A 132,068-nucleotide genomic window follows, 5' to 3' on the forward strand; every position below is an offset into this window, starting at 1 on the left:
AGGAAAAATACAAGCAAACAACCGCCACATTAGTTAAGAGACCTTCCATTTTACTTTGGCAGTTCACGATAATGGAATTTAATTGTGGAAAAAGCTGAATAATTTTAGCTGAATGTCATTTGGTTCATTCAAACTGGGAATCAGGGACATTTTTAACAAAGGTTTTCAAACTTCTTTTGAAATCAGGAAGCTGCTGTGCACAGATAAGGGGAGAGGTTTGAGGATTCTCTATCAGAAATTTCAAGGTTTTTTCCATCTGCTTTTTCACATTAACTGGTAATTATCCAGAAAGGCACATAATAGTGCAGAAATGACAGAAGCTGACAAAGGTTTTCCTAAGATATGTAAATTGTCAGTGATAGGCAAGGTGCAACAGAAAGGCTTTCTACAGCACAATTATTTATGCCAGTTTCATTTGCTTTTAGGTAGCACTGATGGCATACTGCACGGCCGCGCTTATCGCAGGCGCTGCACATTCCCTTCGCCACCAGCCGCCCCAGACACCGCACACACGCAGCTTTAGGGCTGGTGGTCTCCTCTGGCTTGGCGTTGCACGCTGAATGCCTGTGTGTGTGCCCGCCTGGGTGCGCAGATACTGCTGAGCCCTCTCTTGTTCGTTGCCATGCCCCTTGTCGTCCCTCGTGCCGCGTCAATAAATAAATAGGTGAAACCCTTCCCATTGGAACAGCCTCCGCACGTGGGTCGCGCTGCTCGAAGGAGGCTGGCTCAGGAGAGGCGCTCGGCTGTTTGCTCAAGACGCTCACCAGCCGTGTTTTCAGCAGGTAGGAAAGCCCCTGGAAGATGCCACGACTGGCTCCAGCTGAGGGCATCACTCCTTGCTGGGCTGGCAGGGTGCTGGTGACACCCTGTTGGCCACTGCTGTCACGCACGGGGGCCTGTGCCAGCCACATGTAGCACGACGGCTGTCCCTGCAGGTCACCGCAGGGCTTGAGCAGGGCTTTTTTGGGGTAGGTTGTGTCTGTGCCATCCAAGCAGAGGGAGGAGGCTTGATAAGCGCCCCCTTTCAAAATGAGAGCTCCAGTTCTGCGCCCTCCTGGGGGGTTAATCCTTTAAGGATGCGCAGAGCTGTGCATGGGAGAAATTCCTGCCTGACCCCCGCCACGCAGCTCACACCAGAATTATGGGCTTTAATTAACCTTTTCTGGGAACAGGACTTCATATGTAACTGCACATGTAAGGAGAGGTTAGAAGTTCTTTAATGGATGAAAGGACTTTACCTATCAGTCCCTGATGTAGTGGTACCAGAGGTATTTCGGGGGTATAATTGCTTTACATAACCATGTGAGTGATAGCAATTTACTCTGATGGGGGGTGCTGCTATGTGTGGGGAGGTGGAATTAATTTCCCTTACGGTAATATTAACTTAAGTTAATGGGGGCTGTAAGAAAGTAAACAGGGAAGCAGCACAATAGAGTTATATATATTAAAAAAGGAAAGCAGATTGCATTTGAAAGTCAATGGGCTTAGCTATTAGCTATAAGGAGCTCATCTCCTAGCTCAAGCTTTGTTTGCCCAAATCAGGAGGCCAGTGCTCAAGTTCATCACCAATCAGCCAGAGCAGGGTCAGGTGCAACCTCCCAGTGGTGAAGGGCTTCTCCTCTTCATCACAGGTTTGGGCTCGGCACTCACACTGACACAAACAAAACGTCTGTTTTTGAAGGATAAGCTGATACAGCAATTAGTTGTCTAGCACATTAGGGAAAAGTTTAGACACACACCTGCCAGTAAAAAAAGAAATCAAAAATGGCCTGCATGAATCTATAACTGAAGAGTTCATTACAGAGGGCCAGGTCTCATTTTGGGGTTTGTCTTGTGATCAGCCATCATCCGACCAGCTCCAGTGCTGAGGCTGCTGCATCCCTCTTGTCTGGTCGGTCACCAGCCCCAGTGATTCTGCTCATGGAGCTTTTCCCCAGATTTAGCAAACCCTCGAGTCTCTCAGGGCTATGAAGAGGATTTTTGGTGCTCTTCGTATGGTGGAGCTGAAGACCTGGTGATGTCCTCATGGACAGACACAAGGTAAAGCTGGCAAAAAGCCCTTGTAAAGGCATGATGGCACAGGTACAGGGAAAGGTGCCTCAAGGAACTGGGCTAAACTTCTGGATGGAGGTGTGCACATGCTCTGTGATGCACAGGTTGCATGCCTTTTACGTACCTTCTGGTGCTCTCTGGTAGAGAGGAGAGCCTATTTCCTAGTCAGAGCCTGGAGAGCATCTCCTCATGTGCTCTGAGAAGGAGCCGTAAGGACACAGGAGAGTTTGGCTCAGCTACATCAGTTTTCTTTGCGATGAGACCAAAAATGTCCGTGGGTGGGGGTGGTGGTGTGGCTTCTATGGGATTTCAGTCCTGCAGTTTTATATATCTGATGAGCTTCATATCGAAAGAGGATGAGTTTAAAAACACTAAAAGCTTTGATGAAGTAACATGCTAGTGAATCAACCCCGCCTTGCTAATAACAGTGTCCCAGTGCCCAAGGACAGGCACCTTTAAATATGTCCTCAGCTTTCCTTGTTGCTGCTGTAATCAGAGACTCTGAATTTCAGAAGTGCTTCTGATTTATCCAGTGGGACAGTGAAAGGTTCAAAGTCAGAGGGGATTTCTGGTGCTGTATTTTGCCTAAAGGCCCTTTGCTGCAAAAAATTTTGGATGTGCTCTGAGCAAGCAGTGCCCGTCCTGATACATCTCTCTGAGGGATGCTGAAAATCACAATGTAAAAGGTCACTCAGGATGGCAGGAGTGCCACATCTTTCCAGGTCATAAAGGGATGAAAAAGAGCAATGTAGAAAAAAAAAAATCTTTAAATAGATTTTCACTGACCAAAACATTTCAGGTTAAGTGATGACAGAGCTCCCAGATGTGATGCCTGGCTTTTTTTTGGTGGGAATCTGATCAGGCAGCTGTGGAGGTGAGGGGAAGGGAGGTCTAAATGCACAGAAGCAGCCTGACTGCGCTGTCCAGATTATTTGGGTTTTTCCGCAGCCTCTTGCTACAATTTGAAAGGAAAAAAAAAATTAAACATATTTCAGAGTCATTGAACTGTGCTCACATTAACTTACACTAAAATTATTTTTAATTAAATGAACTTCCCCTGTTTGTAGCTGGAAGGTACTTATGCGAGATAAAAACTCCATTCTAATAAGGCTGAGCCTCATCGCCACTTAATTAGCGTCACAACTGATGGCAGAGGGAGCGGGGTGCTGGACTCGTGCTGCTGCCAGGTTTGGGGGAGCTGCCATCCCCCCCCCCCAAATGCACCAGTCCCAGCCCCATGCCCGCCCTGTGCCGTGGGGCACACCAGGAGGGGAGCGCACGCCCACTGTTTGACACAGTTTATGGCAAAGGCAATTATAATTAACATTATATTAAATATTAAGTCAAGATCATAAAATGTTGATTGGTGCTGATTAGCTGTATAATCCATAATTAGAAATCACTGCACCCTTCACCAGGTACTGTAGTGCTCGGCTTATGATTCCGCTGCTAAATTAAATGAGTGATTCAGCTTTTGCCCTGAGTTTTGCCTTAATTTAGGTCAGAGCCACATTGCAGGGAAGCAAGGCACAAGCCCTCTTCTTGCTGAGGACACTCCTGAATGCTCCATCCCAAGCTCAGCTCCCTGTTTTATGTCTTTGCTGCTGTTTTTCAGTGACTGCTTTGGCTGGAGACCCCTCCACGGCTTTCCATAGCATTTTTGTGTGTGAGAATCCTGCTGTAGCCCAGCCAGCAGGAGCAAACCCACCGTGTGTGAAGCACGGCAGCTCCGCGCAGCACTGCAGGTACAGATTTTCCAGTGGGACCTTCACAGCTGCACTCTCGCTGCCAAACCCTGGCAGGGAGGAAAAAACCTCCTAAGAACCCCGTGGAAGAAATCTTTCTAGTCTTCCTCCGACGAAAGCACGTGCTGTTATCTTTTGGTTAACGTTGCCCAGCTCGGAGGCAAGGCTGGGCCGAGCCTGATGCTCACAATCAATTAAATCGATGCGGTCGTGTCGCTCCACTGATTCATGCTACACAAGGGCTTGGCCTGGCCTGCAGAGCACGCAGCCCTGCAGAGGACACGGGGTGTCAGAAGATAACGAGGCTGGCAGCGCGGCCAGGAGACGCAGGACCGCGGCACTGCGGGTCCTCGTCCCCTGCAGTCAGCACCGTGGGGTGCAGCACAGGGCCAGGTCAGGGACTGCACCCTGCGATGCTCACACACACGCCCTCGCACACTTTGAAGTGTCTTATTATTATATCAGTGGCTATATTTTGATGTAAGTCGTGCCTTTGAGCTTGCATGGCTTGTCTCTTCTTAGGGGCTGCTTTGGGATAGGAGGGGGCAGCTCTGCTCTGGCTGCATCACAGAATAAAACTGCGTTTGCACCCACAGTACAGCCCACATCTCCTGCCTGCAATGTACAAGGATCTTCCATCCAGCAGGCAGTTTTTATCTTGTGTAAGAGCAAAACTGTCTATTTTTGCCTGCAGAACCAATGCATTAGCTGGGAGGAGTGGCACCAGCAGGAAAAGCTGGAGCAGCTGCCCACCACCCACTCCCCAATTTCTCCTTCATTTTTTTTCCCCCAATTAAATTAATTTTAAATGAATGAAAAATGCTTCATGCCCTAAGATCCTGAAACCTCTGGTGTCAGCTGAAACCAGCACTTCTGCTCCCAGCTGCAGCCCTAGCTGCAGGCACCTCTGCTTTGAAGCCTTTGAAGTGGTTGTGGTGCAGGCAAGGCTCTCTGCAGAGAAAGCCAGTCATTTTATATATATTTAATGTGTAAAGTGTGTCTTTGTGTTAGCATAACACAGATTTTTCACAATGCACAGGGAATGGCATGGAAGAGTTATTGGCCTGCAGAACAAAATTGCAGGAAAAAAATGGGGAGTCGTCCCAGGAATGGCTCTTCCTACCCCAAATCAGGCAGGTGAAGCCAGACAGCTGCAGAGGAGATGAAAGCATGAAAACTGCTTCTTCGCTGTTCATTTTATGAATGAATTTACTGTTTCTAAGAGCGAGAGATTGAAACATTTCTCCCATCATCGGGATTTACCCTTTTAAAGCTTAGAGGAAACAATGCTGCTGGGATGTGATGCAAAAGCTATGCCATAAATTTGATTAACGGTTGGGTTGTGGAGCTAATTACTGGGCTCACTTGGTAATGACCTTGGTTCTGGGAGCACTGTGTGTGGTTTGAGATGCAGAACCTCAGTATGATCTGATGTATTGTGGTCTGTAAGAGAAGGATCCACCTCAGCAATCACTAGGACAAATTCAGTGGCTGATTTGTCTAGACTGATACATTTCCATACTTTTTTTTTTTGGCTGGGAGAGATTCAAAATTGATGTCTGTTTCAGAATGAGCCACGTTTATTCACCTTGCTCCACAATTATTCTAGCTTGTAGCAGAGGAAGTTTAAGCTTCAGATCCTCAAACAGCCAGCTCATTGCATGCTACCCAAGCAGCATTTCCAAGTGGTTTCATGAATGACTTCTCCCACAGAGCAGCTTTTAAACCACAGAAAAAATACAAAAGATTTCTAAAAGCATCTGAAATGGAGAAACAATTGCATTCTGTGACTCTGCAAAAATATTTCTGAGGAGACGTAATATATTTTGCCAGGGTAATGGCCTTTTTCAGGGGGTGGTTCTTTTTTCTCAGCATTTGTTGCTTTGTCAGTGCAAGCCACACAGGGAAATGTTGGAAAATGGGTAGGGAAAATATAATTAACCCTGTGTTTTTCACACAGTTGCCCTTTATGCTCTTTTATTTTTATTTTTTTCCTTGCTTTTATGAAGCCATCATTAATCTAGTCAGTCAAGGTCAGGCAAGATTTTTTTTCTTCTTTGCAGACCTTAAAGCTTATAAAACTTCAATCTCCTCTCGCATAACCGAATGTTTAGTACCTACCGTTTGGGTTAATTAGAGTGCATTCTTTACAGCTCTGATAATAATCACTATTACACCATCAGAGCAGTGGTGGTAGAATATTTTTTCATTTGTTATTTCTTTTTCATAGCAAACATCTATGTACTCATACTGCTTAAACAACTGGTTCTTTTGGGTTCTGTCAAGGGTTCATGCCTGGAAATACCAAGCTCTAGAAGATAAGAACATTGCATACACTCATTAAAACTCCCAAACTAAAAGCAGCACCTTGAAAATACCTCAAAACTAGGTAATTCTTTTGAAGAATTCACAGGAAAGAGATGAGAATAAAGAGAGAAGATCCTCTGAATAGCCAGCATTAAGACAGGCTTAGCCAAGCAGGGTGAAAAGGAGCCTTCTCCAATCTCTTCAGTGCATGGTTATTAGTACTGGTAACAGGGCTCTCTGTCCCAAGAGAAAGAGTGGAGAGTGAATGAGGAAACAAAAACATTTCTGTAAATAAAGGTGTTTTTTTTTCAAGTCAGATGTTTTTCAGGAAGTCGGAAAAAAAAAAATCTACTTCTCAAATGTCAAGTACTTGAAAGACTAAAAATAGATCACCAGAATAAATAAATTAACCCAGAAGACAGGACAGATGCTCTGCAGGCACCACGGATTAAATAAATTCACTAAATTCAAAGTGGTATTCCAGATAAGAGCTCTTTGTGCTGCAGCATGTACAGCTTATTGATTATAGGATTGAGGTGCTGTGCACTCTTGTAAAATGTACTGCGGCTGATACGACTTAATCCTGCAGTAATGTACAGCCCGGTGCACAAAGCATGGAGCTAGCTTATATTTTCTTGTTTATTTTAATTTCTTTTCTGCCTTAATTTGCTGTACCCCATCTGTGCCCTCTTCCACCTGCGCCATATCAACGCATCCCCGGGCAGCATGTGCTCGGGGCGAGAGACAAGAGGCCCTCCACACCGTGCTGACTCAGCAGGATGAAGGTGAAAACACCACCTGTCCAGAGAAGCTGGATTCTTCTGGATATACAGAAAAGTTTTGTAAGTCCTGCTGGGTGAAAGCAAGCCATCCCAGGGGATAATTGTACACTTAACTGGAGTTAATTCTGGTTGCCTTTCAGTTAACGGCCTCCATCTCCATCATTACTGCAGAGCAAAGCCAACTCCTGGCCTAAGTTAGTATGTACAGGTAGGCCACAGGCATGATGAATGTCCATCCTCAGCCTCCTGCATGGGTGTCAAGGGACTCTGCTGGTCTCATCCTGCATGTGCTCAGCACCAGACGCCTTGCTGTGTCCACAGACCTCAACCTTGGCTGTTGGGCTAAGGCAGGGAGGGGAAGGAAGGATGCAACATGGCATCATCCATGATCGGCCCTGAATATCACAGGTCACCTCACAGCAGCACAGAAGAAAATTTCTTTCCTCCTTTGGAAGCTCTCTTCCCTGTGCTGCTAAACCCAGATTTCCTCTGCAGGTTGCTCTAAAGAGAGAGCAGATACCTCTAAATGTGGAGTTTTAGCACAAAATTTACCAAGAAAAATTAAATTAAAGCACCAGTCTGCCAGTGCTGTGAGAAAGCAGCAGAGCACAGCAGTGTGCCCATCTCCTCTTCAACACTCTTCGGTGCTGCTGCCCAGCACCCAGCACTGCCCCAGGCCTTAGGGCATCCCGGGTGCTAGTTTGCCAAATCACCAGTAAAAGAGGTGATCAGACCAAGGGAAAAGGTTTTATTGTTAATTTTTGCCTCCCTTTGAAGTAATTAATATGAAGGAACATATGAACAAAGAAGCTGCAGGGGCTTGATCCTTGGGTAACCTCCCCAAAGCTCCGTATCTCCCACCTATTTGACAAACCTCCTGATATCTTACTTTACCAAAATCAAGCCTCTTAATCTCAAGACATACAGTGTCTGCTATGTAACATTGCCTCACGAGCATGATCCACAGGGCCTGTAGTTTAACACCCAAGATTCATTAATATTTCCTGCAGAGCACTCAGTAAGTAGCAAATAAAGCAGGAAGTGTCCCAGATGTTGGAAAGAAAAAATGGAATTATTCATTGCTTACTAACGTCAAATGCTAATGTGAGAAAAGCATCCTTGAAGAAATCCTTGACTAAAATTCATCAGTGATGTGAAATCACAGTTTTAATTATGCATTTTTGAATGTATTTATTAGTCCCAGTTCTGATCTGACTTACAGATGTTTAACAGTGATAAGAGTCTACTGCAGTCTCTGGAATTACTCATGATTTATAATGACAAAACTTGGATCAGAATTAGGTCCTTGTCACTACTCTATAATATCCTTTCATCAGACTTCTTCACATTCAACAGATGAAAGAGTCCTTGGTTTCCACATTTTTAAACCTTACCACTGAGTCCATTAGCTTATTTTTTAATATTTTCAGAAACAATGATTTTCATACAAAATTTTATCCACGTAAGGTATAATTGCCACAGGAGGCCAAAGGAGTTGGACTCCTTAGTCCACCAACATAACATGTTTGGTTCACACTTGCGCTGACTATAAATGTTGCATTTTTATATAAGTGGTAATTAATTGAATTGTACTAGTCCATAATCACATTTTCTATATACTTATTGCCATGATTATTAAAGTATGCTCAATACCAAAGTTTAAAAATATATATATCCATTCAAGAATGATTCAAAGTCATGTTTTTGAAAAGAATGATAGAGTTTTAAACGATTGCTCGTTCTAGAGCTGATCCAGAAGGAGCAAGTCTCCAGGGATGGTTTACTCCCTAAGGCATGAATGCATGATTAAGCTAAATGTATTCCATAAATGCCTTGATGACATTAAACTAAATTTTTTAAAGAACAGATGGAGAAAGTTAATAAATATTTCATTCTATAATATAAAACTCACTTCTATATTCACAACTTCAGGGATCCTCAGCTTCACAGATATCAATAAGTCTGATGGATTTCTTGCTGCATTCTCATACTTCTGCCCTGGTGTCTCTTATGGGATCATCATTTCTGCATGCTTGGATTGTTTTATGGGATCAGTGAAAGGCAAGTGACTGTAAATCTTGACCTCTTCTGCTCCTGGATTATATACTTTTATTCTTTGTGACCATAAGTGTTCATCTCTACACTGAATAGATAATTAAATGACAAAAATTATTCAAAGTGAATTTATAGTGAGAAATTATCACTTGAAGAACTGATGGGGCACAGGCATAATCCAAAGAGATATAATGGGGAAAAAAAAAAAAAAAAAAAAAAAAAAAAAAGTTTAAATTTGCCAAATAAAACAATGCAATACCTGTGTGTTTGTAAATGTCATGAAACAGCTACTCACTGGGGAAAAATAAATAAATAAATAAATAAATAAATAAATAAATAAAATAAAGCATGATTTTTACCTGTACATAGCAATTCTATTCAAACAACATTTCTATTAATGGAAATCAGTGTGAATTTTACTTAAGAACTGTAGACCAAGCCTGTTATTCATATGAAAGAACTGAGCTTTACATGTGGGAATTACAATTTCTCACTCTATGTATGCCATGAATCTTGTAAAAGAGTAATTAGAACTTGCTCCATAAAGGAAAGAAATGCCAGACACAAATAATATTTTAGGAAGAGCATTAACAAACATTTTTATACTGCCAACAATCTTCTCTGCTTTCTAGAAGAGATTTACATTACATTATTAATTAACTATATTGAGTCAATAGTATGACATTAAGCTTGGGAAATGTATGTTTAGCACAAACTATGACATCCATGAGAAAAGCATATATTTCTAGTAAGTTTTATTTACAATTTATGCAGATGAGTTCAGCAAGCAAGGGCCCAACAAACTACTTCAAAGCAGCAAGATCCAGCCTGAAAAACACAGCAAGATCAAATCTTTGACATTCCTTGAGTGTCTCTACAAACCTCCACATACACAGAATAAATGACTTCACCTTCCTTACCTAGATGGTTTTGTATAGAATTAGCATGCATTACTCTTAGTGGGACTACTGTAACCTGTCAGACAATGTATACTTGAGCAATTGCAAGAATTTTAATATATATAAATTGTATATGTATATTTGGAACTGACTTGTTCTAAGCCGGCTGACAGGTTCTACCATAACAAACAAACAAAAATCATAGTATTATTGTTCCCATTCCCTTTCCCCCAAGTCCATTTTTCAGTTTTTGGATTGTGAATCCCCACAACCCTATGTCCAGGAAAATATTAAATGCACAGTAGTATGGTGCTGTAAAGAAAGACTAATTAATACATTTTGTGATGCCAAAGAAATTGCTTTAGTCACTTATTGCAAGTTAGGTTAGGCCCAGTTACATTTGTATCTTCAGAATCAGGGCTTTTAACGAAAAACTTTCTCATGTTTCCTGACATTCCATTAAAACAGTTGTCCTTTGATGTCAATTAGAGCCAGCTAAAAAAAAAAAATCGTCCTTAATTGCTTTTTCAGAAATAGACATTAGAGCGTACACCCTCACAGCCAGATTCGATTACCTCTTACAAGAAACAAGGATGCTGGGAACACTGTAAACCTCTGGCTCTGCTGAATACGGATGGGTCGTGGTAGCTGCCTAGCACAGCCAAGGCTGTTCCTCTGACCTAAAAGTGCTGCACAGTCCATGGATATGTCTACATTTCTCCAGAGCGTAATAGTGGTTTAGGACTGAGAGCATCTGCATGCTCAGTGCTCCACCCCTGCCTCCACGCACCAGTGACTTTAATCATGCACCTACTCCAACAATTAGAGCTACAAAAATGACCGAGTCCTCAAAACTTGTGTACATTTCATTACAAGGGGTATCACCAGTTTTCTCTGAGGCTTGCCCAGCATCACCCATTTTCTTACTCCAGGGATTTCATAATGTCTCTGCCGACAAGAAAGAAGAGGAGTCCAGAGAGCAGCACCAGGGGCACCCCTGCGGCAGCGAACATGAAGGACCAGCCGTAGTACACGCGCACAGGCGTTTCCTCCAGGCACATTTCACTCCTCTCCAGGAGGATGTACTTCTGAAAATCAGCCACAAACTCCTTCCACATCACGAAGAGGAAAATGAGCAGGAGAAATAAGCCTCCTGGAAAGAGAGACAAAGTTATTCTCTGATTGCAACCAGCCTATAAGATACAGAAAAGCGAGGAAAGACTGCAACAGGTTCCCATCTATTCTTGCAGACCCTTTGCATTAAAGGTCCATGGTGCAGAATGCCATTACTTGTTGAGTTTTTCCTTTAGAGAAGAAAAATCTGACTTCCAATGTCAGATCCCTTTTCCACAAGAAACACAAAGCCATGGGGACTGGTCCTGCTGGCACTGAACATGCTGCACTCAGTGCTGCTGCCCCGACATGGGGACAAACAGAGCCCCATGGACACCCAGGGGGCTGGCCCGGCTTGCAGGAGTCCCCTTTCACACCCAAGTGGCCATGATACATCAACCTCAGCCGGACTACTAAATAACAGTATCAAACAGCTCATACTGTGAGGTTGTATAAACTTTTATGGCCCAACACTGGCATGTGAGACCTTATTCGCCCTCCTTAAAGCCAGGGTGAAGGACTGAGGACACTTGAGCTGTGACTTCAAAGTCACCATCATCCTTGGAGCTATAAGGGGCCTCCCAGGTCTTGTGAGGTGCCTGTGACCCAACTAGCAGCTGTCCATCAGGCTAAGCATCTCGTGTTTCCATACTCATCCACACAGAAGGCCTCACGAGGGCAGCCTTCACAGGGAGAGCGTGGCCACGTCTGAAGTGGAGTGCAGGCACTTCCCAGACCCACGTGGGATAAAGTGGATTCTTGTGTTGGGTGACCCTCTAGGAACCTCCTTCCCCAGAACTCAGAGTCATAGGTCTCTGCACAAAACAGATGACAAAACCTAGCATGGTCCCAGTATTATTTACTGCATCACTTTAAAGAATACATGCAGTGCATTTAAAAGTCAGCATACATTAACACCAAATAGTGGCAGTGTGATGACAGGCTGAAGCTACTTCAGTAATATCTGGTCTTGACACTTCACAGCTAGAAGCTTACTACGTTTAAATGGTTCCATATACATACCCACACACGTGTGTACAGATATGAAAGACATACATCACAGATTATGGTATTTTCATAGTAGAAATGAAGCAAACAGTTCAGAATCACTGTAGTTGACAAGTCACCACACAGTTCTGCTGATGCATTCTGGCTTCTGCTGGATTTCATTTCTCCCCTTGCAAATTTTAAACCAAAGGTAGCTTGCAGTATATTTAATTATTCTTCCTGGCAGCTTATGCACTACAAAATCCAGCTTCCATGCTAGGCACAGGCTGCGGGTATGGCTTGACATTGATCTATCTGCTTAGCAATGGAGCTTACCGAGCCCTCGCTCGGAGGACACACAGCAGCATTGAGCTGTGTTCCTGCTCACAAGGGATATAAGCACATTTGCTGCTTTAAAACCCTGCTCCACGTCTTGTAGCCTAGAATGAGTCTCGTGTGTAGGGTCCAAAATGTTTCTCAGTCCTCACTAGGTGTTATAGAGAAGTTGAAGCTACCCACCCCAAGCTGTCATGTTTATTAAACTGCCTTCTGCACCCAGGGACTGGGAATTGAACCTTAATAATGAGAAATGTGTGTAACTGTATGAACACACTTCACATCACCACGTTGTGCTGCCTCAGACCGTTCTCCCTTCCACAGACAAGTCCGCATGGTTGCTGGAAAGGCAGGCTAGGAGTTAAACAGCAGCTGCTGTAACATTTGCATGTTCATTGAGATTGTGATACCACTTGAAATTACGTGCACAAATAAATATTTTACACTTAGTATGATAGTTGTATGCTTAAAATACCAATTATTCTTCTATAAGAAAATGATTGAATGTTTAAATAGTCGCATGTTCTTTACAAAATACAATATATTGATAAGAAGGCAATTAAGTCTTTATTACTGATGTAATTTAAAATTAAATTAATTAGATAGCAACTGAACCTTGAAAAGTGCTCTTTTAAAGATCAATTTATATTTCATTAGCTTATAATACCTACCGTAAGAGACACAAATATAAAAGTAGTCCCAGAGGGGCAGAGGACATGGGTACAGTGGTGTTTTTTTCCAGAGCTTTCCTATTTTTCTTTAAATAAAAAGTGTTGGTTTTTTCCTGTATGTTTGTTTGGGTTTTTTGTTTGTTTGTTTGTTTGTTTTCGAGTTGAATTGTCCCAGGAAAATTCAGGTTGCCTGAGGCTCATTTACTGGGGAAAGCAGACCAAAACCTACCTGCCCCTGTGCTGCTCCTGGGGAGCCCGGGAGGAGCAGTGTGTTTATCGATGAACAGGTGCTGGAGGTGATGGCACGGCCACAGCCTCCACACCTAAATTAAGAATGCTTTCACACTCCAGTAAAATGACAAGAAAATGCGAAGTAAGCAATTTCTTCCCTAAAATAATTACATTGGGGTGGCAAGGAGTCCCTGGGACACATTGACACAGCCTCCACGGCGAGAAAAGGAAACCGAAAGCCACCTCCTTCTGGATGCTCTTTGTGCAGCCATAGCAGAAAGGCATCTTCATATCCCACTGGCCCCAAGTGGCTTTGAATATACAGAGACAGAATTCTTGCGGCTTTGGTCAGAAAGCTGAAAAAAAAAGCTTTTTTCTGTACTGCTCTGCCAAGAAGTGAACCCAGCATCCCTCTTTGGCACTGATCATTAGGCAGGAACAGAAAAAATTAACCCTGGAACTCAGTCTCCAAGCTGATGAGGTCAATGGCATCTTCTGGGGAGGGGCTAATTGTGGGAAAATTGAAGTGGGGTGTTAAATCTCCTCCATCCAGGGGCTAACCATGAGCACACAAACCCCTGGCACTCCCTGCACCTTAATTGTGGGTAAATTGGAGTCTGCCTTCTACTTTCTCTCACTTTTTATCCCAGTGACACCTTTATAGCTGTTAATTGTAGGGACAGGTGAGTGAACTCAATCTTTAACTCTTATTCTGTGGAAGCTCCTGAACTTTCATGCAATCTGCTAATTACAGGAAAAATGAACTTTGACCGTCAGCGACTCGTTTGCCTTTCTCACCGGTCACCTCTTCGGGATGCTCATAATAAGGGAACAGAGGGGTGACCTTCAGCTGCCTTTCCCCAGCCGTCAGCTTCTGCTGTACATCCAGAGCCTGAGACTTGCCAAAATGATGTGGGAGAAGAAATTTTGGCATAAAATCCAATGAAGATGTGTGGAGATGCCCCACAGCCACAGTATCCCTCCAGTACAGGCAGTGATGGTGCCACATGGGTCGGGATGTTCAAGAACCAGCATAGGGAGCACAGTGGCTGGAGGAAGTTAGTGCACATTTAACAAGGTATTCGTGCTGCCCAGTGCAAGGATAGCTGGTAATGACTCCTGTTTGTGTTGTTTAACATCATGTAGGATGCAGCAGGACAATTCCTCCCTCCAGAAGAGCCTCCTCAGTCCTGAGCAAGCCAACAGCTTGATCTTGTGTCATTGTCTTCACTTAAACCTGCTGCTATACCAGTCTGAACACCGCACAGCAGCACTGCAGGTTCAGAGCAGCCCCAGGGCTGGATGAAGTGTTTTCTCACTTCTAAGCTTGGCTGCTAAAATGCCCAAAGGAAATAGAAATGAAGGAGCACGAGCGAAATCATCTCAGGAATTTCAACACAGCTTCCAGAAGGTGCGATGCAGCCTTCACCCGGCTCGGTGACACCGTGATGATAATTAATCATATTGTCATCCGACTATCGAAACAAGTGGAAATTAGTCAGCAGACAGTGTCTGCCTTTCCCCTGCAAGCACTGCGGCTGAGTTTGAGAAGGGAAAAAAAGGCAGGAAAGCGACACACTGGCTGTTTGCTCAGGCATCTCAGGCACTCCTGGGAGCAGGCTGGCAGGGACGAAGGCTCACCGAGGTGCCACTGCAGGTAGCTGTGGATGTCAGAGGGACCTGGCTGTATTTCCTGAGTTGTCCAGCAGAGGAACCCAGGGGGATGGCTCCAGTCTTCTGAACAACCTCTCAGAAACATCACCACCAAGCTTTCAGACTGTCAGGTTTGTCCTCTGAAAGCACAGGAAGCAGAAGGCATCTTGGAGAGAAGACCCAAAGAACCTAACTGGACAATAAAAATCTTTGCCTTAATCTGTTGACATCCTTCTGCTTGGAGGGGCACACTAAGACCCTGGAGATGATGGAGAGGTTACCAGAACAGGTTGCAGCAGCTTTCATAGAGTCCCCAAATGGCCGAGGTGGGCAGAAACCCCTGGGTCCAACTCCAGGTCAAGCAGGAGCACCTACAGCAGGTTGCCCCAGACCACGTCCAGGTAGCTTACAGAACGTTTAGAGCCTTTTGGTGTCCAGCGCCTCATTGCTTTACAACAATTCATGATGGTTTAAAGGCTGCCTGGGCAGAGGGAGGCTGAGGACAGGGCAGGGCTGGGCCACGGGACATCCCGAGGGGTCAGCACCCCATGGATTTGGTGCTGGTCTGGCTGTCCCAGGGCCAGAGCGTGTTCCCACTCTGTGCATCACAGATTTCACACCTCCTCGAGGACAGATTGTTTCTGCAGGGGAGGTTAATTAGCACCGACCTGCAGGCCATGATTAGAAGACAATATGCAATTTCTCCTGCATCATTGCTCACATCCTGCTACCTGAAGGAAAGGCACGGCGAGGGAGTTGATGCTGTGTTAAATCCGTTGCTCCTACCACTGAGAGCAGTTACACAAAATAGCTTTAGAAGGGATGGCGAGAAAATAACCCCTGAGGGAGGCATCCTGTGTCCATCGGGATGCCAGCATCAAGCAGGATCCAGAAGTTTGAGTTCAGGATCCAAAAACACAGCGATCAGCTGAAATTGTAAGCGAACTATGCTGAAAATGTTGAAATAATATTTCATTCCTCTTTTGTTTAGATTGAAAATGTAACAGTAAGACTCTTTCAGCTGAGCTGGTTCCTTTTAATGACAGTTAATAATGATTGCTATTCAGGTTGAAACTGATACAAACTTCTATTTAAGCCACAGCATCTCTGTCTAACACCAAGAGGTTTAGGTGATAAATAATCAGCTTTTCTAAAAGCATCAAATTCTATGTCCAGGCCTTTTAATCCAGAAGGAGACAAATAAAGTCTAAAAACAATGAAAAAAAAAAAAAAAAAAAAAAAAAAAGGAATATGGTGATTCAACTTTACTCAACACCCTTCTCTCCGTGATATTACATTGTGATATTACATTTATCTGGCTGTGTCAGAACGTGACCATCCCCCATTTTCCACCAAAAGCTGTGGGTTTTGGCAAACCAGGGCATTAACTGAGGTAGGCAGTGTCTCCCTCGGAGAGAATTCAGGTGCTTGGCCCCAGTCTCAAGTCTCCAGCACTATGCAGTGGAAGGTGTTGGTACCCAACAGCTGTCTGAGAGCAAGACATCTTGCATTCCCAAATGAAATTCACATGTGTAAAACCACATAAAATTTACCTTTGGAAAAAGAATTAAACCCAACCAAGCATTTATTAAATCATATAAGAGAGAGATAAGCAGATACCCACAGGCTTGCCGGCCTTATTTCAATATCTGAAGGCCTGGAGGCAAATGGAAAATTGGACAAAATGCAGAGTGAATTAGCAGAGGCAGGTAGGGCCACGTTGATTTAGTGCCTTCCAGATTTTTTAGACAAATAGATAGATGTCATCTAGCTCCATTTTAACAAGCAGCTCAGCTGCTGTCACATGGTTAATTATTAGTACATCTGGAGAAGATGAAGATGAGGAAAGGACCTATGAAATGGGTAAGGAGGTAAAGAACAGGGAAAAAAGAGCGAAAGGTAATAATAGGAGGGTATGACAAGATTGGGAGGAGTTTAGTTGGAGTTCCTCCAGGGTTAGTTTGGGACCTCTCTTGTTAAATAGTTTCATGAATGTTTTGGGGCCCCAAAAGCTTAGGTACACACACTTACACACACAAAATGGAGCATAGACCCTAGCTTATGTTTGATTGATGCAGTGCTTGAGGAAGAAGGACCTAGTGCAGGGTCCATAATTAAGCATAATTAATTTTAGAGAAAGGCCTGACTTCATTATAGAGTTCTTCACTTGGCATGACTTACCAGAGCTCCAAGCTTTAACTGCTTGCATTGCAAAAAAAAAAAAGCTCTATTTCCAAGTTTGAGTCATAGTTATAAATCAAGCACTTCTCCTAGTTAAGCTAGTTATTCCCTCTCAAATACAGAAAAAGAAAAAAACCCAAGTGATAATTCAGTGGAATAATTAGTAATGGTAGTGGGAATAATGAATAAATGACTCTTTTTAATTCATTTTTCTGCTGCGACACTGCTTTATCTTTTCAGATTTTATTAAAGCAAGCCCTCCAGTTTTGTGGCGCGGGGTATGCCTGTCCCTGCGTGGTGGCTTTCCAGTTCTACCAGATGTAGAGCAAAGACAGGAGCCACTCACACTATATGAAGAAAGACTGACAGGAGCAGAGCAGGGCTAATCAGTGCCCAGGGTTGTTGCAGCTCCAGGCTGTACTAAAATAAAAGGCTCTCTGGATTGCACAGAAGGACGAAAAAGAAAAACTATGTTGCCCAATTCCCAGACTCCTTAGGACTAAGGACCTTCTTTGTAATGCTTGGCTAAGAACAGACATTTATTTCCACATGAGGAAGGGAGAGATCATTTATTCCAAGTCAGTGCTGCTTCCATCAGAGCCCCCATCCCTCCCCAGCACCACCCTACCCCTGGGTGCCTCCCCATCCCCTTGCACACCGTGTGCCACAGCCACTGCATTCCTGCCCCGTGTATCTGATTACTGCTGCTTGAGAGCTTACCCGAGGCCAGCAGGAACCCACCGCCGACTTTGTAGGACCTGGCGCTGACGAAGGGAACACCACACACCAGCAGCAGGCCTCCCACCAGGCCGCCAGCCACAGCCAGCATGATGAACGCTGTCCAGAAGCCTCTGTATACTGCACAGCCAAAAAGAAGAGAGTCAGAGGAGAAGGGGGTTTGCAAGGAAACCATGTCACAGAGCTTGTGAGAGCATAGGACACAGTCCTTAGATGTACCTGTGGAGATGGAAGGGCTGGGCAAGAAAGGAAAGGAAATAGCAAAATTTGAAGAGATGGAATCCGATTATATCTATGTGCTGTTTTAACTTGCACTTATATAAGGTGCCGGGACCCTGATTTAAAATAAAGTCAATTGTTGTTGACTGCAGAGCAGGACTGCAGTGAAAACAGGAGCTTGTCATTTTCCCACTGTGGCCTTCCTTGACTCCAAGCCAGAGAACAGGGCAAGAGAGCAACTGCCTTTTTGTCCTCGGGATTTGGGGATTTTTGCTGTGACTTCACACAACCACGCCAGCCAGAGGCAAGCAAATTCGCATCCATCATGTCCCTGTCACTTTGGATGGGACAAGTGAGCAGCCAAAGGTGGGGGTCCTCTGGCAGAAACTCTCCAACACCCACTCCCAATTCCCCCAATTTATCTGGTCCTCTCAGACCACTGCCTCTCACTGCCTTTTGTTTCTCTGAAGTATGAGTTAGAGAGATTTGAGCTGAGTGTGAGCAAATGGGCAATGCTGAAATGACTCACACTTGAAAGAAAAATGATACAGAGAAGATGCGTTTTGCTCATTTTAAACCATTTTGTCAGGAGAGCCACTTAGGGAGAGATAAGTATCTTGAACTCTCCAAAACCACAGAATTCATTTTAATGTTTAACCTCCAGTCACCCGTTTCTCTCAGGGAGCCTAAGAGGATGCAGATAAGGCAAAATTATCTCTGGAGCAGGTAATAGCTGGAGGACCCTCTTCTTGGACGGCCTCCTGTTTTGTCATAATTTGCATCTGAGTGCAGACTGGTTGGAAATAAAATAAAATGTGCACGGCAGAAGTGCCTGCTCCCCTCAGATTTCCAGATGCTTTGCAGTGGGGTTGGTGCAGCTCCATCTGTCCTAAACATGGGTACTGAGACATCCCCATCTCTATGTCACGATATCCCCATCTCTGTGCCGACACATCCCCGGCTCCCCAGGGATGACAGCACTGAGGCCAATTCGGCAGCGGGGCCACAGCAGCCTCGGCACTGAGCCCATCCCAGGGCCGTCCCCAAAAGGCATTTTGGGAGGCAGCTGCAGAGGGCTGCCGAGTGCAGGCTGACAGGCAGCGACAGATGGCTCAATGGCCCTTTATTTAGTATGGAAAAATCAGTGTGTTTATCATTGAGATCATTCAGAAGCTGGACGTCATACCACTCTCTCCTAAGCAGAAAAAATAAGCCAGCGATAACCTGCGTGCTTGCCATACACAGCCTGCACCGGGCTACTCCTTTCACCACTGCTTGCATCGCATCCGTTCTACATCGAGGCTTGTGCCCCGAGGCAGGGATCCGACACAGCACAGCAAAAGAAACTAGCTGCTCTCCTTCACATGCTCCTACTGACAAATATTTTTTTTTTAATTAATTCCTCATAAAAAAAAATAAATAAAAAAATTAAAAAGGTACTGCTAAAGGCTAAGGAAAAGGTCAAGATGTTTGTTTGTGCAGTATGCCTGCCCCGGATCCCCAGAGGCAACGCAGAGTGATGCACACTATTTAAAGAAATCAATTCATTTCAAAAAAGATCATGGAATTAATTCTAGCTGCTGCCACCAATTTAGCAAATTAAAATTCCTAACAGCAGCTGATTCATTAAAGAACTCTGAAAATACAGAGAAACATAAATAAAAAGGGAACCAGTTGAAAGGAGAGCTCTCCAACTGTGTCGTATTCGGTGTATTAAAAATAAGCCAGCCACTTGCGTGGATCTTTTGACAATTTGGTCTTTAACTGATTTTTCCAGCGTTTGTTTATTTTGTCTTGCAATGAATCAACACGGGAGCTCCCCTGGGGAGCCAGGCCCTGGGAACGCCTCGGGGCCACACGAGGCCACTTTGTCAGGAGCTGCCCAAAAATCCTGGCTGTGCTCGGACCCGCAGCTCTGCAGGAGGGGACAGCATTACGGCACACCCCACACACCGTCCTTCCCAGCCCTGCTGCTGGGCCAAGGAGCTGCTGGGAGCAGGGGGGAACCCACCTGCGGTCGTGTCGTAGGAGGGATGGGGAAAAGGTCCCAGAGTGACAGGCATTGGGAACAGGTAGCCGTGCATGCAGTGCTTGGGGTGTGCTTGGCTGGCTGCAAGAGAACAAGAAAAGGTTTGATTTTATGCAAAATCATAGTTATACCATATGCCATAATTTGGACGGCAATGCCCTGTTCTGGAAAACACGCGTAACATGCAAGAAGGCTGGGGAGTAAAGAAAGATGCAAAATTGTGGCTAGACAGAAGAAAACAGAAGAGTGATGAGAGAAGGGAGATGTAACAGGATCTGAGACTGCCGCCCCCACGACATCATATCTTCATAACATCAGTCTGAGGTGGACATAAATCACAAAAGATGGAGCAACTCAAATTAATGTCAATATTCCTCTTGCTATTTCCCTCCTGGAAGGGGCGAAGGGGTTTGGGTGCTAGAGCAAGCCCCCTTACGAGACCTCCAGTTGGTGAGAGAGGAAAGCACAATTAGAACGGACGTGCCCCATCAATATTAATACCACTGAGGCTTATCGTGATTAACAGTAATAGAATGAATGTTAAATGAATTAATTAATGGTTGGCCACTTATTTAAATATGTTCCCCAGCTCAAAGGAACACTTTATAATAGGTGGACATTAGTTCATGCTAAATTGACTATGGAATACCTATTGAATTAATTATTACATCCACGAGAGCAGCAAATTAATTTGCCATGATCAATCCTATTATAATAAATACCTAAAGAAGTAATACAAATTTGCCAGTTATCAGGAAGAGTCATTTTACTGCAGGTAACATTATATTATATAACGTATTTCTGTATAATGTAATTAGATAGCAAACTCCCTCTCGCCAGCTTTTTTTTTTTTTTCATATCAAAAAAATTCTGTGAGAAAAATCCCACATTGTTCTGGTGAACAGTGGCAGTAACTCTTCCTACAAGATTTTACAGGATCATGGGCTGAGGGACAGCAAAGTCATCTGAAACTAATCACCAGGGAATAACCTGATTGAGGGAACCGACCTTAAAATCAAAACAGGAGCTTAAAAAGCAAAATAGGCGAGATCTTCAAACAGAGGTCTTGCGTGCCCAAGAGCACCAGCCCGTGGGCTAGGGTTTGGTCTGGACCCCACTGCTGGAGGCCCTGAGCACCCAGGAGGCCACATGTGCGTGTGTGGAGGTGGAATTGCTCAGCACACGGTGACCAAAACATGGATTTTAGAGCAGCATTACGGGCCCAACAGGCACCGTCAGCAGGCCTGGGCTGGACACAGACATTAAGGGGCATGGGGAGAGCTGTGCTTGCTGGTGGTGGACACCACCCCGTAAGACTTCATAGGTGATACTTTAGTTGGCACCAAGGGGTTCCTAAATGACTGCAAACAGCCCTCCAACAGCAAAATCCAAGTCAATAAAAGAGCCTAGAAAAAGTGATCCAAGTTAGCTCTTGACAGAGAGGGGACGAAAATGAAGAATGAAACCAAACACGTAGCAGTGGCGCTGGGGCAGGCCGCGGGTACTCACTGTACCAGAAGGTCCAGATGGTCTCCGGCTGGCCCTCGCCGAAAAACCAGCACCGCCAGAAGAAGCCCTCGTGGTGGAAAGTGAGGATCTCCTTCCTGGCCTCAGTCAGCGTTTCAGCCTGCAGGGAACGAAAGCCTGAGCTGATGTGGGGATGATCACAGCAAAGGTGGAAAGTGTGTGTTTATCTGGATGGTTTGCTTCCATTGTTTGGTGGGGCTTTGATTCGCTGTTGTTTGAGTTGGTTTTGAGGGGTCAGGGAACACGTTGCCAGTTTGGGAAAGGGCAGGTAAGGTAAAAACACAGCCCATTTACACAACTGGTACCTGAACTAGAGATCATGAAAACAGGGTCTGAAACAGAAATCAACTAGCTCAGAGGAAAGAACAAGAGCAGTGCCTGTGTCTTCCAGGCACTTCTGCAGTCACCCAGCCTCAGTGACAGACAAACTAACATGTGGCCAGGAGCGTAACTCACAGGTCTGGGATGGTTGGGCAGTGCACAGTGCCATCCCTGGCCTCTCCACTCAGACAGACAGCAGCACGAACAAAAATCTGAAACATTTAACGTTGCCTTTTCCCATGCATGCAAAACCAGAGCTGCACTCCTTCGGCCCCTTCAGCCGTGGCCCTGTCTTCTTTGGGACTCTATCACACTGCTTAAAACAAAGAAGACAGCATCTTCTGCTGGAAGTTTCTTCTATCAGATTTTTTTTTTTTCACTAGAGAAAGTCATTTGGAAACATGACTCAAGCAAACAGTGTCCTACGTTTGATTACGGGATTGTGAAATGAAAGGAAGTATTTCTTGCTGGCATCATGATGTTTACCCAGCGTGACTCACCACACCAGAAAAAAAATCAAACCTAATTGGATTGAACTTTGAAGTAACAAAAAGGCTGCACAAAACAAGGACCTTCCTGTCATTTTTTAATTGAAGCTACGCATTGATCAGCACAAAAATATTTTTGAAGAGTGGAAGGCTGAGGGAACCGGGCTGGCTGTTACTTCCTCGAGCAGCCAAACAATAGCAAGTACGGCTAAAATCACACATTCAAAAGGATCCATGAACATATGATAACAGCACTTAGCACTAAAACACCTGTCATAAAAAAAGGAAACATTCAACATTGTCATCTCAAAACTGCATTTCCTGCTAACAAAAGTCCTATACAAATCTTAATTTTACACTAAAGAGGCCTCTTCGTGTTAGATGGGCAGGAATCCGTGTCTGCTCTGCGCTGCCCCTGATGCTCGCTGTTGTTTTCTGTCTGTACGGCAGTCATATCACTTCAGATGTAAATGATTGCCAAGTTCTACACTTTAAAATATGTACTGGTTTTAAATGAGCAAACTAGGGGTAGAAATCTTTCAATGGCAAATATCAGGAGAAATCTTTTGTCTTTTGAGGCAAATGCTGTCAACAAGTAAAGCTCTTACATTTTCGCCTTTCATTCCCTAACATCCGTATCTGTCAGAGTACAGAAGCGCCGTTTTAATGTTTTCTAGACATTCTTACTTCAGTCACAATTTTAAAGTTAGCTCAGGCTGACTTTTTACATGAACAGGTCACTTTAAATAAGCATAAATATTATCACATCTAAAACTGCCAGCGCCTGAATTGAAAGTAGCTCTGTCGCCTTTCAACATTTTCAGAGCATATTATTTAAATGAGTCAGTTTTTCTCCTCCCCAGTAAGACACGGTTTCAGGCTTTACCTCGCCGGGCTGGAGCGTGCTGTTTCCATCGGGCACCATCCCGCAGGTGTCCGAAGCCAGCAGCCAGTAATCCGTCCCGAAGGCGACGAGGAAGAGCAGCACGCCAGTGCCGCCCAGGATGCCCGCGGCCAGCCCCGCGATGCCAGCCTTCATGGTGGAGCAGAATTTGGGGGGAAAAAGGACAAATACTGCAGTTTCCCGTTCCCAGAAAGAAGAGGACAGAGAGACGTGCTATTCTGGGACACAGATACGGATCTTCTGGTGGCCGGTGTGAGTTTCAGGGGGTGGTGGGAAAGGGGCTAATAAAAGCAGATGACCTGGCGTAGCCAAACAGCTGTGGCATTAAAGAAACATGACAAATAGCTATTGAGGCAGAGCAGGAAGATTTCCAAATAAACACATGGCTGTTCATTTCAACACGGTAGGCAGCGTCCAGAGGTCACGAGCACTTGTTATGCAGAAGTACCCAGGAAACTGGAGAGCTTAAGCCCGGCTTGTGCATGAACTTAGCAGGGAGGCCGTGTGCTGCAGCAGCAGATCTGAGCCCGCAGATTTTTATCATTCCTCTGTTCCCAAAGCCCTCACCATGAGGTGTCTTCAGGGGTGTCCCCAGAGCGCAGAACCCAAGTGCTCTCCTGCCTCTGAACTAAAAGCTGATGCCGCTGTCGCACAAAATAACCCCAGGGTTAAAAGCGAGGGCATTAAAATATTGGTGCCCCTCTTGGTGCTCTGGGGAGTGGTGCAATCGTCCCCTGCACACACAGTTACATCAGACAGGTCCGCATCCAGCTAGACACAGAGCATTTAGCTCACGTGTAGCTGCCAGCATAGCTGAAGAGCCTTGCTACACGCTTGGAGCATGGGGATCTCTCTCCTGCCATGGGATATGGACATTGTGTGGTGTTTGTTCCCCTCCCTCTGCCCAGCCCCGCTCTGGAAGCAGTGTCTCACAGGGAACGAGGACAATCCTGCACGGAATTTCATTGCCATTTGGTCCCTAATGTTTTTGTCTTCGGCTGGAGCATCTGCTGTAGATCACTGCCAGGAACAGGATGCCAGACCAGGAAAATTGTAATTTCTGGAGGGCAATAACTATATTCGTGTGGCGTGCCAGGAGTCTGGCGGAGGAAATCTAAATTACGCTGAAAATTTGGGTTCTGATTTTCTAACCTTAGCCTAAGTCGTGACCTGGTCTAAAAGGAGGATAAATGAAGATGTTGACTTCCTCGACCTAACAGATTTTGCATTGCCAAATTAATTTCCAAATCAATGCAATAGTTAAAGTTAGCTGTGCACATATGGGTATAGCAGAGAAACTGCCCACCGCTTAGGGAGACTGGAGAGAGTTGGATAAAATGTTGACTACACTTCTAGCCAACTGCTGGTGCATATGGACTGATGAATATGCTCGCTCTTCAATGAGCGCAATAGACTTTAAACTGTAATAATTGATTGCATCCTTTGCATTGTTCTTTCTTAAATATTGCAGGTTGGGCCAGTCTTAAATAATGCCACAGGTCTCTCTTCCTTGCTGTCCCAGTGGAAGCGCCGTTCTTTGTTTAACCTTAACATGAGAGCACACAAGGCGGCCGATAGACTCCAGAAAAGAGGTCCCTGCCCAGAAGACAACCGAAGAAAGAAAGGGAGGGCCAGGTATGGGCTTACCAGGGCAGATGTGCAAGACAAGAAGAAGGTGCTGCTGCTGGGCACAGTGGGGCAGATGGTGGGTGAGCAGGTCTGAGACAACCTACAGGCCCCCTCACAGACTCGACTTATGTCTTGGTTGGTTGTTAAAATGGAAAAATGCTTTTTGGAAATGGAAAAATCCCCAGGGCAGGGCTGAATGCTGTTCTCAGCAGGGAAAGGGGTCATTGCATGGCCTTCAAATGGATGGGAGAACTGCAGTTCAAGGGCCATCTTCAGGGATGTGAAACTATATGGCATGTCTTGGCCCTTCTTAAGCATTTTTTTTTTTCAAGCAAACTATTGAGTTTTTGGTTGAATTGGTTGCTGTCTATCCTTGAGGTCTGTAGCTCAAGGCTGGACGTGACCGGTGGGGAAGCTCTGGCAACACCTGAAGAGCTCAGTGCAGGCAAGGTTTGCACACCAGAAGTGAGGACTTTTTTACATTTTGCAGTGCAATCTCATAAAATTAAAATGCAAAGTGGGCACTTGCGCATGTAAAAAAAGGGATTAATGCACACTTCTACATTTATGTGTGTGCTTTTTAGTCAGCTGTATTTGGCAGTGCTGCATTTATGCTAATGCCTATTTGCAAGTTAGCGCTGTTTGCCATTTGGAAGGTGTCCTTAGCAATTCTCAGTCCCATTGGCAGCAAAACCTTGTGTGGCTGAGGCAGAGCGTTGCTGCTGCCCAGCCTTGGCTCCTTCTGGGCCGTTTTGTGCCCAGCCAAACATTTCCCAAATTCTTAGGCTGTGGAATAGGAACTGAGTTTGCAAGGTCAGAACGCCCCTCCAGCAAGCTCCCCGTCCTGCTCAACTCCCCCACACACATGTGCTCCTCACCTCTGGGATCTGAAAAACTCCTGGACGTGGTGGACAACAAAACCCTGCCTGGGGCATGGGCAGGTACAGCTGGGGTACAAGCACGGGGACGGAGCAGCTGCTCCAGAACACGCGATGGGGACACCCAGACTGGTCACAGACCCCTAATGCAGCCCCTTGCCTGTATTCCTGTGTGCTGTGCAGTGCCAAGGGAGCTTTGTTCTCACAGCGTTGCTTTCTGCTCAGCTCGATTTTTATTTTTTTTGTTAGACATCAACCCCATTGTGTCCAACCAGCCCAGGAGCTGCTGGCTCCTCACCCCTGCAGGGGCGACCGAAGAAGGAGACACTGTGGCCAGGACTCACCGAACCTCTGTAGTGCTTCCCATGCCTCTCTGCTCCCCCAGTGCTGGCTTTCTCTGCACACCAGGGTCTGGTTGCTTTGCAGAAGCTCTGGAGGCAGCTCTGATCTGGGGCAGTGCTGGCCGATGATGCTGAGCACCATGGTCCTGTCCTGGGGCTGCGCAGGTGCTTGCCTCCTTCTGCCCTTGGAGGCAAATCCCCTCTGCTTTGTACCAATGACCACCCATGTGCATGTCTGTAGTAGTTTCTCTTGATATCAAAGACATTTCCTATAGCTAGTGAGCAGGAACAAAGAAGATAAAATTGAAATTCTTATAATAGGAATGCTTTTTCACAAGACTTTTTAGTCTTACAAACTAGACTAATAGAAAAAATAGTGCCTTCACTCTTCAGGAAAAAAAAAAAAAAAAAAAAAAAAAAAAAGCATCTTTATTAATTATAAGATTCAGGCCTATTCTGGTTTTGAAGGTTAAATTAGCTTTTTTGGTTTCCTTTTGTAGAAGCATTTTGTTCATATAGATTGTATACAATGCAAAAGACAGCCTTGTTAATAGACCGGACACATGTACATGAGGAAAGAGAAAGGGAGAAAAGAAAGAAGAAATGGCAAGAAAACCACCCATAAATCATTCGAGCCCCCCTCCTTTCCTCTGCAGTTAGAAAGGGCCAGGATTTTCCGATGAACTAATCAGAAAAAATGTGAGTTTTAAAACCAAACCAGTTTGAAATCAATTTTAAAACCAAATCAGAGGAAAATAAATGAATGTCTGGCCACGCTTTGCATGGCTGGGAAAACCGCAGCGATGCTGGCCAGCCTTCCTAGCTTGCCCTGGGGTCTCTGGAGGAGAAATGCTGCACCACAGCCATGGAAATGGGCTAACCAAGCATCACCACGTGTGCGAGCCAGCCACCATTACCTGCTCCAGGGAAAAGGATGCATCTCCTCAAACATCAGAGGAGCAGGAGCATCTCCATCCAGCTACTGCCCGAGGCACGTGTGCCACCCACCACACGCCAGCAGGCACCTGGAGAATTAACGGGACTGGTAGTGCTAGGAGCAGCCCCTGGTATGAGCTGCGAAGAAAGGGGGAGGAATAGAGGCTTACATTGGCATTGGCCCCTTTAATCCTGCACTGAGATCATAAGCAGTGGTTTGCCTCCACCTCATGCTTCTTTTTCAGCTCTCCCGTCTACATTTCTCTTGGAAGAAGCACGTAAGCCTGGACGTTGAAAGATCCATAGTGTTGCTGGAGAGGCTGGATACCCGTGGTGCTTGATGGCAGGAGAGGAAAAAGCTCAGCTTGCCCCACCTGCTTCCCGAGAAGCACCAGCACTCTCCAGGATTAAGCCATTATAATCACCTTAAGCAGTCATGAAATAAAATAAACACAGGTGTGATTTTCTGAGCCAAGTCAAAAGAAAAAAAAAAAAAAAAAAAAAACAAAAAAAAAAAAAAAAAAAAGAGCCCACATATTGAGCACAAATTCCTCCTGGAGTTGTGAGTGCAAAGCAAATCTACAGCCTGATTTCTGGATGTGGCTCCTTGATCTGTGTGCCCAGACCTTCCTGATGCCAGTTTCAGCTCTCACTTTGCCATTGAGCTACTCTGCATCTTCAGCAACTTTTGTCTGTTTTAACCTTAACTTTCAAAAGGCTCCTGCAAACTTCCAAAGTAAGCACAGAGCCCTAACTCTCTGAACCACTAAAGGAATCAAACTGATGCAATTTATTTCCACGGAAGCATGCAATATTCAATGATACAGCGAATCCATGTTTTAAACACTTTTTAAAGGAATAAAACCCTGCAAAGAATTAATTAGGCATGCTCCGAAGCCCGAGCATTTAACAGTTTTCCACTCAGTTGTAGAATTTTAAGACCACCAACACTGGATACTGGCACAGATTATCAAATGTATTCTAGGCTGAAATACATACTAGTCAGAGGGCTTGGCCACTAAGCAGCTGGAAAAGCTTCGTGAAAGCTTTAGCTGTGCTATTATATTTTGTAAAGAAACTTAAAAAAAAAATAATATCGTAGCATCTAGGAGGTTAAATGTGGGGCATAGTGACTCATTGGGAAAGTATGTACTGCACAGAATATTGTCTTCTCTGCAGATCAAGCAAATTGTTAATACAGCAGAGAGGTATTTACGGTCCCAGCACTGCAAAGCAGGGTTGAAAGGGATTAAAGGGCTGGGATCTGAGCAGGATCAGGCCAGTGCATGCATGAAGGCACACGGGGCTGGCTGGAGCCAGGACCATGGCAGGAGCAGGCCCTGAACTCTGCTCTGCCCCCAGGCACAGAGCTCAGGAGCTGGAAATGTTTTAGGGCCAGGGGGCATCTGACTGGGATGTGATGGGGATGGTTGGTCCTCAGCCTCCTTCCATGGGTGCAGTGTGTTTCAGCTGCTTGGGGAATGTTTGGCCAACACGCCAGCAGAAACAGGCATCTTTGGTTCATCTGAATGAGACAAGATATTCACATCTTTGGGGGAAACAAAATGATGAAAACTATTTTTTTTTCTCCACATCATAGAATTTCAGTGCTGCAAAGAGCCCATTTTCTGGAAGAGTCCTGCTTTTCCAACCTTTTCTGTTGCCTACTACAGTATTACAAAGAAATCCACACCTGCCAAAGCAGCTACCATTGGATAAGAGCCCTGGAAACCCATAAGAGTGTTGCAGTGAACTCGTTTTATATGATGGGAAGCTCAAATGAAAAGAGATCATTAAGTGCCCAATGCCTGGAAGTACGATGGATGCTGTACAAGGCAAAGATGGTACAGACATTTGTCCAGCTATTTTGGAGAAAAGACAGACAGCTTAAAAGCCAAAAAATAAAAATTGGACAAGAGATTCACAAAGTTTCTACCTTTGATTAAAAAAAATTGATTAAAAACTCTGGATCGACACTTGGTTTCTTTTCAGTTTTGCTCTATAGCTACAGACAAAAAAGGACCTTCGAGTTCAGTACTTTGTTCCTCTCCCTTGCAGGCAATTTCTTATGCCAATAACCAGGCCATTTTTTCCTTACTGTTGCTGGTTGTCCTGCGATCACTTGACACAGGTGGCACAGGGCAGGGCTGAGCAGTTCGCTGTTCAAAGGGGGCCTGCCAGGTGTGCTGCATCACCGTCCCTTGGACCGACAACAGACGGAGCTTCAGAGACCCCGCCGGTGGCACCAGCTACTGCTGACATCAGGGGGTTGGACACAAGGAGGTAACGACTCTGAGATGATCTCGTAACACAAGGTATTTAATTGAGGAGAGAAATGCAGTACATGTTGTATTTGTGTCATGCTGAAGGATGGTGTGGATTAGTTTTCTAACTAAAGCGTAGAAAAGGCATGACTCCTATAAAAATATTGAACTACAAACCAAACCAAAACTACCATTGAAGTTGTCAGTAGAATTATACTAAAATCAGTAAATATGCACACACATGCACCTGCATGCACAAAATAGTAAAAGGCTACAAGGTCTGATTTTCAGTGTTGGGGCAGCGAGGAGTGGCCTTCACGTAAAACTGAAGTGTATCAGCTTATTCCAGGACATTGTAAAGGAGCTTGTCCAAATGATAACTGAGACCCACGTGTCTTTGTAAAGCAAACACACACAATTTTGTGTCTTTAATTTAAAATGAAAGCTGCAGCGTACCGGGCAGCGATCTCCTAATGGAGTATTTCTGCACACAGGAGATTGGCTCCTAAAGTCCAAGAATATCAAGGAGGAAAGTACACGAATTCCTATAACTTCTTTTATTTTTAATTCAGAAAGAGTCTCTTTGGCCACTTGTTCCAATTAGATGCTCTTGAATTCTTCAATGCAGAGGAAGGAGAAGAGAAAGAAAACTGCCAACGCTTGCAGTACTGGAACTGAGCCCTTGGGGTTCAGCTAAGGACAAGAATTCAGAGGCTTGAACACTTACCTGGAGTTTCAGACAAAATTACCTAGGCATGGAGCATCTCATCCTCAGGTGCTGTCCTTGCAGTTCACCTCTTGCAAAATGGGACTGTGCCTTTCCTGACAGCAGAGGGGCTGGGGGCCCCCTCTCTATTTACTAGTGAGGAGACTGCCTCAAACCTCCTCCAATGCTGCAGTCTCAGTAGTGGCAGCAGAAATCCTGACACAGGATCAGACACACCACCTGATTCAACAACGTGATTTAACCCCGGAATTCACAGGGTTAATGTTCATATTCAGGACCCACCAGTTCCTTAGAAGCAGGAGAGGTCTTTTGGTGTTTCTGCTGCCTTTCCTGGTAGCATGCTCCATTGCCTAATAAAACTCTCCTTGAAATTATAAAGTTTCTCTTAACATATAATCTAAATGTTCCCTGCTGTTTATTCTATCCCTGCTGACTAATGAGAAGACCCAATATCTCATCTTATTAAAACATCTTTTCTTTTACTTGCAGGCAGTTTCAGCAATTTTCCCAGACTGAACAAACTAATTTTTCTTAGCTCCCCTCTCAGGCATTACCTTGCATTGCTGGTGCTTGTCTGTGCATCTTTTCCCTTTTTCTTGGTTCCCTTTAAAAGTACAGTGCTGTGCAATGAGAGCACATTTTGATGTCGATCACTCAGGATTTTTTTGCCCACTCCGTGCTGTCCTTTTCAATATGCATCTTATTTACATTACCATCATGTTGCTGGCCTCCATTACAGGAAAAAAAAAAAAAAAAAAAAAAGCAGATTGTATTGTAGACATCCATGAAGCAGCCTTCCATGCTGAGAAGCCAGCAGCACCACTTGTGCTTTTACATATCCAAAGTTAGCTCTTTCTCTGCTTCTTCCTTCTCACCCCAGGCGGTGCCACCAGGCTGTGGTGGTGGGATGACACACACGGACTGCGATCGGTTCTGCATCACGGCCTGAACCTTTTCTGCATTCCCAACTGCGAGAAGAGAAAAACAGAGGCTGGTATGAGAGATGTTCTCCTTTGTGGGTCAGCAGTAATGAAGCAATAGCAAGAGCTATTGAGATGACCACTGGCTCATTGGGGATGAGCTATTCCACTGCAAAGATCACTTTTCAATTTTAAAGCAGAAGACAAAGATCAGTGCCTGGATGGAAAAAAAAAAAATAAAAAGGCGATTTTCACCCACTTTGTACTTTGAAATGTGTTATGTGTCTGGTTCAATATAACCATTCTTTTGTCAGTGCCCAACAGCCACTTTGCAGAACAATAAGTCACCTCAGTGACTACCTTAGAGCAGCTTCTTGAGAAGCCGTGGCACCACCCAGGTGTCCTGGCGGAGCACCTGCAACTCCAGGAGGCCACAGGAAAGACTACCTGGGTGCACACAGTCACGACAGAGGAGCTGCAGCCCCTTCACCCAGTGCCCAGGTATGTAGGGGGCCGCTGTGCTCACATCTTCCCTGCAGCACAGCCTTAATGAGAGAGAACATTAAAAAAAAAAAAAAAAGGAAAGGAAAGGAAAACCCAGAAATGCCTGTCACTTTGCTCTGGCTACACTCATGTTCTTCTTCAGGAACAACACAGTTTAAACATTTATAATAAAATGTGGATTAAAATAGCTACATCCACAGCAGACGTCCAAGCTATGAACACACAGAATCCCTTTTACCTGCTCTTATAAGATGCCTTTCTACAAATGAAGTGCCAGCTATTCTACAGTTCTCTTCTGAGTAAGTTTTTTGTTAATTTTTAAAAGAAAACTGCAAAGAAAGAAAACGTCAGATTTGGAAGGACACAAAAATAGTGAAAGGAAACAAAAATACTTTCTCACTTAAATATTTTTCCAGAATACACATAATAAAGAAATTCTCTGGATGCTCATGCTAGATCCAGCCTCTTAATCCAACTCAGCCTGTATTGGAGGCAGTATTACTTGCAGGATCAACACTGAACCTTTTCAATCATCACTTTTACAGATGCAATTGTGCTAAAAGGCATTTGCCACGTACTGTAAAAACTCAGTGCTTGGTTTCCTACATGCTGCATCTCCAGTATGGCTGGAGGCTGAACAACTCTTTGCGGTTCCAAGCTAAAACGAAACTATCCTCTGCATTTTAAAAGATGCATTTTACAGTTTTAACCAGCTAAACTTTGTGAGAGGCTTCACTGGTATTAAACACTTTTTTTAAGTGTGAAAACTAAGCCTTCAATCATCTAAAAACTGAGCTTGTTCTTATGAAAACACCTGAGATTTTAAGCCACTGTAACAGATATTCAAAATAAACAGTGCTGGTAATGGTGCACTTCAATAATAGTCAAAAACCAGCCAAACAAAAAAATCTTAATTTTTGGAAGGCATTTCTGCACAAACTTCATGTTTCAGAATACCATTCACTTCTATAAGGTTTTAGTTTATGCATTAGCTTCACCACAGGTAAAATGATCTGCAGGTACTGTCAAATATCTTGGTGCTTGGTGGGATACAAAGAAAGGTACCAGAGTCAAATGCATGCCTGGCTGGACATGCATGGACATCTCCATGCAAATCGAAGCCATCCCTTGCAGCACACAAGTAGCAAGGAGGCCAAACATCTGGACAGGGATTCACATCCCACTGCTATCATGCCAGCATCGCTGCCCGGAGCCCCTTTGCTGCCAGCAGCGCATCCCAGCACGCGATGCATCCCCTCTGCTTCACACACCAGCAGTGAGGTGGGATGGGCTGCCCCCAGTGAGTATTTGCTCCTCTCCTGGGCTGCACAGCACGCTACGTGCCCGCCTGGAGAGCTGGGACGGAGCACCAGGGCTGGAAGGGCTGCCTCAAAAATCCCAGCCATGCAGGCGACATGGAACAGACCCCCTGAACATCCTCCCCACCACCTTATTGAATGTCCCCCTGTGGTGGGGAAGGGGGTTCGGTGCCCTCCAGGCCCCCCCAGCTTACCGGTGAGGGAGCGGCACAGCCTGGGCTGCACGTCGGGGCTGCCCTGCGCCGGGGAGGAGTCCTCCTTCTGTGATTAAGGAAGAAAAGTACTTTAATGCATTTATGAAGATTGCTAGCAAGTCTGTTAATGACACTCATGCTTCATAAACAAGCCATTTGCAATCCCCAAGGACTCCGTTTCCATTTGTTTTCCTTTTGCCAAGAAAAACAAAAAGAACTATTTCTAAAAATAGACCGAATACATGGCAGGCATCGCTGAGGGGAAATATTTACAGACGCCGATGTGGTTCAGGTTGGTGGGAGAGGCCTGAGCTCTCCAGGAGCACAATGCAGCAGGTGCCAGCAGAAAAAAGCCGACCTGGGGCAAGGGGGCTGCAGGCAAGGACAGGGAAATGTCCCTGCCCATGGCCAGGACAGGGACATTTCCCACCCTGGCTGCAGAGCCAGGAGGCAGGTAGCGAGCTTGCCGATCCCCACCCTTCAGAAAAAAATCAGGGAGCATAATGCTGCCCAAATTCAACCCTCCTCTAAACAGGGAGTAAGTCTCTTACGCAGCTGTGATTTGGCACCCAGGTCCAGAAAGCCAGACTGCCAAATAACTCTGGACACCTCCCAACCTGATTTTCTGTTTTGTTTCCTTTCGCTTTCCTCCCTCCCTTAACGAGGGACCCGATGCCCTCCATCCATTGTGTGCAGTTTTATTGACCATTTTAATAACAATGCCTCCCAGGCTCCGCAGCAGCAGCCTGGCTCCCTGGAAAGCCATTCCCAGGGGCATTTAATGCTTCTCAGAGCATGCTCCATGAAAGGGCTCCGACATAATTACCAAAGGCAGTATGTCATTTACGCACACGGCTCACGGGCAGCTCCAAATAAGCTCTTTCTGGGGGAGTGCACTTGCGTTTTGGCAGAAGAAAAGAGAGCAAAGTTGCCTGGCTACAGGTGCAAGGATTTTCTGGGTCCTCCATGGTAAATAAAAGCTATCCTGGGTCTCAGAAACCACAGTGCCAGGGTACTTTGTGTTGGATCCTTGCCTAAAACAAGGCAAGCCCAAAATACACACAGCGTTTAGAGCCAACATGATGCACAGCCACAGGAAGCAGTAGCCTTCAGGAGGAATTTTGTCCTTAGGCGGAGGAAAGCGAACTTTCTGCTGGAAATAGATAGTCTTGGAGTTAATCCTCTGGGCTGCGATTCAGATCTGAAGTCACCTCTTAGCCTTGCCAACATTTTTGTGCCTGGTGTAAAGCATCTGATCTGCGCCCGTGGCCCAGGAGGGATACGGGCTGTGTGTTTCTACTTTCTTGTCCCTGCCGAACCTATTATTCCCTGAGCAAACCCTCCTGGGCAGGGGTTCCCAACACAGCCCAGGGCCACCCCGCATGCCTGTGGAACCGCAAGGCAGATGCCTACAGCACAGCAGCCACCCAGGCTACAAACAGAGGGGATTTGAGCTGGCTGCAGCCAGCACTGATGCTGGTGAGCCCTCCAAAACTGGGCATGAGACAGGATGGATGTCTCCTCTCCTCTGGTTCCTCCACGGTCTGGCAGAGCCACAGGCCTATGAAAGGATTCACTTCCCTATACACCTTATTTTTTGATGACTGGTACAGGAGGAAGACAAACCAGGATCTAATAAACTATGAGATTAATCTAATTGAGTTACAACAGCTTCATAATTTAATAGCAAAAGACCAATCAACTCCACTAAAAGAGGAAAAGCCCAACATGCTGACAGCCACCGAGCAGGAAAAGCAGCGCTTCTATTGAGCCAAAGGCATTTTTTAATTATTCACTCTGCTCCTGACATGTAACTGACTGAACACATCGCAAAAGCTTTTTATTTCGTGTAGGCTGGGAAGGAAAGACGGCTCCCACGTTTCACCAGCACCGGAGGCTTGCAGTGGTCCTTTGCTTGGAGTTCGGTTCCTGATTTCCAGGTCGGTTTGCAAACACAGTTGTAATGCTCCCATCTTGTGGTCAAATGCAGAACAGAAAAACGCGTGGCGTGAGGGTGGGTATTTTTTCTTGCTGACTCAAAGCCTGTAAGGCCAAACCCTTCCCTCTGGGATTACAAAAGATGGAGCATGAGACAGTGAGAGCCTCTCAAACACTAAGCACCTAGATTTTGCACTCACAGCTATTTTAAACAGGGAAGTGCCACTTGCTCATCAGCTTGGCATGAAACACTAAATCTGAGTGGCTTAATTTTTTCCAATATAAAATGTAAAATACTTAGCTGCTTTTAATGGGCTAAAATTTACTTGTTATCATAGCGCTCCTTCGTCCTGCTGGCAAAATCCAGCGTTGCAATCTCTTCTCCTGCAGTGGGAAGCAGCAGCATTCACACACCTCCCCACTTCGTGTTGATATTCTGAAGCTCAGAATATTTTCCCTTAACTTTGGGGGTCAGTCTTGCTTCTATCCACTTGCAAATTGCCCTAGGGAGCAGCCAGTGAAAGGCCAGTTCCAAGCATCCAGAGAAACAGGACAAAGTCTTCCCAAAGGTGCTGGATGTCCCACCAAATGCACTGCGTTACTGCTGGGAGCAGCAGACGGCAGGAGTGCAGGAGCACAAGGGTTAACAATCAAATGTCCTTAAAGAATGAAACGTGCTCAAAATCAGCGCGAGTTTGATGTTGTTCTTTTGAAGTTTAATTATACCAAATGTTCTACAGGAACATGCCATGTTCTTCCCTATCTATTTTGAATTGTAAGTACCAATCAGCATGTAAATGATCAAATTAAATCTTTTAAGTTGTTTGCAAGAGCCGGAACACCTTTCTGTGAATGAAGGGCTGAGAAGCAGCAGCATTTGGTGCAGTACAGCAGCTCTCGGTGGGCTCCTCAGTGACTGGCATTTGAACAAAGAAATCAGAATGGAATAAAGCCTGCGGCAGCCCCGAGTTCTTGTGCTGTCATGGAAAATTACTATCTAAATAAAGAAAGATAAAGTACCTCTTTTTAAAAGGTCATTCTGCTCTCCTTAGTGATGGAGTCCCAGAGAAGTCAGTGAAATTTAGGGATGGCTCAGCAGCTACTGCTGCTGATCTGGGGAGCTGGGGGCAAGTTACAGGGGGCTTAGGTGTGCTTCCTCCAGAGTAAGAGTTGCAGAGGGATGGAGCAAGCCAGAGACTGAGTCTACTCCTTGTGTGCCATTCGTGGACCATTCTGTCTTTCCACAGGGAAATCCTTGCCCAGTTTCTTCCAACAATTTCCAGAGAAACCAGCAGAGAAACCATGGGCAACCCTCGCCACTCACAGACATTGCATTTACCTTGTTTCTCTATGAACTGACAGGGACCTGTGCCAGTGAATTTGGACTGCAAATGGTTCTCCCAGGAATCCGGCATGCCACACTTTCTTCTATTTTACTTTCTTCACATCTGCCCAGAACCCAGAGCTGCTTTTAAAAACAAAAACCTCACCTCCAAAATAAATAAAAAAGCTCACAATAATGCTTCTGTCCTTTCAAAAGAGTTGTGGGGGGAATAAAAACACCAAAGAGTTTCAAATGTTTGCAGAACATCTGGACCTCTGACAATGGGTGCTCCGAGCTGGAATTGGTATGTTTCTTTTTCCCTACTCACAGGAATTGAATTTAGGATTGAGATGAACTTTTTGGTGTTTTTTAAAGATGGGATTTTTCTTTGAAAGGAAATATTTCCAGCAAGAAAGGGCGCTCTGTCTAGTGTTTGTGATACCTGCTGTCCACGTTCCCACTGGAGAGAACATCCTGTGCATTGCCCCACAGCCACAGGTGTCCTCGCTCTCTCTTACCTCCCTCCTGGAGCTGGCCCCATCACTTCCAGCCGTGTCTGTCCGCAGGCTCCTACGCTGCAGGATCAGGATCTCCTTGGCCTGCTCCGTGGGCTCTGTCTCTCCAGGCAGCCTGTGCCTGCTGTATGCCGGGCCCTGCATCACACCAGAGACCACCTGTGAGCATGGGATGCCATGAAACAGCACCCAGCAGAGGCTGGCCATGCAGGAATAAGTGCAAACAGCGGGTGGGTGTTCATCTTTCATAAAATCATAGAATCATTAAGGTTGGAAAGACCTCTAAGATCATCTATTTCAACCTACCACCAATATTGCCCACTAAACCATGTCCTAAGTACCACATCTACTTTAAACACCCCTCCTCCGGGGGACTCCCAGCCTGTAGGGAGCCAGAAGCTGTTGAGGCAGCTGGATGTGCTAACCTGCTGCCTGAAGATCCCCATGCTCCTCCTTTCGTGCTTTTGGTGCTGGGTACTGATGCCTAAAATACTTCATGAAATTATAGGCTGACTGGGTGAACCTTTCAAGAGCTGTCATGCTGCAAACAGAAATGTGCCACTGACTTGGAAACTGGATCTGGCTTCATACAGCCAACTATTCTCTGCTCACAAAGACACATCATTAGTAATTATGTAAATATTCATAACATCTGCGCGGGCTGTTCGGATAACTGAGATAACTTTTGTTATTGGACATCTAAAATACAGATGGAGGGAAGAGTTATACCGTTCTCCTTATTCGGTACAGGTTCCTTGCCAATATCTCCTGTATATTTTCCAGGACATCCGGATTCAGGGTATCCTCTGACTTTTTGTCTGTTATGACAGTCCTGTCGCTGTTGCTGCAAAGAAACCCAGAGCACCTTATTTCAGAAGATGCACAGCAGTGCAGCCCCAAAGCCCAGCAGCTCTGTCAGAGCCCTCACGAGAAAAAAAAAAAAATAATAATAAGATTTCTTCTTTTGAGAAACCTCAATAATTCTCAGTCCTGATTCTTGCCCCGAGAGCCAGCATACGGCAGGAGGAGGATAAATCCTGCCTGCTGGCTTTCCCAAGCAGGGGCATGGCCTTACTGTAAACTTTGTGACTCGTGCAGCTGGCCAGGGAGCACTTACAGCAAGGACGGGTGAGACGGTGCGTGACCCAGCTGCCCGGCTTCTGCCAGCTCGATGGCATGCTTCCGCTCCAGCTTTTCGTAGAGAAGCACGATACTGGATTTTGGCTGGTCATACTCTCGAAGCAGGATCTTCTGCAGGTATTTGCTGTTGAGATACTCGAGCCTGTTTGAGGACAGAGCAAGACATTCTTAGTCTCGTTCCCCCTACTCCCCAGAACTGCTATGCCTCTGAGCAAGCCAGCATGCTCATGGATTGCCCCATATTCTATTGTATTTCATTACCTGCTTTCCAGAAACCAATGGCCCAAGAGGCCAGGCCCTATTTATTTCTGTACATGAGCTAAGATATTAAAACATCTTCAAATAATGTAAGAACTCCCCAAAGTGCCAAATTTATTATGAAGGCTAGTAAGTGCTATAAGTACACGCAGTAGCCCCAAGGGATACGGCAGGACTTAGTGTTTTAAACACTTCCAGATTCCCTCTTGAGCTGTTTCCTCTCACTTTCTGCTCAAATGCAGCATGAGGTTTGGAAAAGACCTAGCTGTTATCAAACATGGTCTGGCTGCTGTCAGCTGCACACAAACCTATGTGCAAGGAGCCAGTACACTCAGCAGCAGCGCTTCCCATACCCTCTAGTGGCACTTCCAAGAAAATACCTGTCAGCTGCCTTGATCTGAACCCGTATCAAGAAGTTTGCTGCATCTGTGTGTCTGCACAGCCAGGAATTAAACCAGGTAGATTGATATTAGCATATTTTAAGCTATTCATATTTTTATAAATAATAACAATTTCTCCTATGCGGACAACCTACCAGAACTCAATGAAAACTGCTACAGAAAGCAGCAGAGATGGTCTGTAATTTGTCAGCCTGCAACAAGCAGCTGCCTCTCCAAGTGCTGCAAGCTCCTACCCGTGCTGCTAAGAGTGCAGGCACTGGGCCGACAGGAGTCTTTTGAGGGCAAAGAACAACATGCAACCTGCAAGCAAGGGGAGAGGCTTTGCTCTGCTCAGCACTGGTGCCCTGACAGCCTGCTCTCACCTTGCTGCAGATGGAAAAGCTGCCCCCTTCCATCTGTGTTGTGCCACGAGGATGAACGAGGCTCAGCTGCCCACAGAGCAAGCTTACGGAATGGGAACCAGACTCATTTTTTTCTACGCATGTACCCAGTTGTATTTTGGCAAATCCTTACTTGTCTTTCCAGTAATACTGTCCCCAGTGTCCAGATATATCTTCTATGCCAGCCAGCAAATGATCCAGGAACTAAACAGAAGAGAGGATTTTGCTGTACACTGCTTGCATGTATTGCATACGTGATGAACTCAGTCAGCAAACATCAAAAGCCAGCAGACAAAACGGGGGACGGTTTCAGCTAGGTACACAGCTCTGGCAAACAAGAAGAGGGGCTGTCGGCTCAATTCCCCATTCAGCCCTACACGTGTATCCCTTGGTTCCGGAGTACAATGAGTAATTTGGCTGCTTTCTTTCAGGCCTGTGCAAGCAAAGACTAATCGCTGAGGGACATGGATCTGTTCTTTATGATACATACAGGTTGGCTAATGGCTGGCATGTCCCGCCTAGTGGGCCTTGATAAGCAGGAGATGTTCACGCCGCATGTTTTGAGGACAATTTGTCTCAGGAGAACAGTGTCTTCAGGATATAGATGTAGATAACACACAAATGAATGCTCCACTTGAATAACAAACACTGCCTTCTCCCAAGCACTTCCCACTAAATAAAGTCATTGACCACATCGTGCCTTACAGAAAAACATTATTTTATTTTTAATTATATTAAAAATCCCAAGCAGGCTGATTTTCCACCTTGAAGTTAAATCTCTAACTTCTCAAATTGTCCTCCCTCCTACTGGCATCTGTAACCTGCAAGAGTTCACCACTGCTCAAAGCCCCTTCACTTGGGTACCAATGCTCCCAGAGCTTCCTTCACCTCTAATTCTTAGAAATTGATTTTTTTTTTTGTGGGGTTAGAGGCAGAACAGTTCTCTTGTCTGCTGTGGTAGAGTGCTGCACAGGTTTACAGCCCTCACTACCCGTGGCTATACGGTTGGAGGAGTGATGGACAAATCCCCCACCCACCAGGGCTGCTGCCAGCGCTGGATGGTAGCTCCTGGGCAGGCTGGTGGGAAGGGGCCCTGACTGTCTGGGCTGAGAAATTTGAGGACAAAAGCTGCTTCTGGCTCCCTGCATGCCTGCTTTCCAACTATCGGCATTGTTACCTTGTCTGCTTAGCTTAATTGGTACATAGCCATTTTCTGCTCACATTTCCCAATAAACACATTTTCAGAGATGATTTACTATTCAGTCACTAACAAAAGAAGAAAGTATTCTCTGTTCATTATAGGAAAAGCCTCTTCAGCCTATTGAACTATTCTGTTCACCTCAGACAAAGCCCTGTAATACAATCTAATTGTGATGATGGCAAACATTTTATAAATGTCCTCAGACCTAATATCTTTACTTCTAGCTACCCAAAAAAAAGAAGACAAAAACATTCCTAAAGGAGCCGTGCTTATGGAAGTGTGACTGGGCATAAACAACCAGATTCAGAAGCTCTCTGTAACTAGAAAGGCCAACGCCTGGATGGCAAGAGCAAGGTGAACCAAACTGCACCTTTAGGCTTTGGTGACTTCAGATTTCAGCCCTGAAAGCACCCAAATCTCATTTTTCCTTTCCCCTTTTCTGAACAAGGTTAGAGCACAAGTTTTTGGCAAGTGATCATCTTTTCCTGTCAAGTTTGTGCATCACCTAGTACAATGCCTGACCGAGTCCGTCAGTGCTTGCTATTCCAATGCAAATAATAGCAACCCATGGCTAGAAAGCTGCATAGGACTTCAAACCTGGAAAGGGACTGACCTGCAGAGGATTCAGGTAAAATCAACAGGAGTGTACAGAGCTGTAGAGTCCCAGGAGCTGCATTTCAGAAGGACCACGTGCTGTCAGCAAAGCATGCAGGAAAGCCCTAGCCGTGTGCTGACGGATGCCTCACTTACCCGGATATGGATCTGCTCTCCCACCGTGGGAGCACTCTCTCTTTTCCTCTTGACATGCAACAGGTCAACGAGAGGGCGGATGGTCATCCCCTGCAGCAAAACCACAAAACCAAAAATCAGGCTGTCTTCACACAGTGCTTGCTCTGCTTCTTTTGGAGCAAATTCACAGGCATGGACGTGAACCACAGCTACCCCAGCCACTGCAGCAGGAATAACTTGGTTGTCAGACCAAGGCCTGCTGCTCGAGCTAGCACCTCTCCTCTGCTCTGCTTTACGGGCAGGATACTACCTGTGATACTTTGACAACACTGGAAACTCTTACCCCAACTGCAAGCCACACAGCTGGCTTGCTTGCAGGGAGCTCTAGAGGTAGCTCATCAACGGGAACTCGTGTGCAGGCTTTGGGATGTGTAGGCAGAGAGGGGAAGCGTTCCCCACTCCTCATCTGGCCTCTGGCATCTCAAAGACACAAAGACTCGACCAGTAATTTCAAGGTCAAGCCTGCAGACTTCCAGATGGAAAGCCAGAAACGGTGATAGCCCTGGGTACCTCACAGCGCACAGCCTCCACCAGCGTTTGCCCAGCCCGGAGGGGGTGATGTCTGCTAACTTTCTGAGCATTACATGTCACAGATCGTTACTCCAATGATCTTTGACTGTCAGCCAGTGGCTAAGTCTACTAATCAAAGTATCCACCTGGTGGGAAGGGTCAAGGGAAGAGTCTTAATGTCCTTTCAGCCTCGTGAGAGAATTTCTAAAATGCTGCTGTGATGCATTTCTTAGTCTGGCTTCCATACGAAATTACTTTTCTAGGACATGTTTACAGCAAAAATGATGGAGTGGTTGATGTTTATGACTTCTGAATGTCACAAATGTTGGCACAGAGGAGAGTTGAACACATTTTTAATTGCAAAAACAATTAATGTGTCATTTTAATAGCTAATAGCAATAAAAAATGCATAATTATTCAGAGTAAATAACATAAAACTCACAAATTCAGAAACAAAAGATATTAAAAAAATTAAGTAGAGCCTATGCAGTTTGGTCTCTTGCCTTCAGTGGATAATTAGCTGCATTTGCATTCATCTTAAAGTAGCATTTCAGAGATTTATGCCCAGGACTCCCAGATTCAGAAACACCTACACACCTGCATTCCTTTGGCCCTTCCTCGCCTTGGCAGAATTACAGGAATCTCGCATGTCACTGCAAGCCACCAGACCATGACATGCCCATAGGTCCCCTGTGACCTCCTCCACCCACTGGGGGTAATTCGCCTAGAGTGCATCCCACGATGCTGACAGCTCTATCACAGCTCACACAAAGTTTTTCTATCAGCAGTGATCCAGTAGCTAATGAGTAAGCACGGTCAGCAAAAAAAAAAAAAAAAAAAAAAAAAGGGAAAAAAAAATAAATAAAAAAAATAATAATAAAAAAAACAGACTTCCCAGTTATCATATTTGCTAACAATTTCACCAAAGAGGTCAGAGGCCAATAGGCTGAGAGAGTGAGCTTTAAATGGAGAACACAGTATTTAATCTTTAAACCACGCTGAAAGGCAGAACAACGAAGGCCTCCTGTGACATTCCAGATGAGCCCACAGCTCCTAGGAGGACTTTCGGGTCCAAGCGGTGAACATCCAGGCCTGCCTGGAAGCACTGAGGAACTGACAACTGCTCAGTCAGCCTTCCCAAAATCATTAACCAGGCCTGTGGTGGGAAGAACCTCATGCAACTGAGCTAGAAAGACCAAAATAGCCATGTTTCCTGGGCTATATAAAGCACCGACAGACCCGTGTATGGACAAGCCCTACTGCTGGCTGTTGGTCTGCACGGCACAAGGCTTTTCAGACAGCATGGTCAGCACGTCCAAGAAAATGAAGTGGCTTCTGAAGCTGCAGGACTCATTTATAAATCCGCCTTTCTGGTGGTTCACCATTATACCTGCATCTGTATTTTTTGCTTATGTTTTCTACGCTGGGCTGCAGCAATATCTTTCTGGCTCGGCTTTTGAGCAGGTTTACTCCCCCGTCCTGTTATTCTTGTGGTGGCCTCAGCGGCCCAACACTGCGGGTACCTGGAGCCCGCGCTGAGCCTGCCTTAGCAGGGGCTGTGCCCCTGCTGAATGGCTGCGGGTCAAGGGGTCGCCCCGCTGCCACGAACCCGCGGGGGACCCTGTTTAACTCTCACCCTTTAGCACGGAGATGACATCACCAGTCGAGCTTTGAGGTTACACAAAGGCCCTTTCCCGGTCCTGGGAAGGATTTTCCGAGGGCTCTGCAAAATGGAGCTGCTGCCTTAGAACAACCTTTGTCTGAGGCTCAAGAGCGTCTCTGCATGAGCGGACGTGCCTAGTGACCGTATCTTTTCAATTTCTGACCCACATTTGCATCTTAAAACTTGTCACCCTCCACCTAACCGCGCTCCCCCCACCCTCTGGCCCCTGCTCTCCCCTTTCAGCCCGCAGCGGAGCCCTGCGAGCCGGGCCCAGTGCAGCTGCCCTGCAGCACCCTGCTCCCAACCCATGGGCACGTCACACTTCTGAGGATTTTTTTGGCTCGTGATGTGGATTAGGAGGACGTGGGGAAGCCCTGAGTCGACCCCAGCACAAACACGGCCCCCTCTGCATTGCTCAGGAGCCCAACACCCACGCTCAGGGGGCCGAGCAGAAGGGGCTCGGTGCGGCGGGGCGATGCTCGGCAGCTGTCGCCCTGACCCGACACCTCCTGCAGGCCCAGCAGCTGCTCCAGGGCAGGCAAAGGGGCTCAGGGTGTGAGGGGGGCGGCAGGAGGGCAGCCCCGCTCAGCACCCTGCTCAGCATCACATGCCTGACCCCGCTCGCTTCGGGACCAGACGACCCCAATTTTTTCCGCTGCATCCTCATTTGGACACGACGGCATTTAAGTGGTGAAGTGAAAGGAGTTATTTCAGGGAAACCCTTGCAGCAGCCTGGGAGTTGGAGGCCTGCTCCTGGGCTCAGGCCAGCGGGAGGCCCTGCGGAGCTGTGCCACCGCCAGGTGTCAGGGTGATGCTGAGCGCAGCCCCAAGGAGAGCACAACACCCGCCGCCTTCCACCGGGACCCAACGGGATCCGCCAAACAAAGCCACCACAGCACTGCTGGCAGAGCCGCAGAAATGCATTCACAGGGTAATCCCAGCACAGAGGAGTTTTGATAGGAACTTCTGCATGCTTGCGTTTGGATCCCCTTAAGCAAGATGAGGTTCCCTCGTTAGCAAAACTTGTTCCCTCTTCGAGATCCAGCAGACCCAAAGCAGCAACTGCTGTGCAAAAACGTTGGTGCAAGAGGAAGGTTTCTGTGCGAGAATCACTGCTGTGATTCTGCAATATGACTGAAGAATTGCTACAGCCAAAAGAGAAAGCAGAAAGCAACAAGGCTTAATGCTCAGTTAAAAAAAAAAAAAGAGAGAGAGAGAGAAAGGCAAATAAATCATATGTGTTATGACTTCATTTACTTTTGATTTTCCTGGCTTTTATAACAAGAAACACACCCAAATTTTTTTTCCAGTGGAAGAGATAGCACAATCCCCTTCCTGCTGAATCATCATAAAATAACTACAGATTATCCATTAGCTTGTGCATCAGATCTAATAGCTTAGTACTGGTTATTCATCTGAAAAAAAAAAAATATATATATATATATATATATCATGCTCATTCTCTATATCTGCAAAGGAATCTCTCATTCCTTTGGACTGAACATTTTTACCTGTACAAACACGGTGAAGAGGATGACAACAGTAGTTGCTGCAATGAAGAGCTTCTTTCTGTGAAAGTCAGGAAGCAAGAAAACCAAAGAGAAACAAATGGCTCCGCGGAGACCCCCATACGCTATAATGAATTGGTCTTTGCTGGTGACAGTGTTCACATGAAACCTGTTCACGAAGAAGGTCAGTACAAGAACCCCTGAAAAACAGGAAAGAAGACGGCAACACATCAAACGAAAAGAGCAAACAGATACATATCTCATAAATATATCTAATATATTGATTATCTCAAACTCACAATTGTAAGATATATTCTGCAGTGGAACATCACTGAACTGGTAAACACTGATGGCTGGGACTTGGCCAGGGCCAAGGGGGTGTATTCCCAAGAATTCCACAAAGCCCCTGGAGAAGGGCTTTTCTTCCAGCCCCAGACATTTTTGATTTGGGGGAATACAACAGATACCAGTGACTGGTGACAGGTTGGGGGACTATAAAATTTAATCAGGTCATCTTGTAGTAAATTTTCTTTTTCCCCCTCAGCCTCATGCTTATCACAGTCCACCTGGAAAACTGGAGTTTCCTTCAGGAGGACTCTGAACTCTGCAAAGGATTTTTAGTATTATCCCAATGACTGCGGATGCCCAGAGCATACCATTTACTGACGAAAATAAAAAATACATATACCAAAAAAAAACTAAGCCTGCATTAATGTTCTTTCTTCACAAATTTTTCTCTCAAAGACTTATGCTGTTCAATTTTAAACTGTGTAAGGTGACACAGCGATTGATGTAATTCAAAGTCGCTTGCAAATACACAAACAGATTCATAAAGGTACAAAAAGTCTGGCCTTAAATCTATAAGCCGCGATCTTAATACAAACTGGTATGACAAACATTTTATTTCCTGAAGATTAATAGCCATTTTGAGAACTGGTGACACAGACTGTCATTGCCTGTTGCTAGGAATTAGCAGGACCCACATCACTATTGCTCCTCTAGAGGGTGTTTGTAAAGCATCCTTGAAGAAATAAACTTCAAAAGTAGCGTACGCACAATGTACTAATCAAACATCTTCCCACACATGTTCAACTAAAAATAACCAACATGATTGCAGAAGAAAACAAAAACCTGTGGATGTTCAGAAACAGTGAGCTCAATGAAGTGAGCCTCACGGCACCTTCCTGCACCCAGAGCACCATGGCATGGGTGCCCAAAGAGCTCCTGGGGAGAGATTTGGTTACAAGGGGCTTTGCAGCTTCTAGCTCAAGCAAATGCTCTACTCTGCACCAAAAGGCTCTGAACTAAATCCAGAGGGACTACAGCACAACTTACACCCTCAGCCCAGTACTGTCAACCCCAAAGTACCCGATTCCTGCGGGAGGAATCTGTAGGGTCTGGGCCTGCGCCATGAGCACATCCAGATCTGCTGCAGCTCAGATGGGCTGAGCAGGTCCCACCTCTGCCACCACCTCCAAGGCAGGAGCTTCAAGCCCAGCCCCAACCACTTCTGCCCAGCTCTCACCCACCCCATGCACTGATGCCCTGCACGCAGAGCACGACATTGCTGTGGGGACCCACATTCAGGGTCAGATATGCAGGATGATTATGCAATGAGAAAAAAAAATCAAAATAATTCAGAACTTCTTTTCATCTAAGCCATCTAGTTTAAAAAAAAAAAAATCATAAAAGATTTGAATGTATGCACATTTCCAAGTGCATTTACAGTGCACAGTTATTAAAACAAACCTTGGCATGTATTAACAGCTAGTAAAACACATTCTGCTGTGTCTTGCTAATCATGGTTTATCCTATTTAAGCAATTTCTTGAAGTGTCTATCAAATTTGAGTTCAAGTAAATTGCCATTCTGCTTGACTCAGTGGTTTGTAAACATAAATGAATTGAATGCTTTGTAGATATCGAATTCTTTGCCAAAATTCTTTTGCTCTGTTGTATCTGCAGATATTGTTAATATATAAAAACATTCATAAATGAGGATAGAAAAGGAAGAAGATGGCAACATATTGGTGTCATGGAGTTCATCTCTATCATCTTTTCCTTTCAAAAAAACATTTGTACAATATTAAACGGTATTATATTTCATTACATTACATTATAAAATGAGATCCCAGAGTACTCTGGCACCAGGACTCATGTTTTCACTGTAACTGATCTCAAGAAGATATCTTTAGCCACAATTATCAGTGAAGTGGTATTGCCTTCTGTGGATATGTCCACACTCTTCCTTCTATTATCTGTTGGCTATCTATCTACTATTAAAAACCAGATGAGACACGGTCCTGGGCATCCTGCTCTAGCTGACCCTGGTTGAGCAGGGGGAGAGAACCAAAGAGGGACAATGGTAATTGCTGAGTCTGTAGCACACCTTGGAAAGCTCAGTTTAAATGCTTTGGAGCCCAGCTCCAAAACTGTTTCACGGTATAATTTTCCTGCTAACAGTTTTTCCCACAGAGGAACAAGCAGGCACTGAGGTGTTGGGTCTTGGCATTTTCTTCCCATGTCACAACATGCAGATTTGTTCTTATAAGTAATCACCACCAGCACCACCCAAAAAAAAAAAAAAAATCTGGATGGGTGTTATGACAACTCACTATAGCTACTTATATTCCTAAACATGGCATCTAAAATTGTATTTACACAAGTATCCTCACGTTTTCTCCTATTACCTCCATTTTAGGTCCCAGCTCTTATCTAAGCAGAAATAAGCTATGTAAAGCAGAACAGCATCTCCAGGGACAGCTGTCTGATGGCTCCAACAGTTTTCCATTTAAGGACACTGCTGTACACAGAAGTTGTTATGAATTAAATCCCTTAAATCCCTGCAATTCGGAATATGCAGTCAGAGGCCCCAGGGTTTTACACAGCTCTTTGATCCCAGGCTCTGCACTTACACCCTTTCTCCTATTGTGAAGATACCAAGGGACTAAGCCACACTGAAGTGGAAGAGGAGATCGTGGTAATCAAAGAAGGGTCTAGGACAGATGTATCAATAAACTAGATATGAGAATTTCTATTTAGCACCAGTGCTGTCTGTGGTGGTTGCACAGGGTAGGAAATTGCTGTAAGGGGCATGGCTTGCTTTTGAGCCAGACAGCAGTTCTAGAGGAGGAGAAACATCAGCTGGGGCAGCCCTTTCCAGTCCTTGGATTCACATCTGTAATAACCACACACACAGGGAAACAGCAGAGGATGATGTTGGGAGCAGAAACACTCTCCCATCTCACAGAATTGTATGTTTCACTCAAACAACCACCAAAAAAAGCATGATTTCACCATACCTAGTGCTCTCCAAATGAGACAGAAAATGACAGTGAAGCAAATATATGGCCAGTTCCACTCATGATTGTCTCCAATGGTGGAAACTCCAAGAAAGATGAAGATGAGGGTATCACTAACGCTGCTCCACATCTTCATGAAGTACTTGACTGTGGTGTGGGACTTCAGAGAGATGTTGGCCTCCACGTAACGTTTCATGCCCATGGCGCAAGCAATGATGCTGAGAAAATGAAACAAATTTTTCTTCATCAGTGCAGAAAACTGACACGTTGACATTTAAGAAAAAAATAAAAATGGCTTATCCAGTGTCAGATGTTTGCATCAGTAGTGATCCACTTCCTACATCAGCCCACTGATGTCAGCAGGACCACCAGGACAGCAGGATACTAGATGGGTTGACCAGACTGCCTGAATCTGGTTTTTAACAGATAAACAACTCAATCTGCATTTATCATAGCCACACTGCAATACTTCCAGTTCAGTACACCCAACACTTCCCACCACCACACAGCTTTAGCACTCTGACTGTGCCAGTCTCTCACCACCTGGGCCGAAGAGTTTCATTCGTAGGAGCTATTTCTCCTGGATGGGTAAAAGACGTCTGAGGGGAAGGGAGACTGTTTTTTCTCGATATGAGAAATGCGTAAATAGGACTCCTTTGAGTTTGTTTGCTGTCTGGTCACTACAGCAGGCTCTTGTAGGATTCAGAATCACAGAGCAGCTTGAATGCTGCACTCCTGCACCCAAGGGAAAAAAAACTAGCCTAAAGCTGGAGAAACTCAAGCACAACACATACCTCACGATGCCTAATCCCAAACCCATCCGGAGCTGCAATGCACATTCTATGGGCACAGCAAGCTATCCCCTCCATCCAAACAAAACCCAACAAAATGCTCAAGCAGTAAAAATAAAAATCTTAATGAACACTCATCAGGCTGCACAATGAGCCAAGAAACGGCTTCCAAGAGCACTGCTGTGTTTCTGAGCAAATTAGAGAGTGTCGCTATAGTGGGAACATTCAACTTCCTCGTGTATCTCATAGCCAAGGTCACTTCAGAAGTGTGCTCCACCAATTAAAACTTCTGCCTTGCAATTTTTCATGGTTAATTGGTTCTTCAAGTTACAGGGTACATGTGGTTAGCCTAATTCATCAGCTTTTCAAATCAATACGTATTCAGGCCAGCAGTCTTGGAAGGTCAGAACAATTGAGTGCTGAGAGAGTCAAAGCTCCATTTTTTATATTTTAGCCTGGATAGAAACATTTTGTTTCAAATGTTGGACCGACAATGGCAAGATGGATTTACTTCTCTGAGATCTGATTTCTACTGGTGTTTGGAAGGCCATCCACAGAGTTTTACTGACTGAAACCTCCTTTCACAGGGGATTTCATGGTAACTGCTGTCCTGCTTCAGCTCAGGTATCAAAATGAACTAATCAAAGTCTCCACGTCTTTGCTGATGAGGAGAGTTTTCATCTGGTTGTGGTTTTGTAACCTGCATGAAATCACAGACCCTGATTGCCTTCTCCACAGCTCTTTATTTCAGGAAGACAGAGCCGGCCACCGTGTTGCTGCTCCCAATTTGCACGGCTGCTAACAAGAGCAGAATAAGGGACACTTTCTTCTGGCTCATCGGTGAATCACTAATGCAGCACCACTGCCATAACCGCATATATTATTGGAGCAAGGCAAAAGGAATGAACAACAGCTACATTCATTTCTGCTCTACTTAAACCACTAAGAAAATCAGTGATAATATTATGGAAAAACACTTATCTGATATTTGGTTGGAAAAACAAACAAGACATTACAATTAAAAAAAAAGACTTTTTCAAATGAAGATGGACTTCCACCCACTGTGAGTTACTGATTCCTTGGCTTGGCATTCAAACAAATGAAAACAACAAACACATAAACATTTCTGTTTACTCATCTTAAAATAATTATTTGTTTTTCCTCATTGCCATTAAAAAAAAGATACATTTTTCAAAGGAGAAAGAAATATTTGTTTTTTTCCACGAACAACACTGGTGTTGATGGAAAGGACTTGCAGTAAAGACACAGGATACAAAAGGTCAGCTTCAGAAAAGCCACGATGTTTTTACTGGGGAAAAGATCCCATTTTACTCAGCAGCCTGACAAAACATTCAAATCCCTGTTTCAACTAGTGTTTAAGTTCCTTCATCTATTAAGAAAATGTACCAATACTTAAAAATATTCTGAAATCGGTCTTTTTGATTTCAGACTGACCCACTTTGCCTCAAGCACAAGTTAAATAAAAGAATTCTTCAGTTCCAGTAACTGCCTCAATAAATAGTGAATAAAATAGTTCCAACTAGGAACTAAGAAGTCCAACAAGTATTTATGGCCACGGACTTCCAGAGCCATGTTTTGAAAGTGTTTTATGAAGGGGAAAAAAAAAAAAAAAAAAAAAGATATGGGTCCAGATTAGCTTCACAAAGAAAGAAGAAATTTGACCTGTTCACTCACAGCTTCAAAGGTGGACACTGCCACTAGGATGAGGAGAAAATATATATATATTTCAAACTAAAAAACATTTGCAGAACTGCTTAGCAGATTGGGTTACATTCACTTTTCTTTTTCTTTTCTTTTTTTTTTTTTTTTAGACTATGTAGAATTTATTATTTTTGGCAATCAAATTATTGTCAAAGAAACATTTGGTTTCTTTGAAAGGTCTGTTTCTTATAATACAGAATTCCCTGGTCAGAAATGAATGTATTGTTTAAAAATCAAGATATATAAAAGAGGCATTTATAATTTGCCAATTATAAGAGCAGTAGTGCAGGTATCGGCTGCCTTTGCAATTGCTTTGCTTTAGAAACAATACATTATTCAAAAGAATAGAAAATGGGTTCCATAATGGGTACAGAAGATTGTGATTGATAGGAGGAGACACCATTAGGATTGAATGTTTTCTGCTCCACAATGATTATGCAGCATTATATTTATTTCACTGTTCTGTCTTTTGCTCCTATAAATAGGCTTTCTCTTACCTATTCCCAGAGCTAGACTTGTTGTCAGTAATGCCAGAATATTGCTCACATCAACTATTCAAGGAAACAAAATCTGCAAGGTATAGGAATAGTTTAAATCCAAAGGAGCATCATTGGTTTTAAAATAGATCTCCCAGATACCCCTGTCTCTATTTTTTAGCCTTTTTTTTTTTTTTTTTAAATCTTATCATCAGATTTACAGTTGTTTACAACGTAGCTATCAGTGGAGTCTAAGTGCACTTTATACTCTTTAGGGAAATATTAAATGGTTGGTTGTGATCCTCAGCAGCAGCTAACTTAGTTTAGGCAGTAGAACCAAATGCAACAAATATCAGCCCACAGGTATCAGGACTGAATCACTTGTGCTGTGTTTTTCATCTGTCTCTGCTTTCCAAGGTGAGATTTCTTCAACCATTAGGACTAGTAGATCCATTTTTTCTCAGCACCAGCTCTGCAGGTGAAATTCACAGTGAGACAGTAAGCACAGCGTTCAATTATCAGTGTATGGAACTGACTGTGCTATAATACATTGCAAGCAGTTTTGGTTTAGCACCTTGGAAACCCTGATCTCTGCCAAATTTGGCTGAAATTGGTCAGAGGATTTCAAACATTACTAGAGACAGAGAGGTGATGGACAGGCCCACCCGAACTTTCTGCTCGCTGTCACAGACAGATTTCCAGCTAAGCAAACTTACTTTAAAAATTTCTGACGCTTTTCAGCAAGTATAACCAAAAAACTTCCCTGGAGAAACGAGGTGCTAGGACATACTTACGCCACGATTCCAGAGAGGTGAAACATTTCCGCAGTGAGATAGGAGAGATAACTGTACAGGAAGACAAAGAGCGGCTCAATTACACGGATGTCCTTGGTAAATCGCGTGGTAAAGGCGGCCGTCATCCCAAAGGTAAGACCTACTAAAACTCCTCCAATCCCAACCACAAAGAATTTTCCAACTCCAGCAAAAACATCCACAGTCTGGATGGCTGGCATTTCACAGAACGAGCGAAATAACTTGTAGAGTACCTGGGTGAGAAAGGAAAGAGAAAAACATCCATTAGCAAAGTGTTCAGCAGCCCGACAGGATGATGCCGTAGCACTCGCATGCATTTCTGCCTGCAGACATGAGCCAGGTGCTCAGCTCTGCTGCACTGAAGGGTGCCAACAACCACCCAACAACCTGAGGCCAGAGAATAGGACCACGTCTTCTGCTAGAAGAGGTTGTTAAAGCCTTTTCCCCTCGTGGAGGAAGGCTTACCACGGTCACTGCATCATTCAGGAGCGACTCGCCAAAGACCAAAATGTGCAGCTTTTCGTTGACGTGTATCTCCTCAAACACAGCCAGCACTGCCACCGGGTCCACCGCAGCGATCAGGCTGCCGAACAGGAGGTTATGGAGCAAGGAGACGTCCTGCAGGTGGAAGGCCCTCACTTGGCAGATGCCATAGAGTGAGAAGCCAATCCCAAACACGTTCCATATCGTCCCCACCACCGCGTACAGGAGGATGGTGCCGATGTTCTCAAAAAAGGGACGGCTGGGCATGAAGTACCCTGCGTCGAGGACGATGGGTGGCAGCAGGTAGAGGAAGAAGATGTCACTGTCCATAACGGGTGGCGACTTGTCATTTAAGCCGTAGATGATGCCTCCCATGATGAGTCCTACAAATATCAGTAAACAGCTCTCTGGGACGACGGAAGGCAGCTTGCTGTAGAGATGAAAGCCTGCAAGGGGATGAAGAGAAAAAATCCATATTATCTCAGGAGCCAAACTGGCCAAAGAGCACCAGCTCCTCAGTGGGGTGAGGAAGCTTCCTAACTTCCCTCCTTCTGCAGGCTGCACTTTGGAATCATAACAAAAGATGTGCATAATTACGGTAAAATTGCCCAATCAGAAACTGCCTCAAAAATCTGAAAGATTGCTGGAAATACCAAACTTTCTGAATTTATTATTGGTTCAGACTGCAGTTCAACATAGCATAACATTAGAGATGTATTTTTGGTAACACATAAACATTAAAAAAAAATCTGCATAAAAAAAGTCTGAGATAATTTATGATGTAATCTAGCTAGCATGCCAACTAAGCACGAAGAACAGAAATAGTAACTGCTAATTTTAAACACAATACAGATCCCATACATCCAAAAAGATCAAAAAAAGGAATCTCATAAATTATAAATAGTACCAGTTTTCACATCGCTTAATAATTAGCACAAATCTAATGGTAACATTGGTTTATTATTATTATTATTTATTTTTTCCAATCAGGTCAGCCTTGCGCAAAACCCAGTGTTAGAGAGAAATCCTGACAAACACTGGAAATACTCAAGGTGGGTTTATATTAAAAGAAAGAAATCAAACAAACCAAACTAGAATATAAATAAATAAATAAATATTTGTGATTATTGCTATTTCTTCAATTCTGTATTGACAGAATTGAAACCTCATCACATAAAGTGCAGAATAGCAAAAGGAAGAGACCATTTCCATCTGAAAGTAATTCTGATCTAAACAAATCTCAGAGATGTTTTCTTTCTGAGGAAAAAATAAAAGGAAAAGGTGGTAAAATAACCTATATACTGTTAATTTCACAGAAGCAATCACAATTTCTGTGGGAGGGGGGGATAAAGGGTATATAAATTCCCCTTTCGTATGGCAAGTTCTGCAGATGAATGCAGGTCTGCTAGCCTTATGCATTTCATTTGACTTTATCTGTCTCACGGAAATATTACAGCAGCTATAAGTGTTCCCTGAAGGGCACAGTGGCTGCTTCCAAGTCCGATTATCACCACACACACAGATACATTTGTACAACTTAGGTCTCAGCAAAAGTCTGACGCACAAGGTGTGCCTCCTTAGGACTTGGCGTGTTACCTCCGGCTCCAAGATCACCTGTTTCTCTCCCATTCCAGACAGCCTTGAGCTCAGGAGATGAAGCACAGCTGGTCCCTTTTCCTCCTGGTCCTACTCACAAAGGGGATTTGAGGAAGGACCGACACGTCCCTGCCCCACTGCTGTCCCCAGGCCACCCCGCAGAGCAGGTGAGGCACCGCTCCTCACCCTCCCGAGACGCCTTACCTATTTTGGCCAAGGATGCAAGCATGATCCAGAGCGTGATTTCAAAGGGGACTTGGACATGTTGGTAATCCAGAGAGAAGAAGGCGTGCTCCAAGGATTCGTTGCCCTGGGCTTCCTCGGCAGCCCAGCTCCCATTCTCCGCTGCTAGAGAGCCCTGCTGGGCTCTGACCCGGGCGGCCTGCAGGAAGGAGGAGAGCAAGGGCCCGGCCAGGACAGCAGCTGCAGCTCTGCACCCTGGCCTCTGCCTCTCCATTTGCCCTTGAAGCCGCCCGCTGCGTGGGTTTGGCCACAGACTGCTGCTCCCGGCCGCTGGCTCCCGCTCTCGATGCTGCATGCGTCCTGCCGGAGCCAGCCAGCGCGGGTGGCTGTGGAAAAGAGTGGCGGCTCAGCCTCTCACCACCCCTCTGCCCCGCTGGGAGCCCCCCTGAGGATTGCACCCCCCGATACCACGTGCCCACACGGGCAAAGGCTCCCCCTCCGGATGCCTCGCGTACCAGATGCATTCCTGCGTGTGCTTGAGGGGCGTCGCGTCGTAGCGCTAACCCCTGACGTGGTTTGGCTCCCCACGTCTCAGATAACCACCCTGGAGGGGGAAAAAAATAAAGTAAAACCAAAACTACCAGCAGAACAGCCAAGCCTTGGCAGAAAATGTCCCACATAAAACAACCCCGTCCAGAAAGGCGTCCACCTGACAGTGGATTTCACTGGGGATTTCTCATCCCTAGCCTGCTACCCACAGTGCCCAAAGTAGCGATGCAACTGATAATCAGTTCCCATTTGGTAAATCAAGCAACACAACTGGCTTTCCTGTGCTGAACACAGAGCTGCAAGCTGGGCTGGAGAAGGCCCCCTGAACAGAGGAATAAATTTTAACAGTTGCTTAAAGCTTCGTCTTATCGTAAAAGAAGACAGGAAAAAATATTTTATTTCACTGCTTGGAAATGGCACTGAAAACGGAGTGAGGTTGCTTGCAAAAGCTGGACAGACGGACAGACAGAGCCAACAGCAGAATCTGCTGGGCTCCTCTCAGCTGGAGCGGCTGGGGACCGTGCCACAGGGCATACGATGGCCTGGTCTGAGCGCTTCTTTGCAACCCCAACCTCCAACTTGTACAGAAACCCGATTGCTTGTTGTGGGAAAGATGCATTTTGAACAGAATTAGATGTACAAATACCACAGAGGGGAAAAAAAAAAAGAGAGAGAGAGAAAAAAAAAAACATATTGGGTCAAATTCCTCTATTGTGGAGTTTCATTTAAGTTAATGATGTTTCAGCAGGGATGAATTCAGACCAAAGAACAGATGTAATTAAAACACAGAGGCCCCAGGCTGTTGCTAGACTAATCGATGGCCTCTTTGTTTCTCTGCAGCTGCCTGAATGACACCAAAATCGAGCTGCCAATACCATGCTGGTGACCCACTTTTCTGCAATAAAGCCAGAACCCAAGAACCAAGTGGTGCTAGACACAAACTTTCTTACACTGACAAACCGAGGCAGGGAAAATGAAAAGTGCACAGGGCACTGGTGTCAGAGCTGAGTGATGGAAGCAGCTCTGAGCCTGGGCTCGCATGCCCCACCATCGTATTTCCTCTCTCTGCTGAAATGCTTGGTGCTGAACTTGGGAGTCTGAAGATTTGTTCAAGAATTTTGCCAGCCTCCTCTTCTCCCCCATCCCAGACAATTCAGTTTGATTTTTTTTTCTGTTTTGAGGTAAAAAGCAAGAAAATTAACATTCACTTGCATTTTTCCTAAGCCAGAAATGAAGTGTTTGCACCTTAGAAGGAAAAAGACCTGCAGCATGGAGCTGTGCTACTGGAAAATGTTTTTGTTTGCGGAATCGTTATCTGCTTGATAATGGAACCAGAAAAATTTACAAACTTAGGACCATATCTAAGGAAGAGCGCAGCAAGGACAAAATTAAAATATGTTCTGTTTTTCTGATAAGGAAAACTTCATAGATTAGGACGTTAAGAAGGAAGTGAAAATGACGGGTGAAGTGACAAACCACATGTGCATACACGTATTTACCTTAACTGCTCACCAAAGCTCTGTCTGAACAGAGCAGAGCACACCCTGGTTCTATGAAAAAGATATAAAATCCAACAGATAGGAAAGGAGCCTGTGCCAGTGCTCTCTGCAGAGTTTCATTGAGCCTGTTTCACTTGTATTCCTCTCTGTTCCTTTCTGTGCTGCTGTTGCATCCCTGCAACCAGCTCCATGCAATGGATTTGCATTCCTGCAGCCATGGAGCCTCCCTCTGCAACTGGCCTTCCTCCCTCGAAGACTCACACATCTGCCTCAAAGAGCTGTTGTCCTTCTCAGTCTAACTACTGCTTTCCATACCCAGATCCATGCAGGAATAACCAACAGCTCTTAGCAAATATTTTGGACACCATATTTCATCACAGAGAGAACTTTCAAGTTTGCTCCTGGCACTTTAAAACTCCTCATATTTATGTTTTGTATCATTTCACCCTCAAGTTCTGTATAAATAAACTCATTACTTCCCTTGCATTCTTACACTTTTCATTACATATGTTATGAATAAACCAAACGCAAACAACAAAATGTTTTTCTAAAGCGCTGAGAACACCATCCTTGTTGTTCCTCTCGTAATGGCTATTGATATTATTGAACCACTTTTTAATGTGAATACAATTTAATCATATGCTTATTGACATGCTTTCATTTTTTTCTAATGTACTGTGCTTTCCCACATTTTTAGGTTTCAGGGCTAGATTCGGATCCCCATAAATTTATTGACCGGCACCTCTTTCCTGATGAACTGAATGGGATTATGAGAAGAACCCATAATGCTGTGTAGTACGGTAACAGCGATCAGAATTCAGGATCCTGTAATGAAAATACCATGTTAGATTAATTCTTGTAGCTGTTGCTATTATACTCCTTAATCAGTGGCAACAAATTTATTTTTCTTTTATTTACTTTGAGAGTGAAATTAAAGATGTGATTTTTTTTTACCTTCCTGACTTGTAATTACTTCTAAGTGTACTCTAACTTATGCCTCCTTTTTTTTTTTTTTATATATATATATATGGATGAATCATTTAATGAAATAAATGCAGTAAATTAAATCTCAATTTCCATCACTTCCTGAAATTCTTATTATCTACCACTGATATTTATAAAAGAGAACTTTGAGTATGCTCATGCCCTACAGGGATGGGGGGAAGGAAAGTAATTTGTAACATACCTTTCAGCTATAGCACTGCAAAGACTTTCCATATTATTTGGGTCTCAAATGAGGAAATCGTTTAAGCATTTACTTAACTATAAGTACTTAAAGTTCCATAGCTTATAGTTAATAACACGGGAAAATCCTATGTTGGACTGGGGCCTCCCAGAAACACCCAGCACAGCAGATCACATAATATAATCTTCTTAAGTAATTTGCCAGGCTCAGACCTCACTGGACGCCTTCCCCTCACCGCTGTGTGAAGGGTATTGCAGCATTTCCCACCATCGGGAGTTCCACTAATTTCCAGTCTTCGGTGTAGTTCAGGTAATCCTGGTAGAATTATTCCTGCTTTTAAAAGCTCTCGGTTATTACTCTTTTGTAGTCTCTGTAGTGAGAACCATTCTCACTTTTCCACAATGAAGTCCCATTTCCCAAAACCAAAGACTGACTTTTTTTTTTTCTTCCATTAAATAATTATTTTGATAGTGTACAGCACGCTACCCTGCACACAACCGGGCTTTTTCTCCTTCCAAAGCAATTTTCTTAATTGAGTGAGTGAGGTCTGCTTGGAAAGAGAGCTTACACACACTCTTTCCCTTCGTGTGCTTTCTTCTCCATGTAGGATGCTGGTGAAAATCTGAGCCTGCAGCATCCCACAGGAGCACAAACTGCAGGACAAGGCTACCCATAGCCACAGCAGTTCTACCCAGTAGTTCTACCTGCAGTCCTGTGATCCGTGGCAAGAAGAAAGATTTTACTAATAAGTACTGGTGGTGGTTACTGACCTCAGGTAGCCCAGCTCCTGCAGGAACGGTGCCTGGCCAACGGAGGAGCTCTAATACCAAAGCTGTGGTACACACACAGTAAAGCTGCTAAGTTACCTGTACGCTCCATCTGATCAGCTCACAGATAATACAAATACGTTACAGAAATCTTACTGATATTGACCCTGATATGCAAACACTACGTCAGACGTCAGAAAAATGGCCATTTGCTTACATTCACTGTCTAAAGTTTGAAGAAAGTCATTCCAATTCATGAATGTGCAAAATCTTTTCCACCATCAGAACAGAAACTGCTCGTATTTTCACAAGGTCTTTTATTTTATTTTATTTTATTTTTAAAGACGGAAAGAATGAAAGAAGGAAAGAAAAAGCTTCTCCTCCTCATTGCCTGCATTTTCCATTCCATTTTAATATGTACAATGAAGACTATGCATAAAATACCGATCTTCTTCCTGAAGAAGCAGGGATGGGAAGAGTACATATTTTCATACATATGCAAGCCTGCAAGCAAACACAGAAAATACATACAGCAGACAAGCAGTTTAACAGGATTTAATCAAAACTGAAATTAAGACCAAACCCCTCATCACACTTCCCTTGCTGGGAAGGATCACACTTGCAGCTTTTCTGAGAAGCAGAAGCATAAACCCCCTCAAAATGTAAAGTCATAACATGTGGTTTGTTTTTTTTGTTTTGTTTTGTTTTGTTTTTCCCCTTGATGTACCACAGGCCACAAAGCTATTGGGAAACTAACTGTGTTGCAGGGATCCAGATGAGTTGTGCTGCTGAATCTCATGGCACTCAAGGAAGAGCACGCACTTAACAAGTGGTTTCATTCAAAGAACTGGTTTTAAGAAGAATTTGAACAAAAATACTCATTTGTAATAAATATTTCATTTGCTCAACATGAAGAAGAATAAATTGAAAGAATGAAGATCTTTACCTGATCTCCCTCTCGTGATTAGGAAGCTGTAGTGTACACAATGCCAGAGGTAAAACTTGTTGCTTATTCCTAAACATTTAGCCGACTTGATGAACACAGATTTATCACTGACAGTTTTACCTTGCCTAAAAGGAGAGAGTCCAACAAATAATTGCTCCCACATCAATATTAGGAAGGTCCAAACGAGAAGGACTTACCTACTTGGATGTAATGTCCTTGCCCAGCCCCTGCTGCTTTTCCCCACAGCAGGCTGACTGCAAGGTGGCCTCATGTTTAGCTACTGACTAATTAACGTGGCCTGAAACAATTCCTGCAGGGTAATTGCATGCTGAGTACACGTTAATCGTTTTGGTACCGACTTCTGTTTGGATTCCACTTCTGTCAATAACAGCTCAAGCATTTTGAGAAATTGCTTAAATGACTTGCAAACCAAAGAGCCTTTAATATCTTTATTCATCATTATAACTGGAGAAGTTTGTAACTGTTGAGCCTGGGGCCTCAATAAAATAAATAATACTTATTCTTTCCAGTTACTTAAAAACAATTTTTCTACTTTAAATTACAAAGTTTTAATTCCCTGAGACATATCCAGAATTCACACAATTGCAGATGAGATTCATTTCCAAGAGACAGTATGACGTTTCTCCCATTAAATAATACTTTCATTGCTCGTAATCTTTTACACGATCAAGTTGGAGAGAAATTCTTAAACTTGTGCAAAAAAATCTCCAGTTGACGTCTAATAAGACTGGAGACTGGTAAAAGTCCACCTGAACCAGTCAAAAGCTAGCTGTGATTTCACCTGGTAATTTGTTTTCTTTGATATGTTTGCAAGAAAACCTGAAGAGCAGAAGATCACTGCTGCTTTAATACTGTAATCTTTGTCGTTGGGTAGGAAAATACACAAGTCTGGACAAACCCAACACTGAAAAGCACTGTTGTCGTGGTTCATAGCCATGACATTTTGGTAACCACACAATGAAGAGCCAAAGAGGAAAACGAACCGTGGAAGTTAGCACAAGAGGTTACAGCAGAGAGCCATGGTGTGAGGTGCAGTAAAGCTTAGGATAGTAAATGTCACCGTAGCTTCTTTGGTGGAATAAACATCAGCAGATGGCTACTTCCTAGGATCTATCTGTTACACAAAACCATTCAGTAAACCTGTTTGAAGGCTGTTTCAATGCTTTCAATGTGATGCCTGTGACCGATGACCTGCACTATGTTTAATAGCTGAGTTTGAGTGGAGAACGGTTAGAAAAGGGAAACGGTGTTGTGTCAGCTTCCTTTCTGAGCAAGCACAACCACTGCAAATACTCGGGGACGTTATTTTCCTGCCCAACTTGCACAGCTTTTGCGTATGTAACATTACAGCTTTCACTTTGCGTTCCAAGAAGAGTTATTTTTCTTTAATTCAACTAACACAAAAGAGGAATAAGAATGAACAAAATCTGTTCACTTAAAACTTGAGGCCAAGATTTTTTTGGAAGTTAGTTTGCAGTTCTGTTCATGGTTCCATTAAGTTTACAAATTTTATTCATTTGAAACAAAGCAGTAATATGCAGCTCGCACGTACAAAAAGGGTGCGAGTGGGCAAGTCTAGGCTTTCTCTCACTCTTCCCTTCCCACACGAGACAGAATCCAGGGTCTCTGCATAAAGAAAAGTTACTTCAGGATAAACGAACAATTCCAACAAAGAACGACAGTGAGCAAAGCACACAATAAAACAGAGAGCATCTGCCCGAGAAGCCCACGAACACACTCCTCCTACCAAGACTCAGCAGATTGTCAGGCAACCATTTGTCAGCCCTGTGTCTCCCCTACTGCTCGCCAGACAAGCAGGAATTGGTTACTCTTCTATAACTATGCATGCAAGCCAAATAAAGAAACATTATATATATATATATATATACACATATATATATATATATTATCTATGTAGTAGTATCTCAGTATCTTCATCAATCACCCATTTGGGAACATAGCATCATGTGCTTACCCACAGGGACACCCTTAATCCGACAAAATTTAACAATACATAATTACATAAGTACATAATTACATAAAACCTTTCCTCTGATACTCTCAGCCTGCCTGCCCAGAGCTCTGTTAATTTTTGTATTAAGTAACAATTGAAACATCAATTTTACAGGTTTGAGCAACAGGCAGAGCCATTAAATAAACTGGTCAGCATCACAGCATGCATTAGAAATTTGGTGATGAAAAGCAGAAGTGTGTTGCCAGTACGGATGGGGAATGAGGAAAAACTAGCAGCACAGCATATTAAGAAATTACATTATTGCACAAAACAAGAAATTTTTTGAGGACCGTCAAGGGTCCCTAAAATAAATCAGAGCTTACACAGCAGCAAGGCTGCATGGGTGTATTTCCAAAGCATGGAGACATTTATCCTCTGACATCAAATATGTTTGCATATGTAATATCATCAATATAACCAATACAACCAGTTTTCTATTAGAAAAATAAAGTAGAAAACTTCAGCTTCAGCTAATAAAACCTCACATTGACAGCAGAGCTAGAGTTTCCAGGCCCACGCAAACACCAGAGGGAAATTAAAGCCAGCAGCCTTCTCCGTGGTTAGTTGAACTGCAGCGACACGACCAAACCAAACACACCAGGCAGCTTTGGTACCTCGCCAGCACCGCTGACTGCTGGAGCACACGGAGCTCTGCACAGCTTGGAGCGGCACATCAAAAAATGCACCCTTGCCTTGCCCCAACAGCATCAGGTATTCCCCCAGTCTTGTTGCTGGGGTTTTCGCACCAGGCTTATGTTGTGAAGGGCAGAGACCCTTGCTTTTCCGTCACAGGGGTAATATCTGCCATCCTTTCAGGACACTGTGACGCTGGGAGAGCGTCAAGGAGAATGGTCTTCAACCCTTTAGGATTCATAGGTCAATACTAAACACTTTTGTTTGCCACTTCAAAGCTCACTGGAAGCCAGGACCCTGTATGTAGCAGAGGCAGTGTGTCAGCAGCTGGGCACTCATTTATCAAGCAGCTGCTGAGCTACACAGTTGATTTATATACCCGGTAGATTGATGGGGTTATCACAAATAAATTAACTCAAAGGAGACAGGCAGGAATTAGGTGATGAGGTTCTTCTGGTAAAGAAAAAGTAAATGAGATAATTATAAACAACTATCTAAATTTTGGAAAACCGTATGTAAAATGAGAACACCATGAAAAATAGATCAGAATTGCAAATTTGTGTAGAAACTAGTGGTGAGAAAACTGGATTACCACCTTTCTAGGTGTTAATCTGCAGAATATGAGAACTGACCCAAACCGTTACTCTACTCACCTGGGCATCCTCTCTTCTGGGAAATAATCCTCCTTCTGCAGGGGCTCATTTCCCACCACGGGCAGCAGAGAACAGGCTGGGGAATAACACGCTAGCTGTATGTCTCAGGTAATTGGGTAGGTTTAACTCAAGGAACACAGCTTTCTTTGGGGTCCTGGTCCCAGGACTTGATGACCATTTCCCTGGGGGAACGCAGAATGAGAACTGAGCAGAAAATTCCCTGCCAGTATTTCGCCTTCAATTTCAGGTTTTCTGGCATGTGTGTAAACAAAACTGCCAGCCAGAATTTGGCCCCATATGTGTGACCTCTAAAACATGGCACTGCTTTCATTTGTAATAAAATACATCTGCTGTCCTTCACCAATCTGGAAAAGCACACCTTTTAAGTGATTTTCCTATGTAATTTGAGTTCACTGACTCATTTTTCCTGCTAGTGAAAACAGGCACAGCTCCAGTGCAGCTGATGGAGTTTTCCTCAATTAAATCCAGAATGCGATTTGATATCTTTCAAACATAAAAAAATCGAAAAAAAAAAAAATCAAAGCATGTCATGAATTGAAACATATCAATGAAAATAAAATGGAACTAAATATGGTACCTAAGTGAATAAATCTGTATTTGTCTCATTCTTCTAGAAATTACCAGATTTTGCTCCTAAATGTATTCTGCAGGAACACCACAGATATCTTTCTTCCTACAGTGAGAGGTAAATTTTAAGAAGTTATTTAAATTTCTAAATCCAAGTAGCAAAAACTACATAGAGAATACTTTTCCATGGCCACAATTGCATAACATCAATAACAAAATATAGTCCCTGGTACTGCACATTAACAATGTGCATTTATCTACAACTTTACTTGTAATGCTAAAATGCGTTATTACGCTAACAAAAATTAGCTGAAAATGCATTTTCCCTTTCCCTCCTCTAAACTGTGTGTTTGAGTCTTAAAAAACAAGCCATCTTATATTTTTCTATTAGGAAAACAAAACTCCAAAGCATATATGTTATAAAGTCATGTATGTTACACATAACCTCGATTCCTCTGCATCCACAGCGGGGCCAGTTTCAGCGTAGCTGCTGCCATGAATTATAACAGGCTCCTCGCCCCCATCAGGTTATAATTAAGCCTATAACTATAGTAAAGGCTACAGATAACAAGTTTTTCTCACAACATTGCTTTTTGTGTTTTCTTTTCATTCGAACATTTACATTAAAGGTAAGATTGAAAAACAACTCAAGAAAGGGTTCTGAAAACAGTCCTGAAAAGGTACGGGACTGACACAGCTTCACAGCAACCTTGGATTCTGCCAAATACAGAATATTCATTTCCATTTCTCTTCCATCTCTTTGTGATGATGGGAGAAGCGGGTCCATCGCAGTGTCTCCCACTGAAGCAGTCCCAGCACTCGGCAGCTCCTGCTGCGTGCATTAACCTTGGCGATCGATCTGCAGCCAACTTTAAGATCTGGGGTTATGATTCTGGGGCTGGCAGGAGAGAAGTACACATTTCCTCTAACTTGTCTCTCTAAGGCTGGGAAGAAGGACAGGGGAAAAAAAAAAAAAAAAAAAAAAGCAGAATCTGGACCTTGGCTTTAAACTCTTGACTTCCAAATTTCCTGAGTAAAAACCTTGCGCAATTAACTTCTTTCAAGACGTTGGTTTGAACTATAAATACATCCCAGGGGAAATAAAAGGCTAGGCCAAGGCAGCACAAATGCCACAGAGCACTATTTTTTCTACGGTTAATTGCAAACCCTTTGGTTACTGATGCCCTTCTGAATATTTTTCCTCTCACCTTCAGATAACTTATTCCCTGCACCTCTCCTGAGGAACAAGCTAGGGTGCTGCCCGTTCTGGACTCCTTCAGAATTTAATGAAGACATTTGGCCTCTTCCAAAGGACTTGACTTGATCCTGAGTGCTGAGAAGGTGATTAATGAGACACACAGAATTAGTGTGGTGCACAATAAAAGCAGAGCATCCTTTCCTATCATCGTGCAAGAAAACACGAACTAGTTTCAGTATTACTTATACTTCTTGCATTGACTAAGGTCAATGAGAATTTTCAGTCGGGCAAGGAAAGGTAACATACATCTTTTCACATATAAATCTGATTGTATTTAATTATTTGCCTCATACTCTGTAGGAATTGTCTTTACCTGTCACTTTCATTAGGAGAGCAGGGATCTTACTTTGGTCACCCAGATCACTTTTCCCACAGGAGCAAACCGTTCTCAATCTTGCCAGTTAGCCAACTACAGCAATCTCTCTGTTCCTTTACACCTGTGAAAATATTCACTGCTGTGGAAGAGTCTACCTCATATTGAAGACTGCCTGTAAAAGTGACATAAAAGACTAAAAATAAAATTAAAAAAAATAGGCATTCAAGATGAGAAACAAGGAGCAGGAAGGGGATTTTCAAATGAAACAAATATCCAGCTTTGAAGGCAGTTCAAGAGAAGCAAAACATCAATTTTCCTGTAATTCCAGACTTGAAACACCTTAAAACCACGGGGATACATGCCACTCAGATCCTGGGCGGGCTTGATGCTTAGTCTTATTCAGACACTGATTGAGCAGCCATGACTGCTGACAGTCATATGTTTCGTTTTGCAGCTTTGAGGTCTGGTCTTAAATTTGAATGCACAAACCTTATTAAATCCACGTGTTTCCATCTGAATGTGTATTAGATATTACACCCATAAATTCACCAAGGCATACACTTCAATTAAGTTCCACCAATCCTAAAACAGACTGAAAGGCATCAGAAAGGGTTAAAATCTCGAGACACATGAAAGTTTTGCAGTTCCCTTTCCATAACACAGCCTGCTATATTTAGCAGACTGTTTGACATCATATACAATGACTGCACAGAGTGGCATTTGCATCTTCCTCCTACAAAAGCCCCATGCCACGAAAGTGCAGTCTTTATTTAGGTAGTGCTTACTAAGAATCCAGTACTTTTTTTTTTTTTTTTTCCCCGCAAATGTCCTTCTTTGTATAGGCCAAAACAGGTACAATTTTAACTCCAAGCCCCATCACGCAGTTTCTATTACAGTAAATGCAAGTACTTGAGCTAAATTAGTTGAATTAAGAGCTTCAAGGTGAATCCCTTGTGAATTCAAATCTTCTCAATGTCCTGAGATGTTCTTTCAAGCCTACCGATACTTTTGTTATAAATTCCAGCACTCTATGATGATTTTAAAGAAGCCCAAGAACTGCAGATGCTGGATTAAAAACAACTTTGATGTCTTCAAAGGACTGATCAGATGTCAAGGGCCTTGATTTACAAGCATAAATATGTTTGCATTTGATGTATTATTACCTAGAGATCATAGATCCTTTGCATTCTCTCGGAGGGTTGACAAAGATTTAAAAAATGCATACTATGCATCAGAGTTTAAGAGGTGTGCCTCAAAGACAGAGGAGGTTTTAGTTTACATCCACGGTTTGATAGCAAGCTTCACTGAGAAGCTCTGCTTTATAACTCATCCCATAGCTGTCCACTGAGTGGCATCAGGATCTGGGTAAAGTGACTTAACTAGCACGTCAGCGTGCCTTTTCGAAGCTTACAATTGTATAAATGTAGTTTGTTGGTGTATTTTGGAATTGGATTTCAGGATTGCAAACGCAGATATGCAAAATCATACTTAGTCATTGTGCACATAAAGAGGTTCCCTTATTAAAAGAAAATTTCCGCAGACAAGTTAATAGCCTAATTCATTTATCATTTTATAACGGCGACACAGTGATTAATTTCCAGTTGAAATACTTAGTGACAAGAAGTAATAAAAAAGGAAGAAAATAGGCTTGAAAGTTAAGCAGTGAAATTTCTGTATCAAAATCTGCATTTAAATTTCCAAATGAAGATGAAGAAAGCTTGCACTATCATTTCAGGAATGCTGCAAGAGTCTTAGGTTGCTGAGGCTGCAAGAGCTTCATTTTCAAGGAAATAAAGCCAGAGTCTGCCCACTGAAAATGCAAATTGAACATATAATACAGTGGAGGAAAGCTAAGTGGATTTCATCATAGAGTTAAGGCTATATTTAAAAGGAAACATTTTAATAGAAAATATTTTTACATTTGTGATCAACTATTTCACTTAGATTTTCATTGTAACATACTCTACCTATACAGTATAAACATATACATGCAATAAAAATGTGTCTTGATTGCTGTTTCAGATTGATACATTTCCTGTGCTTGATACTACAACCAAAAGAATCCAGAGTCCTCAATGTCTCTGTCTGCCAATGAGGTTTTTCAAACCAAAGAAATATTTTCTTAGCCACTGTGATCAAGCTTTGCAGAAGCAAAATTTGAGCTTGAATGTCCAAAATTTAGGTTTCAACTATATAGCCTAATTCAAAGTTCAACAAAGACCATTTGATTTACTGGGTGGGTGCATCCGTCTCTTAGATCAAAGTTTTACCAGCAAATCTGCCTTGATTGATTATTCTTGCAGGAGTAAATCCAATGAAACACGAGTACAATTGCTCATACAGCCAGAGTCTTAGAAGAAGGACATAGACCTTTTAAAAATAGGGTCGCAGCATTTTAGAGATGAACTCATTTCAAATTCTGCATTGGAAAAAAGAAAACTGACCTTTACTTCCTATGTTAATGAGTACCATAGACAAAGTATGATTTAATCATTAAAATGTTTATTTGAAAAAGTCTGTGGTGTCTAAATGTTTTCCTTTCCCAATTTAATCCTTAGCGTGAAATATTCATATCTGAACTGTATTCACCTCTTCAGCTGAGCAGTTCAGTCATGATGTAAACTGCATCCTGCAGCCCTTTTTCACAAATCCTGGGTTTGAAATTTGTAAGTTTGGAGTACTGAACTCCGAGCTACTTCTGTTGGTAGTATTGTGCAAACTAAACAAAGCTATAGACTGTAAGAGCACTTCTCTGGCTTTCGATGCTTCTATATTCTGCTCCTGGGATATCTGAAAGCTGATCTGATTCAGGTTGTTCCTTATCAAACTGCAGGTGAGGAGGTTTCTTACAGAGCCACACCTGGTCAAGTTTTCTTCAAAAAACAGTTTGTAGAACTCTGCCACTTTCGTTTCCATGTAGTTGTTGAGCATGGAGTTTGAAAGAGGCTCCTCGCAGAGCATTATGCTCCTTTCTCCAGCATCATCTCCAGGCAGGGACTGACTGCCTGACTTGTCAGGATGCTCACACAGAGGAGACTCGCCAAGAGGAATGTCTATGGACAGTATAACAGGGCCATCAGGAAGTTCGTCACACACGTGGTCCAAAACACAACCTGAATCACATGTATGGTCCCCCACGCGGTTTCCCCCAATATGTAAGTCGGGATAGTTTTGATAAATGCTGTTGCATGACCAGGATCTATACAAATCCATCTGTTCGTTATATTGCTCTCTTCTGGGGATGTGTAAAGCTGGTGATACAGTTCCTTTAACAAGTGTTTTCTGATCTCTTGCAGGAAACCCTAGTATGGGTCTCTGCTGAGGATCTCTCTTGTGTTCCGTGTCGCTTTTAGCAGAGATCCTATCCTGCGTCTCACATCCATCAGCAAGTCCTGTAATTTTGGGGTTGTCTACAAGTTTCTCTCTCCAGTTTCCCTCTTCATCCTGTTTTGCTGCATGAGACTTGTGAGGCTTATCTTGATGACAGCTTTCTTTATACACGAGACTAGTTAAGATGCCTTCTGCCAGCATGATGACAAGTGTGAGCAGCAGTCTACTCACCAGAGTTCCATGGAGTCCTGTGAGGGAAAGAAAGATGAGCAGAAGACCTCAAGCGTGTTTGGAAAAAGAAGTATAACAAAATAAAAAAAAAAAATGAACAGTGCATATTTCATAGAGATTTTGCTGTGATTTTGCTTTTTCTCCAGAATATTTGTTTTTAGCAAAAAGCAAACTGTGTGCTTTTATACGAATTTAATCTCTATACCCAGGTCAACAAAATCATTCTGAAGATACCAAGGCGGCATTGACAGGATTCTTCATCTCTAATATCACATTTCCATACCTAGGTGTCTCTTCTGCTTTGTGGCTAGTTGAGGTGGTTCATACTCGTGAGCTGCTACTCTGTAAGGATTTAAAAAAAAAAAAAAAAAAGTGATTTCACTTGATTTCCATTTAGAGCTCGGACTGACCTAAATTCACTGAGGGAAAGATCATACCCACTCCTGTTGTGGAAGAATGAAGAAAGATGAACACAAGAAAATCCCTCTGTGCTTCATATATCTTTTTAATTTCTTCATATTTCAAGCACCTTCACACGTCTCTGGCACTCTCATGTTTTGAAATAGTGAAGGCAGGCAAGGGATGAGGCAGTTTTACTGAAGAGCACATACTAAAACTCCCGAAGAACAAGACTTTCTGGCACGCCCTTTCCTATACTTTCAAGAAATACAACAGAACCTCTATTTATATCACAGGCAATTAAAGCTCACACTACTTCTCACAGTGCTGCCAATTTACACCAGTACTGGTGCCACACAAGTCACCAGATAGCTCTCCACACAAATTAAACCTCTGCAAATTTAACATGATATTTGATACATAACCAAAAAGATCCCCTGCAACTCTACTCCTTTGCTATCAGCAGCCAAACCATACTCTAACTTATTTGTTCTGCAGTGGAACTTGATAGGTAAAGTCTTTTTTTGTTTGTTTGTTTTTAATCCCAGTACTCCTTCCAGAGAGCTATTCTAAAACTCCATTTCCTTGATAGATGGAAGTTTTCTACTCCCTCTGTAAATTTATGCATTGCCACAGTACAAGCATTTGCTTTTTCCTTTTTCAGGGCTCTTTTTTAGCTTCAATTGCACTGCTCCTTCCCAGAAGTTGAATGTAACGCTGGAATTTTGAAATGCCTGCAAGTCAGACCAAAGTAGGCAAGAACGGCAGCACACCCTGCCTTCTCCTGGTTACATTAGCATAACTGTTTACTTTATCTACCGAATCATTTACATATGCAAAAAGCAGGGCAACATTTTCTTCAGCACTTCTGGGACTTAGGAAACTAAGTGCTGTTTTCCAAAAAAAATAAGGGTACTTTGCAGTCTAAATCTCGCTGAATGTCAATGGTATTTGGAATACTGCATGCCTCGTTTACTTCTGAAAAACAGGATGCAGGTACCCAGATCCTTACATGCCTGAAAATTTTGCTGTATTGCTTTGAAAATGCTCACAGTGCTAATATAAAAGCTAAAATATGGTAATTGCAGCAGAATCGCATTCTCTTTTAAATAAAGTAAATGGTGCCACCGTTCTGGCACAAAAAGGGGGTGAGGAATAAAAAAATAAAAGGACAAAAAGCCGGACTTACCAATTCTAGTAGGGTAAGGAAGGTAGATAATCACATAGCCCCGAAGCCTCCTACTTCAGCTGCTGTAAGAAAACAGACTCTCACATACTCTTCCTTCACTGCTGACTGTGTGGGCAATAACTGAAGCACACATGATTCAGTTCCCCATTTTGTTGTCCTTTTAAAACAGAAGTGATCCCACTGGAAAAAGTGTGCAGTTCTTGAGAATGGAGTGACATCAAATCTAACGGAGGATGTTAAAAAATGAATTGCGATGTTTGTGACCGTGGTGCAATGCTGATGAGCTGGTAACTGCCAAAACACATCGTTTAAAAACAACCAAGATTATTAAATGATCAGGGTGTCTGTGCTTTCTCAGGCTGTTCAAAAATTGAAACTGGATTCCAAGAAACAATTCCATCTATGCAAGTTTAGTTATTTAGACAAAAGCTCTTAAATAGGTACTGCTAGTGTAGGGATAGGAGTGAGACCCAAATGTAAAATAAAACTAGAGTGTAAAGATAACATTATAGCAACATATTAATTGTAAACCATCATTCAACAAGTTTTGGCAGTAAAATAAGGATGTGCCTTAGAAATGAATTAATGAAAGGTTTGTAGTAACTATAAACTTCTATGTCAAATGAAGTCTCTTTCAAATTATTCTTCTTCCCTCATTTTCTCCTCCATTTCAGCAGTCTTTTGTTTTTATGGGAGCAGAATGCAAACTATTTTTATTCCCAGTGAATTTATATAAAAGTGGTTTCATATTTAAAGGCTGTTTTAAATGACTTTTTTTTTTTTTTTTAATCATCTTACACAACTAGTTTTTGCATGATAGACCAGGCTGTGACTTCCACAGGGCATTCCTGCCCCCAGCCTTGGAGGGGATCAGGCCTCACAGGAAACTGGCTGCTTCCAATTCCGCGTGGTTTAAACCTCGCCTCCTTCACCGAGCTTGTAATTAGTGCCAGCTGCAGTCACGTTTTTTTTTTTTTTTTTGTGAAGCAGCTTCAACAAAACAGCAAAGTAACGGAAAGATGGAGAGAAAGAAATCAAGTTAGGCAAGTTAGGTGTAAGTTGTTAAAAACAAGTCACCTTTTGTCTCAGTTCTATTGATGCAGATGCACTGATATCCAAAAAAAAAAAAAAAAAAAAAAAAGAGTATCTTTATTGCTAAGGTCTTCTTAAGGAAAAAAAAAAAAAAAAAAAAAAAAAAGTAAAATAAAGAAAAATAGAAAGAAAAAGAAAAAAAGAAAAAACTTGTATTTACAGACATGAAATCAGCAGGAGACAGAATAAAATTTATTTCAGAAGCTGAATACAGGTTGCAGTTGGAAGAAACAGCAACAAGACAAGTGTCTGAATCCTGAGGTTAAACTTAAATTAAAATGTATAAAGGACAAAGAAATTTAACTGTATCATTCACTTATGGGAAGAAAAATAAATAAATATTACACCATTGTGCATTATCACACACAATTATATTACATTATCATATTGTATGAACAATAAGGATCACAGCTTGTAAACAAAGTCCTTTATTTCAGCTCCAACCATGCCTTTTATGTGCACATAAATATGAAGTAGAAGCTAATTTTTCCCAAGTGTAGGCGATTCAAGTCTTTTGTTTTCCATTGAAACCAGCAGTACTTTGTTTTAACAACCGCGCCTTTTTTCAAGAGGGAAGAAGGGAAGGGAAGGGAAGGAGGGCGGCCGCCATTTTCCCCAGCCCCTGGCCCCCCGCGCCGCCATGGAGAGGGGGCGGGCCTCAGAGCTGATCGCCAAGAGGCGCGTCCAATGGGAAGGGCGGGGCGGGCTCGCCTCGCCCGCTGATTGGCGGTTGGTTGGGCGGTGGCGGCTGGGCGGGGCTCCATCCGGGTCTGTCACAGCCGCGTCACCGCCCTGAGGCAGGTACCGGCTTGGCCGTGAGGCAGAGGCGGGCGGAGCGATGTCCCCAAGCTCCTGAAGATGTCCGCGACAGACGGACCGCCGAGGGAAGGAATTAGGGCATAAAGGACTGAGCTTCACACTTAATATTCCACGAATGCAGCTTACATGTATTAAATAAATGTATTTTGTATACAGGGAATACCGAGGGTGCTCGGTACTCAGTGCTACACGGTGCTCACCCCCCCCCCACAGCTAATTCCTCCCCCTAAGGTGGCCTAAGTATTTAATGAGAATTAAAGAGAATCCCACACGAGTTGGTAGAAAAGTTTATTACAGTGCACATGGCTGTAATCAGGAACAGCAAGTGAAGGAAACAATGCACCCTTGCAGTTAGTTTTCTAAACAGAATGTTGGAACTGACTTCTATTGAGCTTTGCAAATTAGATTTATCTCAGTTATACAAGTGCATATACAAGTGTATATACAAATGGAAATCATTATATTGAGAAATGCCAGCAGAAGCCCTTTTCTCTACCTTACATTACGAAGCATTTTTTAAAATAAGGGCAAGTGGTACAGACAAGCAGTGGACACTATCAAAGCCATCAATATAACTTAGCTCTTGGGTGTACTTTTAGAAGAAAAATGATCCTATAAATGGCAAGCAAGCAGCTTGCTCACAAGCCACTCTTGGAAGAATTAAGTCACTGGTTTCCTTCAGAGCAATTCACCTTTCCACGTGAATTGAAAGCTGGGATTTGGGCAAATCCTAATGCAGGTTAGGGGTTGAGAGGGCATCTTCTACAGCTCCACAGAAGGTCTTTATCTTCCAGGTGGTACAACACTTCAACATGCAACACTTAAAAGAATGCAGTCACTAGATCTGTGGGGACCACAAAAAAGGTAAAAACGAGTAATTTTAGTTTAAAAAATACATCCTATACTGCCCTCTCTGGCAACACAAATGTAAAATAACAGTTCCTCTGTTCTGACCAGCATAAAGCTAATCAATTACACATTGGGGGAAAGAAAAAAAAAAAAGAAAAAAAAAATGAAGCTGTTTGGCAAGCTTTACAGGCATGGGGTGCAGCTGATTTGCCCTGTCCGCTTTCAGTTTGTAACTGCCTTAGGGAAAGAAGAGGAAAGCAGCTTAATTAAAGTGTATTCAGTGCTCTCCTAAAACCCTCCAAACCTCCAAAGACTTCCTTTTGTGTAGGTGTGTCCCAAGTAATTAAAACCCATTAGCTGCAAGAGGTGAGAGATCCAACAGATTGAACGTGCAGCAGTGGATGCTTAACTTTCAGTTTGTTGTGTAGATCCTGTACTTTGAAGTCAAATATTTTCATTCAAGGACTACACTTCTCTAAACTCACAGGACCGCTTCAAACCACAAACGAAACAAGAAACAAACAAAAAAAAAGACAAAAAGTCAATAGTGTGAGAAAGCATTTAAAACAATTTATTGGAATGATACAGGAATGGTTAATATTACAAGTTAAATCCTCATTGCCGGCCATCTACATAGGAAAAAAAAATAGAAACGAACAAATTCAGTTCTTGCGCCCATCATTAACCTAAGACAGGTAAATGAACTAGAAAAATAGCAGGTAGGCAACACATTCCTAGCACTCCTAAATCCAAGCAAGGTATCCGCATCAAAGTTTACGCACGTTTTACACACAGCCCCACAACAGAGAAATATTTTAGGTATTTTTCAGTTTGTGTTGGTGCCTTGTTCCCCAGACAAAGAAATAATTCAGTCTTGCTCAACAGAGCTCTCTTAGGAATGCTGATACAGTTTGAACGCTACCATATGGCGAGGATGGGGGACCCGACGAGGGAAGTGACTTTGCTTTCTTAACTCGGCAGTTTTCTTGACCATCAGAAACAGAGGCTGACCTTGTTTCAGCATGTTTTGGGTCGCTGAGCTGACAGGATTTGGCAGCGACTTTCAGTTACAGCTCCTTCAAAATAATGCCTGTAGTTCACAAAACTTACTTTCTTTTCACAGCAAACACAGCAAATCAGCATGGGTGGATAAGTGACTCGCGTGTCAAATTCCACTTTCTTCACAAGATTTCACAGAGTATCTCAATTACTTTCTCAAAAACTTGACCACTGGTTTAGACAGAAAAAGATTACACCAGTGTTAAGAAAGAAAAATCACCTCAGTTTAAAAGGGTGAAATCACAGTGAACAACAAAAATCAGACACGGGGCTTAAAAGCAACCCAACTTCCACAAGATCTTAAACATAACTTTCACAAAAGTTCAGTAATCACCGATAAAGCCTGTTAAAGAAAAAGCACAACTGTGTGTGTAAATCTTGAAGGTAAGGCAACATTAATCTATCCATGTATATTTTGATGGCGTGCTTGCTTTTTTCAGCACAAGCTCCAAACCAACTCCCTGGCTCCCAAATCAGAAGAGAATAAATGTGAAATAAATATGATTTTAACTAGCTTGGCTCTGCGCTTGATCCCGATCACTCTGACATCCGTGGGAGTTTCCTCACGAACCCTCTCGAAGCAGAGCTGTGCTCCAACCAGAGCAAAAAGCTGCAGCTCTGTTTTAACAGATGTTGACAAAATGAGCACTTTCCCTGAATGAACAAAAGCCCCAAAGAAATGCGAAGGAAGTATTTAATTACTGCACTTTAGAGCATCTTTGTAAACCCGGGTTTTTACTTTTACCCTGCTCCTAATGTCAGACTTTCAAACCATGAACCTTGAACCATCTCGTAACATCTTGAAGAAGCGCTGCGTGCATCGCACAGCATAAACATCAATTAACCGCGCTGCCACGATACGCTGCAGCCTTCTGCTGAACTGTGCCACCTGTTTCTCTTCCTTCGTAAAGCAAAGAAAACCAAAATGTGTGTGCGCAGAGCAATTAGAAGGATCCTCTAATTACAGCAAGGCCTAATTACCTTTCTAACTGTATTTTGATGCGTTTGGGGGATAAGTACATTATGTGGTGCATAATGCATTTTAAATTACCCACACATTTTTAAAACCTGTTTCTTATCCTTTAGGGCACTTGTAATTATTTGTGTTTTCGCAGAACACGGCCAAGAAATCCAGGCTACCTCGCGAGCACTGGGAGGGCAGACAGGTTAATATTGCACGTGGTAAATTCACCAATACAAGACACTTGAATAGGTTCGCAGCTCCTGTAATAGCCTCATGATATGGCAATAGCAATGGAAATAAGTTGTTAAACCTTAAAAAAAAAAAAATCTTGGATAATTACAATAGCTCTCGCTGTCCAACCATTTAACTTTGCTGATTTGAAAAAATACTATTTTCATCTACTGACTACTTGAGCATGCATTAAGATGCCTAATACTATAAGCAGTGTGAATTGGTATTTTTGTAGAGAAATACATTAAAGGCGTTCACCCTTACACAGGTAAGGAAATGCCATTTCTGGCCATTTTGGCTTATTTGCAACATTGCCTGGGAATTAGGACATACTTCTTCGATGTGCACTGACTCCTGCACGCAGACACGCACTGAAGGCGTGCTCAGGCAGCTACCTGTCCTGATCAGCTTGCCAGTGGAAAGGCTGTCCAGTGCCCAAATCCCTTTTTCTTTGTCAAAAGAGCCCACATGGATCACTTAAATGAGAAATACATGGCATTTTTTTTTTTTGTTATCATCTGTACAGCGTGTTACAATACAAATCTTAAATACCCATCCTACAAAAGAACAAACATAACTTGCAGAAGTGACTGCAATGGTTACACTACACAACACCACCTACAATTTCATCCGAAACCAGAATCTAAAGAGGCTGAAAATCACGGTGTATTTCCGTAACGTTTTTGAGGCAACTCAGGCACTAAGTTGGTATCTGACCAGGTGTGATACTGGTGCTTTTTTTTTTCCATATTTTAAATAGCTGGATCCCTAGCTATAACCACATCTGCGTTGTTAGTACAATAGTTTTTTGGAGTTTACACAAAATAGACGAATTGCCAAGACAATTTAAACTACGTGAAAGTCATTCGTGTCCAATTGCTTCAGTTTCCTATGCGTACAACTCGGTAATAACACCCCGTGCTTTCTACCTTTATGTTCACATTTTCATATCGTGTTCAGATTTGCAGTATATACGGTGAATGCTGCAAGCACCAATCAAATGTTAGAAATCACATCTATATTTCTTGAAGCAGAGACAATTTTACTATTTTATAAAAAGCTGTGGAAATTCCCTTTACAGAACATTTAAGGCAGTCGAAATTCATGCTTGCTGCTTTGCCAGCGCTTCAGCTTCCTGAAACAGAACAGAAATACATAAATTAGTACTTTGTAAAGGATGGCAACTTACACATACCTGAATTAGGCACCAGCACATGACAAGAAAGTTGCAGTAGTACATTATTAAGAAGAGAACAGCAGGGAACCCAACTCAAAGAGTCCCCACTGGCTACAATTACATTAGAAACCATGTCCCACACCATACTGGCTTTACCTCCAATTCTGACCTAGCTCCAGCAGGACTTGGAAGAATGTGCTGGTTGTTCACATTCTCTCTGCCCCCTGGCATGCACGCCCAGGGCCGGTTCTGACCGTGAGAGTTTATAACAGGAGAGCAGATAAAATGAGTATGCCTCATTTCGTGGTACGACACGAGAACTATTTAGAGATCAAAGACCTTTGGAAGAACCAGGGATAGACAAGAATATTACATATATAAGAAAAGAGTCTCCACATTGGGAAAAAATAAGAAGAAGAGGTACGGGGAGAGAGATAATTTATTATTTATTTATTTTTAACTAAACCCAACCAAACTACCAGAAGCAACCACTGAGCTTTTTGCCTTCCAGGGGGCTGATAAGCTGGGATGCCTTCCTTGGGAAGGGCTGCTGCTTGCCACCTGCTCCTCGTGCCCAAGGCTCCCAGCCCGCAGCTCTTTCAGGGACCTGGTACGGAGCTGGTGCCCTTCAGCTCTATGAGAACACTCCTCTGAAGCCACTGAGATCCAGGAGCAGCTGAAGCAGCTTAGCAGACACCAGAAGCCCCTAACATTTCTCAGTACATTTCGGAAGGATCCTTCAAAAACAACAGCCTGCATTTTTCAGTCTTTGGTTTTCATGAGGTGGTCACACAAATGGGAGAATAACATCACAGAAGAAAGGCACAAGGAATTTCTTCTCCTGAATATGGTTTCCACAAGCATCCCTCTGACTGGAGATTAATTTAATGACCTGTTAGCAGCAACGTGGCCTACAGAAGGATGAACAGAGTCACTGAGCTCTTGCTGTGGCCCTTCAGGGTGGAGAGTGTGGTTTATTTTAAAGGAAATCTGCTAAACTTAGCTTTTACGTAATGAAGTTGTTTGCTTTGGTGACTGCACAGGAATACTGAAGATAACGGATTAACAACAGCATTATTAACGTGAGCCAGTATGAAAAACAAAAACATTTAAAAAAGGGGGAGAGGACTAAGAAGGGAACTTCTGAGAGACTGAAAGACTGCTGGGAGAGGGGAGGCAGGCAGTGAGCCCAGCCTACAGGGCAGGAAGCCCCAGGCCTATCTCTGTTATCTGTTAGCTGCTCGTGCCTGGGCACCCTGTCGGCTCCTGGCAGAAAAGGCAGGTGATAGGGGAGGAGAGATAAGAGAGGACAACAAAGCCTGGGAAAAAAAATAAACAAGTGCTTCTTGAAATGGTAACAAAGAGGGGATGGTTCTGCTGGCTTCCTAACAACTCCATTAGCAGTCATAAGCAGTAGAGAAGTGACACCTAGCCTCTTTCTTTTTTTTTTTTTCCTTTTTTGCTTAGAAAATGCAGGATCAAATAAATCTCTTCAAAACAGGCACTGCTGAGCTGAGGAGGATTCCTGGCATTTCTCTCATTCCCAGGAACAAACCACCCGGGCTCAAGAAATAGTGATTGGCATTTCCATGCTCGTTTTTGAGCCCTTCTCTTCATTTTCTTTAGCTTTAATGCTGGAACTTTGTATTCGCAATCACCTTCCCAAATCAGTGGGAACTGATGGAAAAGGATCTTTAGTGGAAGTTTGCTGCCGAGGCAATCCTCTCGTGCAGGAGCACACAGCTTGGTCCTCCGCTCCTCTCCCTTCCCCTAGCAACACGCAGGATGGTGTTAACTGCACCAGCACAGCCCGGCGGCACGCAGCTCTGCTCTAAATGCCAACTGCAGCGTCTACAAATCAGTTCCTCCTCCTTGGCAGCGGGCAATCCGCTTGATTTGCCTTTTGCATCATGTAACTGTGGGATGGATACCGAAAGCCAGCACAACTGCAGAATGTGCTGGGCACGAAGGTGCTCCTGTAAAGGTTGCCCTCACCGGCTCCGAGCTGCAGCAGGCAGTGTGAAAACACAGCAGAGAACATCTGTGGTCATGCTCCTCCTCCTCAGAACTCCTCTTTTTCCCTTAGGACAAATCAGAGCAGCTAAAAACCGAGCAGACTGTTCCTGCCAGAGCACCCACATAGCGGGTCAGGAAAGAATTGATGTTTATAAATGTTACAGAGACAGATGACCCCATTATGGTACGGTACCAACTGCTCTCCAGGACCACTGCCCTTCCCAGACCTTGCATGTGAGGGGAAACACGAGGGCTTTCCTGCCCTCCGTGCTCTCAGGGCTGCCTTCTCTCTCCTTGGCTCCATCCTGCTCTCTCTTTCGTGCAACACTGTGCAGATATTCTGAGAAATTTAAACAGGATTTAAACAACTATCACACTGTGTGCAGCTGGGGTGCATATCCCAGGGTTTGCTCTCTGCAACCCCGTACAAGGCAGAGTATTTCCTCACTGCACCTCTCGTTAGTGGAGTTACCACCAGAATTAGCTTGGCTCCCCAAACTGTCTGCTTCAGTCTGACCTGCAGCTTCTAACGCTTAATACTAACTGATCACCATCCACCTTTAAAATTAGGTCTCTGAGTGATGTGCACACTGTGACCTTCAACTCTTACATGACTAAAGTTGAAAGGAAACGGCGTGTTTATCCATCGGAACAAGAAAACCGAAGTGACCTGGAGGATCCTGCTGCCCTCAAGTGAAACGTATAAAGCAGGCTTGTCCTATCCGATCAAAATCAAAAGCAGAATTCCAGCCCACTGCCTCCGCAGAGCAGCAGCCCACTTTGTAATTGGCAAGGAAAACAAGGCTTCAGATAACAAGCTGGGGGAAAAAATTACTCTGAAGTAAGAGCAGATTATTTCAAAAACAGTGACTCTGGTTTCAAGGTATTTTTGAGTATAAAAGTCTCAGCAAAGCTTCACATTAATATTTTTTTTTCACTGAATTGAAGTAATTTGTTTTTTCGTGGCAATATCTTTTCATCCAAATTTCTAGTGCATTCATCAGTACAAGTATTAACTACTCTTCTCTTGTTCCAGGACTGTGCAATTAAAAAAGAATAAAATCCAATGGTAAAACAGATAATTAATACTGGTGAAGATCTCGAACCAGCTCTTTTTTTTTTCTAAAGCGATGAAAGCTTTCCCATTAACTTGGAAAATTGCAGGGTGGCTCCACAGTGAGGACACCAAAAGAACATCAGTACTGAACACGGAGTTTTTCTGGTAGAAGGAGGGGTAGGAAGATACCTCCAGGGAACAGAGCATCCTCCAAACAAACCAGCACACAACAACAGCGTGTTGTTGCTGTGATGTGGAAGCCTAAAAGCTGGTCTCTGGAGACTGAGTATCAGGCCAGCAGGGAGATTCACTGGGACAACCACAGAAACATGTGAAATATCCTGCCAGAAGCAGACCTACCTTTGAACCAGGTGGCGCAGTCAAGCCTAAAAATGCATATACTGCGTTATTCTCTCGAGCTTCGAAGAAGGCTTCGTAATCCTGCGTGATGGGGGTGAGGGACAGGGGGAGGAAACAAAAGATAGGAGCGTTAATTTTGAGAAATAATCAGAGCACAATTTGTTGTGGTACCCAACCTGCACCGAGCAAACTGCTTCCCGTGGCCTGATGCAAAATCACTGGTGCCGTAGGGTTTGGACTGTCTGAAAAGCGACGAGCTGGGAATTTGGGGATCTGGAGCAACAAGATGCTGCTGTGAGGTGCTTCAAGCTCTCCCAAGGTGACAGCCTCCAGAGCAACCCATGGTCTGCCCTCCTCCAGGACCAGGCTGAGCCCGCTCCTTGCCATCAGAAACCGATGCCAGGCACCGTGGTGCTGTCACCCACTGCCAACAGCGACTGTGCAGCCGTGGACAGTGACTCCTGAAAGTTAAATTCAAACCTGCAAACTAAGAATATACCTGTCCTCGTCACACTTTGCCCTGAATGATTAGCCTACACAAACAAACGAAAGCAGGGCAGGCTGCTTGTTGTCAAACCATCCTACTCACGTGCTGAAGATGTACAGCGTCAGCCCCATGAAAAGGTGCAGGGCTCTGCCTCTCGCTGTTTGGCACTGGATTGACACAGGCATGTGGCTGCTCTACGTATGCACACGGCCACTTCCCAAGAAAATTAAGGTGCAAACAATGAAAGAATAAAGAGTACCCTTCTCTGACTTCTCAGTGTTTGAGGGAGAATGCAGTTGTGTGTGGTTTACAAACAGCACGGCTTAGCTGCCTGCTAACTGAGGAAATTGCGAGCCAAAAACCCCAGCGTGGCTCAGCAACAGCAGTTGCCAAATACTGACCAAATCAGCCCAAAACGTTTGTGCAAGTCGACTTACTGCCCGAGTTACCACATACTTCCCGAGCTCCAGTTTCCAAACTCAGCACATACCTGACCTATGTCTTCCCTTTGCTGCCTTACAGCTGGAGCAGCAGCTCGAGCTTTCTGCAGCTCTGCTGGGGAATGTTTTGCTGCAGGAGTCCTGGCAGAGAGATCCCCGGGGAGGCTGCAGCTCGGAGCAGGCTCAGTCAGGGGCTGAAGTCTGGGAGGGAGCTGCCATTGAGGGCAGGGCGCTCCGCATGCCTGAAACAGCAAGGGCTGCAGGAGCTGCGGCGTGCTCGGGGCAGGGGCGCCTCTCAGAAGGGGCTGGTGCAGCCAGAACAGAGGGAAGTTGAGAGAACTGAGCGCTGGAGCCTAAAGATCAGGGATGTCAACGTCCTGCTCCGTTTGCACACCAAGCATTCGGGTGGTGGTTTGATAGAAACTCGAGGGACTGTGCTAAATCCTCCCGAAGCCCCTCTGGGGGCAGTGCTTGCTGTATGCTGGGGCTGCTGGATGACAAAGGGGGTGTTTATCTGGCCGGTGCATAGTTCAGCAGGCGGCTTTGTAGCACCCAGCAGGAAAGGAATGCCCGTGCTGAAGGGGCAGGGTTTGTGCCAGCTCGCAGCCCAGTAACACTCAGCTGGCTCCCACCTCTGCCACTGACACCGCATCCGATGGGACAGACAAGGAAGTTCATGCTTGAGGAGAAGCAAATAAAGATGTAAGCAGGTTCAGAATAACTTTCGCCTTTCGGAAAGCTAAACCTGGTAACTTGAACCCAGCTACATCAGTTCACCAAACTGCAAAACTTGGAAGTGGCACCTGCCAAAATTGGGGGGGTGAAATAAACACAAGGCAGGGACTCTCCCCTTCTCTGTTTTCGGTTGCAGACGGCCATTAATCGCCACGTTTGTCCCTCCAAGCCAGGCTCTGTCCACGTCCAAGCCACCAGTACAATTTTGCAAGCCAAGAGGCACATGAACTCACCGTGGGAACTATTTCAAGTTCTCCTTTTCTTACAGGCACACAGAAAATGGCAGTGCATTACAAATCACTTCTGCCACTGGCCTCAGCATCACCTCGCAAAGGTCCCGAGCTGGCAGATTCTGAATGACAGACCTGGAGCTCAGCACCAGACTTCGAAACGACTTAGAAACAAAGCCACAGCACCAGAACAACGCCCGCTGTGAGCTCCCTCCAGAAGATATCAAGTTTTAAAAATAAAATTAACAGTTAATCTAATAATCATTCAAGCATGGCCTGCTGAGCACAAGTGCTGCAGGGCAGCATACTTTTGATCAAGCATTAAAATAATTACGGGCAGGAATTGGATTCGCGACGTGATTTTTAATCTTTTCAAAGCACTGCAGCAAGCGGACCGCAACGGGCTTCGTTCTGCCAGCAGAACCCAAAGGCTCGTCCCGAGGATCAGAAAACTGATCTCTGCCATGGGAGGCACCGCTTCGTAGCAGCACAGCTTTTGGGAGATGAGCAGCGGACCGGAGCGATCCGAAATCCCCACGCAAAGCCCCGTGCGGGCAGAGCGGCTCTCGGAGCTGGCTACAGGTTGCTGCAACGCCGCCAGATTCCTATAAAGTGCTGCAAAAAGGGTAATAAAGTGCAGCACGAGGATGGGGCCGAGGGGAGGTGACACTTATCCGAGCCTTACCCCGAGGTAGCGGCTGTCGTTGAAGAGCCGCGGTGGCAGCGGGTTGCCGCTGGCGGGCCGGCTGTCTTCTGGGACGTTCTCCCGCATCCATTTGCGGTTCTCCTCGTTGGCGGCGATGTCCTTTTCCTCAAATTCAATTTTGTTGGCTTCCAAGAACCCTAAAACATCTTGTTGCTGCTTTTTGATCTGTCGGGAAGATGGGAGGGAGGGAGGGAGAGAAACAACATCAGTCGCGCCGCGCCGGTGGTTTTGCAATTCTGGGGGTCAGTGCAGAAACAGGGGGGGTACAAAACAGGCTGAAAATGAAAACTGGAGGAAAATTCTCACAAAAAATATAAACATCTTCTAAAGAGCCCCATCCGAGGGGCTGTGGGTGACGTACATAGACAGCATAGGCCTGAAGGAGGTGGTGAAGGCACAGCCCATCCAGCCTGGTGGGCCAGGGGCTCGGGGAAGGCAGAAGCCCTTTTCTGTGTATATCTGAAGAAGTTTGCCAAGCAGTGTGGGTGCTGAATGCAGAGTGATTGAACAACCCCTTCCCTAATGAAGGGTTGATCTTCAGCAGGACTCACAGAGTGGGTTTCTTCACAAGAAATCCCCTAACTTGTCTTCAATAGGATCAAAGGGGCTGGGGTAGGGGCACTGTCCCTGTACAGACGGCAGAGCTGTGAGCTTTAAGGGTCTGCATAGCCAAACCCACACAGACCACCCCGAGTCTCGCCAGCAGTCAGGTCCCAAAGCAATTCTGGGTCCTGGTTCTCTGGACAAGAAGCCGGCAAGCTCTGCCTGCAGAAGAGCTTTGGGGTGAGACCCCAGACCCACACAGCTCATCCCCTGTGTGCTCCCACAGCACCCCAGCCAGAAGTGGGATCTGTGAAACAAAAACTGTGCTGGCCCTGGACAGGAAAGGTGGTTTTTATTACTGTCATAACGTGAGTTATTAACTTCCTGGGGCAGAGACGTTCTGCTTACGCTCTGCTCTTCCTCTGCACGACTTTAGCGCCGTAAGGGAAATTAGAACTGTGTGCATCCAGGGAAATAAGGAAAAAATGGGACTTCATGGGAAATATGTTCCCTTCAGAGAGGTCTTTAGCAACCAGGACAGACAGATCCCCGTGTGTCTATCGCAGCACAGCACAACGGGGCCTCCCTCCAGCTCCCTTGGTGCAGGAGCCACAGCGATGGATTCCTCCCGGTGTGCTTCTCTCAGCAGAAGGATCCCACGGGGTAACGTTGCCGTGCATTAGCAATTTTTTTTTTTTTTTATCACGGCTGAAAATAAATAAATGGGCCAGGTTAATCTCGCCCCAAGGAGGTCGCTCGTGTCACAGGCTGTGCACCAGAGCGTTTCTCAGCACGCTCGCACCCGGCGGTACGAGACTTCCTCGTTTGCCTTTAACAACAAGGGGCAGAGCAGGAGGGGAAAGTTTTTCTCCGTCGTGTTATAAAGGTCAAAGAGAAAGGAGGCAGCACTTCCTTCAGCAGCTATTCCGTAGGACTGGAGTATGGGAAAGGTCCCTGCAGTTGTAAACTCCGGCAGCCAGCGCTCAAGGCCACAGACCCACCTGGGAATAAACGGAGGCTTCTTCCTCCCTACCTAATTACCCTTTAATTAACCGTTTCCCACCAGCTGTGAATTACGGATGAAGCCAGCTCCCATTAGTCTCAGTTCTTTAACTTGCAAAAAACCTGCCGGCTTGCCAGAGCTGTTTGCTCAGCGACAGGTAGCACGACGGGGTCCCCGCTTTGTGACTGCAGCGGGGGCAGCGAAACCCTCTTGGCTTGCCTGTGAGCAGCTCCTGGAGAGGGACTTGTGCTTATTCTGCTAGAAAAGGCACCGTCTGGAAGGCAAATGTGGCATTTTGGTTCCTGCTCCACCATCTGCCTATGGTCAAGGGAGGTAATTCTCCCTCCGTGGTGGTGGCAATGCCCTGGAAGGAAAAGGAAAGGTGCCGGTACGCATGGAGCGTTAGTCTGAAACCCCAGGCTTTTGGCCAAAGAAATAAACGAGCTGGAGGTTTCACGGGTGCCACCATCCTCCTGGTTCCTCACACAGAGTTTGTGGCATTACTCCTGCCACAAACCTGGAACCTTTTGCATTCAAAACCTTCACAAGCAGACTGGAAGCTCATGGTTCCAGGAGTTGTTTTTGAGAGAAATTCTCACGTTTCAAGATTCTCTTCCTTTCCAGTTACAAGACAGCCATGAAAGATCAACCTTTGAACAGATAACATGCAGAAAATAACCGCATGAAAGAAGTAGCTAGGATCAGGCACAACTATTGTCCCTCCTTGCAAGCCACACCAGAAGTTAATTTGCTGTTCCAGGAGGTAGCTGCAGCCCTGGATGATGGCACGAACACAAGAAAAACCACATCAAAGCTGTCAGGAGCAGAGCTGGGTGATGTCGGGCAACAAATCGTATCCATCAAAAATGGAAATTCAGCCCCAAAATGGGCAGAGCACTTCCCACAAAACGCTGTGGCACTCCTGCCTCAAAATGGTTTTTCTCCTTCAAATCTTTACTAATTAAAAAAAAAGAGTGCCAATATCTGGCATTCTCTCACCAAGGCTCACCTACACGTGCATCGATTTGCCATCCAAGGCTTTGTTTGTTTTAGCAAACACTTCCAACTATAGTAAAAGCCTGGCCCTGTTCTTTGGGGTCACTTCCAAGGAAGCGATTCCACTCGCAGCAGCTTGCCCAGACCAGCAGGCTTCTGACAGCGCTGGGTGAGACACCAACGTGCTGCCAGGACAAATCCTTCGACCAAAGCAATCCCAGCACCTGCAGCAGTGAAACAAAATGATGTAAAGCTACCAGGATTGCCGAAACTTTCCCCAGAGCAGGTCCCATAGGAGCAGGTCCCATAGGGAGCTCGGCTGTGCAGGGCTGGGGGTGATGCTCGGGGTCCTGCGAGCTGCCGGTACCCCGCTGCCAGGAAAGCCTCGTTTAAATGTGTTGGTGAAAAGGGCTTCAAAGACAGTTCTTGTTTGGTGTACGTAGGCACAGACGGGGAAAAGAATAGCCTAGTCTGCGCTGCTGGCCAAGCAGGGCTTTGTTTTTAAGCCTTGTTATTTCTTCAGTTTATAAATAAATTCCCCGTTGGCCCCGAGTCGTGTTTTGGAAGTCTATTTCTGGCCCCCGGAGCCCTCGGAGCCTGTGGCCCCAGCTCTGCGGCTGCCTTCAGCCGGTGAGCGGCTCTGGCACACGGCGCGGGGCATTCCCGGGTCCTCACTTCCATGCAAGGAAAAAAAACACATTTTTGTTTTTTTTTTTGCAAAGGTACAACTCATCCCTTACACCAAACGGGTGCCCCCTCCCAGAGCTTCCCCGTAGTTTTATTTCGCCCTGCCCATTCCCGGCGCAGACAGCAGGCTAAATATGTCCAGCAGCAGCAGCGGCTTCTCCCTCCTCACGTGCCTGCGGTAACACGACTGCTATTCACGGCTGCTTCTTGGAATTTAAAAAAAAAAAAAAAAAAAAGTTCATTCTTTGTTTTTTGTGTGCTGGTTTTTTAACATTTCTGACGGTAACAGCTCTCCTCATGCAGGCTGCTGGGGTAGAAGCTGATGCTTGGAAATCAGCTGCAGGCAGAGCGGGGATTTCGGCTCCCGGTACCTTGTGGGCAGCTCCCGGCAGCATTTTGAGGCTGGGGAATCCCGCTGTGCTTCCCTGGAAGCTCACACCCCACAGCCACCCCCGAGCAGGCTCCTTCTTGGGCTCCATTAGGGCTTTCTGTGTTTCTGTTGTAATATTTCAGGATGCAGGTGTTTATACACAAGCTTCCTTGCTTCCATTCACACAAACAAAGCAGATTTTTGCCCTGTATCACCTTAAACTTCAGAGGTGCCAGCTCTGGTGGCCACCATCGCTGCAAGCCGCGGCCAAGGGGTGGAAAACTGGAGGGCACCCGCAGCACCGAAGGCCTGATGAGAGCTCTGCAGGACGTCTGCGGGTGTCTCTCTCACTTCCCCCTGCCGGGTAGAACATCCTCCTATTTTTAGGTCTGGGCAATTATCATCGCAGAGCCCACGCCACTTCTTTGTCTGCCTATTTTAAGCCACGCGCGACACGCAGCAAGGCCGGCGGCGGCTCTTCCAGCGCTGGCCTGCTGCTCTGCAAGGAACAACGAGGACAAACACTGAAACCACCACGAACTTATGTGACCCAAACCAAACACAAGGGGCTGGAAAAGCTCATACTGTACTCATGCTTCTTCTTCTTTTTTTTTTTTCCTCCAGAAATGAGGCCGTGTCCGGATGGGCTCTGTCTGCACTCGCTCTGCCCAAAACCGGCCCGCAGCTTGCTCCAGAAGCTGCAGAAAGTTACAGAAAGGGAAAAGCCGAATCACGAGAGCAAAACTACAAGCTTCTTTTACAGATTATAACACCACTTTAAGCGCACTCATTCAATAACCCGAGGCCTGAAATTTTGCTAAATCCCCCAGCAAGAAGCTCCGAGTGGAGAGGCCGTGGTGCTCTGACACACGACGGCCGATGCCACCGAGCTCTGCTGCGGTCAGGCTGGAAAAGCAAAGGCACCAAAATGCCCTAAACGTGTCAGAACCGAGTGGCTGCTCCACATCAGAGGTCTGCTTGGCTGCTTTCCTCCCGCAGAGGCCAGAAGCAGATCCCTCTGCTATCAGTCAAGCGCGAGGACAAGGAGCGTTTCCTTATTTATATCCTCACAGCTCCTGGCAAGCAGCTGCAGCCGCGCGGCCTAATGAAGGCCTGATGACTTTTTAATGTGTTTTAAGCTTACTTTCCGTGAAGGCACCTGAAGGATTAATTCTGCATTACATCTCGAGCCAAATTCTGCTCCGAACAAATAATATCCAGGCACCTGGGAGAGTAGAGTGAGAATCCATTCATCCCTTTACACCTGCTTCTCCAGGGGCTCTTGGGGTGCTCCTGCACCTCCGACACGCTGAACACCTCACCACCAACAAGACCTGCAGATGATCTATAAAAGTCCCTTTTAATCAACATCAGGTTTGCTCCAGGGCATGGAAATGATCTCCATCAGGTGAAAACCCAGCTCTGTTCCTGCTGAAGCCACCAAAATCAGAAGCAAAGCTTTCTTCATTTCTTGGCCCCAATGAAAACCAGGGCGACATCGTGCGCGCTCCTTCAGCTCTGCCCCATACTCACTGCCCCCCAGGTGGTTGTGGCTGCTTTTCTCACGTTCCTGGGACCACCAAAGCCCACGTACCACAGCAGCAGGTCCCGGGTGGTCTTGTCTGAGGGTCCAGCTCACCACAAGCCCACCGTCTCAACTCACAGAACAGCGGGCAGTCTGGGTGCAACGTGCCGGCTCCAACCCTCTCTTTAGTCAGGTTGTGTTTCCTCACCAAAAAAAGAAGCAGCATCCCTCCAGCATTTGCTTTAGAGGCCTCTGTGAGTTCTGCAAAGTGCCAAATGGAAGCGGTGTGGAAGCCAGGATGCCAAACATCCCTCTCTGGGGCAGCCGCAGCCTGCTGAAGCACTCCAAGAGTAGAAGTAATGCAAAATATTACTGCAAGGTTTCACCACAAATCTGAAAATATTCAAATATTCGCACAAATATAGCTTATGGTGCCACGATTTGCACACATTTCTCTCACGTCTTTTGCTTTTTTGAAGAAGTTTTCCCTAGTTCAAGGCCATGGAGCCCCAGGTAGCCCGTGCAGGGATCACCCTGGGGATGGGAGCTGCGGGGTTTGGAGCGGAGGGAGGATCACCCTGCCCCTACCCTACAGGCCTGAGCTCTGCTTCAGATGGGAGCCTGCTCCAAACCCAACAGCGAGCGAGCTTCAAGCTGCGGGAACACAGGCCCCATTACCTGGCTGGCCATTAATGAGGCAGGAGCACATTAGGAGCCCCGTGGTTATGACGCGCCGTCGTTTCCTGCTGCAGACGTGGGATTTGGCAGGCCCCAAAGGCCCAAAGAGCCCCTGGAAACACCATCCCAGCTCCAGGGGGGTAAAGAAGCAGAAGCAGAGGGGGAGGAAGGAGGCAGAAGCCCACTCATGGCACGTCCTCAGGCAGGAGGAGGTCTGGCAGGGCGGAGGAGCAATAAAGGCCTTCAGGGCAGGCCACCTCTGCCACAGACTCCTGGGGTGACTTTGGGTGTGCCTTTTGCCACCCCTGAGCTGTCAGCAGTAATTTTATTTCTCCAAATCACTTGTTTGCTTTGGTATTTGGGTGAGGGATCGTTTCTGGCCGTTCCTGCAATCAGGACCAAACAAAGCCCAGCCCAGCCTCGCAGGCAGGCTTTAAACATGGATGCACAAGGCTGATCTCCAGCCAGGCCATCACACTGAGCACCACGTGAGCAGCCAAAAACTCCCCAGAAGATGACAAACATTAACTGCCCAGACTGAAGGTTTACAGCACGAATTGCTGTTTCACTGACTCTGTACTGCCAGGCGTTCATTGCCTTTAAATAAAACTGGCTTTAAGAAGAAATGCGGCACAAAACAGGGATCCTGCTCCACACCCAAGGTGCTTCTGCATCACTTTCTGCCCTCGAAGAACTCACATACCAGAGGCATCCTACAGCAGAAGTCTTTTGGATGACTGCTATGCAAATACTAAACCAAATCAATTATTTGAAGACAATAAAGATCATTTTTGTCTAATCAAAAATAGCCACCTATAACAGAAAGCTTCCAGGAGCTGCCTGCCAGGAGGAGCAGCTGCCCAACCTCTGCTGCCTTGGCCTGGAAAGCTGGCACTGGGGCTTTGCTCTGCGGGGCACCCATCAGGAGACATCCTGCAGTGAGGAATTCCAGGAACAGCACATTTTTCCACCACACTAAGGTCCTTCCCTCAGCTCTTCCCACCCACAGCCACAGGGAGCTGCCACCATCCATCCCACCCCAGGGACGGGGCATGACGCTTCTCACACCACGACCGGGGCCACCCCACAGCCACCCACGATGTCCGGAACATTTTAGGGTCGTTCTTATCACCCTGCTTCTCTTGTTTTTCAAAAACCACAGGCTTCCTCTTGCCTCCCTGCAATCTAGCATTCGCATACCACGACCGAGCCCTGAGACAAACACAAACTGCATTTCATTTTCAGAAAGGCCGAGCCCCCAGCTGCTGCGTGCTGGAGGACGGAGCTCTCCGGGCCTGGGCGAGCAGCCAGGCGAGCTGCATTCCCCTCGTGTTCCTCGGGCTCAGCCTCATGCTCGGCTGCTGGCAGCACCATGGCTGTCCTAGCACCTTCCATGCTGCTAATCCTGGTCCCACAAAAGACCCAGCTGCTCCTCGGTTGGTGCAGGTGTCAATTCCTACAGCGAGCATCCCCCGCAGAGCCTTCAGGACCTCCTTCGAGCGTCTCACAGCGTGTGCACCTCAAACCTGGGTCCCCTGCAGGAGAAGCAGAGTCCTTCAGCCACCTCCCAACACATTTTAATGCGGTGAAAGGAAACAAATTTAGAGAAAGACTGCTCGGGTCCAAAGGTCTCGCGGAGTGAGCCAGCAGAACCACGAGACGTGCTTATCTGCGCTGCGGGGTGGCAAAGCATTGCAGTTCCTAACCAGGATTATCAGGTCGCTAGCAAGCAAGACTGCAAACCTGCCCCGTTTTATTTTGTGCCTCCTTTTTACTTATAAATACTGCATTTCCTGCCAAGGGAAAAAAAATCCTACATCTATTACCCATAAATCAGCTTCATGGCAACTTCACTTCCATCTGTGTCCCCCGAGAAAGCTTTGGGATGTATTTTGAGTTCCTGAGTTACCTGTTCCTGGCCCTCTCTGCCAGCTGCCTCGCACCACGCAGACAGCAGCGATCTCACATAAGCAGCATTAAGGATTTCCCCGATAAAACCTTGCCCTGCTGGAGTCCGTGGCAAAGCTCCCAGCGACATTCCCACTGCCAAAGGTTCATCCCGCGAGGTGCACACCGACGTGCTGTTTAAACCTGCCTGGAAACCACAACTCTCATAAAAACGTGGCTTTAAGTGCAAACCATTCTTGTTTTCCCCGGGGGCTGCCCGGTTGCTGTTTACCCTGGGCTTTGCCAATTCCTTTTGACCTACGGCTGGAGGGGTTCTGATAAATCTGCCCTACTGTCTAGCCCTAAACGTGAGGTGTATCAGCATCTGCTGCTGGTGCTGCAAAGCCACGACGTTTAGGAACCACCTGCCTGTAGCATCAAACCCTTCTGTTTGCTGCGTGCCAAACACCTCAGCACCGACCTGGAGGATTTCATTCCGATGTTAAAAAGTAGACCTAACAACAAAGCTTCCCTGTGCAAAGTCTTTCAGCGCCCAAATGTTGAGGTTTCGGTGTCTGCCCGCTGCTACTGCACAGCCAGCAGCTTCCTATGGCAGGTCTGACAGCCCTGCGCTGAACTGCAGCTGCTCAGAAGGAAAGCAAGGGGAGAATTATTATTAAACCGCTGCTATTTTCTTCCTGGTTTCTAAGATACAGGGCACAAACACGGTTAAAAGTTCCTCCCATGTCTGCAGCCTCTCAAAGCGTCTCGGAGTCTGCGAAGCAGAGGTAAGATCCTAATCGCATTGCTCTGTCTGCATGCAACGCAGAGTCGCAGCCCGGTTACATTTCGAAGGAAACTTCCAGCTACAAAGCCTGCTAACAGTGGTAGAACTGCAGGTATTTGTAATAAACACCAAACTGGAAGCAAACCAAAAAATCCCAAACACAAACACACGTTTCTTCTCCGTCAAACATTTTTTTCCCCGGACAACACAGCCTCACATATTTTAAACGCACACTGCTAACATAATTTTGGGAGCAGAGCCAGTTTCATCCGAGCGCTGAACAGCTTTGCTGGGTCAGATCCAGCTCTTGTCCACCCCAACATCCTGCCTCCGCCAGCCACAGGCTCCAGGGGAGAGCACAGCAAGGGACTGAGCACGCCGACTGCCCCACGTTACCCTCTCCCAGCCTCAGTAACACGCAGCTTTGAGTCAGAGGTGTAGTCATTCCCTTTAATAGCCCTAATAGCCCTTTGCAGATTTTCCCCCTTCATTTGTCTCACTGCTTCCTGAACCTGGGCGATCTTTGCCACACACAACACCCTCTGGCACGGCGTTTCTCTGCCGAGCTGCACGTTGCCAAAGGAGGCACCCAGCTTCTCCCCGCTCTCCCACTGTTGTTGTGCTGTGAGGAGTCACCAGCAACCACTTCCTCTTCGTTCTCCCCCGCCGGACGTGGTTTTTATCTTTTTTTTGTGCTTTTCAGCCCTCTCTCTACTACCGAACTGCACCTTATTTGTCTGTCCTCGTGCAGTGCTCACCTCACGCTCCCCAGCATCTTTCCTGGTGTTGTTCACTGCTTGTCCTGGCCTAACAAAGACACAGACCTGCCACAGATTTATGCAGTGCTACTGTTTTAACTTTGCTCTCTCTGGTCCTAAGAATTCCTGACATTTCACCTGCTGTTTATACCACCGATAGGGGATTTTGTAACCAGCTTCAAGCCCTGCACAGGTTGGTTCTTCCCACCAGAGCCACCTTCAGCAGGCTGCTCACACTGTGCCTCCATCACCTTTCTCATCTCTCTGCGGGTTGCCTGTGACTAAATTCTTGGTCGTTATCTGCTTTATCTAACAGGAGTGTAATCGACCACGTAAGCCAAAAAAAACTCCTTCCCTCTTATCCCCCAGTGGCTGAGTTTCTCTCTGGAAATTCGTTTGCCTTTGGCTCCTCTCTTTGCCCTGGCGCCACAGCACCTCAAACAGCAAATCCCCTGGCAGGTAAGACTTCAAATGTTACGCTCGAGCGCCTTCAGAATTTAAGGCATGGCGGTACTCACGTGTGCAAAAGGAGCCCAAATAAAATTAGCCTTCCGAGAGCTAATGAAAGAAATCACACCCACTTCTCACAAGGAAAACCAAGCCCAACACCAAGCTGTAAGCCAGAACCCAAAGGCTGCCTCGGCTGCACTCAGACAGCATCAGCTCTGCCTCAGGCTGCAGCTTGATGTTGACCCTTTCTTTATGTTCTCTTCTGGCAGCCTGAACGTCCCCTGCCCACCTTCTGAAATCCAGGCTTGGCAGCCTCCTGCCGTGCTGCCCTGCAGAGGACGCGCTCCTGGACGGAGGCTTTCTCTGGAACGAACAAGAGCAGCGTTACAATTAAAACTCTCTTGGGTTTGATGAAGGATCTGATGAGAAAGGTGCTTTACATTGAATCCCAGACTGAATACAGCCGGGCTTACAGACATGTAGCTTTGCTGTGCGGGTGGGAGCACCGTGGGGCACACAAAGCCCCTTCAGATCAGTGATCAGGGCAAGAGCTGGGGCTGCTCCGAACTGCAGAGCCCCCGTCCCTCTTGCTAAGACGGGAAGCCCGTCATCCTCAGCCCTTCTCTCTATCACAGAGGGACTATTTTAGGGCTGTCTTGAGCCTGAACAGCTGATACCTATCGATGTGCGCCTGGTTCCGTTTGTCTCTTTCCCTGCTCCCTCTTTTTCTGGGAGGAACGAGCGGTAATAATAGCCTTGCAGAGGCTCTTGGTTTTGGCATCCTCTACTCGTTACACGCATGCCAGTTCTGTAGGAATCTTCTGAGCATAACTTTAATGCCTCGAGACAAGGGGACTTCCTTGCTCAGCTCTGCAAACGCTGCAGAAGTGCTGAGCACGGACGTGCCTGTGGGGAGCCAGGCACTGGGGCTGGGGCAAATGGGGCGAGCTGAGGGTGCTCAGCCTCCGTCCCAGGCCAGCTCTTCCTTCTCCAGCAGCACAAGGGGACAAATCCTGCCACCCTGCCTGGGGACAAGCACCGTGCTGGCTGCAGACACCGCCGGCAGGCAGTCTTCACAAAACCCCTTCCAGCCGCAGCTGCGGAGCGTCATCCCAGGCACCGCTTGCAGTTAAGCACGGTAGGATGTTTTGTGTTTCGATCCATTACAACTTTGGCAGCAACTGCAACCAATTTAATCTTTGGCTGAGTTAGGGATTTGAATGCCGCATTTGAAGAAAAACATTCGACTTATCTAGAGTTTGGAACAATGACATAAAACAAAAAGGGACGGCCACCAGACAGATGGAAGGCACCCCGGCTGTCTCGCTGGATTCGTGTCATGCATCGTGTCTCCTACCCTGAGAGCTCGAATCCAGAACAAGCCTTGTTCTGAGCAGAGAGAGGGGGAGATGAAGTCTGCTTATCACAGGATATCCCCAAGGCTGCTTGCACAGAGCCAGCTCCGCCTGTCACTTTTGGGGGATTGCTGCAGAAGCAGGGAGCAGCCTCACCAGCCCTCGCGAAGCCCCGAGCTGCTGAAGACGAGCAGGGAGAGAGCAGGTGGGTACAGACAGCCCTGCTGTTCTGCCTCTGAGCTGTTCTGCCTCAGTTCCAGCCCAAAGCACCAGCTGTACATCCGTGGCACCACCAGAAGGTGCTTCTGGGGAGGAGAGAAGAAGAGTAGGCGGCATGGCTAGCACGCGTTGGCACGGCAGAGCACAGGCTGCTTTCCTCTCTGCTTCCTGGCGGGCGGGGAGGAGACCCAGACCCCTTCCCAAACAATAAAACAGCACAAAAGAAACACCAAGCCCCAAACCTTCCCATCCCTGACTCTGCAAATGAAAAAATAAACTCAGACTTCCTCTTCTCTTTAAGCCACCCCTACCCAGCAGGAGCCTGAGATGTGCCAGGGGCCGGATCCGGAGCTGCACAGCATCCAAACAGGAGGGGGCTTCCTGCACGCTGCCGCAGCTCACACCAGGACACCCGTGCTCTCAAATGGTGCAGTTGCTGGCAACAAATGAGCCCGAGAAGAATTTAAGCAGCTGGCTCCTTTCCGCAGGAGGTGGACAGAAGCAGCAGTCCGGCTGCCTTCAGGAAGGCGCGCACGAGTTCTCCTGGTGCCGCAGGGAAGCTGCAGCAACGTCCTCCCCAAACAGAGCACAGTACCTAAATGCCAACGGGGTAAATCACAGACTGGAGCAATTCAGCCTCTTCAGTCCCCACATTCTTCTTCCCGCAGCAGAAGAGGCGATTACTCCCTGGCCTCTCCTCCTTTTGCCTCTTAAAGGATTTGAACAGAAGCCCGTAGCCAAATTCAGCCTCGCAGCCTGCTTGAGTCAACGCTTGGGCGCTCCTGAATGTGGCATTTGCGGCTGCCATTTCACGTTCGTGGCCTCCAGCACTGCCTCGCATTTAGGAACGCTGCTCGCTTGGGCTGTGTGTCCCTCGGAGAGCCTCCTGGAGGGCCCTGGGCTCCTGTGGCCGGTGCCTGCAGCTCCTCGCCGTGCTTACAGCCACCCGTGCTGCTTCACCCCCGCCTGGGACTCACCGGCACAAAGTCCATCCTGAGCAAGAGCGAAGGAAAAGGGCATCTGCTGGTTCAGGACTTCCAAATTCGGCCTTCAAACTGAGCTGTAGCCACGATGCTCTGATTTCCTGGGTGAAATCTGAACAGCAGGCCGGACCAGGACTGCAGTTACAACAGCCTGCCCGAGTCCTTAACGATAAACTCTCGGTACATTCGGTTATCTCTGGCTCTGAGCAACAAACCACATCACACACAGTCACCTTTATCTTCACCACCTGGTGCATAAAGCAAAAGCCACGAGCAAAAAGCAAACACTGGGCTTTGCAACCAGCGCAGCACAACAGAGATAAGGCCGGGTACTTCCCAACTCCTGGCGCTGGAAGCTGGGCAGTTCTGTCACACTTTGCACAGTACCACCCATGATGAGACACCGCACAACACAGGCACCGAGGAATTAACAGCAAGGCGTACTTCACCAGAAATCCCTTGAAATGCACTCTGAGGTGCCTCTGCTTAGACACCAACATCCCACAGCAATTCCTCCTCGCAGATACACGCTATCGAATAGAAACATTGTGGAGAACGGCGCCTCGGGGAAACACTTTATAAAATATGATATGGAAAATTATCCAGCAGAGCAAAGTATTCCTTTGCCAATAGAAGACCACAAAATTTGGGCACCCTCCAAGACTCACAGCCCGAGGCTGCAAGGTGCGAAGCAGCCGCAGCGCCCTTCCCCTCCGGTGGGAGCTAACGCTTTCCAGAGCCCCACCAAAGCTCCAGCAGCTTGCAGAAACCAGGCAGTCGTTTTCTAGGAAGGAGGCGCCTTTATATTTATTGCTGGTTTGCTTTTACTCAAGCAAATTTTGCTTTCAAAAAACCAAAGTAACCCCACCTCAGGTGCTGCTGGTGGTACCAAGCCATTGTAGCAGGAGTGCGAGCCACCTCTTTAAAGGACAGGAAAATGACTGATGCCCATCGAGCGCCTTGCAGGCGAATGCTCAACCTTTCCCTTCAGCGAGGTGCCTCTCCGTGCTGCTTTAAGTTGAAGCATCAATTAAAATTCTTATAGCAGAAAGAAAACAGCCACCCGGTGAGGTAGGCTCGAGCCGTGCCAACAGAAACACCCTTGGTGTGCTGAGTAAACCGGGAACGTGCAAATCCTGCTCATTACCACGACACCACTTCAGCTGTACTCGCTTTGGACCTGGGCTTGGGCATACATATGTAATAAAACTGGTGATTACGTGTTTGTTATGCTTACATTTCATACAAACAGACCACGCCAATGCTAATAGCCAAATTCCACCGGCAAGGATGCACGAGGGACCCTAAGAGGCAGGGAGGGGGATGTTCGCACCGCGTCTCGTGACACGCACAATCCACACAGACAAAACGCCATCGCAGATACCACTTAGCAAATAATTAAAGGCCTCGTTAAAACCAGGTAAATGCAGTCAAGATCAGTGGCTGTATCCCTGGAGCTTGGCGTCGCTACGCAAACCCAAAATCAATAACTGCCATTAAGGGGTCACCGATAAGAATCTACAGCAAGAGAGCCTGTCAACTGGAAACCTATTAACAGCTGTATTAGGAAGGCAGAATTACATCTCCACTTTGCTAATGACTGCTTCTTTCCTTCTCGCTGATAATTTTGCAACAAGCCAGCGGAAATCCTTTCGACCCCCCCTCATGAGCGAGTCACTCAGGATTTCAGGACACTTTCAAGACCGGCATCAGATAATCATCGGCTTTCTGACTCCGGCATCAGCATGTCGATGTCAGCAGCAGCACCGAGGCCACAAAAAAGGACAGGGGGAGAGAAGCAGCGTGGGGATGCCCAAGGGATGAGCTTCTGCTCCTCTCCCCCAGCAGAGCCCAAGGCGGGCTTGCCCCCGCCAGCCCCCAGCCACACAGCTCACCACTGCCTGGTTCTGCTGCTGAGGGCTGGAGACCAGCAGCTGTGCTAACCGAGGAAGGAAAAATCAGTGTAAAAGATGTTTTTTTTTTCCTCCTCCTGGCTGTCACCGGCCTCTGGAAGCTGGGTCCCCGCTCCCCAGCACGCTGACACGGCCGAGCACCACGAAGCCGGCGGCTCAGCAGAAGTCTCCGATCTCTGACTGCATTCTTGGGCATCCTGCAAGTCCTCCACACTGACGCTGAATGCGACAACCCCCTGGATTTTAGGCTCCAAGCATCTTTCCTTCAGAAACCCGGCAATCTTCAGGGCGCTGCCGCTGAGCCGGGGCTGGCCCCGGGGGCAGAGCCGCACTTTTTTTTGTTGGCTTTGCTGTGAGAGGGGACACACGGGGACACAAACGGACACGGGGACGGACACACAGAGACACGGGGACGGACACACGGCCACACACAGCCTGCTGGCCGAGCCCGCTGCCGCCCCACGGTGCCCAGCCCGGCTCCCGGCCGCGCTTCATCCCCCGCCAGGCGGCGGAGCAGCCCCCCAGCACCCAGCCGGGAGGCACAACCCGGCCCTCAACTTCATGGGCACGGCAATAGGGGATCCGTGCTGCCGCCCTACAGCCGCTACAAGGAGCAGGAGCCCCCGGGGGGCCACGAGCACGGCTCCCCCCCCGGGGCTCCCGCACTCCCAGCCCCCGCAAGTTTCCCGGCGAGCCCCTTACCGCCGTGGAGCCGGAGGAGGAGGCGATGTAGACCTTGATAACCATGCTGGGGGGGAGCCGGGATAGGGCGGGTGGGTGTGTGAGGAGTGGAACCGAGCCGAGCTGAGCTGAGCCGAGCCGGGCAGAGCAGGCAGGGAGGGAGGGAGGCAGGGAAAGGGAGGGAGGAGGCTGCGCCTCGCCTCGCCCCGCCTCGCCCCACCACACGCCGCGGCAGTCACAGCCAGCCGGCCCGGAAGAGAGGGGGAGAGAATGGTTTCAAAAATGAGAAAATAAATAAATAAAGGCAAAAGGAAGGGGGGGAGAGAGAGAGAGAAAGAAAGGGGCGAGGCGAGTTCCCGACGAACCACGCGAGACGTGCAGGGGATGGAGGGCGGGTAGGGAAGGGGCTGCGCTGAGGCGCTGGGATCGGCCGTAGGGGCGGTGGCCCCGGGGCTCACAGCCTCGAAAAGCAGCGAGCCCTGCTGAAATGGGCGGTTTCCGAGGAAAATCTGCGTCAGGGATCCCTTCCCTCAGGGGGGGTGAAATCCAAGTGTGCGCGATGCGGGCACCCCGGTGCGCCGGGTGCTGCGCGGCTCCTCAGAGCTCCCACAAAAGGGCGAGCAAAACCCTCACAGACCGTGAGGGGTCTCAGACAAAGCTCCTTCCTCTGCCCCCTGAGGGCCATTTTCGGTTGAGTCAGAAGCAAAAATATGCCAATTCTACAAAGATTGGGCTCCCAGAGCACCCTACAGCACAAGGGGCAGGGAAGGCCTTCAGCAGCAGGTTGTGCACCCGTATGCTGTAAAAGGAAAGGCAGACGCTTAGATCTGATGTGGTCTAACTCTGGAAGGAATCAGGAGCTAAAGATAAGGCTGTGGAAAAGAAGAGGAGGCAGGAAGCTGCTGGTGTGGAGACTTTATCTTGGGGAGTGAGAGGGGAGAGAAGCGAGGTCAGGACAGGGGCAGCTCAGACATCAAGGAGCGGGTTAAGTTCCAGCTTTAGGTGGTGGCCCCTGAGGAGCCTCCACCTCGATGTTAGAAACACTCCTTTGCCATCGTTCTTACAGGAGATGCTTTTCATTCTGCCTTTGTGTTTCTCTCACTTGGTGTACATGAATTAGGCAGCACCTTGGTGCCCAGGCGGGGCTGGAGCAGCCACATTGCTTCCTGCTGATGGGCCCGATAAATGCGGCCTCGCTGGGATTGTCACTTGGAGAGGTGAGAAGAGACATGTGGGATGAGCAGGTGTTACTGCACAATAACAACAATAACTTTTAAATATGTTTCATTGTGAGAGCCACTCTCCAAGTGACACATTGGCCCATGCCAAAATACAGACCGCTTGGGCATTTGGTGCTATTCAAATGTTCTACCAGAATTACTGTAGTGCGTCTTCAATAAATCCTCAAAGAAACACATATCAGGACTGCTATTGCCAGTCCCGTTTGGGTCTGTGCGCTTCTGTACTGGCCCCTCTGCTTCCCATCTCTCGCCTGCTCTTTTTAAGTTGTCTGTGCCGTGGAAAAGGAATTACTGCTTGGGTAATGCAAGGTACCAGGGCTGTGCAAAAGGCCCGTTGGGAAGCTGGGAGCCATAACGTACTGCAATTTCACTGCATGCTATTTTATCATTTTTATTAATCACGACTGCTTGATGAGACCTCAAAGAGTTGTTAATTATTACAGCCATAGTGACACTTTATTTAGGGAAATTTATATGCAGCACCTGTCTCCCACTTACCTCTGCAGAAACGTACTCCAGCTACTCCCTTACACGCTTTATTATATGTTCTGATATCAAAATCACAGAAAATGGAAAATACTTAAAATAGACACAGCAAGCTGAAATGTTACCATCTACCAGCTAAGATAAAAGTGTGGTTTTGTGCTCTTGGCAAAAAGGAGGAAGGTATTTCTGAAGTGTTTTTTCCAAACAAAGTAATACAACATGATTTTCTAAAAAAAGACCGTTGAATTAGAAAGTCTATTGAATTAAATCTCCCATATTTCTTTTATTAATTTCTCAATAGTAAGAGAGCTATTTTGAAAATGACATCCCTAATTCTGGTATTGCTTATGATGCTTATCTGAGTCTTTGAGAGTCTCATGAGATTTATGCATGTTCTGAAAACATAATGAGCCAAAATATTTATTTAGGATGATGGTACACCATAAAAGTTCCCCAGTTCAGGAAATTTCAAAATTTAATAGAAATAACTGGTGTGCTTCTAAAAACAAATAGATCTAAGTCCAGGAGATTAAAATTCTTCCAGGAATGTTTCTTCAGATGTGTTTGTACAGCTCCCTTCACGACCGTTTGAGAAGTACACTGGTAATTCCCATCTCCTCTGAAGCACGATTCTCGCTGTCAGGATGTAATCTGATAAATAGCAAGGAGCAGCAGAGGCAGAAACCGAAGCTTATCAGACAGAATGAAATAAACACAGGTGGAGAACTGGATAGACGCGTTCATTTGAACACGGTGTTTACCTGTCACTGTGCAGGCTGACCGCCTGCTTGCTGGCCAGCTCTCCTCCTCGCAACACCCCTTCAGCATCTCAGAGCTGAAATTCTTCCAGAGTGAGCTGTTCCCTGTCTGTTCTCCCTATGAAAAGCATGCCATAACCATTGCTCTCAACAGTGCACTTTAAAAGGCATTTTATCTTCATGAAAGAAGATTTATTACATTAAGAGCAATACATGAATTGGGTATTATTGAAACGACTACGTTTTCTTGACTCATAATAGTAAATTTCCTACTCTACTGGCAGAAAAGTGCCATGTTTTCTATTCCCAGGCTGCTCACGTAAAATCCATGGTATTATTTTTGTTTTCACTAACAGCTATGAAGTGTTTAATTATCCTTCTCAAGGTAGACTAAAACCTCAAACAAAATGGATAAATTTGATATTATGCCTCTAAGAGGAAAACCTACGGTTCTTGTGCAGCCAACAAAACAGTATGTATATAATAGCAGTAATTGTTGTCTCCCCGATTCTTTTGTTCATTTGCTGTAGCATGTGCTTGTACAAGGCCATTTTGTCAGGTTACATCTTTTATTCCCATCTCTTTTGCTTAAAGGGAGATTTAACAGTTGAGTTTTGCTGTGGTTACTTGATATATTACGAAGCAGCTGTACTGAGTGAGCGGCAGCCCTCCGGCTGTATGGGGGGAAGCAGGAGCATGAGGAATTGCTCCCCAATGCCTCGGCTGTGAGGCAGGATGCCCAAATGGATGGGCCATCCAGGAGACATGTGGGCATTTAGGATAAAAATGTTGCAGGTAACGGCAAAGACCTCACTCTTTTCTTAAACTGCAGACAAGGATGGGAGCTTTTGAGTGTTGGCAAAGTAAGCTGCCTTTAGAGAGACAAATGTAGTAGAATCTGGCAATGAAAGATATTACAGTAATCAGCTGCAAAATCCCGCTGGTGCAAAAGGTCAGGAAGCACGTGTGCTCCAAATGCTCCACAGCTTCTTTGCAACAACGGAGGGAAATAAATCCAGAATTCAGTTGCAAATCTTTGGCAAGTAACCTGAGAACGTGCCAGCTTTCCTGCTCTTCTTTTCCTTGTAATAGTGCCAGGGAAGATGCTCTCGGTTTGTCTGAACTCCTGAAATGGAGGAACGTGGGGTCAGTCAGGCCGAAACGTCAGCTCAGCACTCTGGCTAGGCACTAAGCAATCTGCTCTTCATTTCCCATCGCAGACAACCAGGCCAGCCAAAAAATGGAGCCAAAGGCAAGCCGTGACTCACTCACAGGACATCCCCTGACTTCACCTCAGCTCCGCAGGAGCAATGTCCCCCTCTGGCACAACCAGCGTGCGCCTCATTTACTGGGGCTGGAAACCCCCCGCTCCAGCACGCTGCTGGAAGGGACTGGGGTAGTCCCGGGGGGGCTACTGCTGCTCCTGCTTCTCTTTTGGGGAAGATTCCTTGTTTTTCGGGTCCCTCGGGCCCTCCCTGCGGCGGGCTGGGCCGGGCCCCGTGAGGCGGCTCGCTGCCGCAGCGCGCCCCCTGCTGCCCCGGGCTGAGGGAGGGGAAGGGGCCATTTTTTGAGTCGTATTACATGGTCCTGATCGTTCAGCGTTTGTAGAGGCAAAGTCCATGTTTTAATTAACATTATATTGCTCTGACAGTTCAGCACCCACGGAGCCACTCTCCAGGAGCCCTCCATTTTGGGGACCTGTGAGCTGGGGCCAAGATTGGGATCTGCAGCGCGCTTTTGGAGCGACTCCCAACCATGCTTGGTGAGCTGGCATCATGTTTGGTGATGTCTGGATGACCCCAAGCTGGCCCCAGGTATCACACATCACCCTCCGGAGACCTAAAATGCCATGGGGCCCTCAGCAGCAGCTCTTCCACCGCCCTACAGGTGTGTGCCCCTCACGCCACACTGTCTGCCAAGGTGGGCATAACCAGAACCGCTGTGCTCAGGTGTGCCAAGCCTTAGCCAAGACAAATGCTGACAGCCCTGGCAGATATTTTTTGGCACACTATATCTCATAATGAGAAAAAAAAGCAGCCTGTGCTGCTGTGTGCACAGGCTGGGACACGACTGTGTGCAGCAGCAGGGCCAGGGCCCAGCAGCAGCAGCCTGGTGGGGATTCCCACTGCTTGTGCCCCTGAAACCTCCTGTCCCGCAGCTGACCTCCGTCCAGGGAGGGGCTGGCCAGTCAAAACGCTTTGTTTAGAGTTTTGTCTCTCATTTTCCGTGTACTCATGACTCCAAACCATCCCACCAGCTCCAAATGGCCACAGCAGCCCTAGCTCTGGCCAGCCCCGGCTGTTTTCTTCAAGTGCACTTAGTTACTCTGAAGTATTTCGGGGAAACACATGGAAGGACATACCACAGCCACCCAGACTTCAGCCAGAGTAACAGGAATATGCACTCTTTGGATGGTGTTTTAGGCCGGTTTATCCAAATGGACATTCACAGGACGTAGCTTGCCCTGAAGGGCAAAAAAAACAATCCAGAAGTCTGTCAACAGCCTCGCCTGGTGGCCGTCCCTGACTCAGGGATGGACTGCCCAGAACATGTTTTTGTACTCTGAACACTAAATCCTCCCTTCACTGCGCCTGTCCAGTGAGGAACCTGCAGTTCCTGCTTGCTGTGAGTTCAGAGCAAGCTGAAAGAAGAGGAAGTGGAGCTTCAAATCACTGCACGATGCCTGCCATGCTAGTGGCGTATGTTGTTACAGACTTGGAGACAGCCCGTACATTCCCAGCTGCAGAGCGCTTGCAGTTTCCTAGGATCGAGTCTGTTTTGGCCAAAGGGTCCATTCACACACCCTCCCCCTTCCCTCCTGAACGCCCTCCGTGTGTTCAGGGCGTGTAAAAATGGCTGCTGGAAAGGCTTGTGCTAAAAAACAAGCACTAAAGGTGGTGTGGCTCTGAAAACCTTCACCCTGCTCACTTGGCCACAGCCCTCCCAGTTGCTGGGTCTCCCCAGGACCTGTTTATAAACACTTGCGCTGCATTCGCCGCCTCCTAAGGCTGTGTGTGGAAGCGGTTTTAAAGGAGGGCTTGCACACTTCTGCATGTGCTGCAGGAACCATCTGGCAATGGTTAGTTTGTTATTATTCACTTTGTCGATTTATTCTAACCCTTACCGATGCTTTCAGCGCGAGACAGATCCTCAGACAAGCTTGTGAGTTCCTGTCTGGGAACTTCCCCAGCCTCCTCCACAATAAACACAGATGCAAAAAGCTCGTTTGGGGTTTCTGCTCCAGTTTTGTCTTTTCTATATATTCCTTGTGTACCTTGATAGCAGATTGGTTCTAGACAATGTTTCTCAGACTACAGACCTGATGAGACTGTAAAGCTTTTCAAGTCTTTTTGCAGGTTGTGTGTTAAACCCAGGTTTTTACGTAGCTATTTTTACATTTCACTCATGATCTTTTCTATTTTCCTCATTAGAACAGAAATAAAACTTTCTGAGGGATGCCTTCTTGCTCCCAGTAACCTCTCAGGTCCTGCCTTTTAGCCATGCTTCATTTTTTACCCATTTTTTCAGTCATGTTTGATCCTTCTGTGTGCTTTGTTGGCAAACGACACGCATTTGATCCGAGCTTCCAGTGCAAAGTCTCTCAGTGGTCTCCACGTTGCGTGAAAATCTTTTACTCTTTTAGCTACCTCTTCTAGCTTTTTTCCAGGAAGCCTTCTCACTTCTACCATGCCCTCCTTTCTGAAACAAAGAACAACGGTGGCTTCTTCGGCTTTTGTTACTCTGGTCAGAGTGGCGCCTGGAGTATGCAACGGTCACTGTTTCAGAGAATGATGACTTAGGTCCTGTATGTACTCTGTCCTTGTCCAAACCCAGCATTGCTTCTCCTTTTGTGGTTGTTCTGAGCAGATGCTCTAGAAGAAGTCATTAATGGTGTCTGACCATTCACACTTAGACATAACAGCTACATGGCCTACATACAGCCATGGGAAATTTCCCACCGCAGCTGTGTTTCCCACCCTTGCTGCCTCCCTGGTCTTTTTCACAGCTGGTAAGGTTGGTGGTGGAGTTGATCCCATGCTGTAAGGGTAGCAGACATTTCCACTTATTTATCTGTTGAGAAATCACCAAACTTGACAATCATTTTTCTTGTATTAGCTGAGGAAATAGGTTTTGAGGTTTATAATTCCACGTGATTCTTGCCACTCTTCAAAGCTGCCTTCATCTTCTCACATGCACCTTCGTATTTTTGGAGAGAATCGTTACTGCAATGGCAAGTGTCACGTGCCTCAGACCTGTCCAGCAGCGTACACCAGTGGGAACTGCGGAGGAAAAGGCAAATAAAAGACAACTTTGGCAACCGATCAGCTGGTGACGCTGCTCATTTTTGCTTTGTGCTTTTTCTGGCTTCCTTTTAGTAGTAGTCTCAGTTTGGACTGCTTTTTGCAAATTACATCTTCCTTTAAAGAAGCAAAATGGGAAGAATGAAAGAAGTAAGAGACAAACTTGCTGCTGACAGTCAGCTTACCTGACTGCAGTGCATGGCGATTCCTTCCTCTCTGTAGTTTATGTTTAATAAAAGTCTGTGTTTGCTTTGGTGCTTGCGGTGGAGAGCTAGGCGGGAAGCTGTAGCTAAGCCAAAGGGTTTCCCCTGAAGTAAAGGTGAACAAATAGACCAATGGGAATTCTAACCAACCAACAGAGTTAACACCCTCGCACTCCCAGATTAACAAGCACTAAATGTTTCATTGCAATCAATATCGAATTTGACACACAAGTCAATTTTTACCCAGGACAAACCATAAAATTACCCAGGACAAACAATAAAATTAACCAAGCACAAACATCTCCTGTAGATCAATAAGCCACTCATCCCAAAAGTTACATACGGTGAGGCCAGCAGACACTTGAGCTGCCAGGTACGCAACATGAAAATGTGTCCTGTGGTATTTTGCCACAGAAGAGCACGGATTAACGTCGACTCCTTGCCATATGTGCCATAACTGCGAGCACAGAGAGAATCCTAATTTCCCCTGCCTCTGAATTCCTGCTGATGGGGTTGTTCATAATTAGATGGAGGGGGCTGAGAGGTTTGTGTCCAGAGCCTGTGTCACGCTCGCTTCTGGGGTAACAAAATCTGTCAGGGCAGATTTCAGCCAGGCCGTGAAGGCGGCCTTGCTGTGCCATCAGCACGCAAACGCATCTCCTGCACCTTTCTGCTTCCAGAGCTCCTGGTGCTGCACAATGGCATAATCACTGCACCTTCGGTAAGAGCAAGTCTTTGCACAAAGGAGTTGGAATAAAATGCCTCAGGTCTGAGCAGCACGACCATGAGAGCTGCAAGAATACAGGGATCCGTGGTGGGAATGAATCTCCTGGCATTCAAAACTCACATGGCGTGAGCTCAAAGGAGTGACAAACTATCTAACTGCCTGTTGGGGGAAGGCTGGAAATCAATCAACCAGGAGCAATGCTGGTGGATTTTGCCTCTGTTCAGAAATATCTTAATCTGCATCAGTGCAAAAACACGACCTAGGAAAACATTCGTCAAGTATTAGAGGTCTCCTCTGGTATCAGGAAGAGGCTCTCCTCCTCTCTGCAGGAAATTCCTGCCTTGGGCAACAGCTGGGAAATGTACATGAGATCCTGTGAGCCAGCAAACAGCCTGAAAACTTTCACGAGTTGGTCAACAGCACCTTGGAGGATGTTGGAGAGATGTAGGTCCCCGAGATGATTGAGTAATAAACGCAACAAACAGCAGTCACACCACGCTGGCATCAAGTTGGGTTGCCTGATTTTGCAAAGATCAAGGGGCAAAAACTGGGCCGAGCTGTGATAGTTTCAGTCCGAAACTATTTTCTTGCACTTCGGTTGTCTGTAATTTCCCAAAATTACAAACTCTAAAAATTAGTCAGCATTCGAGTACTGCTCTAGAAGTTCAGTGTGGGCAGCTGCCTGCTTGTTCAGGGCGCTGGCAGTGCTGGGTAGTTTTGTTTTGACACAGGCACGGTATGTTTCTGTTTGCAGATGGAATGTTTTTACCTCTGTGAGTCAACAGCCTGGTTCAAATAGCTCTGCAGGATTCAAACTGTAGCATGAAGATTTCTCATGGAAGCAGTAGCAGATTAATTTCTGGTTTGTTGCTTTGATTTACTCTTGACATAGGCCAGCGATGTAACATAAATTCGGGCTCAGGCCTTTTTGCACCGAATCAAAACTACCAGTTGTAGCAAAAATGCCAGAAAGGGGTCACACGGTACAAGTCAATGATCCAGAGGAAATTACCCTCCTGGATCTAATTTGTCAGAAGGCTTTAACTGGCTGACTCTGTACTGGCGACCTGTATGCCAGGTTAGCTGCATCACTGCATGGCTTTCTGACGTGTCTTATCAAATCCTTTTTGTCTTTCCAGAGCCAACATAAAGCTACTACACAGTCTTAAAGCCAACGTAAGCTCCGTGCTGTGTGCTGGGATTAATGCCAGGGAGCCTGTTCCCTGTCTGGTTCAGATCTCTGCTGCTGCATTCACGCCCGTGGAACCACGGCCTGCTGTGAGGAAGGTGACCAGCACAGACTCAAGGTCCTCTGTGCGTGCCCGAGCACGCCAGCGCTTCTCTTACCTGCTGCTTGGTGATGATCACAGCTAAACACACAGCTACTGCTGCCACTTGGAAGAGAATTCAGCCAGCCATGGCCCATTTATTTGACAGGTGACTTCCTATTCTTTCCAGTTACATAAAGGAACATTTAATTACTCCTTCCACTTGGCCTGAAGGGAGGGTGTTTACAGTATCCGTTGGTATAGCCAGCTCTGTAATTTTCTATAGGCCTGCACAATAACAGCCATCTACACCCTCAGTGTCACAATATCTTGCCACGGTTTATCCTACCTGTTGAGAGGGAAGTGACCTTCTAACTGCTGATTTGTAGTTTACTCTTTGTAAAAATATAAAGGTGGAGAAGGCAAAGCACTTGCAATGCAAAATTCCTTGAGAATTTTATATCTGTGCTTACTCCCCAGCGCCCACTTTGACCCCAGCTTTCAACCAAACTGCTGTCATGCAAGTTGTTCTCCTCGGCTGACAGACTCTTCAGTGAATTCCTGCTCCTCTCCCACAATTGTACAAAGACATTTCACAGAATATGGAAAGAAGGAAATAATAGCTACAGGGAGCCAGGTGAAACTTCTCAAGGCGACTGACAAAAAGCAACTGAAGCATAAATCTTGTTAGCAGTGGAGAACTTCTATTACTGGACACGGATTCTTGAAAGAAGACCAAGGGCTGATAAAGTGCGTTTTTGACAATTTTTAGCTCAGAGGATGGAGAAAACTAGTGGAAACACTATTTAAAATCTCGATTAATAAAAGAGAATGGCTGAAAATACAAAGTTGACATGATTGGAAAGAAGAGAGTGAGTAGTTACTGAAAGAAACACATCAGCAGAACAACAAACCATCCTCACGTGGCAGGCCGATAGGAGGTGTATTAAAAACCAACATAAAGATGAGCAGGAGAATAATGAAGCCCTAATGGCAGCTTTAAAGATAAATACTCAGTCTTTCTAAATTGTGCAAAAAGTGGAAAAAAGCACACAGTTCAGAACTGCTGTCATGGAATAGCACAGGCATGGGGGAACAAAAAGGGAGGCAAAGGTCCCAAATTAGTTACAGTGACGAAGGAACAGAGAAGGAACTTGCTTTATATATACACACTGAAAGTAGGAGCAAAACAAAAGAAAACCGCACTTATTGCTGACAGAAGAGGAAGGCACCAAAAAAAAAAAGAAAAAAAAAAAGACCCCAAACCCCACACAACCAAAAAACTGTCTTAGTTGCTTCAGCCTTCAAGCGAACTGTAACCTGGTTCTCAAACCACCCTTTTTAGGAAGGTGACAGCAACACATAGCAGCAGGGAAAAATGTGCTAAATTGGATTTGGCTTTGTGGTTACACTGAGGTTGGCGGTGTCTGGAAAATGCACTCCAGAGTGTTTAGGAGGCCAGCCAAATAAGTTTTTGAATAATTGGTGTGTATCTACAAAAATAGTCGTGGAGTTTGAAGGCTCTCCGTTGACTGGAGGGAGAGGAAGGTGAACCTCAATGGAAAATTGTTCAGCGTAACTCCAAGGTCCATGGAGAAAAACTCTGGACAGGTATGGACCTTGAGAATGAGGTGATTTAAAAAGTGACAGATCAAAAAGCCACTATGAATTCGTAAAGAAAAGGGGGCACAGCTTTTCAGACAGTAGCATCGCTGGGAGGGATCTGGGGATACAGGGGATCAGAAAAAGGATCTCAGCTAACGTTGTGATGCTATCGCAAAGTTGGCAAATGCCATAGAGATAGCTTACCTAATTAACCTGATTATTGGATGTAAATGTAAGGAAAAGCCAAGGTTGGAAAGAATCTGGAGCAGACAAAGAATGATAAAAGGTTTAGAAGGTGTGAATTATGAGATCGTGAGACTTGTGAGAATTTGCTTAGTGTAGAAAAATGAAGTTTAAACAAAGGACGTGGTAATTTTATGAGAAATGATAAAGTATCTAAAACGTTAATGTAAATTGATGCAGATTGTCTGTTCTGTATGTGTGCAAGGCAACGGGCAAAGGAAGTTTATGTAATTCACCACCAGCTTAGATGCTGGGGAAAAACTTTTTGTGGTGAGGACAGCCAAGTGCTGTAACCGGCTATCTGGGAGGATTGCAGAATCTGTGCTTTCTGAAGAGGTTCAACAGGTTTTCAGAAAGTTCAGCTGGCTACTGCCAGGAGCCAGGCCGTGCCTCAGCGCAGCAGCTCCCGCTTCAAGTCTCTGAGGTGAAGTTTGCAGTCCTAAAGGTGCTTTAAGTACACGCCTGGTGTTTTCACTGAACAAAGTGATAATATAAGCGTTAGAAACCCTGATGTTAGCGTTGTTATGACAGAACCAAGGGCAAATCTCGCTCTGGCGCCACAGAAGCGCGGGGACTTCCCCTCAGGGCCTACCCCAAGGCCCGGCTCCCAACCCCCCCCCGGAGCGCCCTGCAGCTCCGCGACCCCCGGGGCCGGCCGAGGGAGCGCCGCCGCCGCCTTCCCGTCCCCCTGAGCCTCCCCGGGGCTGCGGGCAGCGCCCCGCGGGCCTCATGAGGCGGGGGCCGAGCGGACAAAGGCGGCGGCGGCGGCGGCTCCCGGGGCTGGCCCCTGAGGCGGCGGCGGCGGCGGGCGGGTGTGTGCGCGGGCAAAGAGGGAGGGGGGGGGTGGGGGGGTGGTGTGTGTGTGAGGAAGGAGGGGGGCGGCCGCCATGTTGTCGTCCTGCGGCCTGCAACAACTTTCGGGGAAGTTTCTTCCCCAGCCCGCGGGGCGGCCGGAGGGCGGCGGGGGAGCGGCGGGGGAGCGGAGCTCGAGCCGGGGCTGCCCCCTCCAGCCGCCCGCCGCCGCTCCCCTCAGGCGCGGCGCGGCCGCCGCCCGCCTTCCCCCGCGCGCCCGAGGGCGGCCGGGCCGCGCGCACTGCGTAGCGCCGCCGGCCCCCGGCTGCCAGCGCCTCTCGCGCTACGGCCGCGGCCCCGCCCCCCGCCCCCCCGGCCCCGCCCCCCCGGCCCGCATCCCGCGCGCCCATTGGCCGGCGCGCCCGTCAGTCAGCGGCTGGGCCCATCTGGCGCTCCCCATTCATGCAGTTTGGTTGCGTGTTGGTGGCTTTGACTGTTTGCAATAAAGAGGGGGGGATTTTTTTTTGTTCAGTTTCTGCTGCAATTAACTCTTGGGCCCTCGCGCGCCTTGCTTTTTTTTTTTTTTTTTTTCCTTTCCCGTTTTTTTTTTTTTGTGTGTGCTTTTTTTTTTTTTTATATTATTTTTCTTCCTTCCTTCTTCTTCTTCTTCTTCCCGGAGGGGGCCAATTCCGCAGCAGTGCTCCCAACAGTTTATTTTTTTCAATATAATTTTTTTTTTTTACAGTTATTATTATTATTATTTTTTTTTTTTTAATTATTCCCCACCGGGCGCGTTGCTTGCCCGCAGCCACCTCCGTCCTCCCGCTCCCCGCCAACTATTAAGGCGCAACTATGCCCAAAAGAAAGGTAAGTGCCCGAAGGGGAGGGGGGGGCTGAGCCGCGCCGGCCGGGGCACGGCCGCGTTGGGGGAGCGCTGCCGGGCCGTCCCCCGCCGCCTCCCCGCCGCCGGCCTCGTCCCGGCTCGGGGCCGGGCCGGGAGCGGGGCCGGGGGGGTGGGGGGGAGCCCGGCGGGGGAGGGCAGCGCGGCGGCTCCATGCTGGATCGCGGCCGCCGCTGCCGTGTGGCGGAGGCAGAGGCGGGCGGGCGGCGGCGGGGCCGAGCGGCGGGGAGCGGAGCGGAGCCCCCGGCGGGTGCCGAGCGGTGCCTGCGGGCGCTGCGTTTGCCTTTGTTCTCCTTCTTCTTCTTTTTTTTTTTTTTTTTTTTTTTTTTCTCTCTCTCTCTCTCCTCTCTCTCTCTCTCTCTCTCTCTCTTCCCTTCCCTCCTCCTCTCTCCCACTTCTTGTCATACCAGATGGTTGTGCAATGGTGATTTGGGGCCATTAGGCGGCGCAGAATTTGAAACCGGCCTCGGAGGGAAGCGCCGAGCGCGGCCGCCACCATCCCCGGGGGCCGCCACCGTACCCGGGGGCCTCCTCAGCGCCCGCCCGCCTCCCTCCCGACCCCCGGGTTCCCCTCACGGCCCCGGGGGGGGTCCTCCCGTTGCCCCCGAGCCCCTCCAAGCCCCGCTGGGCTCCGTGAGGCGCGGCCGTGAGGAGAGCGCTGAGGAGGAGGAGGGGGGCGGGGGGGCTCTGAGGGGAAGGGGGGGGGGGGGGCATTGTCCTTGCGCGCGGCCGGCCCCGACCTTGCTGTGGCAGGTAATTTGGCGGGAACTTTTCAAACGCGCCACGCCGTGACGTCGGCTCGGCGCCCCCCCCCCCCCGCGAGGCATGCTGGGAGTTGTAGGCAGGCGCCGCCCCCCTCGCTGTGGGGGTCTCCAGCCCTCACAACCCCCCCCCTCTTTTAACCACCCTCCCCCTTTTAACCACCCCCCCTCACCCCCTTCTCTCGCTTCCCTTGCAGGCTCCAGCTGAAGGCGAGGCAAAGGAGGAGGTAGGACCCGCTGCTGCGCTCCCAGGGCGTCCCACAGAAGGCACCGAGCCCCCAGACCCCAATCCCCCTATGGCCGCCCCTCAGGGCTGTGGGGTCGGGGCCCTGGGCTGAGCCTGGCCCTGCCCGGTGCCCTCACACCCGTTAGAAACCCCCTCAGGGCTCCGTCTGTGGGGTCTCAGGGTGCTCCCGGAGCCAGGTGGGGTGGCAGAGCCCTAACGGCACCCTCTGGGGCAGGAGGGAGACCTCGTTTGGGAGGGTGTTGAAAAAAAACGTGGTTTTAGGAAGCCCTCACCACCGTGGCCGTGGGTTTATAAATCCTAGGGGTTGTAGGGGTCGATATACTGGGTTATGGTGGGTTACTGGTGTGGTGGTACATGCGCTGAACTGCAGTGACACGTCTTTCTTTACGCAGCCAAAGAGAAGGTCAGCTAGACTATCCGCTGTGAGTATCTTTCTTTACCCTTAATACTACATTTCGTGGCATGTTAAGTTCTGGGGGACACTTACAGAGGAACTACCTTTTTTCCACTGGTACTGTGAGAGGCCTGGTTGGAGTATTGCAGTATATAAAAGTGAAATTTCTACTTTACATTTCCAAATCTTGAGCGCCACCACGTTACAGGCTCACTTTGAGGCACCTCGTGTGAGTTACACAAGGCGTTTCGTTCCCCCGTTAGTGAACACACAACCTGGACCTATGCATTAGGCACCCAGAGTCGAGGAGTATTGGTTTCACGATACATTTCTTCTCTGGGGGCCTTCTCCTTACAGGTGCCTGCTCATAGCTGTATAAATTACCTGCACTTCCTTTACACTTGCAATTTTCCCATTGATTTTGATGGCCCAACTGTTGGGTAAACTGAGACCTAGAGGGTGTAAATCTGTGTCATTCGGTAGGATTCAGCCCAGAGTCGCTCACAGACGTGCAGAGGCTCTTGGCACCCTTTTCAACAGACTGTTGGTGCACCCAATCCTTCCTAAGCTGTCTTGGAAATGCCAAAGAGATAACTGCTGCTATTTAAAAAAGAAAGTATTTAATTTTAGTGAAAGCTAAGATGTGTGTTCATTTATACAGTTGTGGCCAGATGTTAATACATTTAATTCTTGGCAGATGCTTGCCCTCACAGTACCATCAGACCGAGCAGTGATCCAGTTACTCCTCCTGGTCAGCATCTGTGCCATAGCCCCTGTAACATACACGAGGAAATGTGGCTTTGGACAGCAAAACAGACTGATCTGTCTGATCTGATGTTGCCTCCTAACTACTAGTGACTGAGGCTGTCAGCTCAACATATTTGGAAGCTTTCAAAAGTTACCGATGTCGTGCTAAAACGTTTATGGGGTTCTTCTGACTCTGTGTTTCTTGCATGTGTTTTGTACAGAAACCTGCTCCGCCTAAACCGGAGCCAAAGCCCAAAAAGGCAGCACCTAAGGTAAGTGTTGCAGAGAACTCGAACTGAAGTCATGTGTTCTCTTTTTTAAGATGTTTATGCGGGAGAAAAGTCCACATTTTGGGTTAATCATTTTGGGCTAATCATTTTGGATTTTCATAGTTTCCTTTAAAGATTCAAGATTGGCTTATGTGAGTTAAAACAACGTGAAAGATGTAAAGATGAGGGTATGCAACTCCTACTGGCACTCCCCAGATCTTAAATCAGTTGTGGGGAGGCTTCACTGCTGCCTTGTAAAGCCTTTCAGACAGGGTATTGTTGGGAAAACGATGCTTTGAGCAGAGATCAGAGATTCAATTAGAGAAGGCATTGAAAATCATGCTTTTAATTAGTCTCTTAGCGTGTTTTTCTTTCGAAGGCACTTCTCCCAGTTAGTTATCAGTTTATCGAATTTTAATCTCTGGAGGCAAAGTTCTGCACACTCGTTCCCTGAAGCTGGATATTTTGGGAAATGTCAAAAATATTGGCATGGCTGACAGGAGAGTTAAACAAAAAACTATTTAAAGTTCCCTTTGTGCTTAGGAGCAACAGCTTGAGGCATAAAAGGGGGCAGTTCTGCACTCCCTGAGGTGTTTCCCTGTGCCCCCTTCCCGACACAAACGTTCCCAGGGGTCACAGTTTGCGGTGGGTTTTGGTGTTTTGGTTTTTGATCCATCTCTAAACACTCAGGTGGCGTCAGGAATTTGCTGCCGGGAAAGGAAACAAACCAACAAACCTTCCTTTTGACCTGTTCCCGTTGGACGTTTTCAAGTCCTTCACCTCTGGCCGCGCAGCCCCAGCTCCAGATCCCATTCTGGAGCGGCAGGGAGGCGAGGAGCCCCAGTGCTCTGCATTTTTGTGGCCGAGCTGCTGGCACGCTGGGGCCCGGCCTCCCTCTAGTGGCTGGTCCCCTGGAGGAGAGCCTGCTGCCGGGGCTTGCTCCTGCAGCCCCAGGGCCACAGAGCTGCCCGCGGGCTCCCCAGGCCTTCAGCCTCTGCTGGTGACCACGCAGAGCTCGCTGCAGTTGCCCACGATGCAGGCTGTTGGTATTCTTTTCAAGCTTATTTTTTATATTTGAATGGAAGCTCTCTGAAGTTAGCTGACCTGGGATGAATCCTATGCAAAAGGGGCTGTGCAGGATCCCAGGATCCTCGGTCTCAGCTGTGTTGTGCGAGATGCTTTGTCTTGGTGCAGAGCCCTCCCGTGGAAGCCAGTTTCTGAGGATTCTTCTCAAGTCGTTCCTTAAGAGAGAGGCTTTACCAACAAAAGGGTAAAAAAGTGGCGTTTTTGTTAATGGGTGAGGGAAAAGAGACCCTTCCTCAACCAACCCCGAGCCCTTAAAAATCCTTCATGGCTTAGGTTGGGAGAGCCCTCTGTTTGGTGATGCTCTCACAAAGAGGCACTGCCTTTCTCTCCTAAGTCAGTCCCCAGGAAGGAGGAGAAGCTGGGGGAGAGCAGGCACAGTGCGGGGAAGGGACTGCTGACACCGCTGTGCTGCTGTCCCAGGTGGGTTGAGTCCCTCGGGGAGGTCAGAGCAGGGACTGGGAGGCTGGAGAGGAGACAGACCCAGCCCCACGTGGTGCTGCGAGCCTCCTGCCTCAGCCTTCTGCGTTACTGCACGACTGGCTGTTCATTTTGGTGAGTTTTTAATCATCAGCGTTACTGAATAACCGGGTGACTTTGCCCCTTGCTGTCTGTGTTTGCCCTGAGCAAACTCGTTTTTAATGCGAATTAATTTTGTGCTCCGGTAAGGTAGGGGCTGAAACAAGCAAGCGTGCTCCTTAGAACTGAGAGCCGCTAAGACAACCCCATCTGCTGAGCAGATGAACGTCTCTATTCAGCAATTATCTGGTGATTTTCACTTCAGGTGGTCGTTTAGCAGGTAGTCACTGTTCTGTTGCTGTAACCGTGTTAACCAAGGAGCTGAGCTGCTTTGCTTAACGTGGTTACTGGCAGCAGGAGGCTGGTCCTTGCAAGCCAAACTCATGAGAGTTTTGCTTGTCGCTGGTCTGGGGTCAGGCTCTGACCTTGCTGTGTAGGAAACTGTTACTGCAGAAGCTGCAGCATCAAATTTTGTTGTGATTTACCCTGATCATCCTGACAAGAAGCTGCGGTTAATCAATAACTGCAAGGTGCCCGTTGTTCCTGAAGTGATGCCGGTGGGCCCCCAGCTTGAGCATCACACAAACGGTTCGTTACAGCAAAGAGTATTTCGGGCAGGCAAGGGGGAAAGTGCTTTGACTGCAGCTTTGTTACAGTTTTCTAAATAGGCCTCAATGGCACATCTGAAGTATTCTGGCATTCCCACTAGTTGCACATGTTCTTTTTGTTCTTTGGTATGCCTTTCAGCAGCGCAGCAGAAGTACAGGCCAGTTCAACTCCAACATTTTTTAGCTAATTTAATTGAATGCCTATTTAAAATAGGAATTCTTTTAACCCCAGCCATGACTGCTTTTATGTTACGCGTTTCCCAGTAGCACGTTCGGGGCACAGCGGAAGGGAAACTCTTCTCCCTGGAAACTTTGATCTCATCTTTGGAGTTGAGAATGTGCGAACGCAGGCGTCCGGGGTGGAAATCAGCGTTTACCATATCGTGGTCTGTTTTCTTAACAGAAAGAAAAGGCAGCAAATGATAAAAAGGAGGACAAAAAGGCAGCAACAAAAGGGAAGAAAGGAGCCAAAGGCAAAGATGAAACTAAACAAGAGGATGCTAAAGAAGAAAACCACTCTGAAAATGGAGATACCAAAACTAACGAGGTACCTTAGCTACAGTAAACATGGGAATAAACACAGATGTATTGCTAATACGTCTGCAGGAGCTAATGATTGGGGCCTCCCTGTCAAGGTGGCGTGTTTCACTGCCGTCCTGTTAAGACAGACCAGCTGCAGTGTCTGCACGGGGCGACTCCCAGGGAGAGCCTGAAAGAATAGCGTTCTCCTTCCACCTCAGTCCTGCTCTGGGGCAGAGCCCTTCCACAGGTGGTCTGTGCTTCCCTAGTGTCCCGCTCTGTGTTGGCACAAGAGCAATGCAGAATGGTTGGGGAACAATAGAGCTCAGAAGGATTGCGATCCAACCCTGAGCTGCCTTTGCCTATCCTCTCTGGACTGCTGGATTGCCTCTTCTGCTCAGCACGGGTTGGTACTGTGCCAGAAATCTGGTTTTAAGTTTTACACAATCCTTTAAAACAATTCTTCGCATCAGAACAATTCCGCAAGAGTTCTGCAAAGCAAAACGTGGTCTTGTCTCTTGATCTGCAAGCCTCTTTCTTACAGGTTCTTACTGTCTCAGCTACTTACCTAAGCTGCCGTTTGCTAGGACTAGCTGCAAGCTTCAGTCGGCTCCCGATGGCTTTTTCCTAGAAATTTTCTTGCTGATAGTAGAAGTGCAACATTTGCTACCTGTAGGCGTGGAATAGCCTCTTGTGTACTCTGTCGCTTTCGATTTGCAGTGATCTCTTCGTGTGTCTGTTGAGTATCGCTGTGCAGTCAATGGGTTGTTCAGTCTTTCCTTCTTCAGACTAACTCACAATCTTCTCTGCTCAAAATTAACGTGGGGCTGTTGTACTTGAAAAGATCTTTGGTAGGAGCTTTGCAATTTCAAAGTGTTGACTAAGAGCAGGCATTTTGATAGCAAACAGGGGAGCACCACCTTCCCTGCAGCTTGGACGAGTATCGTGATTTCATGTATGATTCTTACGCTTCCTTGTGACGTACGGAGATGAGGACGTGACCTTTCCCTAGCATACGATCGATCCTTATCTTAAACACATTCCAAATTCCTGCCTCTTTGGATTCACTTAACGCTCCAATATTAATTCCATCACCAAATAATGCCCTCCTGCGTTTCAATTTTTAGACTTACCATCAGCCAACGTAGTGTTGTGTTGGTGTTTTCGGTAGTAGCCGTGCATTCTTGTCTATCTACACCAAGTGTTGTCCGTGTGTGTACTAACAAACTAGTCTCTCTTTGATGCTTGTTAGAACGGAATCCGATTAGCGTTACAAATAATATTTTTATTCTTCCCAAACACTTTTATAGGCACCAGCTGCTGAAGCATCTGATGATAAGGAAGCCAAGTCCGAGTAATGTTAACCCTGCCCTATATCTCCATCATTTGGTATCCGTACCTCCATGCTGTATTGTTAACAGAGAGGAATATTTTTATCAACTATTTTATAAATGCAGGTTTTTTTAGCATGAATTTAATTATGGAACATCTTCATCTCGGTTACTTGGGAATTAAATCCCTAACAAACAAAGGAAAACAAAAAAAAAATCATTGTTTTTAAATTTTGTGATTGTAATAGTTTGTATGGTACATGGAAAGAATAAGTGGTGGTAGCTTTTGACTTCTGTCAGTGTGTCCCTTTTTGTGTAAGTCATGCTTACAGACTTCAGATTTTAATTTTACCCTTGTATGTGTTGTATGGTTTCTTAAAGTGGGGAGGTCTCAAAACAAATAACTGTGTTAAACATTCCAGTGGTTCTGTGGGTTGCTTTTATAAAGAAGGTGAGCTATTTTCATGAAAAAACCTAAGAGCTGGAAATCTGTTGTTTCCCAAATGTAATTTTATTTTGTCAGTTTTGAAAAAAAGAAAATAAAATAAATAAAAGTGTAATCATGTTTTTAAATGAAATACAAACATTTCTTTTAGAAGGGCAGGTTGGTTGTATGTACCCACTGTTAGGAATTTTGCTGGATTTATCTTAATAAAAAAGACTCCTCAAAAGCTGATTGTGGTTTGTTGCTTGTGCTGCTGGAGAGCCGCCAGCCTCCCGGAGAGGTGCAGGAGGAGAGGGCCTGAGGCTGAAGGAACCTCTGCAGCTAAAAGCGCTCCGTGCGTGCGCCCCTGTGCAGGGGTGTAAACAGAAAGGAGTTCATGGGGCAGCCTCCCCGCAGCTGGGATGGGAACAGGCAATCCCATTTGAAGCACGCTGACTTAACGCCCCTTGGGAGCTCCAGGTGAAGGCTTACCTTGTAAAACTGTTGCACGCTCGAGTGAAAAGGAGATATTGCTGTTGTCCCGTGTGCCTTAAGCTCTGTCAGTGCTATAAATTCCGAAGGGTGTTGTCTCCTTTACGTTCCCCTGCCTGTTGGTTAGGATTTTAGTGGGTTCCTGCCTCCTGGAAACAGTGCAGAAGAGCAGGGGCTGCTGCACGGCCAGCAAACCTTCGGAGTACAAAATAGTTTCGTGCTATGATGTTGAAACGTTCCCAGCACTTGTTCAAGTGCATACTTACATAACTTTTGTTTATAGTTCTCTTCTTTAAAAATGTATTACTTGCAAAACGTTCTCCTGGACTCGGTTAGCTTCCCCTAGCACGGTGATGTGTGTGCAAAGTGGTTTCCATTGCCACGGGCTTGTACTGGGAAACGGCAGCTGGACTGGGCAGTACAAACTGGGCTTTCCTACGGGTTGTACCTGATCTTATTTCGGTTGCTGCAGCTATTCTCTGCAAGTTTTTCAAGGACACTTCACATTTTCCTCTCGAAGCCGCTTTGTATATGAAGTCTTTCCACGTTAACGACCAACTGCAGCGTGTATTTAGCAGGAAGAGAAATGTCTGCAATGCAGAAGCCTCGTGCTTTGCATGAGGCTGTTTTGCAGCTCAGAAATGTGAAATTCCAGGTGCCTGCATGTTTAATCTCACACCCAAAATCCAACTCGGTGGCCCGGTGTGATGTCTTATTAAGTGTGTGTCCCCTGGTCAGTACCTGAGGGTGCTGCCTGTGACGTGATGTTTCAGCGTGTGTGGTTGTGGTGCTGGGAGCTCCTGGCTGTGTCCTGGACCTCCCCGTGCTTTGGACACAGGAGGTGTCTGACCAAATCTCAGGGGCTGGCCAAATGCTGCTTGAAGGTGGCGAGAAATCCCAAAGAGAGGAAAATCCCAAAGGAGAAAATGCATTTTGGAATGACGCGGTTTGTAACGGCAATAACTCCCCCTCCAGATGGTTTCTCTAACAGGGCGTAAAACAGCAAATCGGGGACGGCGAGGAAGGTGAGCTCCAAACCTCAGCAACCCCGAACCATTGCAGTTCTGTGCCCCAATCTCAGTGTCTCAGGCATTGTTATTTAAATAATAGCAGGCAGGGTGAGTAGGGGCGGTATTTTCTTCTGAGCAAAGGGCTCGTCCGCGTGCCACAGCGTCAGAGCCCGCCTGCACGAAGTGAGGTCACCCTGCGTGTCCCGTCGGGTCTCCGCTGTAACGGGGGCTGCTCCCCGGAGCCGTACAATTGAGTGTTTGGTTTTGGTTATTTCTCCCCCTGCCAGCGCCGGGGCCAAGTTGTTCTTAATTCTATAACTATTGTTATAATCAGATTCCTCTTTCAAATAAGTGCAGCGAATTGCTCAAGAAGCCTTCAGCCAGACCTCTGCTCAAATCCCCAACTCGTCTGAGCGCTGGGGCGTTGGGGCGAGTTGCACAACGGGCCGCGTCGCCTGCCCTCTGCCAGCTCCTCATCTGTGGGCGCTGCACCAAGGGGAGCTCCGCGGCACGGAACAGCCCAAATTGCCTACGAGAGTTTGATTATCGTTGTTAATTACGCAATTAGAGACCCAAGGACGGATGTGGCAGGCGGATTGATAAGGTAGAGGTGGTTCGGAAGCGGCACGGTGACGCTTCGTCGGGGGAGAAGAGGCACAGCCCCCACGAACAAGTGGAAAATGAGAATCGCCACGGGGTTCTTGTGTTTGGGGGAAAAAGAGGGCAAATGACGTGTTTAAAATGGGAGGGAAGGAAAAATAACACACCCTGCCCAAAGCACGTTCTGGGAGAGCTGCAGGTACACCCTATGGCCACCTCTGCGCCTCTGATCGAAGGGGCTGCGCGCAGAAGCCAGGAGAGCCGATGGCTCCGATTTTCAGCCGAAGAGCAACTCCCTGGTAGGTAATGGAGTTACGCTGGTGTTAATCTGATGAAGCAGAAAGCAAATTGGATCCCCTGAATAGAAACGGATGGCTCCTCTGCCTAATTGTCCCGGAGGTGATGTTCCTCCTCCAAGCAGCTGGCGCAGGAGCCCCGGCTCTGAAACCTGATTCCCGTGGCCGGGCTCCAGGGAGCCGAGAACACCCCTCGGGCTCTGGGGGGCTGGAGAAGCCTCCCCAGAGCCTCCCCAGCTCCCAAAACCAGCCCCAGGCTGGGGAGAAGAGAGGGGCACAGTGACGTGGGGAGGGCAGCCTGCGGGCAGGGCCCCCAAGAAAGGCAATGCTGCTTTTCCTTGAGGAAATGGCTCAAAATGCATCAAATGGCAACAGCTGAGCGGTGTCCGAGGGCGTTAGGGTGAAATTGGGAGCGAGGCAGCACCTGAAGGCAGGGAAGGGAAGGGAAGGAGGTGCTTAAGGAGCAACGTCGCAAATGAGCAAGCTCCTAAAAGAGTGGAAATCAACCCGACACCACAGAGCTCTCGAAGGCATTTTAATACAGTTGGACGCGTCTTAAACAATTCCAGACGCTCTTAGAAAAAAAGGGGGGGGAGCACAAGTAAGGCAGAGAGCAACACGGGATGGAAACCTAAGATTAGAGTGGCCTGGGCAGATCCAAACCAGGTTCATCCCGCTGGAAATCACCGGCCTCAGGACCTCATCGCTGCGGGGGCTGCCGTCGGGGCACGGAAACGGGGCTGGGGGCAACTGGAGGCTGGGGGCGAGGGCTCTGCTTTTGGGGCACTGCTGTGGTGCCCAGGAGAGGCTCCTCTGGTGGAAGCAGCTCCTCTGCCCGTGCCCATGCCCATGCCGGAGGTGAGGATGCGGTGGTTTTGCCCTCCCAAGGCACCTCCCTGCCAGCCAAGCAAGGAGCGTTGCTCGCAGGAGGGATCAGGGTGAGCCCAAACCTGGAATCTGCAGCGAAAGCTCCCCGTGAGTTATCCGGGCACAGAAATCCAGGAAAATCACCGGGTTTTTTTTTTTTTTAACATTAGTGATGCAGGGAGGGGGGTGGACCTGCATTTCTCGGAGCTGAAACCAGATGTGAGACGTCTTAGCCACAAGGCCTTCTGCTTCTCCTCCGCTTGCTTTCCCCCCAGGAAGATAAAAGAGGCTGTGGAGATTCAGATCGCAGCAACTCTGCTCTCACCCTCGCTCCGAGGATCCCTTGGGTGCCTCTGTGACTGCAGGTGCTGCGTTTGGGTTTGCTGGGCTGGGGCCGCGGCTCCCCGAGGCACTGCTGCAGGTCGAGGTGGGCAGCTGGGCCTTGGACGGAGCCACAGCTTCCCAGCCGGGGCTGGAGCATGTTTCTTCCATCACAGAGCCCCGTCTGCCTTTCCAGATGTGCCAGTCGTAGCTCCGTGCCACGTCTCCACTCCATTTTGCTCCAAAAGCAGCATTTTTGCCACCGAGGGGAAGGCCTGGGCTCCCCTCCCCACACCTCCACTGCCAGGCCAAGGGAAGCCCTGCAGGAGCTGCCCTCCCCTAAGGCCTCCTCCCAGAAACCTTCCCGTGCTGCTTCCCATTACAGAAAATCACAAATCTCTCCAAAATTTTTTCCCTGCTCCCGTTTTGCCCCCCTGTGTTGCCCCAGGCTGGTTGATGTGAGGTACAGGAACGCGGCTCCTTGGGGTAAACCCGGACCTCTCCGCTCTGCCCGTGCCTGTGCAGCCCAGTGGGGTCCTCATCTGTACCTGGACCATTACCCTGGGAGTAATTAAAATAATTAACAAGCGTAATTAACTGTTGAAGGGTGAAGGAGAGCCTTCGCACATTATATCAGCAGCGATTAAATAAATTACCCTTTTTGTCTCGCGGAGAATTGACGGAGGAGGGGAAGAAAGGAGGAGGGAGCCGGATGGGCTCAGGCAGTGGCACGGGGGGAGAAGTGAATAGGGGTCGGTGGCTCTTGTGTGGGAGACAAAGCGAACAAAGCCGGGCCACGAGAAATTACCCAGCGGCAGATGCAGAGCGGCCACACGGCACACAATGCGCAATTAACGCCGGGGAGCTCGTTGCCCAAATGGAGCCCCCCCCCAAATGGCTCAGGCGGGACGGCGAAGGCGGAGACGCTCCCGAGGCGAGGCTGCAGCCCCCGAGGGGGCCCCGGCCCCGCTCTCCCACCCCCATCACCTCGTTTTATTAGATAGGCAGCGGTGGGGATGCACAGGGTGCAGCTGGAGCTCTGCCGGCTTGGAGAAAGGGGCCCAGGTCCCCAGCCCTCACCTAAAATCTGTGAGCTTGAAGGGAAAGAACCAGTGGTTCCATCACAAACTCCACTGCAGGCCACAGATACTCCTCTGTCTGGCTGAATACGGTGAGGATTTCATTCCTAAACCTTTGTATGAGCTGCACTGGATGAACAGTGGTGGCTGCAAGTCAAAAGGATGCTGTGCTCCTAAAAAGAACTGGTGCTCCTCTCCTCTCTGTAGCCCTCCAGCCCCACACCTGGAACTTGCTGGACGTCCAAGTCCAGGCAGCCTTGTCCAGCACCATCCCGTATCAACCATTTCTGCTTCAAGTGTGCCGGTTCGGCTCAGCTGCCTTCTCTGATTGAAATCCAACACCTCTCACACGCTTCACTTCTCGTAACTGAGCCAGATTTGTTGTAACCCTCCTTGGAAGCAGAAGACGTGGCCCTGCCCTGCAGGTCCGGGGGCTGCAGAGCCTCCGGCTCCTTCCTTGTAACACAGCCCCTGGAGCACCTCCTGCTTCGTATTTATGGCTGTGCCTCTCTGCTGGGACTTGCACAAGCTTTAAAAGCACACACACAGACGGGTCCGGGGGCATTTGGTGCCGGAGCTGGAGCCGTGCAGCCTGTCTGAGGGGGCAGCGAAGGACGGAGGAGCTGGGGCTTGCACCAAGAGCCCGACGCTCTGCAAAGTGGGCTGGAAATGATCCGTGCTGAAACACCACAGGAAAAGGGCGAGAAGAGCCTAATGAAAGCCAGAGCAGGAAGCACGGGGACTTGTACTGCTGTGAAAACCCAAACCAAAACACGTGCCTTTCTTTTTTAACCCCGGGCGGGCAGCCGGAGCTGGGGAGGGCTCTGGTGAGGGGCTCCAGGCAGGCATCCCCCTGGGATAAGCAGGTCTGGTGCCTTTGGTGGCACTGGGACACGCGTGCCGATGCCTTCAGGTCTTTGTATTTGCACATTTTATCGATGGGAAGCCTCGGTCCTAGCTCGGGGCACCAGATTTCCACGTTAGCTGCGTGGCTCATCCCAGAGGCTTCTCGCACCTGGGGTGTCCCGAGGCCGGCAGGCGAAGGGTGCGAGCCCCCCGCCTCTGCCCGGTGCCTGTTGGAGTGTTTTAATCGCCTTACACACAGATCTGCATGACAAAACCACCGGCTCGAGCTCATTTTGGTGATCACTTGCACCAGAAACCTTCTGAGTTTCATCAAAAGCTTGGATGATTTTAGGGGCTAGGTTTTTATTCATTACAGCATTGGCTGACAAAACCCATTACATCATCCAGTTGGAAGAGAAATTCTCTGCAGCTGCTTGTGTGGCGCGGGGGGGGGGGGGGGGGAGTTTGTTTAAAAAAAAAAATCAGACCGATTTTTGTTTCATTCTTTCAGGGCAATTTTCCTTCCAATTGCTGCAAAACTGTACGCTAAAAGGCTTCCAAAGTGGAAAGGAAAAGGGCAGCGCGCAGCAGTTTTAACCATTCTTTTTTTTTTTTTTTTTTTTTTTTCTGATTTCCTTTCCAAAGACCTAGGGGGGGAAAATAGCCCCATAGGAGCCGGGAAGCCGAGCTCGTTGCGGCCCCGCGAAGAACTGTGAGGGCAGAGGCAGTGCCTGGAGCCTGCTGATGGCACCAGAACGTGACACTGCTCAATTATTTAGCGCTGCCACGGCATCCAACCACTCCGTGCACCCTCTCGCCTGGTGCTAGAGCCCTGCCTGCTCCCTCTGCCTCATTAGTTGCTTGCCCTACTTCGTAATGTTAAATAATCTCACATCTTTTAATCCGGTTTCCTTGTGTTGGTACAAAACAAGTGGCTGGAAGTACAGATTTCTGCTTCCCGATGAAACGGGTGCCAGCCTCATACAAAGCAACATTTACAAGGTGCGCACGTAGTACCACGAAAAAAGATATTTAAGTTCTTCATCCGCTGTGACAGAGAGGGAAAAATCCGTCCCCACGTGGCTGCGTGTCACAGCTGATCGCTGCTGCTTCTGCCCAGCGTCTCCAAACAGGGGGAAACCTGCCTGCTGCCTCCAGCTGGCCAACGCCGTTGGTTTTGAGACATTTTACCTGTATCCCGGAAAAAAAATGGGTCTTAATTTTAGGAGAAGGCAGCACTCAGCTGTAAAGGAGCCAGGAGAGAGGGGCTGGGGCTCGGCATCCTTGCTGCAGGGCAGCGGCATCTCCCCGTCTGCCCACGCAGCGAGAAGCGGCCTCTGGGCAGTGAGGACAAGGCGGTTCAGGTGTCGGGGTTATGAACTAGCCACCAGTTTGCCATGCCGGTGCCACCATCTGGGGAGTTTCTTTCAGCGACGGAGATCTGGTTGGGTTTGGTTTATATTTTATCTCGGAGAGAAATTGGTATTTTTAAGAGGTCAAGAGTTCGGGAAACCGAAATGAAGAGGATGGGCTCCGTCTCTTCCTGCTCCCTGAAGACGCAGGGCTGCTTGCCAATGCATGTTAGATTTTAAGGTGAGTTACTTCGTTGCCATGGCAATATTATGCAGGTTTTGAAACGCCACAGTTTGGGTTTCTTCTAGGCCACCAAGCAGTCGGGATCCCGGGCCCCATCCCGGAGAGCTGCCCTACAGGGTGCTGCTGAACCTGTGGGAGCTCAGCTCGGATGCGCACGATGGAGCATCCCTCACCCCTGCTAAAGCACCGAGAGCACCAGGATGGACACACGGACAAGGGGAAAGCCACGGGGGCGAGGGCATTGGGGAGGGGGCAAAACGCAGCCTGAAAGCTGCTCCTCCGCTCCGTTCTCCCCCTGCCTCCCCAGCCTCCGCAATCAGGCTGTGAGACAGCGCAAGGTCGAAGAAAACCCAGCGGCTTCACTAATTAGCACTCATTAACGACGCTTATCTGGCTGCGTTGCGGTTGTGCTCCCTCCAGGTGTGCCACGCCGCCGGCACACACCCAGTGACAAAACCCACATTTGCCCCAAAGAGCTTAAAATCGACACAAACCCCATTTGGGGCCACACAGCTGTCCCATTTCCCTACTCTGTGGCTCCCAGGCCTCATGAATTTATTTTCTCACTAAGAGAACTGCCCTAAAATAAAGGCTTTAGATACTTCAGGACTCCTTTTGGTGGGGATGCTGTGTCTTGCTGTTAAGAAATGCAGAGGGAGAAGGGATTCCCTGGTACGGAGACAGTTCTGTGGTCATTGGGTGAAACGTGCTCTGTGAATGTACTGGCGATTAATATTTAATGTTAAATATTTATATATTAAACATTTAAACCAGTCTCATCACGAAGATATTAAAATATTTAAAGTTAAATCCAAAATGCTTTTTTTTTTGGAATATAGCTGTTTTAATTAAAGCAGGCACAGTGTGCCACGGACTCGCTCAACACCTCTGACACGGGTGCCGTACCATGGATGTGTCCTGGGCAGCGGTTCCACTGCGCAGCCAAAAGCTCTTCGAGTAAATCAGTTCCAATTATTATTATTATTATTTTTTGCTTGTTTGCTTGCTATTTTGTTCGTTTGTTAAATTTCGAACAAACCACGCTCGGATGAAGGCGCCGAGGCTGCGTGCGCGCCGGAGAGCCGCCGGGAATCGCGGTGGCAGAGCCATTCCGGAGGCATCAGAGGCGCTGCTGCTGCTGCTGCGGCTCGGCAGATTTACCCACGCACTGCTCTCCAGTGCCCCGACTGAGAACCGTATGCGGCGAAACGCTGCGCCCAAACACAATAGAAGTCTGGAAGAAAGCAGCGGCCTTAACAATGAGCTGCTCGGCTTTTATAGGTTTTAGCAAAGCCCATTGTGTTGTTTTAACGCTCGGTTTTGTATTTAGATTCCTAATATCTTCGACGGGCGGGGGGAAGGGTGGAGGGGGCAACCAATTTAATTCGATAATCCCCCTAAGCCTTGCTTAATGCAGTCACTCTGTTTTGTGCCTGTGAGTTTTATAGTGGTATTTTGGGTGGTTGCAGCGCTGCACTGGAAAACGTCCCGTCATTTATTTTGCAGCCATCGGAGGGAAATGGCTCGCAGTGCCGAGCAGCCCATTCATTACGTTCACATCGTCAAATCCAACAAACCCTGTGCCCCCAGATGTGGCTCTGTGGATCTCTGGGCAATGATTCACAGAGAAGGTCGCTCGGAGTCTGGGTACAAATTGCCAAAAGGAATATTAAAGCTTAAAATGAGTATTAAACCTTAAACAGGAGCCTTTCTCGCTCTGCCAAAAACCTCGTTTGGAGCTGGACGGCCCTGGTGAGGCTGAGGGGCACAAGGAAACTTCCCTGCCTGGGAAGGGTTCTCCTCCCCCAGCTCCTGCGTCCCCACGGGGATGGTGTGGATGCAGCCGGATGGGTCCCCGCAGCTCCCACGCCACGATTGTCTCGGGCTGAACGGGGTGAAACTGCTGCAAGGCGAAAGTTCCAGCTGGGGCTTTTCTCCTGTTGCTTTCTTCTCCTGACAGGGAGGGAGTGTTGGTAAGAAACACAAGACCGGACTTCCTCAAAGCATCTCACGAGCCTCCGTGCTGCCTGAATTCCTTTGCTCTTGCTCAGCTCCCAGCACTCCGACGTTTGCTCCAGCTGCGTTCAGTGATGGGTGAATAAACCTCCACCAGGAGGCCGGCACTGCCACCCATGGGATTTCTCAGTGCCCCTTTCAGGGGTGAGCTCTGTCTCATGAGGAAATGTGCCTTGGCCATTCTGGAAGCAGCTCAGCAGCAGAGACACAGAGCGCAAACACGGGGGGGAGAGTGGCCCAGTGGTACAGCTGATACGCAGCAGCACCAAAGCCGAGTGGGGAGGAGGATTTTTAGGAGAGGTCAAGGTCCAAAATTGCTGCTGGACTGCCAGAGGAACAGAAAAAAGCAGGGTGCCCACAGAGACATCCCAGCGAGCAGAGGAGACCCTCAACAGGAACGTGGCAGGACTCCTTTGGGCTTAAGGAACTGCCCAGGAATGTGGAAAACAAAAATATGTGTTGCTTTTTGTTTTGCCTACACAGTCTGTGCAATTGTCTTCTCTGCTTACTATTATTCAGCAGCAAGGTTGCGACAACATCTTGTGAAAGTAAAGACTGGTGGCTGCAGTTCTGCCTTTAAGGCTGCCATTTGCCTCTTGCATCTTCACCTCCCAAACGCTGGTTTTCCAGGTTGGTCTTCATCTAGAACATTACTCAGCTGTACGGAACTCATGGGCTTCATAAAGCCGAAAGAAAAGCTTTCTTTACTGGTGTAGAGGAAAGGGAAGGGAACAGCCAAAAGGGCATGTACTTGCAGGTGTTGAAAAACACTTAACAGAAATTAAATTAAATTAGTCTTTCTATAAAAAAAAAGCTTTAAGGGACCTCCTGTAACTGTGAGTCATCTTTAAAATGGAGATGGCAGAGAAAACGCAGATTCTAGCAAGCTGCATCTGAAGGCCTAATTATTTAAGGCCAAAATAAAAATAAAAATAAAAATAAAAAAGAACATTTCCAAAGATCAGAAGCTGGGAGGCTGTTGGAGAATGTACACATCCACTAAATGATGGAAGCCCAAGATCTAAGTGAAACGTGTAGGTCGCTGTTCTCTGCAGAGGAATTGATGGCGATTTCCATGTCAAAGCCTTTCTTTACAAGGGGTAAAACTGAGAAAATGCCCCAGACTGAAGATCTGGAGACAAGGCTTTAAGCCAAAAAAAATAAAATCAAGGGCAACAAAATTCCAGTATGGAATAGCACTTACCAGGAGCTGTAGAGAAGCACTCAAATACAGAGTTAGATCTGGCCACTTAACTCTGGTTTGCAGCCCATTGTCTGGATCAGGCTTGATATTAAGGGAATAGAAGGAGAAATGAAACTGAGCTGTGATAAATGCAAAATTATGCCAATGGGAGGGAGGGACCCTTAACTACCAAGATGTGGAAACGGGCTCTGACCTAACGCAACTCAGTGAGGAGGTCTTGGCATCGCTGCGCTGACATTTTCATAGCGCTACGCACAATGCTCAGAGGCAGTCAAAGGCAAACAGACCATCACGAATTATTAGGGAGGAAATGGAGAAGAAATAACAACAAGTGGTGTTGTGCCAGCAGACAACCCCGCGGTGCACCCGCCTCGACACTCGGTGCAGCTTCAGGCCTCCCATCTCCAAATGGCCACGACAGCACTAGAAAAGGTGGGGATAGAAAAGGTGGGGATAGGAGTGCTCTGTGAGAGCTGCCTTATAGGGTGGGGTTAAATAGGGTAGGACTTTCTTATTGGGAAGAGCCTGAAAGGGAACGTGGTCCTGAACAGCGTGGAGAAGGGGGAACAGCTGCTGCTGCTCCCGGCAGCACAGACCTGAGGAGGTGCTGAAGGAAGTTATAGGGTACAGAGCTGAAGCACCCCAAGGAAGCACGTCCTGAAGCCAGGCTCTGCTTTGGGAGCTTACCCTGGGCCCCTGCACTGGACCCCGCTGACACACAGCCAGGATGCAGGGTGCTGTGGATCCTCCCTGTTTTATTCACGTGTGGCTGGTGGTGAGTGGTTAGGAGAGCGGGTACACCCCTTGCCTTCCTGCCTCTGCACCTCTAAATTTTAATTCGGTTTGGGTTTCATCGTGGTGGTGCTATGAAGTGACTCACAGAACCCATTTCATTTTCCTCTTCATCAGGCTGGAGCATTTGTTTTATTGGTGGCTCTGAAAATTTGTTGTAAACTCAGACTCCTGTGGGCAAACTTGTACAAGACAGCTTTCTAATTCGTCACCTCATGTAGTAATTTATATTTAATTTCTATTTGTTATAAGACTATTATAAAGGTATTAATGAGCTTATTTACAATGTTTACATCTTATGGATATCAATAAACAGATAAAAAACATTTTAAAGTATTTATACTTCTTTTTTTTTTTTTTTCAATATAAAACCCTGGCACTTTTAAAAAATCTATGAAGTTTGGTGGCCGCTTCACAAAAATACCTACTAATTCTGTAAAACTGAGAAACAGAACTAAAAACACACACGCCCTGACAACGTAGCAGAGAAAGGGGACGGGGTGCAGGGAGGCATCGTTCTGTGTGTGTTATCTGCCTGGCTGAGGCCGTGACAGTGCCATTTGCATACCCAGCTACGCGGGGACAGCCGTGATGAATTCCCAGCCGTACAGGCAGCCGCCGTGTGCCCAGACTGCAAAGCTATGGAGAGCCTCCGCTCCTCGGCGCTCGCAGGAGGAGCCGAAAACGCAGGATCAGGCCCTGAAAAAAAAAAAAAGAAAAAAAGATTTGTTTAAAAAATATCCAGCGGGATTTGGATGTGCTGAGTTAGGCAGGGAACGCCGGGGTTTCTGGGGGAGAGCCCTTTGTGCAGCGCTGTCCCCCAGGAGCCATTTGCATGAGAAGGACGGCGCTGGGCAGCTGCAGCGCTGGGCACCACGGGCCCGAGCCAAAGCCGAGCTCCTGGCTTTGGAGGGTCAGAATCGGGCCCTTCGCCGTGGGCGCAGACGACTGCAAATGCAAAACCAGCGATGACGAAAGCTGCGTTGTCGCCTACAGCTCTCAGGAATTTTCCTGCTACGAGAACTTGCCGAGTTGCAGGCACTTTCAGGTGTCGTGTCGAGATCCAGCGGTGCCGTGGCGGATTTGACCGGGGTGCTGGCATTATTTCCCTGCCCTATTTACAGAGCTCAGAGCTACGCGAGCAGCTGTCGCCCCTTTTCACACGCGTTTCACCCATATCCGAAATCTTACATCCATTGGTATGTAAAATAGAGACGGGAACGTTTACACGACACTCAGAGAGGGTTCATTTCTTGGGAAACTGCAAATCGAAGTCCCCCCAAGCGCAGCAGGGATGCACGCAGGGAGCAGCCAACGCCAGCTAATGGCTGCCGCCAGGACGCCAAGCTTTGCATCGCGCGCAGGCTGCCAGAGCCCTCCAGCCAAGCGGCCTTTGGGATCTGGCGAAGGGGTTTCAGGTTTTCAGGTGGAAGAAGCATCACGTTGACACCATGAGGAACGAGCAGCCCACTGAGGAATTCTGCTTTAAAGCAGAATTTGGAAACAAAGGCGATGTCGTCCTGGCGGCTCCTCCAAAGCCTTGCGTCTGCGGTGGCGTTGGAGGCGCCTCTTGGTGCCGAGCACCATCTAGAGGGCTCGCTGGGGGGATGCAGCAGTGAAATCAAACTGGAATATTTAAAAATAGACAAAAAAAATAATCCTAGAGCAGACCTTATGTAATATCCAACAGGTATTTAGGTATTATTTAACAGCTGTAGTCAGGAAAATCCTGTACGAAGGTGTGGAAATTTGGAGATTTCTCCAGCAAGGCAGGGTGGTGGCTGGCACAAGCACCTCTGCGCTCAAGCAAATGTGCCTATTTTGTTCATCATTCTGCACCTGTATTTCCTTAGAATAAACAAGCCATGATGCAAAATTTTAATTTTGAGGTTATTGCATTTGGAGATCGTCTTAAAGTCTTGACTTTTCAATGCCTGTATTTCCTTACCACTGCAGTTCAAAGCACCGATTCTTAAATTGCTCCTAACCAGCACTTATTTTCCTATCAGTTACAGAAAACCTCGGATTTCATTGCTGGAACAATTGGTGTCCTTGTGTCCCACCTGGCCGCACATGAAAGGCCCAAGATGAGCAGAATGCATACAAAAAAGTTGGATTAAAAAATACTAAAAAAAAAAAAAAAAAAAAAAAAAGCCCCAAATGCTTAACTTCCTGCAGTCCTTAAATCTGAAAGGGTTCAGACACACACATCCCCACCCACATTTCCTGAAGAGGAAAGGTACAGTCTGGGTGCAATCCAGCACTCCTGCATGGCTCTAATCTCAGCTGATCTGATCTGCAGCCACGCTGCATTTCTGTCCGGTTTGGGCAAAAAAAAAGGTATGTTTTTACACCATGCTGAAGCTACAAAGCAGCGGGCTGGCTTTGACTCATCAGGCAAGTCTAACGATAAACAAAAGAGAGACTCACTCACTTGGTGCTACGAGCCGACCAAGGGGAAGATAATTTAATGTAGTGGTTAAATTAAAGAGAGCTAAACTCTGTTTACTTGCATTTACTCACAACTACAGCATTAAGACGAGAGGCAACAGGGCCAAGCTGGAGCATGGGAAATTCAGATAAGGAAACGATTTTGCAGCGTGAGGACGGCCAAAGACTGGGACTGGAACTGGCTGGGTTGCCCGGGCAGGTTGTGCAATCCTCCCTCCTTGGGCAAGGCCTTGAGCAGCCCGATAGCATCAGACCTGTTCTGCGCAGGAGGGCGAGTGGATGACCTTCGAGGTCTCCTCCATCCTAAATTATTCCGTAATTCCATGAAACAACCCAGCCTAAAACCCAGCTCTAAACTCATGTAATGGAGAGTGTTGGAAAATAAAGGGAGATGTCTCGTTTCTGGTAAAGAAGGGTACATTAATCAAAAGGCATAAACTGCTTGAATCTATGCCCTTTACGTGGAGTAACACGCATATAGAGAGATGCTGTGCTGGGGAACCAGGGTCCTCACTAGTGCCATGAAATATCAGTAAGAAGGCAGAAAGGCAGAGCTACGTGAGGCTGTGGAAGTATGCAATAGGCATCCACATGCCTGAAATGGAAATCTCCCAAACCAACCTCACTCATTGCCCACACCTTGAACCTCAGCACAATCTCTTTCGCAGTGATATTCTCCTTGATACTTTCCCAGTACACCTCCAGCACTTGTTGTCCATCCTTCAGGCTTCCTACAGATATCAGTTTGTGATAATCTACACCCTGGCTTGCCAGGAGACATGGGGGAGAGGGAGCGAGCCCTGCAACATTTGACAAGTTTGGCCATGGCAGCGCGGGATTGCTTTTATTCTGTGGGACAGTGTCTGAACGGAGGGTTTATCTAAAGGTTTCCACTCTCAAAATCCTTCAAAGGCTTTCCTTTTTATTTATTTATTTATTTATTTATTTATTTTGCAGGAAAATAAAAAAAATAAAAAGAGGAAATTGTTACAATCCTGCTTCTTCCTTAAAGCAGCTCTGGATTTGGATACCTCCGTGGTTCACCTGCAAGAGCATCGTGTCGGCGTGCTCCTCCCCAGCGCTCAGCGCTGCTGTTGGCATTCACGTACCAGCGTTCTGCTCCGGAGAAACATGAGTAAGCACTAGCATAAAGCCTGGCTTTCACGAGGAGATTTACTATCGCTCCCCAGCATGCTGCTTCTTGGACGCAGCGGCTCCAGAAAGAGATGAGTCACGGAGCTGCAAGGCCTGCGGAGTGCTGTGGAGCTCCCAGGGAACGAAGGCTACGCTCGGAGGTGGGCACCGCTCACCAGAAAGACGACTCCTGGAGGGAGGAACCCAGGAGAAGTGGGAAGAGTTATCTGTCGCAGTGCTCACAGCAACCCTAGGGAACATGAAAGCAACTGGGAGAGTGTTAACACCACCAAGCTGTGGTGCCACAGGACCAGCACGAAGGCCGGGGGTCACTGCAGAGCCGTAAAACCCAGCCGGAGTCGCTGGGAAGGAGCCTGGCCAAAGGAGGAGTTGCACAACGGCTGCTGCGGGCATGACTAACGCGCTGTTGGGACTTGACCTGAATGCAGGCTGCTGCTCTGTGTGCCCGTACCCGGCTCCAAACACCTGCCTCATAGCTGTGGGATGACTAACAGCCTTTCCTGTTGCTGCACGAAGCGCAGTGCTTGCATCACGGAGCACCTCCGAGCCTACGAGCACCTCGGCCAACAGCAAGACTCCTGGTCTGAAGTGTGGGAAGCACACAAGGGGCAAACAAGCTTACTTGGGGAACATTTTCTATCATAGGCTTCTGATTTGAGAGCCTGTTGTATTTATTGTAGAAATTCCCAATGGCTCTAGACGGCCCTAAAAGAATAATCGGGCCCGTTGCGGTGGTACAGCTTTGCTTGCTGCTGCCTCCAAGCTTAAATAACAGCAAATTGTGAGGAGAGGCTCAGTAAGACACCAACCAAAAGGTGCCAAAGAAATGCACCATGTTGAAAAAGAAATACCTTGGGTAAGTGTTACCACTGGAACACAGCAGGACGGGGTGCTATGGAGTATTCGTGGTGCTGCGTTTTCTCTTGATGTAGAACGACATTTAGCTCAGAAAGACTGCAATGTACTTTCAGGGCACATTACACCATGTTATCTGTGTTTTTCCTTTGCATTCCTGGCACGCATAACAAGATGAGCTTGCAATTATCAGATAGGAGGGAGAAACATTACCTCTACAGATACGGAATATCAGAGGGTTCTTTTCCTCTCTGGCAATGTTTCCAGAACTGCTGCTTTACACTGTAACTCACTGCAGGGCACACTTCAAAGCCTCTGGTGTAGTGCTGGAAGAGTTGTTCCTACCCAAAAGCCCCCAAAACTGCAGTTTGCAGCTCAGTGAGGTGGCACCTCACATCTCTTTAAGTGACAATAATGAATTTGCCTTGAAAAAGATTCCAAGAGCTACAATGATAAGCAGGGTGGGTTTTTTTTTTTTTTTTTTT

General features: G+C 46.7%; 5 protein-coding genes across 5 annotated transcripts; 1 reads left to right on the forward strand and 4 right to left on the reverse strand.

Annotated features, from left to right (window-relative positions):
* Positions 1-10,763: 10,763 nt before the first annotated feature.
* LOC116494279 (transmembrane protein 182-like) lies at positions 10,764-23,373 on the reverse strand. The gene is made up of 5 exons (XM_032196058.1): positions 23,221-23,373; positions 21,508-21,625; positions 19,981-20,079; positions 17,733-17,870; positions 10,764-10,993 (listed from the first exon to the last, which is right to left on the reverse strand). The coding sequence occupies exons 1-5, from the start codon at positions 23,371-23,373 to the stop codon at positions 10,764-10,766; spliced, it is 738 nt and encodes a 245-aa protein (XP_032051949.1).
* Positions 23,374-30,812: 7,439 nt separating this feature from the next.
* Positions 30,813-54,214, reverse strand: LOC116494427 (sodium/hydrogen exchanger 2-like). Its single transcript, XM_032196326.1, has 12 exons — positions 53,962-54,214; positions 52,144-52,607; positions 51,661-51,911; positions 47,878-48,095; positions 44,581-44,777; positions 40,858-40,947; positions 39,040-39,110; positions 37,845-38,009; positions 37,457-37,571; positions 36,731-36,865; positions 32,951-33,017; positions 30,813-30,981 (listed from the first exon to the last, which is right to left on the reverse strand). Exons 1-12 carry the CDS (start codon positions 54,212-54,214, stop codon positions 30,845-30,847), a joined length of 2,163 nt encoding a protein of 720 aa, XP_032052217.1. The 3' UTR covers positions 30,813-30,844.
* A 12,766-nt stretch (positions 54,215-66,980) lies between these two features.
* On the reverse strand, positions 66,981-67,901 carry LOC116494526 (protein CXorf21-like). Its single transcript, XM_032196443.1, has one exon. The coding sequence runs from the start codon at positions 67,899-67,901 to the stop codon at positions 66,981-66,983; it is 921 nt and encodes a 306-aa protein (XP_032052334.1).
* A 4,926-nt stretch (positions 67,902-72,827) lies between these two features.
* On the reverse strand, positions 72,828-96,856 carry SH3BGRL (SH3 domain binding glutamate rich protein like). The gene is made up of 4 exons (XM_032196161.1): positions 96,598-96,856; positions 81,721-81,906; positions 79,144-79,224; positions 72,828-75,668 (listed from the first exon to the last, which is right to left on the reverse strand). Exons 1-4 carry the CDS (start codon positions 96,640-96,642, stop codon positions 75,636-75,638), a joined length of 345 nt encoding a protein of 114 aa, XP_032052052.1. The 5' UTR covers positions 96,643-96,856; the 3' UTR covers positions 72,828-75,635.
* Positions 96,857-108,833: 11,977 nt separating this feature from the next.
* HMGN5 (high mobility group nucleosome binding domain 5) lies at positions 108,834-116,253 on the forward strand. Its single transcript, XM_032196508.1, has 6 exons — positions 108,834-109,067; positions 110,060-110,089; positions 110,502-110,531; positions 111,472-111,522; positions 114,133-114,276; positions 115,559-116,253. The coding sequence occupies exons 1-6, from the start codon at positions 109,053-109,055 to the stop codon at positions 115,604-115,606; spliced, it is 318 nt and encodes a 105-aa protein (XP_032052399.1). The 5' UTR covers positions 108,834-109,052; the 3' UTR covers positions 115,607-116,253.
* The last annotated feature ends 15,815 nt before the right edge of the window (positions 116,254-132,068 follow it).

Source organism: Aythya fuligula, chromosome 13, assembly GCF_009819795.1.
Source record: "Aythya fuligula isolate bAytFul2 chromosome 13, bAytFul2.pri, whole genome shotgun sequence".
NCBI lineage: Eukaryota > Metazoa > Chordata > Aves > Anseriformes > Anatidae > Aythya > Aythya fuligula.

Excerpts from the sequence above, each read along its gene's own strand:
- LOC116494427 (XM_032196326.1), bottom strand. The coding sequence starts at position 54,214 with ATGGAGAGGCAGAGGCCAGGGTGCAGAGCTGCAGCTGCTGTCCTGGCC. Across the intron at positions 38,010-39,039 it reads CAGTATTACTGGAAAGACAA|GCTCGAGTATCTCAACAGCA; the intron begins GTAAGGATTTGC and ends GTCCTCAAACAG. Across the intron at positions 36,866-37,456 it reads TGTACCGAATAAGGAGAACG|GGCCCGGCATACAGCAGGCA; the intron begins GTATAACTCTTC and ends GGTGTGATGCAG.
- HMGN5 (XM_032196508.1), top strand. Across the intron at positions 110,090-110,501 it reads AAGGCGAGGCAAAGGAGGAG|CCAAAGAGAAGGTCAGCTAG; the intron begins GTAGGACCCGCT and ends TTCTTTACGCAG. Across the intron at positions 114,277-115,558 it reads GAGATACCAAAACTAACGAG|GCACCAGCTGCTGAAGCATC; the intron begins GTACCTTAGCTA and ends ACACTTTTATAG.
- LOC116494526 (XM_032196443.1), bottom strand. The coding sequence starts at position 67,901 with ATGCTGGCAGAAGGCATCTTAACTAGTCTCGTGTATAAAGAAAGCTGT.
- SH3BGRL (XM_032196161.1), bottom strand. The coding sequence starts at position 96,642 with ATGGTTATCAAGGTCTACATCGCCTCCTCCTCCGGCTCCACGGCG. Across the intron at positions 81,907-96,597 it reads CCTCCTCCGGCTCCACGGCG|ATCAAAAAGCAGCAACAAGA; the intron begins GTAAGGGGCTCG and ends TCTTCCCGACAG. Across the intron at positions 79,225-81,720 it reads ACGACAGCCGCTACCTCGGG|GATTACGAAGCCTTCTTCGA; the intron begins GTAAGGCTCGGA and ends CCCATCACGCAG.
- LOC116494279 (XM_032196058.1), bottom strand. The coding sequence starts at position 23,373 with ATGAAGGCTGGCATCGCGGGGCTGGCCGCGGGCATCCTGGGCGGCACT. Across the intron at positions 17,871-19,980 it reads CTCCTACGACACGACCGCAG|TATACAGAGGCTTCTGGACA; the intron begins GTGGGTTCCCCC and ends TTGGCTGTGCAG. Across the intron at positions 10,994-17,732 it reads TGGGTTCCTGCTGGCCTCGG|GAGGCTTATTTCTCCTGCTC; the intron begins GTAAGCTCTCAA and ends CTCTCTTTCCAG.